This window comes from Chiloscyllium plagiosum, unplaced genomic scaffold (genome assembly GCF_037043375.1).
Source record: "Chiloscyllium plagiosum isolate Xiang-an unplaced genomic scaffold, Cpla_swu_hap1 HiC_scaffold_5, whole genome shotgun sequence".
Classification (NCBI taxonomy): Eukaryota; Metazoa; Chordata; class Chondrichthyes; order Orectolobiformes; family Hemiscylliidae; genus Chiloscyllium; species Chiloscyllium plagiosum.
In genome coordinates this window covers 127,574,311-127,696,206 of record NW_028270143.1, presented here as the reverse complement: position 1 = coordinate 127,696,206, position 121,896 = coordinate 127,574,311, and the positions used below count along the sequence as shown (strand labels likewise).

At 43.6% G+C, this 121,896-nt stretch overlaps 1 protein-coding gene across 2 annotated transcripts; it reads right to left on the bottom strand.

Annotated features, from left to right (window-relative positions):
• Positions 1-10,113: 10,113 nt before the first annotated feature.
• On the bottom strand, positions 10,114-105,775 carry LOC122550186 (protein lifeguard 1). Of its 2 annotated transcripts, XM_043690909.2 has the most exons (9): positions 105,586-105,775; positions 79,367-79,515; positions 77,827-77,951; positions 47,984-48,350; positions 42,318-42,433; positions 33,004-33,204; positions 26,769-26,897; positions 20,015-20,158; positions 10,114-14,479 (listed from the first exon to the last, which is right to left on the bottom strand). In XM_043690909.2, the coding sequence occupies exons 4-9, from the start codon at positions 48,327-48,329 to the stop codon at positions 14,330-14,332; spliced, it is 1,086 nt and encodes a 361-aa protein (XP_043546844.1). In that variant the 5' UTR covers positions 48,330-48,350; positions 77,827-77,951; positions 79,367-79,515; positions 105,586-105,775; the 3' UTR covers positions 10,114-14,329. The 2 variants fall into 2 exon arrangements, with proteins under 2 accessions (XP_043546844.1, XP_043546843.1); XM_043690908.2 differs by lacking the exons at positions 77,827-77,951; positions 79,367-79,515 and having other exon boundaries at positions 105,586-105,774.
• Positions 105,776-121,896: the final 16,121 nt, after the last annotated feature.

Below are 121,896 nucleotides of genomic sequence, written 5' to 3'. Positions count from 1 at the left end.
TTAGCAGGACTAGAAGGTTTGACTTATAAGGAGAGACGGGAACTTTTTTTCTGTGGAGCGTCGGAAGTTGAGGTTTATAAAATTATGAGGGGCATAGCTAACATAGGGTTAGCTAACATTCTCCCTAGGGTAAGGGAATTAAAAGCTAGACAGAGTCATTTTAAGTTGAGAGGGAAAAGATTTAAAAGGGACCCGAGGGACAGTTTTTTTTTTATACAGAGGGTGGTGAGTATATAGAATGAACGGTCAGAAAAATTGGTAGATGCATGTACAGTTACAACATTTAAAAGATATTTAGACAGGGACATGAAAAGGAAAGGTTTATGGGCCAAATGCAGGCAAATGGGACTAGTTCAGTTTGGGAAACCTGGTCAGCATGGACATGCTGGACTATAGGGTCTGTTTCGGTGCTGTATGACTCCATGAGAGCATTTCATATCCTGTCTCCCCAAAGCCAAGGCACAAGTCAGGTGTGTGATGAAATGCTCACCATTTGCTTGGCTGAGTACAGCTATACCAACATTCAAGACACTTGATATCATTCAAGCCAAAGCAACCCACTTGATTGGCATTGCAGTAATGCGTAGCATCTGTAAGATGCATTGCAGAAATTCACCCAAGCTAAACAGCAACCTCATAACCCAGGACCAATTCCATCTAGAAGGATGAGGGCAGTAAATATATAGAACACCACCAACTCAAAGTCCTTCTTCAAGCCACGCCATTTCTTGAGTTTTGCTTGGTCAAAATCCTGGAACTCTCTCCCTAATGGCATTGTGGGTCTACCTAATCAAATGGACGACAGCTCATTACCTTCTCAAGGACAGTTAAGCATGGGTAACAACCACTGGCTCTTCTAGCAATACCTACATCCCATGAATAAATAAAAATAGACCCCAGTACAGAGCTGATCAAATACAACATTGTTGGTGGTGTCATCTTCAGGATGGGAAATTAAGTTAGGCAGGAGAGGGAGTTTCAAGGTCAGATTGACAAAGGTGAAGAATGTAAATCTCTTGTGAAGTTTAATGAAATTTGATCACTAACATCTGGAGGAAGTTACGAAGAAATTTGTGTTATTTATCCTGACCACGTTTGCTATGTGATGTCTATTGTATGGGGTGTTTGATGATTGTATATTACCCATGTGTACCACAAGCTAGTTTTCACTCTTAGAAATAAGATGCACTATCAGGAGGAAACTGAAGTGACAAGGATGCAGAAAATACTCTGAAGAGATCTTCAGCATCTATCAGCAAGAGTGGCTCAGCACCTCAGCTACTAACCAAGCTGTTCAAGTCATAAAGAATATTGCTGCTAAACTGGTTTAGTCACAGCTGGTGAAGAAACCATCAAGAGAGAAAAACATACCTGACCACATCCTCAGCAGACTATCCACCACAGTTGCACCTGTTACGACAGTATCAAAATGCGACCACCTCACAATCCTTGTGAAGACAAAGTTCCATCTTCAAGTTGAGAATGCCCATAATTGTGTTGGGTGGCACTTCCACTGTGGGATAGACTTTGAACAGATCGAGCAACTCAAGACTGGCACGCATGAGCCACTTTGGTGCATCAGCAGCAGGAGAATTATACTCCAACATAATCTGAAACCTCTAGGCCTAGTACATCCCTCACTCTACCATTACTATCAAGCTAGGGGCTCAATGAAAAGTGCAGGAGGGCATAACAGGAGCAGCACCAGGCATTCCAAACAATGAGGAGTTAATCTGGTGAAGCTACAAATCAGCACTACCTGTGAGCCAAACAGAATAAACAGCAAGTGATAGGCAAGGCTCAGAGAATTCTCAACCAATGGATCAGTTTGAAGCTGTCATATCCAGTTATGAATGATAGTGGACAATTAAACTACTCTTAGGAGGAGAGCTCTGCAAATATCTCCATCTTCAATGCACATCACTACAAAACATGACACTCGAGCAGTCCTCAACAACCTTCTGACAGAGTGCTATGTGGATGATTAGTCTCCAAATTTGTCAGGCATGATTTCCCCTTCATGAGGTCATGCTGATTCTGCTTAAATGATATTATACATTTCAAAATGTTCAATTCCAGAATCAACCTAGTGAACCTCATCTGCACCCCCTCCAGTGCCAGTGCATCCTTTCTCAAGTAAGATAACTAAAACTATACGCAGTACTCCAGATGTGGCCTCACCAGCACCCTGTACAACAGCAGTTTTCCAGTCCTCTGCAAATGTAGTGGTGGGTGTCTTTCTGGCTGGAGGTCTGTGACTAGTGGTGTTCTGCACGGGTCCATATTGGAACTTCTGCTGTTTGTGATGTATGTTATATATTTGGATAAAAATGCAGATAGGTGGGTTAGTAAGCTGCGGATGATGGAGTTTGAAATAGTGTAGAAGGTTGTCAAAGGATACAGCGAGATTTAGATCAATTGCAGATATGGATGAAAAAATGGCAAATGGAGTTTAATATGGGAAAGTATGAGGTACTGCACTTCAGATCAAATGTTAAGGAAAAGTATACAGTTAATGGCAGGAGCCTGAACAGCATTCATGTACAGAGGGATCTTAGGGTTCAAGTCCATAGCTCCTTGAAAGTGGGCAAATAGGTAGATAGGGTGGTAAAGGTGTTTGGCATGCTTGCCTTTATTGGTCAGGGAATTGAGTACAAAAGTCAGGATGTCATGTTGCAGCTTTCTGAGACTTTGGTTAGGTCACAATTAGAGTATTACATTCAATTCTGGTCCCCACTTTATAGGAAGGACGTGGAGATTTTGGAGAGGGTGCAGAAGAAGAGATTTATCAGGATGCTGCCTGGATTGGAGGGTATGAGCTATATGGAGAGGATAGAACAACTTGGGTTGTTTTCTCTAGAGCGGAGAAAGCTGAGGGAAGACTTGATCGAAGTCTATAAAATTATGAGATGCATAGATAGGGCTGATGGTCAGAATCTTTTGCCCAGAGTTGAAATGTCTAATATTAGAGGGCATGCATTTGAGGTGAGAGGGTTTGTTTTTACACAGAGGATGGTAGGAGTCTGGAACATACTGCCAGGGGTGCTGATGGAGACATATGATGGAGGAGGTTAAGTGACTTTTAGATAAGCACTTTTAGATATGCAAGGAATGGAGGGATCTTTCCAAGGGCAGGCAAAAGGGACTAGTTTAATTTGATGTCATGTTGGCACAGCATCGTGGACTGAAAGGCCTGTTCCTATGCTGTACTGTTCTATGAATTTTCCAAAATCTAAGGATTCCTGAAAGATTACTACCAGTACATCTACTGTCTCTGTATCCAATTCCTTTAACATCATAAGATGCACCCTATCAGAGGTAAGGATCTTATCCTTTAGCCCCCATTAGTTTCCCTAATACTTTTTCCTCTATGTTCCCTATTTTCTCTCCTCCCTTTGTCCTTGAATATTTTGTAACTTTGGGATGCTATTAGTGTTAGTTTTCGTAGTAGAACACTATTTATTTAACTCCTTTTCCGTTTCCTGGTTCTCCATTATTATTTCCCAGCCTCATTCTTTAAGAGGCCCCTATTCACTTTGGCTTCTCTCTTCCTTTTTATGTGTTTAAGCAGTTCTTGATGTCTGCCTTGATATGACTTGTAGGTTTAACCTCAACATTTATTTTCTCCTTTCTTTTGGTTGTCTTTTCTTCATTTTTAAAACCTTCCCAATTTTCTGTCTTAAGAGGTGAAAGATTAGTGGCATGTTTTTCATTCAATCCGATGATGTCCTTTGCTGGTTCACTTATGCCTTCCTGGAATCCTCCCCCATCACCGGAAGATGCCTTTGATCTTAACACATGGACTTTTTTAAAAAGTCTGCCATTGTTCCTCAACTGTCATTGTTGCAAATTTCCTTCCCCAGTCCACTCCAGCCAGCCCTGCCCTCTTACTTTATTCACCTCAACTTCTCATACAAATCACTCACTATCCTGAGTTGGAAATGTACTGCAGTTTCTTCAGTGACATTAGGTGAAACTTCTTGAATGTTTTTCTAACAGCATAGTTGATGTACCTATACCAGATTGACTGTAGAGATTCATGGTTCAAGAAGGCAGCTGAATACCAAAGGCAACTCAAAATGAGTAATAAATGCTGGCTTGGAATGAAAAAAAAACTTCCACCCAACAAGTCAACAACTTTATCCACAACCTGAGCCACAAATCTTCTCAAGAATGCCCTCCCAACAATTTGGCAACACGTTGTGGATTACAGCAGTTCAAGGCAGCAGCTCACCAACTTCTCCAGGGCAGTTACAGATGGGCAATAAATGGCAAACCTGCCAATAATGCCAACATCCACACATGAATAAAAAGCTCAATCCCTATTGTTTACTTTGTTACAAATAGCTGTACATTGAAACAGAAGACTGAACAGTAGGGGCATTATTTAGACAAGGTGCAAATACACATTTCTAGATAATAAAGATAGGTAAAGCACATTGTGTGGTGGACAGGGGAAGATGCATGCAGATGTAGCTAAGCTGAGTAGACAAAACTATGGCAGATGGATTCTGGAAAATGTCAAGTTCACTGGCAGGAAATCCAAAAAAAAGAGAATAACTGCAAAATTCTAAAGTTCAGAATGATCTAGGTGTTCTAGTTAATGAGTCACAAAGTTTATATGCAGTACAACAAATGTATGGAAGGCTAATTAAATGCTATCATTTAGTGCAAAAATAAATGACAGAAAAAGGATGCTACACAATTATACAAGGCATTGGTGAGATCATATTATGAATACTTTCTCTGAGAGTTTTTTAAAAATTAATTTGTGGGATGTGGGCATTGCTGACTAGCCAGCATTTATTGCCTGTACCTGGTTGTCCTTGAGACGGTGGAGGTGAGCTGCCTTCTTAAACTGCTGCAGTCCACCTGCTTTGGGTTGATCCACAATGCCACTAGGGAGGGAATTACAGGATTTTGACCCAGTGACAATGAAGGAACTGCAATAGGTTTCCAAGTCAGGATTGTTATTGGCTTAGAGAAGAACTTGTAGGTAGTGGTGTTCCCATGTATTTGGTGCCCTTGTCCTTGTGGATGGAAGTGGTTGAGAGTTTGGAAGGTGGTATTTGAAGATTTTTGGTGAATTTCTACAGTGCATCTTGTAGATAGTATATACTGCTGCCACTGAGCTTCAATGGTGAAGCGAGGAGATACATGTGGATGTAGTGCCAGTCAAGCAGGCTGCTTTATTCTGGATGGTATCAAGTTTTTTTTTTAAAAAGTGTTGTTGGAGCAGCCCCCATCCAGGCAAATAGGTATTTCATCACACTTGTGCCTTGGATAGGTTTTAGGGAGTCAGGTGGTCAGTTACTCCCCACAGTATTCCTCCCTTCTGACCTGCTCTTACTGTCATTGTGTTTATGTGGCAAGTCTAGCTTCTGGTCAGTGATAACCCCCAGGCTGTTGATCATGGGGGTATTCAGTGATGGTAACACCATTTAATATCAAACGGTGATACGACTGTCTCTTATTGGTGGTCATTGTCTGGCATTTGTGGCACAAATGTTACTTGCCACTTGCCTGGATATTGTTTAAATCTTGTTGCATTTGAACATGAACTGCTTCAATATCTGAGGAGTCTTGAATGGTGCTTAACATTACATAATCATGTTCAAACATCATCACGTCTCACCTTATGATGGAGGGAAGGTCATTGACAGAAAAGCTAAGGAACTGCTGCAGGGATGGGCTGGAGCAGAGATGACTGACCTCCAACAACCATGCCTATCATCCCGTGTGCCAGGTATGCCCCCAACCAGTGGAGAGTTTGCTCCCTAATACCAATCAATTCCCATTGTACTAGGACTCCTTCATACCACATACAGTGAAATACATCTCTGATGTGAAGAGCTGCCTGAATTCAGGTCTTTTGTTTGTGTTTGAACTAAGACTATAATGAGGTAAGGAGCTGAGTGACCCTGGCGAACCCAACTGAGCAGAAGCTGCTTGATAGCACTGTTGGTGACACTTTCCATCACTTTACTGATGATCAAGAGTAGACTGATGGAGCAATAATTGGCTGGGTTGGATTTTTCCTACTTTCTATTTACAGGACATACCTGGGGAATTTTCTCACATTGTTGGTTAGGTGCATGCTGTAACTATACTGAAAAAGCTTGGCTAAGGGAGCAGCAAGTTCTAAAGCACAAGTCTTCAGTACCATTACCAGAACGTTGTCAGGGCCCTTGGCCTTTGCAGCATCCAGTGTCTCCAATGGTTCGGAACGAAGTACTGCAAATACTAGAATCTGTACTGAAGGCAACAAATGCTGGAGATCTCCAATAGTTTGTGATAGCACATGGAATGAATTGAATTGGCTGAAGATTGGTATTTGTAAAGCTGGGGACCACTAGAGAAGGCTGAGATGGATCATCCTCTCGACCCTTCTGACTGAAGATTCCTACAAATGCTTCAGCATTACCTTGTACACTATGTAAGTTAATCGTTTAAAAGCTTACCTCATAGGAGTAGCGGGCTCCATTTTTGCAGCAGCAGCAAGAATGAGGACCAGGGTGTGGGTGGGGGGGGGGGGGGGGGAGAACGGAAGCTTCCAGGAAGGTAAATTCATCATTTCAAAGCTTACCTCGTGTAAGGGCCAAGGGCAGAGCGCACGCTGAGCAGGAGCAGACATGTGACAGCTAAGTAAGTGAAGTTATATATTTGGGTGGTTGCTTTACCCGAAATACTATTTAGGTAGTGTGTCCCAACCGTCGTCCTCCTCTAAAACAAAAGAAATGTCCTGTGTGCCGATTTGGTAAGGTTACCACATTTTTTCTTAGTGCAGGAGGGAGGAATTCACATATCTGGATAATTGGGGCTCATTCTGGGGTAGGTGGGACCTCTAGGAATGGGATGATCTACATCTGAGCCAGAGGGGTACCAATATCCTAGGGGAGAAATTTGCTCTTGCTTTTTGGGAGTGTTTAAACTAATTCAGCAGAGGGATGGGAACCTGAAGTGTAGTTCCAGTGTACTGGAGATTGAGAGTAGGGAGGTCATGAATAAGGTTTCAAGATCACTGGAGTGTACCAGCAGGCAGGTTTGAAGTTAAAAATCACAACACCAGGTTATAGTCCAACAGGTTTAATTGGAAGCACTAGCTTTCAGAGCGCTGCTCCTTCATCAGGTGGTTGCGGAGTATAAGTTTGTAGGACACAATGTAAGCAGCGCTTCAAAAGCTAGTGCTTCCAATTAAACCTGTTGGACTATAATCTTTTAGAATGGGCATGTTGGTATCTGTTCTTTCATATGTAAATCCCAGAACTTGCTTAAAATTACATTCTCAAGTGAACTTTAACAATAGGTGCCGTGCTGGCCCAGTTAATGCATTGAAGGTGTGAGGCTGTCTGTACCCTAATGTTGAGGGATTTTAATCTTAAAAAAAATCTTATTCTCCACAACCACTTGATGAAGGAGCAGTGCACCAAAGGCTAGTGCTTTCAAATGAACCTGTTGGACTATAACTTGAGATTTTTAATTTTGTACACCCCAGTCCAACAGCAGCCCTCCAAATCGTAGTATAGGTTAGATGGGCTTCAGATTGGTTTCACAGGTCAGCGCAAGAGGGCTGAAGGGCCTGTACTGTGCTGTAATGTTCTGTTCTATTCCTGACCGGACGTGGCAGGACTGAGATCTGTTCCATTGGTTGTGGGATCACCTGTCTATATCTTGCTGCTTATATAGTTTGGCATGTAATTAGTCCAATGTGTAGCTTCATCAGCTTGACATATCTTTCAGGTATGCCAGGTGCTGCTCCAGGCATGCCCTCCTGCACCTCCATTGAACCAGGATTGATACCCTGGTGGAGCAGGGGATATGGCAGGCTGAGGTCACCAATTATGGAGTACAATGTTGCTGCTGTTTATAGCCTAAAGTACCTCAGATGCCCACTCTTGGATTGTTTGAACTGTTCAGTTTCTATCCCATTTACCACAAAGTTAGTGCCACACAACATGGTAGAGGCTATTCTCGATGTGAAGGCAGGACTTTGCCTGCCCAAAGACTCTGCAGTGGTCACTAATACTGTCATGGACAGATGCAGCTGCAATTAGCAATTGGTAAGGATGTGGTCAAGGATGTTTTTTTCCTTTCGTTGGTTCCCTCACTACCTGCTGCAGACCCAGTCTAGCAGCTATGCTCTTTAGGACCTGACCAGCTCAATCAGTGATACTGCTGCCAAACCACTTTTGGGATGGACATTAAAATTCCCCACCCAGAGTACATTTCTTGGTGTTGCCACCCACTGCTTCCTCAATGTTCAACATGAAGTATTGCTTAGTCTTCCAAGGCAAGATGTTTCCGTGCCCACGTTTAATCTGAAGCCACAAGACATCATGGGGTCTAGAGTCAAATGCGGAGGACATCCAGGACATCTCTCTCCTGACTGTATACTACTGTGCTAGGTCAGTTCTGCTGGTGGGACAGGACAAATTCAGGGATGGTGAATTCGATGGCCAGGTCAATGCTAGGAGATCCATCTGGTTTCATTTGAGACTTTGTGGCAATGATATGTCAGCATAGCTTGCTGAGCCATTTCAAAAGGGAGTTTCTTTGGGTCTAGAGTCACATGTAGACCAGATTTCCTTCCCTAAAGGGCATTAGTGAACCCATGGTGGTTTTTCTGACAGTCAACAATAGTTTTCAGTCAGATTCTTCATTCCAGATCCAGATCATTATCTCTAGCAGTCTCTGGATTAACAGTATAATATTACTGGGTCAACATCTCCTCTTGATTCAGAAGATTCACTAATTCCAAATATCAATAGTAAGTTAGTAAAAAGTTCCACTGAAGTTTAGGGGAGTGTTTGGCTGATTCAACTGAAGTCAACAGCATTCTGAATGGTCTTGATAAAATGAAGATGGAAAGAAAGTCCATAAGTAAGGGGCACAGTTTAAAAGTTAGAAGTCACCTTTTTTGAGAGGAGAAATTCTCTCAGGGTTGCGCAACTTTGGAATTTTGCCCCAGACACAGAGGCAGCAGATCATGGAATATAATTTCAGACCAAGATAGATAACATTATCCTTGTTGGGCAAGGGAATCTTAAATTATGGGTATGTAGGAATGTGGAAGTTAAAAATGCAACCTATCAACCATGACCTCATTGGATGAAGCAGTGTACCTTTGCTCTGAATTCACATTATTATATTTTGTAACACTGAGCGGAGGTGACTGGACTCCAATCATCTTCCTTTTTGTTAAATAACTGACAAGATTTTCCCAATTCCTTTGACTTAAATTTTAGTAGGGTTCTTGATGCCACACTAGATCTAATACTACTTGGACAGCAAGATAAATCACTGGAATGCAGCACAACATTTCAATCAAGGCTTAGTATGGTCAGGATCATTGATCCTGGAGGAACCAAAGTTTTGCCAATTACTTGCTGCCCTAATGACACCTATCACTTTGTTCATGGTTGAGACACAGATAAATGCTATAAATTTGCTAAACTGAATTTTCCCCAAGTGTCGCAAACAAGATATTATCGAGAAATTTGCACATTGCTGGGTTGATGCTTGTGTTGGAGAAGCTTCGTTAGGAGTTAAGTATAAACTATGATGTATTCAAAAAACCCATCTTCCTCCATTTCATGAATATGTTCATAAATGTTTCAGCTTTTTCTTAACAGGAGACATTCTGGACTCCCCACCATTGAGGAAATTGTATATGCAACATCCTCAATTCATTTAATGGTCACTGCTACTATTCATCACTAGATGAGGCACAAGTGTAGAACTTTAGCCAATCCTAAACAACAGATCCATTTAACTATTCTCATTGCTTGCCACACCTGGCTTTTAGCAGACAGGTAAATCTAGTTAAACCACACAGGACAACATTTGTGTGTTGGCTGGGTGCTGAAAGAGTAGTAAAGACTAAATGTAGATACAACTGCATTCATTTATTTTCTATAAGAAAACCATACGGTGGCTTACTAGATAAGTTAATAACTACAAAAAAAAAGCAAAAAATTAACAAGCAAAACTTATGCATTTAAAAGGAAGTACACAGGACTGTTTCTCGGTTGCAAATGTCAAAACAAACCAAAACTTAAAATGGAACTTTCAACAGTTGGTTCAGCTAGTTTCCAAAAAAAAAAAAGAAACGACTACAGTGCATTAAAACTTTATTCAAATTTAATTACTGCAACGTTAATATAGCAATACAGAACATATCTGAAGTCAAAAATGCATTTACCTGCAGACCTCTAGCAATCACATTGTTTCATCAGATCAGCATTAATTAAATTCAATGGCAAACACGGAGTTTAAAAGACTGAACAGAGGAGATTTGATATTATAGCCAATTTAATGTAAGGGGATAGATCATAACTTCCGAGGTGTAAACCTTGTATTTTCATTTTGACACAAAAAGCTCATTGAACCCAAGAATCTAAACATGAAAATCTCAAAACATGGGAGTTCCATAGTTCATGGAGTACAAAAAACAAAATTCAGGAGTGTCAATTTTACTTCAGAAAAAAATACTAAATCTTAACCTGTTTAAAAGTGTTATTTTAGAACACTGAGAGGTTGCATTGAACAGGTTTAAAAAGGTTGTGCAAAAACGATTTGTGGTATTAAATATTGATAATCTTATAAATACCATATATTTAGGATCTGTTTAGTTCAAAACAGCATATTTGAAAATTAAACTTCAGAAAATTAAAAGTCAGCTAAAACTAGTACAATAGTTAGTCTTGTTTTTAGAATCTTTTCAACATGTGAAATAAAGAAAATAGCTCTGATGTAAATAATTGCTTCACTCAATATACTGAAAAATCTGATTAGTAACCAAATGTGAATTAAAATCAACCATTAAATACAATGAGTCGGAGACAAATGAAAATTCATCTGTTGCCAGAATTGCTTTATACATCTAAAATGTATTCGATAGTTTAGTAAAGACATTGTGAAATTAGATTACCAGAATGATTAGGTTCCAGAATGGAGATGAACATACAAATTATATTTAAGATTCCCTAATTTTAATGAATTCCATGTTTTTCTGTAACAATGTTTTATGCTCACAATAAAGATAACCATTAAAGGTAATCTGCGCACAAACAGAACATGCTCTTATTTTGATAAGAATCAGGAGTATATATACACACACACACACACACACACGGGAAATATGAAACAAGATATTGGCCAAGATCAGCTCCTCAATCTACTTTAATGCAATTCTTATCCTAATCTTGCAAGGACAATTTTTGCTATTGTTGTGCCATATTTTCCTTCATTTCACCCATGCAAAAGAATGGAAATTGCCTTCTTGGTGCCACAATTGATATTATCACAAGCTCACTAAGTACTTGGCTAAGGTTTCACAAAAAAAACTCAGATCAGAAGAGATGAGGGACACAAGAAAAACAGGAGGAGATGAGGACTTGAGTGAAATGCTAATTCATTACATCTCAAAATAAAATTCTCAATAAATAGGTTGATACAAAATGATATTAACAATACCACAAACAGGAGAGAACTGTTTGATTTCCAGATGTTAAACAGTTCAAATCTTCATTGTTTTATTTGGCCTCACTACACAGACTACCAGGCGGTTTAACATGACAAAAGGCCTAATTCCACAGGAAAGGATCAAGGACAAGCAGCATCACAATCATATCAACTCGAGCAGGACTGTATATCCATAGAAGTTTATAAATTTGATTATATTATGATACTGAAATTTCAAGAGATGGGAAAATGAGCAAAAATCAGAATGTTAATCTGTATTTGATCAATCTCTTGGCATTAGCCTGCCCTAGTTAGATAAAGGAGCATGTGGCATGACACAAAGTAATTTTTTTTCCTCATCTGTTCATGTAATCATCAAAGTTTGAGATAAAAAACTAAGTTGATAAAGAGAGATATAGAAGGTAGAGGAAGCGGTTTGTGTAGAGCTTAAGCTAAATTGCCTGTTTCATACCCCAAAAAAAGTACAAGTTGTCCATAAATTTGGATAACCAATGTCAGCATCATATGCTGTCAGATAAAATTAAACAGGTTACTGACAGAGGAGATCCCTAATGACGTCAGATTCTCAAACATTGCAACTTTTGCCATAGTGAAATCAGTTTCAAAATATTATACTGCTTATTTACAATATTTCCAACAGTTTCAATAAAGGATTTCAGGGCACTGGTTTTGTTAGCAACAAGAAAAATTCAAGATTATAATGCAAACTAATTCTAAAATGGTTGCCTGATAATATTAGTAAGCCTTCAGGTCAGCAGGAAATAAATTGCCCACTCTGCTCCATCAATGTAAGTCTTAAATTTATTTTCAAAAGGACGAGGCATTCAATGAAGTTTAACTTAGCTTGCTGTCATTTTTGAAAGCAAGTATCGTTTTAAAACAAAAATATGTTTGCTTGAAGAAAGGATCTTTATTTTGTTGTATTAAGATTATATACCTCAAAAGCAGAATGTGAATTATTCTCACAGCTCTCAAAATGAAAAATGTATGTAGCCTTGTTCTTAAAAACGTAAACAGTTCACAGAACGAAATATCCAAAATTCAACCTGTTCAAATACTACAGCAGACTTTGCCAATCATTACAGCAAAAATTAGTTTTTACTCATGCATTTTTTTTCCTACAAGTTTGGGTTCACAGTCAAAAAATATCTTCATTATTTAAATAGTCTTCTCTCTCATTTAACAAAGCAATCTATTTCCCTAAATATGAATTGTTTAGACCAGCTGCCTTAACACTTAAGCAAATCAAATCCTTGATTACCTCATGCACATTTACAGAATTTTTCTACCTACGTACATGCAAATCTGAATCATCTGGTTCAGTAGAATAGTTCCTAATACATGGTCCCATGATTGATCACACCAATGCTTTAGTGAATACAGAAATGTATATTACAGTTAACCCTACATGATAATTTCACTGGAGGAATTAGATGTGTCACAAAACATTGAATAAATGAATCTTAATGAAGAGTTCCCTTTTCATTCTATCAGCCCCAACTATAATTAGCAAATCCTTATTTGGTAGCTTCTGATGGTCAAATTAGTTTAAGTGAGAAAAAGGGCAGGTATCTAACAAAAGTATTTTAAATCTAACAAATGCCAGTTTTTCAAAGATTGTCTGATGAGCTAAAGACTGAAAAACATTTAGAAATTAAAAAAGGTGTTTGTGAAATGCTTTCCAAAAGTGCTAGCTCTTTAATCTGATGCGACTAATAAATAATACAACCATGGAAAAGCTTCATACTAATCTCTTCATACATGCAGGTATCATAAATCCACAGTTAAAAAAGCAATGCAATGCAATCCCTCAGTTACAGTGCCATCAAGCAGCTTCAGGGTATTTTTCAACAATACTGATTCTCCTGAGCATATTCAAGGCAGCTAGCCAAACAGCCCATTTCATTTATTAATCAAAACAAATATAAGCTACAGAGAATTCATTTGTGTCGAACTCTAGTCTGCAGTTTTTAAAGCAAACTCCTAGCTCTCAACAGTAAATATAACCAGTTTTTTTGGAAAAGTCCAATTCTAATGTTCAGTAATTTAAATATTGACTTCATTCAAGGATAAACCTGACTTCCAGCATTTTTATTAAGCTAGTTCTTCAAGAACCCAAAATAAACTACTGGATTTGGACAATATTAGATAAGTAATTCAAATTAACCATGCCACCTTCTCATCAATCCAACATCCTCCAATATTACAACCTATTCATTTGATATATATATGAACTGTATAGGTCAGCAAGATTGGTGCATTAAAAGCTATACTTTTCTGACTTAAATCAGGTTATAGTATAATTCACAATGTAATAGGTTTCACATTTAGTAGGTTAATTTCACTGATTTGCAAACTGTGCATATATTGTTCTAATTAACTTAAGATTAAATAAATCCAGATTAAATATTTTACACACTTGGTTGGTTTAAATTCCAAAGCCAAATACTTCAGTTCATTATTAACTTAATAAAGTGTACAAGTGGTGTTTTGCAGGACAGTGCCAATCTCACTCCTCTGCAGAAGAAGCTCCAATTATTTTTAAATAAACGATGTGATTAATCTTTAAGAAAGGTGAATCCTAAACTCACTGGAAAATAGGAGCAAAAAGGAATACCATTATCTACATGAACCTGCTGCAAGCAGCAACTGAGACTGAATGCACTGATGGCCACAGTGAAGCTGTTACATTCACATTTGCCCATCCATGCAAACATGCTTATTCACATGAGTGGCAATACCAGTCAAAAAGGAATATTCCTTAACCTAGGCTACATAAAAGAAAAGATGGCTTCAGGTTAGTTCTTCACTGCACTAGGATCAAATTTCCTCGTCTGCTGACACCTCACTCTCTGGTACTCCCAATGATGGTCATGAGGAACATAAAGATATTGATAATATCGGTATAAAGGTTGAGTGCTGCAAAAACATATTCTTCCGGACTGATAACCAGCTGTTTGTTCCCCAGGATCATCTGTGTATCAATGGCCAAAAACTGCAGAAGAAGAATTAAGAGCACAGAGTTAGACCGGACAGCTCGTCTCCTGTTAATGTTTCCTCTATTTTGTAATATCAGCCAATGCAAGTCTCTGGTGAACTAGTCTGGGGTATTTATTGAACTTGTAAATACTTTAGCTGACAATGGTGATTATTTAAAATTGAATTTATGATCACCAAAACCATTTTTATTTTATTATGCTAAACTTTGCTGCACCCAGCATAGTTGGAGACACCAGTGACTATTGTTGGCTATCTTCAAGTGTCTTGTGAATTTCTCTCCAACATATAAAGACAGAAAAATCAGCAAGTGTGGAAAAAAGGGAAAAGCTCTCGATAGCTTTCACTAAATTTCAGACAGATCAGGATTAGTAAAATTGAACAATATGAACAGGAAGCAAGCATGTGTTGGAAAACAGGGAAAATCACTGAAATGTTTTAACAGGAAGTTGCAATACTCTATTGGGTATATTACAGTGTATGCTAATATTCAGAATAAAAACTTCAACAGCAAAGAAATTACTCAAAGGCAGAAATCACAAGAACATATTTGCATCCAGAAAGAAACAGCATAAATGACGGTAGTTTAAAAAAAAATGTATAGGGTATTATATAAAAACTTCAATCTCATGTTTGAGAACCCAATTAGCAAGTGAGACTTTAAAAGTAACATTTTAGTAACTGACCTAGTCTTTGTTTTACATTCAGGAGAGTATGTTTTACTTAAGGCAGTGAAATTTTGAATTAACGCTTACCCACTTAAGCATTTAAAATCTAGTATGGCTGCTCCAGTTTTTCAATTCTCCCAGCTTCACAAGGAAATAGCAAATGGGTGCCATCTTTCTGATGCTCATGTTTTTATTATGTCATAGTGAACAACAGCAACATACTGCAGATCTATAAATATTGCCTTGTTCTACAGTTAACTGAGAAACCATAGGAGGCTGTAATCACAATTAGTTATAGGAAATATACTGTGGAATTGTTAATCCACAAAAAAGTAACAAGGTAACTGGAGTGAAGTGTTAATGTCAGAAAAGGTTCAATCCATCAATTAAAACCAAAAAAAAAGTCATGTCAACTTGTTAATTTTCCCAGTGGAACAATGTTTTCTGGGCATTTTGATGTAATCATGTAGGCTGTATTACTGGATCTTAAAATACAAGATAGCTCCCTAGATGAGTGTGCATGCCCCAGAAGGCAACTAACAGCTACAATCAAGTTGGAATATATCTTGGTGCATTTATTTTGGAACATAAATGGGTCTATACAAGACATGTTACATACCAAACAAATAGTGTAACCAAAGGAAACAGTACAGAGATTAATCACCTCAATTTCCCAGAAAGCGAGCTCAAGTGACTTCAGGGATTAAACCCTGACAAATCAGACCCGATGAATTTCTACAGCACACCATTAATCACAGCCTGCCAACTTGAAAATATCGCCAACTTGAAAATACCGCTTTACCCTCGTCCTAAGGAGGTGGACGAGGGGAAAGCGGTAGATGTGGTGTATATGGATTTTAGTAAGGCGTTTGATAAGGTTCCCCATGGTAGACTACTGCATAAAATACGGAGGTATGGCATTGAGGGTGAGTTGGAGGTTTGGATTAGGAGTTGGCTGGCTGGAAGAAGGCAGAGGGTAGTAGTTGATGGCAAAGGTTCATCTTGGAGTTCCGTCACTAGCGGTGTTCCGCAAGGATCTGTTTTGGGACCATTGCTGTTTGGTCATTTTTACAAATGACCTGGAGGAGGGGTTAGAAGGTTGGGTGAGCAAGTTTGCGGATGATACGAAAGGAGGAGTTGTAGACAGTGAGGATGGATGTGGCAGGTTACAGCGGGATATAGATAAGCTGCAGAGCTGGGCAGAAAGGTGGCAAATGGAGTTCAATGTAGCCGAGTGTGAGGTGATTCACTTTGGTAAGAGTAACAAAAAGATGGGGTACTGGGCTAATGGTCGGATACTTGGTAGTGTGGATGAGCAGAGGGATCTTGGTGTCCATGTACACAGATCTCTGAAAGTTGCTACCCAGGTAAATAGTGTGGTGAAGAAGGCATATGGCGTACTGGCTTTTATTGGTAGAGGAATTGAGTTCCGGAGTCGTGAGGTCATGTTGGAGTTGTAGAAGACTCTCGTGCGGCCACATCTGGAGTATTGTGTGCAGTTTTGGTTGCCATACTATAGGAAGGATGTAGAGGCACCGGAACGGGTGCAGAGGTGGTTTACCAGGATGTTGCCTGGTATGGTAGGAAGATCGTATGAGGAAAGGCTGAGGCACTTGGGGTTGTTTTCATTAGAGAAAAGAAGGTTTAGGGGTGACTTGATAGAGGTGTACAAGATGATTAGGGGTTTAGATAGGGTCGACAGTGAGAATCTTTTTCCACGTATGGAGTCAGCTATTACAAGGGGCATAGCTTTAAATTAAGGGGGGGTAGGTATAGGACAGATGTTAGGGGTAGGTTCTTTACTCAGCGAGTCGTGAGTTCCTGGAATGCCCTGCCAGTAGAGTGGTGGACTCTCCCTCATTATGGGCATTTAAGCGGGCATTGGATAGGCACATGGAGGATAGTGGGCTAGTGTAGATTAGGTGGGCTTGGATCGGCGCAACATCGAGGGCCAAAGGGCCTGTACTGCGCTGTATTCTTCTATGTTCTATCCCACTTAGGCAGATGTAGGGGTATTATCACTGGATTGTTAATCCAGAGACACAGGTAATATTTCTGCAGACTAGTTTGAATCCCACCATGGCAGATGGTGGAATTTCAATTCAATTAAAAAACCAGCTGCCATCCGAACAATTAGGGATGCAATAAATGCCAGTTCAAACAGCAATGTCCACATCCCATAAATCAGCTAAACAACTAAAGAGGCCAAGTGAGTGACAAGGCATCACATATGAGGAAGAGCAAGTTTATTTACTTCAGTCCTGATTATAGAAAGAATGATTTTAAAAACATTGATGTGCAGATAGACTTAAGTATACCCATACAAGGGAACAATTATCATGCAGTTACAGCAAGCAATTAGGATGACAAATGTCACACTGGCCTTTATTGCAAGGGGATTAGCAGTACAAGTATTCTTTATTTGTACTGGACTTTGAAAACATTTGGAATGTTGTTGTTTCCATATTAGAGAATTATTTACACAAGTCAGTGCAGACAGATTAACTAGATGGACCCCTTGGATGAAAACGTTGTCCGATGAGGACAATTAGGGTTCTTCTCAGAAATATGAGGAATCATCTCACGGAAACATTCAACATTATTAAAAACAGGTTTAGCAGAGTATATACGGATGTTATTCCCTCTAGCTGGGGATTCTAAAGCAACCAGAGTTTCAGGATAGAGGTAATGATCATTTAGCACTGAGACAAGGAGATATTTCTTCAAAGAGGTGACCTTCAATGAAAGGAAATAGATAATTCTTAGGGGGCCTAAGAAGGTAAATTTTGGGAGAATGCTTCTCTTCTTGGGAAGGTCTACAAGAGGGCATAAACTCAGAATAAAGTGGCACTGATTTTAAACTGAGATGACGATTTTGAGGACTGTCTTGAGGAACACAGCTGTGGGGACAAAATCCTTGTGTACATTTAAGGCAGAGATAGATAGATTTTTTTTTCACCTAGCTGGTTAAAGAGGGTTTTGGTGAAAGGCAGGAAAGCAGATGAAGAATATTGGATCAGCCACGATCATATTGAGTGGCACAGCTGGCTTGAGGGGGCTGATAGCTTACACATATTCCTTTTTCTTCAGTCATGCGAGTCTTAAAGGGATCAAGAGTGCACCATCATTCAACATACAGACCACAACAGATAGATACTTGATCGCTCGAGATAAAGGGAAATATTAAACAAGCATGTGCAGATAATGTCAAAGATCATATTAGATAGCTTTACAGGTTACATGGTCATCCTCTGCTATTTCTCTTGTTAAATGATGCCAATTTGGTCAGTCTGCAAACATGGCTCGTCACATGAAGAACCTTACTATACTATTGTCTCAAATGACCTTTACATGAAAAGTAATTTTTTAAAATAGATTCTTTTGTAGTAAATGTGTTCATGTTTTAACGACTAAAATGCATTACTGTGGAATCTGCATGAAGTGTACCACTTAAGGTCTAGAACCTATGATAAATCTAAGTGGATCTATTAAATATAGTTTAATGTCAAACACAAATGAAAAAAGGTATATAATACTTATTACATTTTTTCCAGGCTGCATTGACACCAAACATCATACTCAAACAAATGCATCTCATTTAGAGAAATCTGCAATAACCACTAAATCTAATGAGTGACTATGGAGCTAGGAAAAGTTTCTTTTTATTCCTTTTTGCAAGAATGTTGGTTGTGATAGCATTCTTGCCTTCAAGTTAAAAGGTTGTTCGTTCAAATTACACTTCAGAGGCACAAGCAAATCTAAACCGACAAACTGCAAAAAGTCTGCACACAATGATTGATTAGAATCTGGAATGCATTGTCCAAGTGTGCTGAATGCAGATTCAACTGTGGCTTTGAAACAGAAATTGAATAAACAGGGCAAGATGTGCAGGCCTTTAAAGAAAGGAAGAAGAGCAGAGAGCCACCACAGACATTTTGTACAATAGCCTCCAATGAAGTGACCATTCCATTATAGGCCTTGTCTCAGTCTTCCAGATGAGGAGGGAGTCCTGTCCTTTGGGTGTATTTTATTATGCGTTCATAGGATGAAGGGATCACTGGCAGGACCAGCATCATTGGGCAGTTTAGGATGGGCAGAGGGCTGTTAAAAGGTCAACCACATTGCTGTGGGTCTGGAGTCACATGTAGGCCCAACGGAGGCAAGGATAACAGTTTCCTTTCCTAAAAAGCAAAGTAATGAACCAGGTGTGTTTTTCTGACAATCAGCAGCATTTTGCTGTTATTAGATTTTCAATTCCAGATTTTCTTTTGTAAAAACTGAATTCAACTTCCACCATCTGCCATGGGGGAATAGAACCCTGGGTCCCCAGAATATTAAAAAGTCTGAATCACACTGTTTTCTTCTGGAAGAGCAGAAGACATTTTTCTGGTGAGTATTCATCCCTAATCCAATATTACACTCAGATTACCTGGTCACTACTTTTTCTGCAAGTTGTCAATGTGTTAGTTGGCTACTACATTGCCTTAGTTACCCCATACAACAATGGCTACGTTCAAAAAGTAGTTTGTTTGCAGTAAAGCATTATGGAACAGCCAGATGTAAAAGGCTTCCAACAAATACAAATTCATTCCTTTTATCCAGCAAGAACTCGGTAATGGTAAACTGGGGTGTGAATGAGTGTCATTCTATGTTAAGTCACATAAAATCAAAATGGTAGCTTTTACTGACTAAATTACAAAATAATGACTGAGGCATTAATGTGGAAAATTTAATCCTTTGAAAGACAATCTGTAAAACCCATGACTGTGCTGCAAAAGGTACAAACCACCTCAAGTGGGTGTTTTCTTAAAGGTTGAAATGATTTGCTCACTAAAATGAAACCTTTAAAAAGAATTCACACTTACCACTGTGAAGATCAATGCACCGACAGAAGCATACACAATCTGGAGAATCTTGTTCTGGATAAAAATGCACAGAATTCCGAAGAACAGCAGCACAACTACAGACACCAACATCACACCCATACAAGAAGTAAAGTCATACTTGGTCTGTGGAAGAGGAAAGAAAATATATTAATATATTAGCATCAAAGTAAATTAGAGTCAGAGCTGTACAGCACTGAAACAGACCCCTTTGGTCCAACTCTTCATACCAACCAGACATCCCAATCTAATCTAGTCCCATTTGTCAGCATTTGCTCCCAGATCCCTTCAATCCTTTCCTATTCATATACCCATCCAGAAGCCTTTTAAATGTTGTAATTGTACCAGCCTCCACCACTCCAACACCAAGTCTACACCGTGTTCAGGAGACTGCAGCAGCACAGTGCACATAGATGTCAGGAAGGGAAGGGAGGTGGTCCAGGAAGGGAAGGGAGGTGTCCAAGATGATCCAGGTTAACTTGGAGGTCATGGTAGAAGGTGTTTGTGAAGTCAATGAACTGTTCAACCTTTGAGTGTATGACGTGGTGCTGATACAGTCATTGATTTAGCAGAAGAAAATGGTGAGGAATGGTGCCAGTGTAGCTGCGGAAGATGGACTGTTCCACTTATCTGACAAAGTGGCAAGCATAGCTGGTGCCCATGACTATCCCTTTGGTCTGGCAGAAGTGGGAGAATTTGAAGGAAAAATGTTGGGAGAAGAGGAAGAAATCTACGTCTTGGAGGCCTTGGGTGTCCATGGTGAAGATAAGGGCTTGGAGGCTGGGGAAATGAAAGTCATGGAGATGGAGGGAGTGGGTGGTGTCCTGAACGTATGTGGGAAGATCCTGGACCAAAGGGGACAGGACAGTGTCAAGGTATGCAGAGATAAGTTTCGCAGGGCAGGAGCAGGCTGAGGCAAATGAGTCGACCGGGTCAGTCAGGTTTGTAAATTTTGGATAGAAGGTACATAGAACATAGATAGAAGAATACAGCGCAGTACAGGCCCTTTGGCCCTCGATGTTGCGCCGATCCAAGCCCACCTAACCTATACTAACCCACTATCCTCCATATACCTATCCAATGCCCACTTAAATGCCCATAAAGAGGGAGAGTCCACCACTGCTACTGGCAGGGCATTCCATGAACTTACAACTCGCTGAGTGAAGAACCTACCCCTAACTTCAGTCCTATACCTACCCCCCCTTAATTTAAAGCTATGCCCCCTTGTAATACCCGACTCCATACGCGGGAAAAGGTTCACACTGTCAACCCTATCTAACCCCCTAATCATCTTGTACACCTCAATCAAGTCACCCCTAAACCTTCTTTTCTCTAATGAAAACAGCCCCAGGTGTCTCAGTCTTTCCTCATACGATCTTCCTTCCATACCAGGCAACATCCTGGTAAATCTCCTCTGCACCCGTTCCAGTGCCTCCACATCCTTCCTATAGTATGGCGACCAAAACTGCACACAATATTCCAGATGCGGCCGCACCAGAGTCTTATACAACTGCATCATGACCTCAGGACTCCGGAACTCAATTCCTCTACCAATAAAAGCCAATACGCCATATGCCTTCCTCACCGCACTATTTACCTGGGTGGCAACTTTCAGAGATCTGTGTACATGGACACCAAGATCCCTCTGCTCATCCACACTACCAAGTATCCGACCATTAACCCAGTACCCCATCTTTTTGTTATTCTTCCGAAAGTGAATCACCTCACACTTAGCTACATTGAATTCCATTTGCCACCTTTCTGCCCAGCTCTGCAGCTTCTCTATATCCTGCTGTAACCTGCCACATCCTTCCTCACTGTCAACAACTCCTCCGACTTTCGTATCATCCGCAAACTTGCTCACCCAACCTTCTAACCCCTCTTCCAGGTCATTTATAAAAATGACAAACAGCAATGGTCCCAAAACAGATCCTTGCGGAACACCGCTAGTGACGGCACTCCATGAAGAAACTTTGCCATCAACTACTACCCTGTCTTCTTCCATCCAGCCAATTCCTAATCCAAACCTCCAACTCACCCTCAATGCCATATCTCCGTATTTTCTGCAGTAGCCTACCATGGGGAACCTTATCAAACGCCTTACTAAAATCCATATATACCACATCTACCACTTTCCCCTCATCAACCTCCTTCGTCACCTTTTCAAAGAATTCAATAAGGTTTGTGAGGCACGACCTGCCCTTCACAAAACCATGCTGACTATCCTTGATCACATTATTCCTATCCAGATGTGCATAAATCCTATCCCTTACAATTCTCTCGAAGACTTTGCCCACAACAGAAGTGAGACTCACCGGCCTATAGTTACTAGGGTTATCCCTACTCCCCTTTTTGAACAAGGGAACCACATTTGCTATCCTCCAGTCTTCTGGCACTACTCCTGTAGACAAAGAGGACATAAAAATCAAGGCCAATGGCTCTGCAATCTCCTCCCTTGCTTCCCAGAGAATCCTAGGATAAATGCCATCAGGCCCAGGGGACTTATCTATTTTCACCTTTTCCAGGATTTCCAACACCTCTTCTCTACATACCTCAAAGCCATCCATTCTACTTATTTGTGACTCAGTATTCACATCGACGACAATGCCCTGTTCCTGAGTAAATACTGAAGAAAAGTATTCATTCAGTGTCTCCCCAATCTCTTCCGCCTCCACACGCAACTTCCCACTACTATCCTTGACTGGACCTATTCCTACCCTAGTCATTCTTTTATTCCTAACATACCTATAGAAAGCCTTAGGGTTTTCCCTAATCCTACCGACTAAGGACCTTTCATGTCCCCTCCTTGCTGCTCTTAGCTCTCTCTTCAGGTCCTTCCTGGCTACCCTACAACTCTCAATCGCCCCAATTGAACCTTCACGTCTCATCTTGAGATAGGCCGCCCTCTTCCATTTAACAAGGGATTCCAATTCCTTATTAAACCACGGCTCCCTCGCACGACCCTTTCCTCCCTGCCTGACAGGTACATAATTATCAAGGACACTCAATAGTTGCTCCTTGAACAAGCTCCACATATCATTTACACTCTTGCCTTGGAGTCTACTTTTCCAAGCCACACATCCTAAGTCATGCCTCACCGCATCATAATTCCCCTGACCCCAGCTATAACTCTTGCCCTGTAGTACACACTTATCCCTCTCCATCACGAGAGTAAAAATCACCGAATTATGGTCACTGTCCCCAAAGTGCTCACCTACCTCTAATTCTAACACCTGGCCTGGTTCGTTACCCAGAACCAAATCCAGTATGGCCTCACCTCTTTTTGGCCTGTCTACATGTTGTGTCAGGAAACTCTCCTGCACACATTGAACAAACACTGACCCATCTAACGAACTTGAGCTATAGCTTTCCCAATCAATATCAGGAAAGTTGAAGTCCCCCATAACAACCACCCTATTACTGTCACTCATCTCCTGAATCACCTTCCCTATCCTTCCTTCAATGATTCTAGGACTATTAGGAGGCCTGTAAAAGACTCCTAACAGGGTGACCTCACCTTTCCTATTCCTAACCTCAGCCCAAACTACCTCAGATGGCAAGTACTCATCCATCGTCCTTTCCACCACTGTAATACTATCTTTGACAAGCAATGCCACCAGGTAGGTGGCATGGTGCACGGTTTCCAAGCCACACATCCTAAGTCATGCCTCACCGCATCATAATTTCCCTGACCTGGATGGTGCACGGTTCTTGGCCTATGATGTTGGAAGCAATTGATGAGAGATCTCCTGAGGCTATGGGATAGTCTGGGAGATAATGCAAGTAGTGCAAAACCTGCACCCACACCTCCCACCTCACCTCCATCCAAGGTCCCAAAGAATTATTCTATGTCTGACAGATTTACTTGTACTTCCACATAATCTAGTATGTCTGTTACTCTTGATGTGGTCTCCTCTACACTGGGGAGACAGGATACCAACTTGCAGAATGTTTCAGAGAACGTCTTTGGGACAGATGCAGTTAGTAAATTCACCCACTCCACCAAGGACATGCAAGTCCAAGGCCGCCTCCACCACCGAACTTTAGCCATGCTACACCTTGAGGAAGAGCACCTCATCTTCTGCCTTAGGACTCTCCAACCACACAGGATCAATGTAGATTTCATCAGTTTCCTCATTTCCCTCCCCCCACTTTATCCCAGATCCAACCTTCCAACTCAGCACTGCCTTTTTGAACTGTCCTACCTGTCCATCTTCTTTTCCACCCTCCTCTCCAACCTATCACCTTCACCTACCTGTCGCATTCCCAGCTACCTTCCCCCAGCTCTACCTCCCATTTTTCTCAACCCCCTTGGGCCACCCCTCATTCCTGATGAAGGGCTTAAGCTCAAAATGTCGACTCTCCTGCTCCTCAGATGCTGCCTAACCGGCTATGCTTTTCCAGCAACACACTCTTCGACTTGGATCTCCGGCATCTGCAGTCCTCACTTTCTCCTTGTCCTGAATGGTGTAAAGCTGGAGTGTTGTTGGAGCTACAATCATCCATGCAAGTGGGGAGTATTCCATTGTACTCCTTGATTTGTGCTTTGTAGATGATGGACAGGCTTTAGGGAATCAGGTGGTGAATTACTCAGCAGTATTCCCAGTTAGCTTCCAAAAAGTAAGTTTGCCCTCTTAACTTTATCCCACACATTAATAAACCAATTTTGAAGCAAAAACGTACATGTGCAAAATGATCAATATGGATATGAGAGTAATGTCACTGGACTAGTAATCCAGAACCTCAGGCTAGGGTCAAGTTTGAATTTCACCATAGCAGATGGGAGAAATTTGAATTTCATCCAATCAAAGTCTGGAATTAAAAGCTGGCCTAAAATCAGGACTGTGGATGGGATATGGTTTATAAACGAAAGGATGGCCTTTTAGGATACAGATGAAGAGAAAGCTTTTTCTCTTGGGAGCAACAAAATCTTGGAAAACACTACATCTAAAGCAGTGATGGTGATTTCGTTGAATACTTGAGGGATAGTGGATCTAATTGCCTAGAAAAATCTTAAGGTTATTGGGCGCAAGTGGGAATGTGAAATGTGAAGCAAACTGATCATCCATAACAACCATTCTAAATGTTGCAGCAGACTCATGGACTGAATGAGTTACTTCTACTCCCAATTTGTATCTATATGGTAAGCCGATTACCACAATGATTGCGAACAGTTCGAGTGGATTGAAAAAGTCCAATTTTGTAGATGACAAACATAGCCATAAAGGCTCTCAGCAGCACTAGGTCTAAGGCAGGGAAAGCAACCAGTAACCCAAGACAAATACAAGCATTTTTTGGAAGGGATATGGAGAACAAGACTGAAAACTATGCTCGGAGTGCAAACCGGATGAAACCAGTGGATACTGCAGTTATTGTTCCAAAGGGTAAATTAAAGCTAATGCAATCAAGTAGTTTTTCTTTTATTTAGAGTTTGTTTTTACAGCATAGAAAGAGGCCCTTCAGTCCACTGTGTCAACAGTCAAACATCCAATATTCTATTTCCATTTGCCACCACTGGGCACACACCATGTGCTAGGCAATTAGTGTTCTTCTACTAAGTTCTTAAAATGTTGAGTTCCCACCTTGACCACTCTTCCAGGCAATTCCAGTAACACCAACCCTCTGGGTGAAAACGGTTTTCCTCGAATTTGCTCAAAATCCTGCCGTTTGCCTCAAAACATAAAAAGACTGGACCCCCTAGTTATTGGCCCCCCTAAAGGGAATGTTTGTCTCCAACTATGTACATCTCTATCCAGAATCCGCCACTACCTCTGACTTAAGGAAAATAACCCTAACCTATTAGAGTCTATTTTCATAGCTGAAGGGGTAGGGAGGAAGGAGAGCAGATATATTCCCTTTTCTTGTTAGTCCTCCCAAAATACATAACTTTTCAGGATTAAATGCCATTTGCCATCTACCATTCAACCCATCTATATTGGCCTGTAATCCAAGACTTTCCTCCTCACTACTTGCCATATCAATTTGTGTCATCTGCAAACTTAATCATACCTCCTGGATAATCAGTGTGCTCAATAGCAAGGGATTCATCACCTAACCCTGTTGTATACCAACAGGCACAGCTTTCCAGTCACAAAAATAGCCTTCAACAATCATCCTCTGCTTCTAGCCAATATTGGATCCAATTTGCCAAACTGCCATGGATCCCATGGTTTCTTAGACTGGTTAAGTAGTCTATCAGGTGAAAGATCTCTGTACCTGGGGATTTATCACTTAAGCCTGCTAAGACCATTTGCCAGATACTTCTTTCAACTCCATATACTAATTACCACCCTGGTTTGAAATCATGGTTATTTTCTCACACCTAGTATAATTAAGACACAAGATTTTTCATAACTGTTCCTTGCCAATATAGTTCCTTTTTCTAAAAAAAAAGTAACTCTCTACACTTTTTCTTCTTTAGCACAGCCATTGTTTTGTATATGCCAGAAACCTAAATTTGGTCACAATAACCCTGCTGGCTTAAAATGTGCATTCAAAAGGTTTTAAAAGAATTCCACTAGATGCAGTGACTTTGAACCTGTGACACCACAGCTTTAATGCAGGCTTCTGGATTATTCGTCCTGTGACAGTACCATGGCACCATTACCTGTTTAGAACCTCAGACAGAAGTTATACATGACTAATTACACACTATCCTTTTCAAATCATTTATCTTGTCAATGATCACTAAATGGCCTGTTCAAGGTAATGTGTTTCTTTTAAAAGAAAAGCTTACCTGCATAGAGAAAATTACAACAGTAAAGCAAACAGCTGCAGTAATCCCAACAGCCATCACTACAGAGTCTGTACTGTAGAAACTGGCAATCATTCCGGCCATGTACGACATGCTGAGAGTCAGGATAGACTGCAAACAGAAAAACAGCAAGTAAATATATTGTATATACACCAGAGTCAGACACCCTTTCAGATTTAATGGTGTCAGTATACAGGACCAAACTCAAACACTTGTACGATAGCAAATCTGGACAATGGCTCTTATGATTTGTATTAGGTGACTGTCTTTTGTATGAATTGGCAGTTTCTTTATCCACAACAGAACAGTATGATAAGATTCGTTTAATTTTATATTGCTACATAAAGTCACAACTCCCCACATTAATAGATCAGAAGAATTAAAAATAGCCACCAACCTCTTGAGCCTATTTTGAGAATTGTGAAACTTTGCAGAAGAACATAGATATTGAGTGGGCAAAGGTCTGGCAGATGGAATACAATGTTAATAAATGTGAAGTCATCAATTTTGGTGGGAGTAATAGTAAAAAAAGGACTATTACTTTAATGGTAAAAAGTTGCAGCATGCTGCTTTGCAGAGGGACCTGGGTGTCCTTGTGCATGTACCTGCAGACCAAACTTCTGTGATTTAACAGGTAATTTAGGAAGGCAAATGGAATTTTGTTCTTTATTGCTAAAGGTATGGAGTTTAAAAGCAGGGAGGTTATGTTGCAGCTGTGTGTAGGGTGCTGGAGAGGCCACACCTGAGTGCTGTGTGCAGTTGTGGTCTCCTTTACTGGAGGAAGGATGTACTGGCAATAGAGGGTATGCAGAAAAGGTTCACAAGGTTGAATCCAGAGTTGAGGGGATTGGCTTACGAGGAGACACTGAGTAGACTGGGATTAAATTCATTGAAATTTAAAAGAACGAGGGAGTAATTTATAGAAACACGTAAAGTTATAAAGAGAATAGTTTTCACTGGCAGATGAAACTAGAACAAGAGGGCATAGCCTCAATTTTTTGGGGGGGGGGGGGGGGGGGGGGGAGGGAGGGGGGGGAGAAAGCAGACTTCGGACCAAATAGAGAAGGAACTTCTTCACAGAGGGCTGTGAATCTATGGAATTCCCTGCCCAGTGAAGTTGCTGACATTACTTCAGTAAATGTCGACGTGAAGACAGTTTTTTGAACAATGAAAGAATTCAGGGTTATAGTGAGAGGGCAAGTGGAGATGAGGCCACCAAGTGAGGTGGTATGATCTTATTGAATGGCAAAGCAGGCTTGAGGGGCCAGATGGCCTGCTCCTAGTTATGTTTTTGTACTTGGCCATTTTTGAAAATAGCTCCTCAGCATCTTAAACATTTAAGTCAAATCACCTTTCACTCAAAATTCCAATAGATATAGGATATTAATCAAGTGTAAAGATCCAGTCTTAACATGAACAAATGGATGAACAGGCAAGTAGTCTGATGTGTATTTGGGTCAGCTGTGTTGTTTAGATACTCCGGAATTAGATCAGGTTTTAACCTAACATTTTGTCATAACTTACAAAAACCAAAAAAGAATGCAGTCGCTGTACATCAGAAACAGTAGAAGTTGCTGGAAAAGCTCAGCAGATATGGCAGCACCTGCCAAGAAGAATAGTTACCCAATCCGAAATGTTAACTGATTTCCCTCCATAGGTGTTGCCAGGTCTGCTGAGCTTTTCCAGCAACTTCTACTGTTTCTGATGTACAGCGACTGCATTCTTTTTTGGTTTTTGTAAGTTATGACAAAATGTTAGGTTAAAACCTGATCTAATTCCGGAGTATCTAAACAACACAGCTGACCCAAATACACATCAGACTACTTGCCTGTTCATCCATTTGGATATGGCAGCACCTGCCAAGAAGAATAGTTACCCAATCCGAAATGTTAACTGATTTCCCTCCATAGGTGTTGCCAGGTCTGCTGAGCTTTACCACCAATTTCTATTTTTGATTTTGCTGCACTTCTGAATGGTTACGCAGGAGCTTTCCAAAGTCCCTGACTACCTGAGACTCGGACACCTGCGATGAGTCCCATGAAGCAGGATAAGCGTCCACTGAAATTTGAACCTTTCAGGGCAATTCCCACTTGTGTGCCAGGATATCTTCAGGTTCAATCCAGAGTCAGAGTCAGTCATGTGTAATTCACCTCCTGACTTTCCAAACTCTGTTCACCATCTATAAAGACGTCAAGTGGTGGAAATTTCCCCACTTGCCTGAATAAGTGCAGTGTCATCAACATTCAATCCACTTGATGGCACATCCAGGACAAAGCCTGACTGATTGGCACCACATCCACTCCCTTTGCCAACATTCAATGCACACTGCTGCTACCACCGTTTACAAGAAGCACTACAGAAATTCAAACGTCCTCAGACAGCACCTTCCAAATCTACAACTATACCATCAGGGAGCTCACAAACAAGATACTAAGGGAAACCACCACCTAAGTCATTCAGCAGCAGAGGGAAACAAGCTGGCTAAGACCTGGGAACACATTTTCTCTAGATTTAAAAAAAATTTAAAAGAAAAAAAAAGTGTATTTTAAAAGGAAAAGTCCTGGCAAAACAACTCATCTGGGTGAAATGAGTGGAAGGCTGCTCTTATACAACCTTGGAAGTTAGGAACACTTCAATGTCCGGGGGACCATGTGGGCAAGTGAATCAAGCTACAAATACTGGAAATCTGCATTTTGGATCTGGAACAGTCACTGGAGGTTTTGCAAGCTGATAGGTGTATGAATAGCACATTATAGTGAGGTGGTCACACCGCAGGTAAAGAAGGCACAAAGGAATGGGTGACCACCAGGCATAGTAAAAACAGAGGGCAAGCAGTGCAAGAGTCCCCTGGAGTAAATCTCTAACTTTTTTCACTTTGGATACTGCTGGAAGAGATGATTTCTCAAAAGGCAAGAGGAAAGTCTCTGGCATTGGAGGGGCACAGCTGCCATGTGGCATTAGACAGACTGCAAAAGTAACAGAGTCAGATCTGCAGCATGGAAAAGTATCCTTTAGTCCAACCTGTCCCTGCCATCCAGTTTTCACAATTAAACTAGAGCCATTTGCCTCCATTTCATCTACATCCCTCCACTCCTACCCCAAGCTCAACCTATCGAAATGTTTCTTAAATTTAAAAAAAATTGTACTCACTTCCATCACTATCTCTGGGAGTCTGTCCCAAATACCTACCACCCTGTCCGAAAACATTGTCCCTCTGGACCCTTTTTTAAGTCTCTCTCCCCCCTTATAAAAAGCCAAAGAACCACAGGTACAGGGTAAGTCTTGATGGAACGCTTTGCAGAAGGTCAGTGTGAACTCGACAGGCCAAATGGCCTGCTTCCACACTATAGGGATTCTATTTAAGTTAAGGATTATTCTTGGATAGGAAGATAACAATAGGTAGAGCTCAGCAGGGATCACTCCTTGAGCCCCTGCTATTCATAACTTGTAATTTTCCTCATCCAAATTGTTGACATATGTAACATTTCCAAGACTGCTGGCAACATAACATTAGGTAGGAGTGCAAGTTGTGAGAAAGACAGAGGATTCAGAGTGTTGAGGGCAATTTAGATAGGTTAAGTGAGTGAGCATAGATGTAGTACAGAGTGGACAATATCATAATTATCTACTAAGTAAAATTAGGATGGGAGGGTATTATTTAAATCACAATAGATGAACAAAGCATGACATACAAACAGATGTGTGTGTTCTTGCATACCTGACACTAAAGATGAAGTACAGCAAGCAACTAACATGGGTGGCAGTGGTTAGCACTGCTGCCTCACAGCGCCAGAGACCCGGGTTCAAGTCCCGCCCCAGGCAACTGACTGTTTGGAGTTTGCACATTCTCCCAGTGTCTGCGTGGGTTTCCTCCCACAGTCCAAAAATGTCCAGGTTAGGTGAATTGGCCGTAGTGTTAGGTGCAGGGGTAAATGTAGGGGAATGGGTCTGGGTGGGTGCACTTCGGCAGGTCGGTGTGGACTTGTTGGCCCGAAGGGCCTGTTAGATGAGGTCCTTACAAGTACTTCACATCAGCATTCAATAAGGAAAAAGACATTGTTGAAGATTAGGGAGGGGTATATTGATATTCTAAGACATGTTGATAGAGTACCTTGAAAAACATTAAAAAGGAGATAGGTACCCAGGGCCCAATGCACCACTGAAAGAGGGAAAAAAAAAAAAAAGGAGAGACTGCTAGGGCCTTCAGATATCTTTGGATCCTCTTTAGTCACAACTTAGGTCCCAGAAGACCAGAGAAGAATCCTTTTTTCCTTTATTTAACAATGGCAGTAAGAATCCAGGAAGTTATATGCCAGAAAATTGGAGAAGATTCTTCAGGACAGGATTTCCTCACATTTGGAAAATAGACTTATTAGGGATTGTCAGTGTGACTTTCAGCAGGGAATGTTTTATTTCGAACTGGAGTTTTTTGAGGAAGTGACAAGATCATTGAAGGAAGGGCATTGGGTGTTGTCTACAGGGACATTACTAAAGCACTTGACAAGGTCCCTAATGGTCAGCTGGTCCAAAGAAAAACATCAAGTCACGTGGGATCCACAGTGAATTGATAAACTGGATACAAAGTGGACTTGGTCATAGAAGGTAGAGAGTGTTTGTTGAAAGGTGTTTTTCTGGCTGGAGGAGGTCAGAGGCCAGTGGTGTTCCACAAGGATCAGTGCTGGATGATTCTGACAGATTCTGCTCAGAGTTGTAAATACTGAGGCAGGTTATTAAAGGATACAGCAGGATAAAGGGTCATATAGCACAAAAACAGACCCTTTGATCCAGCTAGTCCATACAGAATATAATCCCAAAATAAACCAGTCCCACATGCCCAAATCTCTCCAAACCTTCTATATTCATGTATCTATCCAAATGTCTTTTAAATGGCTAATTTGTTCAAGAAGGGGAGTACAGAGAACCCTGATAATTATAGACCAGCAAGCCTTATTTTGGTTGGGGGAAAAATGCTGGAAAGGTTATAAAATATAGGATTTATCATCTAGAGATGATTAAGTTGATCAGGCATAGTGTACACTGTTTTGTGAAGGGCAGGTTGTGCCTCACAAACCTGGAGTTCTTTGAGAAGGTGATCAAACAGGTGGATGAGGGCAAAGCCAGCGATGTGGTGTATATGGATTTCAGTAAAGTGTTTGATAAGCTTCCCCACGGTAGGCTATTGCAGAAAATAGAAGCATGGGATTGAGGGTGATTCAGCAGTTTGGATCAGACACTGGTTAGCTGTAGGATGACAGAAGTTGGTGGTTGATGGGAAATCCTCGTGGAGTTCAGTTACTAGTGGGTACTGCAAGGATCTGTCTTGGGGACACTGCTGTTTGTCATTTTTATAATATGACCTGGATGAGGGCGTAGAAGGATCGGTTAGTAAATTTGCAGATGACACTAAGGTCGTTAGAGTTGCGGGTAGTGCCGAAGGATGCTGCAAGTTACAGAGGGACATAGATAAGCTGCAGAGCTGGGCTGAGAGGTGGCAAATGGAATTTAATGTGGAAGAGTGAGGTGATTCACTTTGGAAGGAGCAACAGGAATAAAGAGTACTGGGCTAATTGTACCATTCTTGGCAGTGTAAGTGAGCAGAGAGGTCTCAGGGTCCACATCTAAGTCCCTGAAGGTTGCCCTGAAGGAAAACTTAAGATGTGCGAAGAAAATATTTTAAAAAAGGGTTGTCGGTGCTGCTAGGAAAAGGTAGATGAAGACAGATGATAGCAATTATGAAGAGACATTTAGACAGACATGAACATGCTGGGATATGCACCATCTGCAGGCAGATGGGATTAGTTTAGAATGGTATTATGGTTGGCACATGTGGCAGGCCAAAGGGACTGTTCCTGTGCGGACCTCTTCTACACACAACAGAAAAAAGTGTCAAGGGATATGGGGAGACAGAGTACAATGGTGAGATAGAAGATCAGCCATGATCATGCCAAATGGCAGAGCAGGCTCAATGTGTTGATTGGCCTATTCCTCGTCTTATTTTCCCATAGTTCTAAATTAATGGAAGAAAACATGTAGTTAGCGAAAACAACAAGGTGATAGGAAGGAAAACATTGTGCTTCAAAATGACCAAATTAAAAATTCACATCAGAATCAATTCAATGTTTGATTCTTTCATCATCCCTTCTTCCCACCCTCCAAAGCCCAATGTTACCAGTCTCTCAAACCAGAGCGGAAGGAGAATGTTAATCACACTACTTACCAGAGCAATGAGATTCCATGGGTGCTTCCGTCTGATTTGTCCACAACAACTGAGAGCAATAAGTGTAACAAAGAACACACCATAGGAGGCATAGTAGATCCAAGGAGTACGTCTCACAAACCTCTTAGCATCAGCAACAAAGGTACAGACGCACACAAAAACAAAAGTCACCAGTAGCTGAACGGTCAAAACCATGTAGACCTGCAAATGGGTGGAAAAAATAAGTTATCAATCTTGTGCATTTATCAGGAAAGAGATAAAGAGTATGTAAAATCAGCAAATGCCCAAAGTCCAGTCATATCACCATTTGACGGGAAATACAAGGGTGGATCTTTCTCAACCCCATTCCTAGCAGCAAACCAAGATGAATATTGCAGCAGCATGGCAACTTGGCAAGCATTGTGTGGGTCTCCAAATATACATTTGCACCTCCACAATCAATATGCAGTGACTGCACAGCAAGAGGCAAACACTACAGCTGAAGCTAAGTGTTCTGGGTAGAAAATGACAAGATTTAAAAAGGACCTGAGGAGTAATTTTTTTTCCCCCACACACAAGATGGTGCATGTATGGAACAAGCTGCCAGAAGTAGTGGAGATGGGGACAATTACGACACCTATCCATCCAGATGCTCCTTACATAAATTGGAAGAGTTGAGGGGAATATGGGCCAAATGCTGGCAAGTGGGATTAAATTAAGTTAGAATATTTAGTCAGCATGGACAAGTTTGACTGAAGGGTCTGTTTCTGTGCTGTATGACTCTAGTGATCTTATGTCACAGACTTGTTATTGCGTGGAGTTTCTGGAGACATATCAGATCATCATGGACTTGATAAAAGGTTTCAAATACAATGCTGACCATGATGGCTGTTTAAATGCTTCCCTGCCATCTTTGTTGCTGTATCCTCAGTGACTGCCAACCTCCCCTGTAGTGACCCACAATCTGTAGCATCTACCTCTGGAACACAACTACCATCTCTAAATGGCCAAACCCTTCAAGTTAGCTAAGACCCTGCTGTTAAGTGGGTTCACAATGTTCATGGCAATTTGTATTCAAATGCCAATACAAAATACAGCATTACAAACTAAACTAGTATGGGATCCACAAAACCCACTCCAACAGAATTGTATAACTAGCCTAAAAAAATCATGCAAGCTGTCAAATAACAGCAAACATTCTCCCTTTCATCAAGTTAAAATAATTCAACATTTAACAGCAGCATTTCCTATAATATTCTATTTGTCACAAAATGTTAAGCTTCATCAAGTATTAGATAGACTTGCATTAGTTTCCTCTGCCAGTGGATTTGGTTGGGCAAGAGGTGGAGAAAAACAAGTACAACAATCTTTGAAGATTTTAAGATATTTGGAGAAAGGTATTGAGGAGACGTCAGAGGTAGGTTCTTTACGCAGAGAGCGGTGAATGCATGGAATGCGCTGCCTGCAGTGGTGGTGGAAGCAGTCATTGGGGACATTTAAGCGACTGCTGGACATGCACATAAATAGCAGTGAGTTGAGGGGTGCGTAGGTTAAGTTATTATATTTTACATTAGAATTAAACCTCAGCACAACATTATGGGCCAAAGGGCCTGTTCTGTGCTGTACTTTTCTATGTTCTATCAAGTTCTGCACAAGAATGTACAGCTCAAAATATACAGGTCAAACCATTGATCCCTGACAGGTTTCCAGATCCCATTAAACCATGCTCACCAGTTCAGAACACAAAAGTACACCAGAGTACTCCCACACCAAATCTCACAGAGACAGAGTCAAGAGACCGCAGATGCTGGCTCTTAGTTACAATCTACATTTTTAAGGTGAAAGGAAAGGCTCGTGGGTGCAGGGAACGCTGGATGATTAGAGAAATTGAGGGTTACGAGTACAAGGTTTAGTTAACAGTAAGGCGTATATGTCAGGTACAGACAGGAGAGATCAAGTGAATCCTTACAGTATAAGGCAGAAAGAGTATACTTAAGAGGGAAATCAGGAGGGCAAAAAGGGGTTACGAGATAGCTCTGGCAAATAGGGTTAAGGAGAATCCAAAGGGATTTTACAAATACATTAAGGACAAAAAGGTAGGGAGAGATTAGAGTCCCTCAACAATCAGCAAGGTGACATTTGTGTGGAGCCACAGGAGATGGCGGAAGATACTAAATAAGTATTTTGCATCTGTGTACTGTCGATAAGGATATGGAAAATATAGAATGGAGGGAAAGATGGTGACATCTTGAAAAAAGTCCACATTACAGAGGAGGAAATGCTGAATGTCTTGAAATGCATGAAAGGAGAAATCCCCAGGACCTGATCAGGTGTACCCTAGCACTCAGTGGGAAGCTAGAGTGATTGTTGGACCTCTTGCCAAGATATTTATATCAATAATCACAGGTGAGGTACCAGAAGACTGAAGGTTGGCTAATGTGGCACCATTAATTAGGAAAGGTGATAAGGAGAAGCCAGGGAACTCTAGACCGGTGAGCGTGACGTCGGTGGTAGGGAAGTTGTTGGAGGGAATCCTGAACGACAGGATTTACGCATATTTGGAAAGACAGGGACTGATTAGGGTTTGTCAATATGGCTTTGTGCGTGGGAAATCATGTCTCATGAACAGTAAGGCGTTTGACAAGGTTCCCCTTGGTATAATGGTTAGCAAGGTTGATCTCATGGAATTCAGTGAGAACTAGCCATTTGGATAGAGAACTGGCTCGAAGGTAGAAAAGAGAGTGGTGGAAGGTTGCTTTTCAGAGCTTGAGGCCTGTGACCAGTGGAGTGCCACAAGGATCAGTGCTGGGTGTAAGGATCTAAAATCTGAACTTAGTTAACTAAGATAGATATGACATTATTAAAGTATCCTAAAGTGACCTTGGAAACCAGGTGTCCTGGATATAAAGACATGCAAAACAAGTCAGTTCCCAGCAAATATCACTGGCTTAATTTTATATCTAATTGTCATTTCATTTGATTAAATTTTGCAATTAAGGCTGTTCTGTTTGCTAAGAGACCTATAAAAGTTGCTTGTGTTTTAAGCTAAGGCAGCAACTTTTCCAGAGTACACAAAGGTGCTTAACCCATGTTGCTGGATAACCTATGGGAGAAAGTGAGGACTGCAGACGCTGGAGATCAGAGCTTAAATATGTGTTGCTGGAAAAGTGCAGCAGGTCAGGCAGCAAAGGAACAGGAGAATCAACGTTTCGGGCACAAGCCCTTCAGGAATGAGGAGGGTGTGCCAAGCAGGCTGGCACACCCTCCTCATTCCTGAAGGGCTTATGCCAAACATCAATTCTCCTGTTCCTTTGATGCTGCCTGACCTGCTGGAGAACCTATGCCTGGTGTCATAATACATTGTTAAATCTTGCTGAAATCAGACTGAGCTGCTAATGCTTATTCGACTGATTGCAGAACAGAGGGGCCCCTCCCAGGGTCCAGATTTACAGGTCCACTATTTTTCACCATTTATATAAATGACTTCAATACGAGCGTAGGACATATAGTAAGTAAGTTTGCAGATGACACCAAAATTGGAGGCGTAGTGAACAATGAATGAAGTTATCTCAAATTACAACGGTATCTTGATCAGATAGGCCAATAGATTGTGTGGTGGCAGATGGAGTTTAATCCAAAAAAAATGTGAGGTGCTGCATTTTGGGAAAGCAAATCTTACCATTAAGTGTATAAGTCCTGCTAAGGTCCTGGGGACTGTTGCTGAACAAAGACCTTGGAGTGCAGCTCCTTGAAAGTGGAGTCACAGGTAGATAGGATAATGAAGGCGGCTTTTGGTATGCTTTCCTTTATAGGTCAAAGCATAGAGTATAGGAGTTGGGAGGTCATGTTGCAGCTGTACAGGACATTAGTTAGACCAATGTTGGAATATCGTGTGCAAGTCTAGTCTCCTTTCTATCAGAAAGATGCGGTGAAACTTGAAAGGGTTCAGAAAAGACTTACAAGGATGTTGCCAGGGTTGGCAGGTGAGCTATGAGAGGGGCTGAATAGGCTAGGACTGTTTTCCCTGGAGCACTGAATGCTGAGGGGTAACCTCAAATGTTTATAAACAAATGAGGGGCACGGATCGGATAAATAGACAAGGTCTTTTCCCTGGGGTGGGAGAGTCCTGAACTAAAGGGCATAAGTTTAGGGTGAGGGGAACATATAAAAGGGACCGGAGGGATAACTTTTTCTACACAGTAGTGCGTGTATGGAATGAGCTGCCAGAGGAAGTGGAGGAGGCAATTGCAACATTTAAAAAGGCATCTGGATGGGCATCTGGAGGGATATGGGCCAAGTCCTGGCAAATGGGACTAGATTAAAAATCACAACACCAGGTTATAGTCCAACAGGTTTAATTGGAAGCACACTAGCTTTCGGAGCGACGCTCCTTCATCAGGTGATTGTCAATCACCTGATGAAGGAGTGTCGCTCCGAAAGCTAGTGTGCTTCCAATTAAACCTGTTGGACTATAACCTGGTGTTGTGTGATTTTTAAACTTTGTACACCCCAGTCCAACACCAGCATCTCAGAATCATGACTACTATCGACGCCACTAACTGCTGGCTTAAAGTGGAGAGAATCTCCAAGAAGATTGCACATATCGACAACAATCACCTGATGAAGGAGCATCGCTCCGAAAGCTAGTGTGCTTCCAATTAAACCTGTTGGTCTATACCCTGGTGTTGTGTGATTTTTAACTTTGTACACCCCAGTCCAACACCGGCATCTCCGAATCGGGACAGCTGGTCAGCATGGAAGAGTTGGACCAAAAAGGGTCTGTTTCCGTGCTGTACATTTGACTCTACGAGTTGCCAATCTAAACTCCAATCAATACCCAAAAAAGGACGCCTAGTTTTCATAAAGACTTATCAAAAGACTAAAAGCACCATTGACTATCTTTTGTTGACAATTTGTACGTCAAGCCAGAAAACAAACCCTTCTTTTTTTTCATCTTTAGCACAGCCAAAATATAGTACTACTTATATTCAGTTCAAGAACCAGTCAAAGGGGATTGGGTTGCCAAAGATTCAATTTTTTTTTTCAGTTGAAAAACAATTAACTTCAGAATTCACGGTGAGAAATTTCCCCCAGAGGTGTCTCTCTACCTAGGCAAATCTTCCCATCTGGTTTCAACTTCTCAAATTTGAAACCAGAGTATGAGTTCCACCTGCATTCCAGGATGATGAACCATAGATCTGTTTGGCCTCACTGCTATTCCTCTCTGCAGATTAAAACAGGTCAAGTTTTCAGGGATATCTTAAAACCCGCCCCTTCCAAAGCTCACACCATGGTAACATAAGAAACATGGGTATGGTATCTCTTTAGAATGATTCGCCACCCTTGAGATCCAAGACTTTATTCAAACACAACTGTTCACAACAATTAGATGGGGGTGGGGTGGGGGGAATCCTCAACAGCAGGGAGGCAAGTGCGAGGTGGAAAGAGATACAGTAATCAGAAATAAGTTGAAGTGACAGATCAGAGTGGAACAGTGTGGAATGCTTTTTGGATTAAAATGCATCCATTACAATGCAAGAGGGCTGATGGGTAAGGCTGATGAACTCAGGGCACGGATATGTAAATGGGACTAGGATATTATAGCCGTGCTTGTGTCATGGCAAAGAGAGAGATGGGACTGGCAGTTTAAATCTTAAGGTGCCAGGTACAAGTGCTTTAGTAGGACACAGTGGAAAGCAGGGGCAGGGTGCATGAGATTGCATTTTTGATTAACATGAGTATCTCAGTAGCAATCAGATGAAAAACTAAAGGATCATCCAGTGAGGCTTCCTGCATGGAGCTAGGAAACAAAGGGATGGTGACATTATTGGGATTGCACTCTCGACCCCCAAATAGTCAACAAGAATTAAAGGCACAAACATGCAGGGAGTTGGGGAGACTTGCAGGAGCAATTGGGTTGTCATTGTAGGGGATTTTAATTTTCCTAACAGACTGTCAGAGTGTTAAGGGCTTAGATGGGGTGGAATTTAACTGGAGTTCAGGAAAGCTTAATCAAGCTGTATACAGAGTCCTATTCAGGAAGGAGCAAAACTCGACCCACTCTTGGGAAATAGGGCAGGACAGATGACAGTGGGGAGCACTTCAGGACCAGTGACTCTAGTTCTACGAAATTTTAAAATAGTTATGGAGGGAGACAAAAACTGCTCCACAGGTTCAAGTTCTAAATTTTGGCAAGGTATTAGCCAGGAGCTCGCAGGCATTGACTGGAGTAGTTTGCAGGCAAAAGGAACCTCCAACCTCAGGAACATATAGTCCTTAACTCTAGCTATTTCAGTTTTAAAGGCCTCCCACTTGCTGAAGGGCAAGGTTGGCACGAGTACAGAACCCTGGAAGACCAGCGATATGGAGGCTTTGACCAGAAAGGAGGCAGCATCAGCTGGGATCAAGGGAATCCTTGGAGGTATACAGGGGATACAGTTTACAGGAGGGTGATAAAAGGGACATGAGATAGTTTTGGCTGAGAAGATTAGGATAAATCCAAAGAGGTTACGGAAAAATAAGGAGAGAACAGGACCCCTCAGGGACCAAAGTGGACATGTGTGCGCAGAACCGCAGGAGATAGGAGAGGTCCTTGAATATTTATCCTGTGGAGAAAGCCAAGACTACTTAGGAACTTGGAGAAATTAGTGGTGATATCTTTCAGACAGTCCAGATCACATTGGAAGTGGTAATGGATGTACAAAAAAAGGTGGATAAGTCTCCTGGTTCTGACCAGATATATCCCAGAACCCTGCAAGAGGCTAGAGAAGAAATTTCAGGGGCCTCACTGATATATTTGCATCATTAGCCACAGGTGAAGTCCCAGATGACTGGAGGGTAGCGAATGTTGTGCCCTTATTCAAGGAGGGTTGCAAAGAGAAACTGGGAACTATGGACCAGTAAGCTTACCATCTGTGGTAAGTTACTTAAGATGGAGGGATAACACATACATGCATTTGCAAATATGGGATTTGATTAGTAGTCAGGATAGCATTGTGGCTGGGACATCATGCCTCACAATCTTGTCTGAACCCTTCCACTGTGGGTGGGACACTGTGCCTCACAAATTTGTAAAGAGTTCCTTGATGAAGCAATGAGGAAGGGGCGGTAGACGTAGTCTATATGGATTTCAGCAAGACCTTTGATAAGGTTCCACATGGTAGGCTGCTCTGGAAGTTTAGATCACATGAAATCCAGGGTAAGCTGGCAAATTGGATACACAATTGGCTTGATGATAGGAAACAGAGGGTAATAATGCTTGTCGGACTGAAGGCCTGTGACTAGTGGTGTGCCTCAGGAATCAGTACTGGGCCCATTGCTGTTTGTTATCTATACCAAATTATTTGAATGAGAATGTACATGGTATGATTAGTAAGTTTTCAGATGACACTAAAATAGGCAGCATAGTGGACTGCAAGGAAGGTTATCAGAGATTGCAGCAGGACCTTGATCAGCTGGGAAAGTGGACAGAGAAATGGCAAATGAAGGCTATTATAAAGAAGGGAGGTCTTGCGTTTTGGAAATTCAAATCAAGGTAGGAATTTTATGCTGAATGGTCAGGCCTTAAAGTAGTATAGTGGAACAGAGGATCTAGGAATTCAGGTTCACAGTTCTGAAAGTGGAGTTACAAGTAAGGCTGTGACAAGGAGTCACATGGCAGTGAAGACAGCTTTTGGCATATTGACCTCCTTCCGTCAGGGAACTGAGCACAGAAGTTGGGAAGGTATATTTCAGTTGTACAGGATATTGGTGAGGCTGGACTTGAGTGTATGGTGTTCAGTTCTGGTCAACGTGCTATAGGAAGGATGTTATTAACATGGAAAGACAGTGTGCAGAAGAAATTTAGAAGCATGTTGCTAGAACTCAAGGGTCAGAGTTACAGGGAGAGGTTGGAGAAGCTAGGACAGGTTTCTTTGGAGCATAGGAGAATTGGGGAGGGTTGATCTTGTCAAGACTGGGGAATCAAGGACTGACATATCAGATTAAGGTTAGAGGGGAAAGAATAAAAAAGGGAACAGGAGGGACATTTTTTTTGAAAGAGGGTGGCGTGCATATGGAATGAGCAGCCAACTGGAGTGCTTGAGGTGGGTACATTAACAACATATAAAAAGCATTAAATGTGGCACAGCAGCTAGCACTGCTGCCTCACAGCACCAGGCACTCAGGTTCGATTCCTGCCTCAAGCAACTAAGTGGCGTTCGCACATTCTCCCAGTGTTTGCGTGGGTTTCCTCTGGGTGCTCCAGTTTCCTCCCACAATCCAAAGATGTGCAGGTCAGGTGAACTGACTATGATAAATTGCCCATAGTGTTAGTCAGGGGTAAATATAGGATAGGGGAATGGATCTGGTTGGGTTACTCTTTGGAGGGTCGGTGTGGACTTGGACCGAATGGCCTGTTTCCATACTGTAGGGAATTTATGAATAAGAAAAGGTTTAGAAGGATATGGGCCAAGTGCTGGATATTTTGGTCAGCATGGACCAGTTTCAGCCAAAGGGCCTGTCTCCATGCTGTAGGACTCTAACTCTGCATCTGCAACACTCATATGGAATTGTGGATTACTTTTAGAGGGAGAACAAGAAAATGCAATACAGAGGAACCTTGATTATTCGAATGACACAGGTAGAGTGTATTTTGTTCAGATAATCGAATGCCAGTTAACAGTTTAGCAAAGCACTGTGACCTTGCAATTTTGTTCGGATAATCTGAAATTCAGGTAAGTGAATGCCAGATAATTGAAGTTCCTCTGTATAAAAATTGATTCGTGCATTTGGGATCCATGATTTCCTAGGTGGTGGTTGGAAGGACAAATGAACGAAATTATGATAAACCTCTACAAAATATTGCACTTGTTGAGGCAAAGATAGTATGTCCAGTTCCAAATATTACATTTTAGGAATAGGAAGACATTATCGAGGTAGAGACAACACACAAAAGAATAGCCCAAGAGGAGCAACTTTAGTTATGTGCATAGATTGGAAAAGGTAGAGCCATTCTTTATGAAAAGAGGTACTCAAGAGAAAATTTGATAGAAGTGGTGTTCAAAAAGCGGAGGCTTCTGGATACAGACAGAAAACTTCTTCCCATTGACAAGATCAAGAACCAGAGTACACCAATTAAAAGTTGAATGGCAAAAGAACAATAGAGAAAGTGAATGAAAAATACAAACCAAATTTAACATTTCAGGAGTTACTCTGGGAGGATTGGATCCCATATCCCCAAAACATTAGCCTGTTTTACTAATATCCCTATACCACCTTGCATAGTGAAAGAGTATTACAATTATTTTCATGTTTCCACATGTTCCTTCCAAGTACTTCACACACAACAGTCTTACCTTTCTAATAAATGCTCTGCGGATTTTCTTGTCTTCAAAGTTTGCCGCAGTGAACTCCTCGTTATCATAATAAGATGGTGGGACATCATCGTGATAACCAGGGCTTCCCAAGCCAACTATAATAAAGCAGAAAGTATTTACCACCAGATGGCATGCCTCGACAAGGAGATCCATAATTTTCTGAACCATAATGCCTTCAAATAGCACAATGATCATAAACAATGCAAGTAACACTACACAAGTGGCCAGAAAGTGGGATTAGTTATTCAAGCAGATAAACAAATAAATTTGCACTTTTAACTAATATTAACCTTGCTGTGCTTTCTCCATACATACATCCTCTCGTATTCTGGCATATTACTCATGTCTTCCACCTTGAGGACTGATGCAAAAATTCAAGACAGTAACAGGGAGCAGAGCTGAGAATGGTGGCCATCACCAAGGAGATGCTAGGAAAAATGAATGGCCTAAAAAAAAAAGGTGGCTAAGTCACCTGGACCAGACAGACTGCACACCAGAGTTCCAAGGGAGATAGCTGAAGAGACAGTGGAGGCATTAGTGGTGATCTTTTAGGAATCGCTAGAATCAGGAAGAGCCAGAGGACTGGAAAATAGCTAACGGGACACCCCTGTTTAAAAGACGGAGCAAGACAAAAGTCAGAACATTAAAGACCAATTAGCCTGAGCTCAGTTGTGGCTAAGATCTTGGAATCCATTGAGAGTCAGAGACTGCTGACAGGAAACAGGCCCTTTGGGCCAACGAGTCCATACAAACCCTCCAAAGAGTAACCAAGACCCATTCCTCTAACTAATGCACCTAAACTACACACCCCTGAACACTAGACAATTTAGCATGGCAAATTCAACCAACCTGCACATTTGGATTGTGGAAGGAAACCCACGCAGACATGGGGAGAACACGCAAACTCCACACAGACAGTTGCCAGAGGTTGGAATCAAACCAAAGTCCCTGATGCTGTGAGGGAGCAGTGCTAATCACTGATCTACTGTGCCACCCCATGGAGGTATATGGTAAAATAGGACAAAATCAGCATGGTTTCATCAAAGGAATTTTTGTGGAAGTAACAAGCAGGTTAGACGAAAGACAGCCAATGGATGTTATCTACCTGGACTTCAAGAAGGCCTTTGACAAGGTGCTGCACAGGGGGCTGCTGAGTAAGATAAGTACCCATGGTGTCAAAGACAAAGTGCTTGCATGGATAAAAGCTTGTCTGTCTGGCAGGAAGCAAAGAGTGGGGATAAAAAGGTCCTTCTCAGGATGGCAGCCAGTGATAAGTGGTATTCTGCAAGACTCCGTGCTGGGACCACAACTTTTCACTTTATACATTAACGACCTAGATGGAGGAAGGTGGTCATTCTGGCCAAGTTTGCAGATGATACAAAGATAAGTAGAGGGACAGATAGCATTGAGGTGGCAGGGAGGCTGCAGAAGGATTTGGACAGGTTAGGAGAGAGTGGGCAAAGAAGTGACAGATGGAATACAATGTGGGGAAAGTGAGGTCATGCACTTTGGTTGGAAGAATAGAAGCATGGACTATTTTGTAAGTGGGGAGAAAATTCAGAAGTCTAACGTGCAGACAGACTTGGGAGTTCAAGTCCAGGATTCTCAAAGTAAACTTGCAGGTGGAGTCAGTATTTAGAATGGCAAATGCAATTATGGCATTTGTTTTGAGATCACTTGAACACAAGAGCAGGGACGTACGTCTGAGGCTCTAAAAGGATCTGGGTAAAAGTGAAAACTGTAGATGCTGGAAATCAGAGTGGTGCTGGAAAAGCACAGCCTTTTTTGCCCAAAAAATCGATTTTCCTGCACCTCAGATGCTGCCTGACTAGAGTGGTGCTGGAAAAGCACAGCCAATCTACTCAAAAGGATCTGGTCAGAGTGTATTGTGCCCATATCTCAGGACATACTGGCCTTGGTGCACGTTCAGAGGTGGTTCACAAGAAATGTCCCAAGAATGAAAAGCTTAACATATGAGGAATGTCGGAGGACTCCGAGTCTATACTCAGAGTTTAGAAGGGTGAGGGGGAATCTAATTGAAACAAAATACTGAATAGCCTGGATGAAGTAAATGGGGGGAAAATGTTTCCATTGGTAGGAGAGACTGGGACATAAGGGCACTGCCTTAAAGTAAAAGGAAAGGCATATTATAATAGAGATAAAGAGAAGCTTCTTCAGCCAGAGTGTGGTGAATCTTTGGAATTTATTGCCACACAGAAGACTGTGGAGGTCAGGCCATTGAGGATATTTAAGACGGAGATAAATTAGGTTCTTGACTATCAATGAGATCAAGGGTCACAGGGAGAAAGTGAGGGTGGCACGGTGGCACAGCAGTTAGCACTGCTACCTCACAGCGCCAGAGACCCGGGTTCAATTCCCACCTCAGGCAAGTGAGGAGTTTGCACATTCTCCCCATGTCTGTGTGGATTTCCTCCAGGTTCCTCCCACAGTACAAAAGTGTGCAGGTTAGGTGAATTGGCCATTCTAAATTGCCCACAGTGTTGTTAGGTGAAGGGGTAAATGTAAGGGAATGGGTCTGAGTGGGTTGCTCTTCAGAGGGCCGGTGTGGACTTGTTGGACCGACGGGCCTGTTTCCACACTAAGTAACCTAACCTAACATGGGCGAGAAATTTATCAGGCATGACAATGGAAAGCAGACTCAATGGGCTTAATGGCCTAATTTCCACTTCTAATGTTTTATGGTCTCTTGATTCATTTATATAATGTTCTCAACAGTATAGAAGTTTCTGTCAAAATCATTTTTACTCTGAAGAAAATTAAAGTTTATTATTCAAGTCAAGGGAGAGTATTGACGAAGCAGCTAGGGTTGCTGTTCCAGTATTTACACTAGTGTGCCACACTGGGCACTGTTCCCCATCAACTCACCCAACACCCATAAAAGTTTTCCCCTCCGGCCCCACACTGCACACCACTTTACCTCCAGCCTGGAAAGGCAGTTGATCTCCCATACATCATAATGCAAATCACCAACCTACCAGACGTATGCGCATGCACACACATACACATGCAAAAACAGTGGGTGATCAGGGATTGGCAGCCTCATTCACCTCTGTGTACGCCCAGCTCCTGCCAGATCTGGGCCTAGCTCTAAGACTCAGGCACTACACCAGAGATAGATACGTGCCAGTTCCCCCTTTCTGCACCTCTTCAGTGTGGAAGGAAAAGAAAAAGTAGTAAGCAAAGGAAAAGAATAGAGTCAGCAATGTCAGGAAGACAGATTAAACATTTCCTGCTTTCTTTCCTCTAACTTCACCAATTTTCCTTAACCTGTTTTGAGATCAGAGTAAATCAAGTTCAAAATTCCATTTTTTTTTCTACGCTCTTCAAATATTAGCAATGAAAGTTCCCTTTTTGTTTAATCTTGAACTTACATGAAATGGCCTAGCATGGCACTTCAGATTACCTGTAAGTGTCTGGAGTGGTGTAGGGACAGACAGACAGATGCACAGCACAAAATACAGTTCTGTCCAACTTGCCCATGCCGACAGATATCCTAATCTAATCGCGTCACAACAGCTATCCAATTCACTTCATTCCCTTGTTTCCCCATAGCCAGGCGAGCTTACATCTTCTGAAGTATTTGAAAACTAAAACTTCCTTTCGATAAGTTGTGAATCTACTTCCACAATTCTCAGGTACTGCATACATTCTACGTCATGACTTGCATGATAAAAAATCATCAGAAATAGGTACAGAACTAAGCCATTCAGCCCATCAAGCCTGCTCCACCATTCAATAGGATCATAGCTGATTCAACACTCTTCACATCCACCTTCCTGCCCTTGCCCCATAACTCTTCTACTGATCAGCCTTAAATATACAATTGGGGTCTATCTCTACAGCACTGTGGCAACTTGCTCCAATTACACTCAACCCTCAAGAAGTTCCTTATCTCAATCTTAAGTTGATATCCTTTTATTCTGAAACTATGCCTTCTGGTCCTAGACTCATCCAGGAGGGACAACATCCTCAGCATTTACCCTGTCAAACCCATTAAGAATTCTATTTTTTCAACGAGATCACCTCTCATTCTTCTAAACTCCAGTGAGTAGATTCCAATCGGTTTACGGTGGGGGCGGGAAAGAGACAGCCTAGTGGTCTTAACACTGGACTGTTAATCCAGAGACCCAAGTAATATTCTGGGGACCTGGGTTTGAAGCGTAGGCAAAAAAAAAAAAAAAGAGTGAGGACTACAGATCCTGCTCCTCAGATGCTGCCTGACCTGCTGTGCTTTTCCAGCACCACTCTAATCTACACTAGGTTTGAATCTGCCATGACGGATTGTGGCATGTGAATTCACTAAATAACCATTGTCAATTTTTGGAAAACCCCATCTGGGTCAATAACTTCCATTAGGGAAGGAAACTGCCATCCTTACCTGATCTGGCCTACATGTGACTCCAGACCCACAACAGCGTGGCTGATTCTTAACTGCCCTCCAGACAATTAGGGTTGGGCAATAAATGCTGGCTTAGCCAGTGACACCTTCATCCCATTAATGAAAATAAAAGCCTTTGCTCATAACACCATCCCTCTGTACTAGGAATCATGCCTGAACTTAATAAATTTCAAAACCCCTGGTAAAAAGGGTCTTGTCCAGAATAGGAAATGTGTTGCTGGAAAAGCGCAGCAGGTCAGGCAGCATCCAGGAAAGCCCTTCTTCAGGGCTTCCTGAAGAAGGGCTTATGCCCGAAACGTCGATTCTCCTGTTCCCTGGATGCTGCCTGACCTGCTGCGCTTTTCCAGCAACACATTTCCAGCTCTGATCTCCAGCATCTGCAGACCTCACTTTCTCCTCTTGTCCAGAGGAGAACAATATCGCAGCCGAAACCTAACCAGACTGCAGGTTTGGCCTAACATTCTTGCTCCTGTACTCTTTGTAAAGCCAAAATATGTCATATGCTTCTCAACACCTTTATCAACATATCTTACTACTTTCAAGGATTTCTCACTGTTTCTAAACCCTTTACATACTGTTGCAAAATCCATCCTGAGTGTCATTTATCAATCCACGGCTTTCTAGTGATGATTAATTTTGCACCAGTCAGAATCTAAATTATTCCATACTGCTGAAATTGCTGTCACCAAGTTTCTGTATTCAGTTGCAACTGTCCAACCTCAAATCCCAGGAGAATTAGTGGATGATGACTGGAGGCTCTGCAACTTCTAGGAACTCATCCCTCAACTTCCAAAGATTTTTCTTGAAAACATTGGAGGGTAACCTCCTCCTGAGCTATTTTCATCCTGTCCAGTTTCTGTACTTCCCTCTTTTACTGTGATTGTAACAACACTTTTGGGATTCGTCAGTGTAGTTTCTCATTTTAGCTGCTTAGCCATGCCCTCAGCTGGAAGGCATCACGATCAAATCATGAGATTTCTGATTATTTAAAGGGATATAAAAATGTGAGGGAAAATAAGAGGGAGAAGATTAGCAATGATCTTAAGGAATGGCAGAACAAGCTAAGTTCCCAGTCAGCCTCACCTTTCCTCTCAGTCAATCCAACATAAAGAATTTTAAAAAAAGACAGAAGTCACACAACCACATAAGATTTCCATTCATTGTCAAGAATCCCTATTTTAAAAAAAAAGGATAAGACATTTGAAGTAGATTAGAAATTACTTACCATTTGAGTGCATCATTGGAGGTGGAGGCATGGGTGGCTGCTGGAATGCTCCTTGTGGAAATGCCTGTGGTGGCTCTCCATATGATCCTTGTGGAAAGCCAGGCTGTCCATAGGCAGACTGAGGATAAGGAGGCTGCACGTAACCAGCTGGCGGAAAAGCTGGCTGTCCAAATCCAGCCTGTTGAAAAGGGGGCTGCCCAAACGCAGCTTGCGGGAAAACAGGCTGTCCATATGGTGGAGGCTGTTGCGGATATTGGTCATTTCCGTATGACATCTCGTTATGTGGATAAGGAGGCTGTTGTGGATCTCCTGAGACCAGGTAGGCCTTCTCCTGCGACATTATCATTGATAACAGATCCTTATTGACCTGGGAAAGGAAATAAAAATAGAAAAAAATAGAAAAAAGAATGCAGGATGGCATATGTAAAAAATGAGATATCAACTGGGCTTTTAAACAAAAAAAGTCCCAAACTGGAAAACTTGCATGCCAAAACAGTAATGTCTGTCACTTGCAGTTTATGCTAAGTGATCCCACAACCATAAGATCAGATCAAAACTTTGCAGTCTTGCCACATCCAGTCATGAATGGTGGAGAACAATTGAAAAAAGAACACTCACTGGATTTGGTAGTTCCACAAAAATTCTTAAAAATCAGAACTCGCTTGAGGACTGAATTGCATACTCCTGCTTCTAGTTTTTACAGGCTCACTGGTTCCTTAGACAGCACCTTCCAAACTCAGGACCACTATCATCCAGACGGTCAAGAATAGCAGTAAGATGGGAAAACCCTCAAAAGATCCATCCAAGCCAGTCTTGAATTATAAGTGTATGGTTCCTTCAGTATCACTGGGTCAAAATCCTAGTCCTTGCATGGAATCTTATACACATTTGTCCGGTACAGGGTATTGGGTCTTTTGTTCTGGCGAGTAGACGGAGCGTGGCTGTCCATTTATGTGCTGTCATGAATCAAAGTGGTCAGAGAAGTCTAGCTGTCAGTTCAGAGACATTTAAAGAAGGTAGAGTAATTAGTGTGTTAGGTTGTAACATGTCCACATCGCATTGACTGTCTGCCAGGCATCTATGGATGAAGGTGAGATTTCCATTGTTGACAAAGACTTCGTACAGGTGTTCTTTTCTTCAACTAAGAGTGCTGCAGTATTGTAGCCCTTTAGAACAGGATCTTAATGCAGCTTCTCATGTTTGGGTGCTGCTGATTATAATGCAGGATCTGTGTATGGATTTTCTACACTTTTGTTGTGCATTCCCCATTCTGTTCTTTCTCCCTTCACATCTAGGAATGGGAGTTGGTTGTTAATTTCCTCCTCTCATACATTTTATTCTTGTGAGCAGAGTGTTGATGGACTTAAGTTTGCTCAGAGCTGGAAGATTCATTTTCAGAAGTTTCATCATATTAGTTAACATAAACCAGTGAACTGCCAGTGAAGCACTGGTGTTATAGCCTGTTTTCTACTGGTCTTGCATTCCCTTGGACTGGAGGGGTCATTTCCTATGGCTGAGCCATTTCCTGTCCTTACCTCTGTAGGGTGATAAAAGGGATCCAAATCGGTTTTGTTGACAGTGTTCTGGCTGGAATGCCATGCTTCCAGGAATTCTCGTGCGTGTTGGTTTGGCTTCTCCTAGGATGGATGTGTTATCCCAGTCGAAGTGGTGTCCTTCCTTAGCTGTATGTAAAGATACTATGACAGTGGGTCATGTCTTTGTGGCTATTTGATACTCATGTATCCTGGTGGCTAACTTTCTGCCTGTTTGTCCAGTGTAGTGTTTGTTACAGTGCTTGCAAGGTGTGTTGTAAGTTACATCAGTTTTGCTTGTTGGCTGTATACAGTCAAGTTCAGTAGGTGCTGTTTTGGTGGGTTTGTGGGCTACCTGGCCCACTCACTAGTATCCTTATATACAGAGAAGGAAGGACACCACTTTGACTGCGACAACACACCCATTTCCAGCTCTGATCTCCAGCATCTGCAGACCTCACTTTCTCCTCATCCTAGGACAAGCCAAACTGACATACAAGAATTCCTAGAATCATAGCAATCTATCTCCATCAACAAACACATCAAATTTAGATCCCATCTATCACCCTCAGATAAAGAACAGGAAATTTCATCACCAGCCCAAGGAAACCTCAATACAAATAGAGAGCAGGCCATAACACCAGTACTTCAAAAGGTTCACAGAAGGTGTTGCCTAATTTGGTGATGAAACATCTGAAAGTGAACCTTCCAGCTCAGAACAAATTTACATCCAGAACCTCAACCGGAGCTACAAATCATCTCAAAACTCACCATGGTGTTGATAATCCAGTGTGCACTCTTGATTTTTTTTTGTAATAAAAGAACAAAGTGTCATCTGCATACCTGATCCAAAGTTGGGGCCAAATTTGTGGGAGGGTTCTTTGTTCCAGTCATTGCATCACTGCTTCTGCTAATGAGCAGAGAGATAAGTGAGCCCATGGTGTCCTGCTAACTTGTTTATATTTGGCTGCTGATATGACAATCAAGCACAGGTCCAGTAGTTTGAGTTTGCGGTCCTTGTTGATTGGTTCCCTGTTGTCATCTGTTATGTTTATAGGTCTATCTACATCAAAGACTGGAGCAGCCCATGGTCGCTGCTAACCACCAACTTTAAAAAGGAACAAATACTAGCCTAGTCAGCAATACCCCCATCCCATGATTGAATACTTTTAAAGTGTTGACTGTTTTGTCAGGTTAGGCTCTAAATCACCCATTTCTTCATCCAAAAGATTCTAGCATCTTCCCCCTCTCCCCCCCAGTAGTTACTATGGTCTACATTTTTCAGCTTTCTGGTCCATCCCTTGAACTGGTACACCACAGCAGTTTTTTAAATCTGTTGGGAGCCTCCTGTGATCAAGTGGATTAAGGTTTTGTGCATTAAGTGTCTAATTTTCTTGCTATAATCTTGTGTAGAGCTGACATACTGTGCATAGGAACCAGTTGCCTGGAAAGGGGACTCCCAAACTGTCCCCAGTGAAAATGAACAGGTTTGGTACAGTAAAATTTCTCAAACCCAAAACATGATAAATTAAGCATATGCTTACAAAACTTTGTCTCTCAGAAGTCCAAACATTCACATTCATCATAGTCCAAACACTCATTCATCATTATGGCATTATGTAACCACAGTTCCACAATATACTGCTCTTTATTCATAATGTAGATCAGCAGTGCTTTCCAGAACAGCTTTCACCACTTGATATTATCAACAGCAAGACATTTGAACAAACTCTTGCTTTCTCTGATCGTCACGGTCGTAGCTTATGTAGTTTTCCCAAATATTTTTTTCAGTGAAACAATGACACCTACTCATTGTTTGGCTGTTTCTGGTTTAAAAGGATCACTTTAGTATGGCAAACCTTTAAGACACCAAAAAGAGCCAGGATTGTGCTAATCAATTTTTTAGTTGATCAAGTAGTCACAATCAATGAAAAATCACACTAAGTAATAAAATGTGTATACCCCCTGCATTACATTTCGATTTACAGCATAAAATCAAAAATAATGGTTTAAAAGAAAAAACCTTACAAGAGCCTTCTCATTCACATGCTCAACGGACTATACAAACATTGGAGATCATATAATAAAATTTGTATTTCAGGTATATAAAATGTGTCTTTTTAATCAAGAGTGCTGTTTCATAAGGTTCCAGTTAAAGCAAAGTTAGCTGGATTTCCAGATTTTAGACCTTTCTTAGCTACCTTGTATGTTGTTTCCAAGAACAGACCAGAGGGAGGAAATGTGCTTCTTCTCCTTAATCATCTACCCCCTAACCCATATCTGCTTTCCTTAAATCTAAACCTACTGTAGGAACCCATTTAGGTGGTTGCACAGTAATTTCACATGACAATGCTGTGAGAAAATTCAATTATCCATCTTTGCAGAATACCAAGTTCATTAAAAAGGGCATTATATTTTGCAAATAAAGATTTTGTTCAGAGTTAGAACAAATGTTAGCGTTTTCACCCATTGAGACCTAGAACATACTGCAGCACTGTTGTTTCTACTTTGCTTCGTATTTCTAAATTGTTTTTCATCCGAACTCTTAGTCTTCCCAATCCCTGATAAAGGTTAAGGCCTCATCTGCAGCCCAAGTTTTACAACTTACCAGAGCAGAACTTTGCCTGGTCATTCTTTCTTGAATACTCACGCTATAATGCCAAAATCAAAATCTTGTTTCACACACTAGTCTTCAAGTTCTGTTTCACATTCTCAAACCTGTCTGACCCTGTACTAGTTTATGCACAACTTGGGTCACAGTCAAGAGCTAGTTACCTCAACATTCTGCATTTTAGTTCAGACCTCAATTCCTCAAACCCCCAGAGCATCTTTTCTAGTTCTATTTGGGTCGTGGCTCTCATGTGAATGATAATGAGATTCTACCCTACCCATTCCAGGTTCTTCTAAAAAGGTGAAGAGAAAAGACATCCTCAACACTAGATATATAGCAACATCCAGAACACAAGGAAAGATGCTTTTCTCACCGGCAATGCCATCTCCTTTCAAGATCACGTTCAGTTTCCCCACTTGAACAGCATTCTGCACACAGTGCATGATCTGAGGGCTCATTCATCCTGCACACCTTGTTCTCATCCACAGAAATAGAATATACCCAACATCTGTGAATCTCAAAGTCATAGCTAAATAACTTTATCCTCACACCTGCTTGACTCTCAGTCTCACTATTTCTGACTGACCAACTACGAGGTTCTACTTTAAAATTTCATCAAGTCACAACCAGTAAATTGTTTCCAAGTAGGTTTTACTTCCTTCATCGCTATATACTACATATAGTCTCTTCAATATGGCATAAATGTAGTTTTGTTTTGCAACTTCAAGATATCAGACTTTTTTTAAAAAAAAAAATGTATGCCTGCTGCTGCTCCTGGCATGCTGTCTTGCACTCAAACTGGGATCAATCCCCTGACTTAAAACTAGGAGAGAAGGATATTCCACACCATGAAGTTACTGATTGGAGAGTTAAATTATTCCCCAGGATGCAGTTGCTTAACAATTTGCTTATTAAAGTACGTACATTAAAACACTTATTTCAGTAGAAAGGTTTGACCAATAGCCCCGATTTTCATTCTGCTCCTCTATCTGGTAGAAATGAGGCAGGGATGCATTATTTAAAGACACAGCTATTAGTTAGCCCCAATTTCTCTTCCTGAAATATCCTTGTACTATTCCCAGTTGGAGAAATAAGCAGGACACCTACAGAAAGGAGGCAGGTTGTTTCAAAATACACAAATCATATTGTTACATGACAAACATCTTCTAAAGATGTGAGTGTAACAGCCAGACTTACTGATATCGTCATGTTGAAATATTTATTTGCCACACTTCCTGTTAACTCAAGAGGGACAGAAGTCCTTCTCTGCAACTTGCAAGGAAACCTCATGCCTTGCCTGCACCCCTGTTCAATAGTCAGACTACCCATTTGGCCAATGGTTTGGGAAAGACCTCCATTAAGATTAATGGCTTTCACCTCCCCAGACTTACCAAGTTTCCAACAAGCTATACTCCCCATCTTACCCTTAATATGGAGTCTGTATTTTGGGGTCTTCAGGTTTACATATTTCTCAGATGTGTGACAATACAACTGTATTTTGTGAACTGTGTAGTTTACTTATAGCTATGGTATTACTGTTTTAGATCTAGGGGAATGGGTCTGGGTGGGTTGCGCTTCGGCGGGCCGGTGTGGACTTGGGCCGAAGTAATCTAATCTAAATCTAAAAACCATTGTCTCAGTTTACTTGACATTTCTGCATTCCCTTTATAAAGTGCACTGGAATTAATATGCTTGAGTTGCGGGAATATCCTGGGGTGTTTACAGTTCACATGGCTCATTAAGTGAGCACACAGAACAAGCTGTGCTAATGAGTCACAATGAAGTGGTGCATTGCAGATTTGTAACCTTTATTGAATTTCTGCTTCCATTTAATTTTTGGAGAAGCAGTTTAAGATAATGTTAGAGATTTCTAAAAATGACTAAAAAGGTGAATACAGCAGATCAAATGTTAGCATGATTAACAGATATGCCCAGTCATAGCTAAATAACTTTATCCTCACACCTCCTTGACACTCAGTCTCACTATTTCTTTGCTTATAATAGGGAATTTTCAAAATTGGCAGCCTGGATCCAGTGAAATGCAGCAAGGGCCACTGCTACCTTCAAACTCTACTGAAAGAATTCAGTCCATGATTTCCCCCTTCTCTTTCATTCAAGTTTGATGATACAAAAATGTAGGTTGAAATGCAAGCTGTCAGACAGAAAGCCAGATAGTTTAAAAAACGGTCAAAATAGCAAATGGAGTATCACTGGCAGATGTATTCTTCCTACCAACGTGAATAACAACAAGTGATCTTTCAGTAGACACCGATTATCAGAGGGACACTGATTTAGGCATACATGGAAAACTTAGCATGGAAAAAACAGCAAACAAGCAAAAAAAAAACAAACATTTCCCTTTATTGCAAGGAGATGACTGTACAAGAATAAAAAAAGGTGTGCCTGCATTTGTACTTAAGTTTTGCAAGATCAAACTTTGAATACAGTGCACTGTTTTGGTTTACATACTTGGAGTCAGTCTAGTTATTTTAACCATCTCCATTGGTTCACTAGATTAAACAGAATTACAAAGGAACGAGGGCTGAGTTTGTGTGGACCGGGAAAGGGTTTAAGCAGAAAAGACAACAGTAAATACAACAGCTACCCTAAAGTATAGGGATCTAAAAGTGATTTTGGGTTGCATCCAAGGATTTGAGGTAGCAGAGAGTTAGTGGATGAACTGGTATTAAATCTTCCATAAATCCAAAGATTCTTGGACAAGTCCCAGAGGATTGGGAACCTACCAATACAAACAGTGAGGGAGATTAAAAAAAAACAGGTAAATACAGGCCAGTGAGCTCAACAGTCTTTGGGAAAAATGTTACAATCCATTTTAAAGCTGTAACAGCTGAGCATTTAGGAAAGACAGAGACCATGGCTTCATGAAGGGAAAATCATGCCTGACAAAAATTATAATATTAAGTAGAAACGTGTTTGAGAAGATTTGTAGCTCAGGTTGAGGTTCCCGATGTAGGTTTGCTCACTGAGCTGAAAAGTTAGTTTTCAGATATTTCATCACCATATTAGGTAACATCTTCAGTGAGCCTCCGAATGAAGTACTGGTGGTGTAACCCGCTTTCTATTTATATTAGATCAGATTCCTTAGAGTGGAAACAGGCCCTTCGGCCCAACAGGTCCACACCGACCCTCCGAAGAGTAACCCACCTCGGCCCATTCTAACTGGCGCACCTAACACTATGGGCAATTTAGCATGGCCAATTCACCGGACCTGCACATCTTTGGACTGTGGGAGGAAACCGGAGCACCCAGAGGAAACCCACACAGACACAGGGAGAATGTGTGGAGTTTGCACATTTTCTGTGTCTGCGTGGGTTTCCTCCCACAGTATATGCTTGAGTTTCCTAGGGTTAGTGATGTCATTTCCTGTTTCTCGGGGGTATTAATGGGATCCGAGCCAATGTCTTTGTTGATAGAGTTCTGGTTGGAATGCCATGCCTTTAGGAATCCTTGTGTCAGTATCTATATGGCTTGTCCTAGGATGGACGTGTTGTCCCAAAGTGGTGTTTTTCTCATCTGTATGGAAGGATACTAGGTGAGAAAGGGTCATATCTTTTTGTGGCTAGTTGATGTTCATGCATTCTGGTGGTGAGCTGTCTGTTTGTCCAATGCAGGTGTTTGTTATAATATTTGCACGGTATTTTGTAGATGACATTAGTTTTGCTTGTTGTCTGTATAAGGTCTTTCAAGTTCATTAGCTGCTGTTTTATAGTGTGTTGGTGGGTTTGTGGACTACCATGATGCCAAGGAGTCCGAATTGTCTGGCAGTAATTTGGAGATGGAAATTGAAACATCAGAAATGACTGCCAAACTATTCAGGCCCCTTGGCATCACGGTAACCCACAAACCCACCAACACACTAAAACAGCAGCTAATTAACTAGAGTGTGTTGGTGGGTTTGTGGGTTACCGTGATGCCAAGGGGCCTGAATAGTTTGGCAGTCATTTCTGATGTTTCAATTTCCATCTCAAATTACTGCCACACTATTCAGACTTCTTGGCATCATGGTAACCCACAAACCCACCAACACACTAAAACAGCAGCTAATTAACTTTAAGACCCTATACAGATAACAAGCAAAATTACATTGGACAGACAGGCAGAAAACTAGCCATCAGGATACATGATCATCAAGTAGCCACAAAAAGACATGACTCACTATAACTAGCACCCTTACATACAGAGGAGGAAGGACACCACTGACTGGGATAACGCATCCATCCTAGGACAAGCCAAATAGACATGAACCAGAATTCCTAGAAGCATAGCATTCCAACCAGAACTCCAACACACACGGACTTGGATCTCATTTACTACCCACAGAAAAACAGGAAATGTCACCACAGGAAGTGGCATCACCAACCCTAGGAAGCGGGCTACACCACCAGTGCTTCATTCAGAGGCTCACGGAAGAGGTTACCTAGTATGGTGATGAAACATCTGAAACAAACCTACATCCATGAAGTAGAAACAGCAAAGTAGACAAGGGGGAGCAATGGATGTAACATATGTGGACTCTGAGGCACCATGCATCATTTAGTTACAGACAAAAAAAACTGCAGATGGTGGAATCCAAGGTAGACAAAGATGATGAAAGAACACAACAAGCCAAGCAGCATCCGATGGTGGAGAAGTCAACGTTTCAGGTGTAATGCTTCTTATGCGTCAGGCTACTTCACAGTGTAAAAACCCAAGGAGTTGACAGTAACATGTTGGCATGGATATAGGACTGGTCAACAAATAGAAGACAGTTGGGATAAAGGGAATATTTTCAGATGGTAATCCAAAACTGGAATTCCCACCCCATGGGCATTGTGGGTTTACCTCCAGCACAGGATTGTAGTTCAATAAATGCTGGTCAGCCAGTAACACCCATGTCCAACACAAAATTTTAAAGTGCAGGGCCCACAATTAGTCACTATCATCATGGCTACAAGTTTAAAAAGTGTGAGAGCAATTAGTGAGAATGACAAAAAAAAGAATCTGGAGGGATTAAATCAATGGGCAAAAATCCACTCATCTCCATACATTGAATATAATGTGGGAAAATGCATAAAAGCTAATTACTGCAGATGCTGGAATCTTAAACTCAAAAAAGAAAGTGCTGGAAAATCTCAGCAAGTCTGGCAGCATCTGTAAGGAGAGAAAAGAGCTGACGTTTTGAGTCTAACTGACCCTTTGTCAAAGCTAAAAAAAAAATGAAATAGGGAGGTATTCATACCTCAAATACCTCCCTATTTCTCCTTTTTAAGCTTTGACAAAGGGTCAGTTAGACTTGAAATGTCAGTTCTTTTCTCTCCTTATAGATGCTGCCAGACCTGCTGAGATTGATTATGCACTTTGGCAGATAGATTACAGAAAACTGCAGCACAGCGATTCAGGGGTCTGTGTGTAAATCACAAAAAGCTATCATCCTCATTCAGCAAATAATAGGAATGGTAACCTTTATTTTTATACTTTTGCTTTTAAAATAGAGAACTTTTGATAAAAACTGCATAAGGCATTAGTTAGACCACACTTTGAATATTGTGAACAGTTTGGTCCCCTTATAGAAGAAAATGTATCCTGGCATCGGAGACAATTCAAAGATGATTCACTAGGTCGATCCAGTGCATAGAAGGACCTTCATCCGAGGAAACAGTTTGGGCCTGTACTCAGTGGAATTTAGAAGAATGAAGCACTCAAAAGATTTTTAGGGGACTTGAGGGTTGATGCGAATGCTGTTCTACACACTCCCAAGAGAAAAACAAGGAAATTCTCAGGACAAAGGGGACCACCCGTTTAAGACACAAGGAGGAATTTGTTAAGGTAGCAAATCTGTGGAATTTATTCAAGCAGAGCACTGGGTTAAGTATATTCAAGACTGAGATAGACAAAGATTTTCAATGAGTAAAGGAATCAAATGGTGATAGGGAAAAAAGTTAGGAACGTGGAGTTGAGAATTATTAGATCAGCTACAATGTCACTGACTGGCAGAGCAGACTCTGGGTTGAATAATGGCTTACCTTTGCTCCTCCATCTTATGATCGACTGGTTCCTGGGATGAAGTTAATTACATTGGTTCAATGCCATGGAGAATGAGGTGATAATCACTGAGAAAAATGATCTTAAAAGGAGCTTCACTGGGTAGATTCAGGTGTTACAGCTGGGAAGCCTAATAAACAATTGAGAAGATGCTGTTGTGTATCTTTCAGGAAATTAAAAGGGACAATGGAAAGTGTGCATGGAGTTGAAACCCAAATACATTTTCTAAATTATGAATGAAAAGTAGGCTTCAGTGACCTTATTGTCTATTTTAGTTTCTTTTTTAAAAAAGAACCCAAAACACTGATCCTTTTATTGTACAACTGAAGTTTAGGGGGAAAGAGGGGAAAGATATAAAAGAGACCCAAGGGGCAAGGTTTTCATGCAGAGGGTGGTACATGTATGGAATGAGCTGCCAGAGGAAGTGGTGGAGCCTAGTACAATTGTAACATCTAAAAGGCATCTGGATAGGTACATTAGAACATAGAAGAATACAGCGCAGTACAGGCCCTTTGGCCCTCGATGTTGCGCCGATCCAAGCCCACCTAACCTATACTAACCCACTATCCTCCATATACCTATCCAATGCCCGCTTAAATGCCCATAAAGAGGGAGAGTCCACCACTGCTACTGGCAGGGCATTCCATGAACTTACGACTCGCTGAGTGAAGAACCTACCCCTAACTTCAGTCCTATATCTACCCCCCCTTAATTTAAAGCTATGCCCCCTTGTAATACCCGACTCCATACGCGGGAAAAGGGTTTGGAGGGATATGGGCCAGGTGCTGGCAGGTGGGACTAGATTGGATTGGGATATCTGGTCGGCATGGACAGGTTGGACCGAAGGGTCCGTTTCCATGCTGTACATCTCTATGATGATGATAGCCACAATCAGGGATTTCTTTCCTAAACGTTACTTTGTCCACACCATCTCCTCTTAAGATCACCTTTGAGACCATCCAGCATCTCCTTTAACTCGGTATCCATTTATGTCTACTTACATAAAACCAAAAATCAGTTCAAAATTAACAGTTCCTGGTTATGCTTAAACAAAGTGGTGGTAACCAGTTTCCAATTCTCCAAGCAGTTCATCTGTGATGAAATCCTCTGTGACTCATTATATGAAAGACCATTATATGACAGAGCATCCTACTTACACATTTTCCTCCCATCTTGGAAAATAGATTTCTTAGGATTTAATTAGTTCATTCACAACCTCATCTTTCTGTAATATATGCATATGCAGTATCCACCTTGCAAATTTTTTCTGCATCATGCAAGTGCTTAAAGTCACAAAATCCTAGACATGATACCACTTGATTTTAACAATGTTCTCCACTTTGATTGGGGGGGGGGGGGGGGGGGGGGGGAAGAGAGAGAATGTGTGACAGTGGCAAATATGATGTATACAGGAGGTGGTGTGAATGTTGCAAAATAAAAATGCATGACAGCTCAGAATGCTCAAACACAAAGCTTGGCAATGTTCAGGACAATACAACCCTCAAAAATGGTATCCACATCCACCATTTCATCATTTATTCTCTTTTGGACTCCCCTACCTGAAAAAAAAGATATTGACTATCCAATGCCCCTCCTCATGATTTTATAAACTTCTATAGATTTTAGCCAATATTAGTTCAGTTCCCTTGCATTAAGTATTTCATCCCCCCACAACCCACCAAAACACCCTCTCATACGTAACGGGGCCTCCAAATTTCTTCCAACTGTATCATCCCATACCTCCAAGAGAAAGATTTGCATCCTCCAATAGACTGATGCTGCCAAAATCAAAAGTGAATCCAATGAGTCTGATCATCGTAAACAACCAGCTGTCAACCTGGCTGTCTCTGCCTCCTCCTGTCCCACCTGGAAGTCATCTTCTCTTATCTCGACTTCCTCTGCTCCCCTTTGGTCCAGGAACTCCCCACCAACTTCTGGGACACAACCCACATCCTCCACTTCTCCAAGGCTTCATCCTGGCCCCCAATACATTATCTTCACAATGGACATGCAATGTCTCTACACCTGTATTCCCCCATGAGGGCCTAAAAGCACTCACTCAGTCTCTTCCTCTCCCACAGGCCCAAAGTAGTTCCCCTCCTACACATTCACTTGGCGGAACGTTCCTCACCAATTTCTCCTGGACTCCTCATACTTCCTACAGACCAGACCAAAGGGGTGGGTTTGGGCATCCACATGGGTCCAAGTCATGCCTGCTTCTTCGAAGAATATGTGGAATAGTCCCTCTTCCACAGCTATACCAGTGCCATCCTTCACCTTTTCCTCCACTACACTGACTGCATCAACACTGCCTCACGCTCCCACGAGGAGCTCAAATAATTCATCAACTTCATCCACACTTCCAGCCCCTTCCTGGGCCCCTCAGTCTCTATCTCAAGTGACTCAGCACTGGCATCATTTCAAACCTGACTCATACACAGCTACCTCCACTATATTTCCTCTCACCCACCCTCCTGCAAAAATGGGATCTCTCACTTCCAATTCCTCCAACTCCACCTCATGTGGTCCTCTGATGAGGGATTCTACTCCAGGATATCACAGATGCCCTTCTACTTCAAATATCTTAATTTCCCCTCTCCGGTGATTAATAATGCCAGCAACTACATTTCCTCCATTTCCCACACATCTGCCCTCAAAACCCCTCCCCCCAACCATAACAGTGTTCCTGAAGAAGGGCTAATGCCCGAAACGTCGATTCTCCTGTTCCCTAGATGCTGCCTTAATGCCCCAAACAATCATTTCAAATCTGAGAGATCCACCTGCACCTCTCCCAACTTGGTCTACTGCATCCATTGCCCCTGATGGAATCCAAACTACAGAGACAAAGCACAGACTTTAGGACCAGTTCGCAGAGAATCAGTAGGTTCCAACCAGCCATTTCAACTCCTTCCACTCTTGGTGAGATGTCCAACCTGGGCCTCCTCCACTGCCAAAATAAGGCCACACGCAAACTGGAGGAACACCTCAATCCACCTCAGAAGCATATAGCCTAATGGCCTGAACATACCGTTCACCAGTTTCAAGATCTCCCCACTCCCAACCTCATCCCATGGCCAGCCTTCGCTCTCCTCCCCACCTCCTTGACCAGATCTAACTTGTCCATCTTCCTCCTCACCTATCCGATCCACCCTTCCCACCTGACCAATCATATTAGCCCCACCTGCATCCACATATCACTACCTTTCCCACAGGCCACTCCCCACCATTTCTAAGCTCCCATTCCCCTCCCCAGTCCACAAGGGTCCGGAAGCAAAAAACATCGACTTTCTTGCCCCTATAATACTGCTTGACCTGATGTGATTTTTCAGTTCTGCATTTTATTGACTCAGTTGCCACATGCCTTTTTAAAGCTGCAATTGTACCAAGCTCCACCACTCCCTGTGGGTGCTGAAAAAGCGCTCTCTCATCCTCAGGCACCTCACCTGTGACTATTGAATATCTCAACAATAGCCCCAGCAATCACTTCCCTTGCTTCCCAGAGAGTTCTAGAGTACACCTGATCAGGTCCCGGGGTTTTACCAACTTAATGCATTAAGACCATCTAGCACCACCTCCTCTGAAATACAGACATTGAGATGTCCTCATATTTCTCCACTTTCTATATCTTCCACGTCCTTTTCCACTCTAAACACTGACGCAAAAATACTTTAGTATCTCCATCTACTTCAGTTCCACATATAGGCTGCCTTGATGATCTTTGAGGAGCCATATTCTCTCCCTAGTTACCCTTTTGTCCTTTATATATTTACAAAATCCCTTTGGATTCTCCTCAACCCTATTTGCCAAAGCTCTCATGACCCCTTTTGCTCTCCTGATTTCCCTCTTAAGTATACTCCTACTGCCTTTATACTCTAAGGATTCACTTGATCTATCCTGTCTATATATGACGTATATGCCTTCTTTTGCTTAACCAAACCCTCAATCTCTCTAGTCATCCAGCATTTCCCGCACCCACAAGCCTTGCCTTTCACCCTAACCGAAATATACTGTCTCTGGAGACTCTTCCCTCATTTCTGAAGGGTTCCCACTTTCCAGCCATCCCTTTACCTGTAAAAATCCACCCCCAAATCAACTTTTGGAAGTTCCTGCTTAATACTATCAAAATTGGTCTTCCCCCAATTTAGAATTTCAACTTTTTGATCCAGTCTATCCTTCTCATCACTATTTTTAAACTGATAGAATTATGGTTACTGCAGTGGGTTTCCCCCCACTGACCTCAGTCACCTGCCCTGCCTTATTCCTCCAGGTGGTATATCCACATACTGAATGAGAAAATTTTCCTGTACACATTTAACAAATTCCTCTCCATCTAAACCTTAAACTCAATGGCAGTCCCAGTCTATGTTTGGAAAGTTAAATCCCCCACCATAACCACACTATTCTTTGAGATAACGGATTTCTCAATTTCCTCCTGACGATGGAGGGGGGGGGGGAATGTGTGTGTATATAATGCAATCCCAATAAGGTGATCATCCCTTTCCTATTTCAGTTCTACCCAAATAACTTCCTTGGATAAATTCCCAGGAATATTGTCTAATACAGCTGTAATGCTATCCCTTAAAAAAACACTACTCTTGCAAGCTCCCACCCCACCCCTTTCTATTCTTCCGACAGCATTTGAATCCTAGAACATTAAGCTGCCAGTCATGTCCATCCCTAAGCCACGTCCCTAATAGCTATCATTCTTTGGCTAATTGACTGAACTAACCTCAAGGAACATTCAGCAAGATTAAGCTTATATTTCATTGTAGCTATCTTCCTCAAGCCGATGCCTTGTATAAATGCACTATGTAAAAACAACCACAATAAATCGCATGCCTTGCTCAATCCATTTTTTAAATTGTAACTTGATTTTGCTCAAAATTTAAATCAACGGCCACAGTCGACTGACAGATAAACAAGGCATTTAGCTTAGTATGTCAATGCTAATTCCCTGCAAGAACTACTAATTTTGTCTCTTGCAGGGCGAATTTTCATTTTTCAATTATCTAAACTACTCCTTTTAAGGAAAGGCTATGAATTCCATTTTTTTTTTTTAAAAAGTTGCTGGTCTTACCTATCTTGACACTGCATTTCAGTCGTGTAAAATTGCAACCTAGATAAAAAGAAACATGCTGCCCAATAGGTATACCTTTTCACAAAATGATCTGATCAATACTTCTAATAACACCCAGGAGTTGGCTCAGGTCTCCTCTTAAATCTTGTTGCTCAGAAAGTATCTTCGATTCTCAATGTAACTGAAAACTGCTCAACTGCAGGACCCATGCTGGTTAACAGAAGGATTTTAGATCCTAGTATACAGGGTGTTGGATCATATTACTAAGTGGAGCATAAATGCTTTTTCATACCCTGCATACAGATATTCCAATTGAAGTCTCCATCACAAATCTCTACTCCATCCAAGATAGTCATAACATTGGAATTTACTCCCACTGGTCACAGGACTTCACACTAAACTCAACTATAAATACTTGCCTCAATGTACTTGCAACCTGAAATAGGACAGCAAAGAAAGCAATTGATCAGCATTTTTAATTTTAGTACATCATACTGTGGCTGAAGATATTCCATATCAATTACTGCAGCTCCATGAATAAAATATTTGTTTTTAAGCTGTCACATATCACCTCAATAGCTCAAAGCTTTTCACAAAGACTTTAAAAAACAGAATTGACAAAGGCAATATGCAATTTAATGTCGTTATGACCTCAAGCCATTAGATAATTTATTAAAGTAAGGTAGTATTTGGGTGTGGTGCATTTAGAGAAGGAGGATTTCATAAGGGATTGCTGCTACAAAAGTTGATAGTTTGACATTGCTTTAGCGGTGTTAGTGGTTTTCAACAAATTCTAAATGGAAATAAAGAATGAATACAATTTCTACCGAGACATACTGTCATTAATACTGATTCTGTACTCAGACTGCACACAATGACAAATGAGTTGATCTATACCAGTTTCACTGTTTGAATCTAAAAATGGATATGCAAGCCATAATTCTAGTTGGGACTAAACATACAATAGCAAACCCTACTGGCTCAGCACTGGAAGTATAAATGCCGTCATGCTATAATTCAATGTGGAACAAAACTCCTAATTGTACTGTTAAAGTTTGAAAATTGGCCCAAAGTCTGCTCTATTTCAATTTTAGCAATTCGAAATGAAGTGCATCTGGTTACCAATAATTCTCTCTTTCTGAAAGTTTGATACCTACTTTTTAAAAAGTCACCATAGTCTTCCTTGACCACAGCGCTGCTCTCAGATGGTTCACTGGAGGGTCCTAATGCCTCAGGTTAGGAGAGATGTTGAGAAGGAGAGTTCTTCATGGTAAACTCAGCAAGTGCAGGAATTGAACCCACACTGTTGACATAGATTTGCAAGGCAAAGTTACCATTCAACCAAGCGGAGACCCTAATTACAAAACATGAATGCATTTCCTTAGAACTTTCCTCTTAAAAAATGAAAGTGTGTTAACTACTGACAAATATTTGGCTAATCGTTCCAAATTCTGAAATTTCATTTAAAAAATCTAAAACCTATCTGATGCACTAATATCCTTAATTGTCTAGCCTACATCGGATTCTAGGCTCACTGATGTCTTCAGCTCAGATGGCCTAGCAAGCCACTCAGTTCTAAGAAACAAAAAAAAAGTCCCAAAAAGAATGAAATCAGAGCCCTAGCACAGTTGTCAACCCTGCAAAGTTCACCTAGGAAACATCTGAAACTTGGACCAAAACTGGAAGAGCAATTTCCTGAAGGGCTCATGCCCGAAATGTCGATTCTCCTGCTCCTTGGATGCTGCCTGACCTGTTGTGCTTTTCCAGCAACATATTTTCAGAACAATTTCACACACTAGTCAAGCAACAGCTTGATACTGCCTGTAAAAAGGTATGATCCCACGGGTAGTGATATCACTGCCTTTGGTGAGGTCCTCACCAGCAGGAAGACAGATAGACAATGTGCAGTGGTCAGAAGGGAGTTGCCCTGGGTGTCTTCAGCATGTGGTCTGGCATCCATGAAGTCGCATGGCTTGTCTCATCCTCTGTTCAAGGATTGCTGGACCCGAAACATTAAGTTTGATTTCACAGATGCTGCCAGATCTGCTGAGTTTTTCCAGCAATTTGTTTTTGTTTCGGAAATCTCACCATCAGGTTAAATATGGGTGAGGAAGCCTTCAGACTACCTCATCCCCTTGGCTAATGAATTAATACACTTTTGGGCAAGATGTAGAAACAACAATGCCAGAAAACCACATCTTGGAATACTTAGGACTGGACAGGGAAGTGAGATCTATAACAGGTACAACAGGAGTAAAAAACATGTGGTAGAGGGGCAAGCTTGATAAAGCAAGTGGGAGAGCAAAGCAGGTCATGAGAAGCAGCTGACAGGCAAGATTTGGGAAAAAGCAAGATATTCTACAAGTATGATAAAAGCTGAAAGAATAACCAGATTTTTAAAAAAAGATTATTAAGGACAAAGGGGGCAATCAGTGCATGAAGCTGAAGGATTTGAGAGAAGGTTAAATGAGTACTTTACACCTCCCAGTATGAAGTCAACTCACTGAGCTGGAAGGTTTATTTTCAGACGTTTTGTCACCATGACTAGGTAACATCAGTGAGTCTCCGGTGAAACACTGGTATGTCCCGCCCCTCTATTTATAGGCCTTGATTTCTTAAGGTGGGTGATGTCATTTCCCACTTTCTTTCCCCCAGAAGGGAAGGTAGATGGTATCCAAGTCGGTGTTTATTGATTGAGTTCTGGTTAGAATGCCAAGCCTCGAAAGAGGTTCGGCCGTGTTTTTGTTTCCTCTGTCCTAGGAAGTGTGTTGTCCCATGCAAAGCCAATTCCTCAAACAAACCCAAACAAGCAGACAACACAACCAAAACTATTGCCACATTACCTTACAAAAGGCATCAAATGAATTTTAGACTACTCAGACCCCTTGGCATCATGGTAGCCAACAAGTCTACCAAAACACTTCAACAGCAACTAACAAACCTAAAGGATCCATTAGATACTACCAGCAAAACCAACGTTACTTACAAAATATCATGCAAGAACTGCAAAATAAAAAAACATTACATCTGACAAACAAGCAGGAAACTAGCCACCAGGACACATGAACACCAAACTAGCCACCAAGGACACAACCCACTATCACTAAATTTCCATAAATGTTAAATTCTTTTAACTCCCAAGGTTCTTTACACACTATGCAACTGTAACACACCGTCTGTGAACAAGCAACCAAATTTATTAAGCACAGTACAGTACAAGTAGGTGACCCCCTTTGACCCTCTTCCCAGGCATGTGAATTCAGGTCAAAGTGAGGCACTCAAAGAAAACATCTCCTTTATACAAAGTTAAAAATCACAACACCAGGTTATAGTCCAACAGGTTTAATTGGAAGCACACTAGCTTTCGGAGCGACGCTCCTTCATCAGGTGATTGTGGAGGGCTCGATCGTAACAGAATTTATAGCAAAAATTTGCAGTGTGATGTAACTGAAATTATACATTGAAGAATTGATTGTCTGTTAAGCCTTCTTACAGAAGAAATCTGTTCTAACAGATGAAAGGCTTAACAATCAAATCTTCAATGTATAATTTCAGTCACATCACACTGCAAATTTTTGCTATAAATTCTGTGTTATGATCGAGCCCTCCACAATCACCTGAAGGAGCTTCGCTCCGAAAGCTAGTGTGCTTCCAATTAAACCTGTTGGACTATAACCTGGTGTTGTGATTTTTAACTTTGTACATTCCAGTCCAACACCGGCATCTCCAAATCATGACTCCTTTATACAGGTCAGTTGCAATGCTTACTGATACTCTGGCCACTCCCCCACAGTCACATGCCACTCAAGACAACCCCCGTCACTTAGTTAGCCCTGGTACAATGGCAGGATGAGATCATGGTCTGAGATTAGCATTTGCATTATGTCCTAATCTGAGGGAACTGTTATGCAGTCCATTTCCTAACCCAGAAATGCCGAGACAATACAGGTGCTATATAACTCTGGGCAGAAAGCATTTCTGAATGGAAGAGATTAAATTGATAATTTAAACTTGACAAGAGCAGGGGAGTAATGTCTAAAAAAAAAGTGTAAATTAAAATGGCTAGTCGTCCACATTCTTTCACATCCCCACCCAAAGTCAGTGCAGTTTAACCCTTTATTAAAATATTAATTTGTACTCTTTCTGGACATTAATCTTTTAACATTAAGTACAAAGAAAGACACCACTGACTGGGACAACACACATCCTAGGACAGGCAAAGCAAAGACACGCATGATCAGAAGCATGGCACTCTAACCAGAACTCAACCAATAAACAGAGACTTAGATCCAGTCCACCTACCTTTGGGGAAAAAAAAATTCAGAAATTACATAAGGCAGGGCAGGTGACTGAGGTGTCAGTCGGGGAGCACTTTGGGGCCAGCGACCATGATGGAAAAGGATGGACCAGAGATCTAAAAGATGAAGTTCTAAATTAGAGAAAGGCCAATTTTAACGGTATTAGGCAAGAACTTTCGAAAGGTGATTGGAGGCAGATGTTCGCAGGTAAAGGGACTGCTGGAAAATGGGAATCATTCAGAAATGAGATAACAAGAATCCAGAGAAAGTATATTCCTGTCAGGGTGAAAGGGAAGGTTGGTAGGTATAGGGAATGCTGGATGACTAAAGAAATTGAGGGTTTGGTTAAGAAAAAGGAGGCATATACAAGGAACAGACAGGATAGATCGGTGAATCCTTAGAGTATAAAGGAAGTAGGAGTATACTTGAGGGAAATCAGGAGGGCAGAAACAGGGACATGAGATAGCTTTGGCAAATAGAATTAAGGAGAATCCAAAGAGTTTTTACAAATACATTAAGGACAGAAGGGTAACCAGGGAGAGACTAGGGCCCCTCAAAGATCAGCAAGGCGGCCTTTGTGTGGAGCTGCAGAAAATGGGAGAGATACTAAATGAGTACTTTGCATCAGTATTTACTGTGGAAAGGATATGCAAGATGGTGACATCTTGCAAAATGTCCATATTACAGAGGAGGAAGTGCTGGATGTCTTGAAACAGGTAAAGGTGGATAAATCCCCAGGACCTGATCAGGTGTACCTGAGAACTCTGCAGGAAGCTAGAGAAGTGATTGCTGGGCCTCTTGCTAAGATATTTGTATCACCAATAGTCACAGGTGAGATGCTGGAAGACTGGAGGTTGGCAAACATGGTGCCACTGTTTAAGAAGGGTGGTAAGGACATGCCAGGGAACTATAGACCAGTGAGCCTGACATCAGTGGTGGACAACTTGTTGGAGGGAATCCAGAGAGACAGGATGTACATGTATTTGGAAAGGCAAGGACTGATTAGGGATAGTCAACATGACTGTGTGTGGGAAATCATGGCTCACAAACTTGATTGAGTTTATTGAGGAAGTAACAAAGACGAATGATGAGGGCAGAGTGGTAGATGTGATCTATCTGGACTTCAGTAAGGCGTTCGGCAAGGTTCCCCATGGGAGACTGATTAGCAAGGTTAGATCTCATGGAATACAGGGAGAACTAGCCATTTGGATACCAAACTGGCACAAAGGTAGAAGACAGAGGGTGGTGGCAGAGGGTTGTTTTTCAGACTGGAGGCCTGTGACCAGTGGAGTGCCACAAGGATCGGTGCTGGGTCCTCTCCTTTTTGTCATTTATGTAAATGACTTTGATGCAAGCATAAGAGGTACAGTTCATAAGTTTGCAGGTGTAATGGACAGTGAAGATGGTTACCTCAGATTACGACAGGATCTGGACCAGATGGGCCAATGGGCTGAGAAGTGACAGACGGAGTTTAATTCGGATAAATGTGAGGTGCTGCATTTTGGGAAAGCAAATCTTAGCAGGACCTGTACACTTGATGGTAAGGTCCTAGGGAGTGTTGCTCAAAAAAAGAGACCTTGGAGTGCAGGTTCACAGCTCCTTGAAAGTGGAGTCACAGGTAGATAGGATAGTGAAGGCGGCGTTTAGTATGCTCTCTTTTATTGGTCAGAGTATGGAGTACAGGAATTGGGATGTCATGTTGCGGCTGTACAGGACATTGGTTAGGCTACTGTTGGAATATTGTGTGTAATTCTGGTCTCCTTCCTATCGGAAAGATGTTGTGAAACTTGAAAGAGTTCAGAAAGGATTTACAAGGATGTTGCCTGGGTTGGAGGATTTGATCTATAGGGAGAGGCTGAACAGGTTATGGCTGTTTTCCCTGAAGCAGAGGCTGAGGGGTGACCTTATAGAGGTTTACAAAATCATGAGGGGCATGCATAGGGTAAATAGGCAAAGTCTTTCCCCTGGGGTCGAGGAGTCCAGAACTAGAGGGCATAGGTTTAGGGAGAGACGGGAAAGATATAAAAGAGACCTACAGGGATAACACTTTCACACAGAGAATGGTACGCGTATGGAATGAGCTGCCAGAGGATGTAGTGGAGGCTGGTACAATTGCAACATTTAAGAGGCATTTGGATGGGTATTATGAATAGGAAGGGTTTGGAGGGATATGGGCCGGGTGCTGGCAGGTGGGACTAGACTGGGTTGGACCGAAGGGTCTGCTTTCATGCTGTACATCTCTATGGCCTGAAAAACTAAGTATTACAACACGGGCAAACCTGCCTGCTTAATTTAAGCCAGCAACATATTTATCCTGCGCAGTAATCTGAAAATGAGAGGCCAATAGCTATTTTAAAACTTTAAGTATAGCAGAATTATTACTTATTTACAACTCCTTACTCTAAGGAGCCATTGGCCTTGATTTTTATGTCCTCGTTGTCTACAGGAGTAGTGCCAGAAGATTGGAGGCTAGCAAATGTGGTTCCCTTGTTCAAGAAGGGGAGTAGGGATAACCCTAGTAACTATAGGCCGGTGAGTCTCACTTCTGTTGTGGGCAAAGTCTTCGAGAGAATTGTAAGGGATAGGATTTATGAACATCTGGATAGGAATAATGTGATCAAGGATAGTCAGCATGGTTTTGTGAAGGGCAGGTCGTGCCTCACAAACCTTATTGAATTCTTTGAGAAGGTGACTAAGGAGGTGGACGAGGGGAAAGCAGTAGATGTGGTGTATATGGATTTTAGTAAGGCGTTTGATAAGGTTCCCCATGGTAGACTGCTGCAAAAAATACGGAGGTATGGCATTGAGGGTGAGTTGGAGGTTTGGATTAGGAGTTGGCTGGCTGGAAGAAGACAGAGGGTAGTAGTTGATGGTAAAGGTTCATCATGCAGTGCCGTCACTAGCGGTGTTCCGCAAGGATCTGTTTTGGGACCATTGCTGTTTGTCATTTTTATAAATGACCTGGAGGAGGGGTTAGAAAGTTGGGTGAGCAAGTTTGCGGATGATACGAAAGTCGGAGGAGTTGTAGACAGTGAGGAAGGATGTGTCAGGTTACAGCGGGATATAGATAAGCTGCAGAACTGGGCAGAAAGGTGGCAAATGGAGTTCAATGTAGCTAAGTGTGAGGTGATTCACTTTGGTAAGAGTAATAAAAAGATGGGGTACTGGGCTAACGGTCGGATACTTGGTAGTGTGGATGAGCAGAGGGATCTTGGTGTCCATGTACACAAATCTTTGAAAGTTGCCACCCAGGTAAATAGTGCGGTGAAGGCGGCATATGGCGTACTGGCTTTTATTGGTAGAGGAATTGAGTTCCGGAGTACTGAGGTCATGTTGCAGTTGTATAAGACTCTCATGCGGCCGCATCTGGAGTATTGTGTGCAGTTTTGGTCGCCATACTATAGGAAGGATGTGGAGGCACTGGAACGGGTGCAGAGAAGGTTTACCAGGATGTTGCCTGGTATGGTAGAAAGATCGTATGAGGAAAGACTGAGGCACTTGGGGTTGTTTTCATTGGAGAAAAGAAGGTTTAGGGGTGACTTGATAGAGGTGTACAAGATGATTAGGGGTTTAGACAGGGTCGACAGTGAGAATCTTTTTCCTCGTATGGAGTCAGCTATTACAAAGGGGCATAGCTTTAAATTAAGGGGGGGTAGGTATAGGACAGATGTTAGGGGTAGGTTCTTTACTCAGCGAGTCGTGCGTTCGTGGAATGCCCTGCCAATAGCAGTGGTGGACTCTCCCTCATTATGGGCATTTAAGCGGGCATTGGATAGGCATATGGAGGATAGTGGGCTAGTGTAGGTTAGGTGGGCTTGGATCGGCGCAACATCGAGGGCCGAAGGGCCTGTACTGCGCTGTATTCTTCTATGTTCTATGTTCTATCCTATCTTATACTTTCCCTTCTGTAATACTCATCTGATGACTCCCCCCTCCTCAGTAAGATTTACCAACTCAAATTTTTAAAACCAGGCAACTATCGAATCTTCCCTTTGTATTTGCTTCTGTAGATTTTAAGGATTTCTGTTTCACAGGTCATTGATAGATAAAGATAGCTTTAAGAGAACGGTTTCTTGGGCAATCTGTACATGCTGGTGGCCTGGCAGTTCTCCCCCAGTTGTTCAATTTCCCCCAGTCTTATACCCCAAAGCATTGGATTGTCTCACTAGTTTTTAAACACTAAATTCAGTGTATTGACAAACTTGATTAGAGGTTGGTATTTTGGGGTATAATTTAAACTGATTTACCAAATTCAAATTTGTTTTTGTCTCATAGCAATTCAGCAAGTACTAGCTGCTGGATCAAATGTTACATTGTAAATTCTCTAGCACTATGCTTGCCAAGTCCTTCACTCTCTTTAAAAGGTACAGTACATTTCTACACCTTCATAACACAAGACCTATAAATAGACAGGCAGGACATACAGTGATGTTACCTAGGCATGGTGACAAAACACCTTAAAACAACTGGGCGGCACGGTGGCCCAGTGGTTAGCACTGCTGCCTCGCAGGGCCAGAGACCTGGGTTCAATTCCCGACTCAGGCGACTGACTGTGTGGAGTTTGCACATTCTCCCCGTGTCTGTTTGGGTTTCCTCCGGGTGCTCCGGTTTCCTCCCACAGTCCAAAGATGTGCAGGTCAGGTGAATTGGCCACACTAAATTGCCCGTAGTGTTAGGTAAGGGGCAAATGAAGGGGTATGGGTGGGTTGCACTTCGGCGGGTCGGTGTGGACTTGTTGGGCCGAAGGGCCTGTTTCCACACTGTAATGTAATGTAATCTAATCTAAACCCTTCCAGCTCAATGAGCTAACTTACTTATCAGGTAGGTAAAAACAATGACTGCAGATGCTGGAAACCAGATTCTGGATTAGTTGTGCTGGAAGAGCACAGCAGTTCTGGCAGCATCCAAGGAGCTTTGAAATCAACGTTTCGGACAAAAGCCCTTCATCAGGAATAAAGGCAGTGAGCCTGAAGCGTGGAGAGATAAGCTAGAGAAGGGTGGGGGTGGGGAGAAAGTAGCATAGAGTACAATGGGTGAATGGGGGAGGGGATGAAGGTGATAGGTCAGGGAGTGGATAGGTGGAAAAGGAGATAGGCAGGTAGGACAAGTCCAGACAAGTCATGGGGACAGTGCTGAAGCTGCAAGTTTAGAACTAGGGTGAGGTGGGGGAAGGGGAAAATGAGGAAACTGTTGAAGTCCATATTGATGCCCTGGGGTTGAAGAGTTCCAAAGCAGAAGAGGAGGCATTCTTCCTCCAGGCATCTGGTGGTGAGGGAGCAGCGGTGAAGGAGGCCCAGGACCTCCATGTCCTCGGCAGAGTGGGAGGGGGAAGTTGAAATGTTGGGCCACGGGGCGGTGTGGTTGATTGGTGCGGGTGTCCCAGAGATGTTCCATAAAGCGCTCTGCTGGGGGGCGCCCAGTCTCCCCAATGTCGAGGAGACCGCATCGGGAGCAACGGATACAATAAATTATATTAGTGGATGTGCAAGTAAAACTTTGATGGATGTGGAAGGCTCCTTTAGGGCCTTGGATAGAGGTGAGGGAGGTGGTGTGGGCGCAGGTTTTACAGTTCCTGCGGGGAAACTGCCAGGATGGGAGGGTGGGTTGTAGGGGGGACGTCGACCTGACCAGGTAGTCACGGAGGGAACAGTCTTTGCGGAAGGCAGAAAGGGGTGGGGAGGGAAATATATCCCTGGTGGTGGGGTCTGTTTGGAGATGACGGAAATGTCAGATGATTTGGTTTATGCAAAGGTTGGTTGGATGGAAGGTGAGCACCAGGGGCGTTCTGTCCTTGTTACGGTTGGAGGGGTGAGGTCTGAGGGCAGAAGTGCAGGATGTGGATGAGATGCGTTGGAGGGCATCTTTAACCACGTGGGAAGGGAATTTGCAGTCTCTAAAGAAGGAGGCCATCTGGTGTGTTCTGTGGTGGAACTGGTCCTCCTGGGAGCAGATACAGTGGAGGCGGAGGAATTGGGAATACGGGATGGCATTTTTGCCAGAGGTAGGGTGGGAAGAGATGTAATCCAGGTAGCTGTGGGAGTCGGTGGGTTTGTAAAAAAATGTCAGTGTCAAGCTAGTCGTCATTAATCGAGATGGAGAGGTCCAGGAAGGGGAGGGAGGGGTCAGAGATGGTCCAGGTAAGTTTAAGGTCGGGTGGAATGTGGTGAAGTTGATGAACCTCCTCGCGGGTGCACGAGGTGGCGCCAATGCAATCAATGTAGCGGAGGAAGAGGTGGGGAGTGGTGCCGGTGTAACTTACTTATCAACCTGACCTATAAATCTTAAAATTGCTAACTTTATATCTATCTTTAAATCAAGAAAAGGGAGATGAGAGTACAGAATTTGAGAAGACAAATTACAAAGCTGAGCAGACTAATGCAAGTAACAGGAAGACTTAAGATTTGAGAAGTGGACAAATCCCCTTGGCCAGAAGAAATTACAGGAGTTTGTTATAATTCTTTGTAGAGGTAATTCTGTTAGATATTACCAACCCTTTGTGAAGCAGTGCTGACTCAGCTCTATTTTATCACACACTTCAAAAGTACTCCACAATCTCATCCTTAACGACGGACTCAATCTTTGAAACTTTGGACATTATCGATGTATTAGTCCAACCTCAGTTTTGCTGTTTCCTTCCCTTCTTAAGCAGAGGTACAACATTAGCCATTTTCCAGTCCTCTGGGACCCTCCATAACTCATCATTCCTCAAAGATCACCACCAGTGCTCTCAGCTATCTCCTTCAGAACCTTAACAGTACAACCCATCTGGTCCAGGTGATTTATCCACTTTTAGACTTTTCAGCAACCCCAACACTTTCCTTAGTCACAAAAACACAAGGTTGCTGGAAATGTTCAGCAGGTCTGGCAGCATTTGTGAAATCAGAGTTAATGTTTTAGGTCCAGCGACCTTTCCCCAGAACCACCTCCTTTGGTGAAGGCATTACACTTACCTTATATTACCCCCGACTATTCTTGTTTTGATATGCTACACCATAAAGGGCTGAATGGCCTCCTCTTTGCTTCTATGTCTAACATAGTCACTGATGCCCAGCTTACGCAACAAAGCAACTCAGTTCATTACCACATTATAGTCTTGGTTCAAAACATGGCCAGAATGACTATATTCCAGAAGGGAGGTAAGAGCCATGTCCTTGACAAAGGCTAGAGATTTCGTTGACTGGCATCATGAATCATAGCAAGCAGTGGGCGGCACTGCTGCCTCACAGCGCCAGAGACCCGGGTTCAATTCCCGACTCAGGCGACTGACTGTGTGGAGTTTGCACATTCTCCCCGTGTCTGCGTGGGTTTCCTCCGGGTGCTCCGGTTTCCTCCCACAGTCCAAAGATGTGCAGGTCAGGTGAATTGGCCATGCTAAATTGTCCGTAGTGTTAGGTAAGGGGTAAATGTAGGGGTATGGGTGGTTTGCGCTTCGGCGGGTCGGTGTGGACTTGTTGGGCCGAAGGGCCTGTTTCCACACTGTAAAGTAATCTAATCTAAGACTGTGGTAAAACAACATTTTAATCTTGGGTGGTGGTGGTGGGGCGCACATTTCTGATGAAGGGTTGAAACATCAATTCTCCAGCTCCTTGGATGCTAACTAACCTGCTAACCTGAACCAGTATGTCAGAGGCTAGAATTCTACAGCAAGCAAATGCCAGACTCCCAAATCCTTTGTCATTTTCCCCTTTATTCATTCCCAGGATGAGGGTATCACCAGTTTGGTTAATATTTAATTGTTTTCTGGTCAGTTAGTGGTGGGCAATAAGAATCAACCACATCGCTAGAGTCACACATAGGCCAGACCAGCTAAAGATGGCAGTTTCATTCCCTAAAAAGGGATTAGCAAAACAGATGGGTTTTTCCTGATAATTGGCAATGGATCCAGAGTCAGAGTCCTACAGCACAGAGACAGGCACTTTGGCCCAAACTGGCCCCTGTCAATCAATTTGTACGGTAGGCCCCCTTTTCAATTTTTTTTTAAAAAAGCATACTGAATTCAAATTCCACCTTCTGTTGTGGCTGTATTTAAACCCAGGTCCCTAGAACATTACTTGGGAGTCTAGATTAATATGAATAAAGGAAACAAAATGTTGATGATTCATTGGAAGGAGCTCCAATGCATTGCGGAAAACATAGTCTATGACTGCATCATGGAGAGGTATGGCCTAGTGGTATTATTGCTTGGCTGTCAGTCTTAGTGACTCAGGTAATGCCCTAAGGACCTTAGTTCAAATCCCACCATGGCAGCTGGTGGGATGTGATTACAATAAATATCTGGAATTAAGAATTTAACAATGACCATCTGGTTCACTCACCTTCTTTAGGGAAGGATACTGCTGGCCTACATGTGACAGCAGACCCACAGCAATGTGGCTACACTTAACTGGCCACTGGGCAATTAGGGCAATAAATCCTGACTAGCCAGAGACACTCTCATCCTGTAAATGAATAAAGGAAACAAAATGTTGATGATTCATTGGAAGGAGCTCCAATGCATTGCGGAAAACATAGTCTAGATTATTAGTCTAGCTATATCATCACCAGGCTAATGCCTCCCCACGTGTAAGACACAAGTCAGGAGTGTGATGGAATAGTCTCCACTTACGGATTAGTGAATCTTTGTGGCTTAGACAGCCAGCAAACACAGGGGGAGTAGTGAAAAGGAGATGTGCTATAAATTGAGCCACTCTTAACCTAATGGAGTTTAGAATGAGACACCAGCCAGGACCACACTGGAATAGTCAAATCTCAAGATAATACAAAACAAAAGCACCTGGATGAGTTTCAGCAGCAGATGAGCTGAAATTAAGAAAGAGTTCAACTGAGGAATGGTACAGTGGTGGAAAATGGCCACCTGAAGATGGCACAAAAATGGAGAGATTGGTAGTTCATCTTGGTCAACTTAACAGCAAGCTTTCAAAGTCATTCAACCTCAGACCATTGCTGGGGAGAAGGATTGAGTTGGTAGCTTGGGAAGACAGACTGAAAACAATGGTTTCAGTTTTCCTAGAGAAAAAAAGTGTATATTTATACTTTACTGGATGTAAACAAGCAACAGCAGTGAAGTGGAGAGAGGTGATTGTGAGGTAAAGTTGGGTGTCATCAGCATAGAAGTATAATCTAACACTCTGGATTTGAAGAACAGAAATGTAGCTGGAAAATTTGGAGAAGCAGAAATTAACCTCATGGGAACACTCAAGTTGACAAAAGGAATTCATTGTTTGAGATTCTTCAAAGACTAGTTAAAAATGAAACTGGAGTAGTCCCACTCAGCTGGTCAACGGTCAATTTCGAAAGGAAAAAGTGTCAACCATTACTTGGAGGATTGAAAAACAGGTCAAAGATGATGAGGGAAAATATAGTCTTAATCTAAAGCATGAATGTACAAACATGAAAATCATGCCATTCTTCATCTTTTGCAGCTAAGCCAAAGAAATCCCCAAGAATGCACTACAAAACGGAGATAAAAGGGACAATTTCAAAAATCAAAATTCTGATATTGGACCTAGTTTCCAACCCTCAACCTATTAATTATGCTTAAATAACAAGTGTCTACATAGACAAAGAGAACATATCCATAAGAATAACATTTTACCAATAAAGCAGCAAAAAGTCAGTTCAGTGATGGCCACTCTAGGCTGAAGTGTGAAGTGAATGAATACAATAACTACACAAACAAAAATGTCCCACTCCTTTAAGATCAATAAGCTTACCAAATATGTTAGCTGGGATAGAGATATCAGCAAAGTTCAGCATTCAAGAGACAGGCCATTGATCAAAACAAAAAAAAACAAATATAATACAGACCATCCTCAGCACCCAAGAGCTTATTCAACGTGGGGATAGGCTTACCTAGATCCTGATGGGTGATTGCCAAACCCACAAGTGAAATGCACATAGTTCTCATACAAGGAGCTGATTATAGTTTGAGTCCTGCCTGCATGCTAACAGCCCACATTTAACCTTGGTTCATAATACTGAATTTTAAATTTTCTCAAATACTTCAAACACAGTATTAAGAAAGCAAGTTATCCTTGTGTGGCACTAAATTCAAAAATGATAGGTAGCACAGAGAAACAATTTTTCTACATAGCTACTAAAAAGTTAGTGTAGATGGAGAAAAGCACAAGACCAAAAAAAAACTGGTCTATAAATAAAAATCAGTCTACTATTCAGATCCGAATACTCCTCATACAGGCTTTGCAAAGAGGTTACCAGTGAATTTACACAATTGCAGAATTAGAGATTAAATGGTAATACCCAACAGTAAGACAGCTACATACCTTGATGACGCAAAATCATTTTGCATCAACTCATGAAGTTCTGAACCTCATTTTAAACATTTGAGTCACGTTCCCTCAGTATCAATGGAAGGTTTGTGCTGCAGATTCATGTACTAAAATATTTGCTTTAAATAAAGAAAATATTGAGTTTTGAAACAGTACATAATGAATGAACATTTTAACTCTAAAACCAACTTTAAATTAAGCAAGTTTAAGGGAAAAAATAAATTTACATTTTATTACCCTTAGCTCAGGAATAACATTCAGTACTTTCCATGGTGCTTAATGGACAGTGGATATGCCTAGTCAACCTGTTAGCAAGGGCCACTCATGCTGTTATTCAGAGCTTGTCACTCAACGTAAATGTCTCAAAAATCTAAGTTGTGACTTCCCAAGTTTGCCATTCTTGGACTCAAATGGATGCTTGTTGATAGATGTGAGTAGAAAGCTTGTTACATATGGGGCACACAGGTTGAGCAGAAACCACAATTTGGGTCATTAAGCAGCACATAACCTACAGTACAAGAATGTTCAGTGTTGAAACTTGTAAAAATGAAGTTTAAGTTTCATATCCAAAGTGAAATATCCAAAACAGAACAGAAACAATATCATAAACAGATTTCTAAACTGATTGAACAGGGAACAGCTGATGAAACAAAAACAGAGCAGTTACTGGACCCAAAATACTACTAGGCATTCTCTCCAGATAGTCAGTCACATGTACAACACAGCAACAGGCCCTAGGGTCCAACTCGTCCATGCCAACCAGCTATTTGCCAGCACTTGGCCCATATCCTTCAAAACTCTTCCTAATATACCCACCCAGAAACCTCTTAAACACTAACTGTACCAGCCTCCACCACTTTCGTTGGCAGCTCATTCCACACACGCACCATTCTCTGCAGGAAAAGGGTAACCTTTTAAATCTTTCCCCTCACACTTGAAATCTATGTCCTCTAGTTCTGGACTCCCCCACCTCCAAGACCTCGTCATTTACCTTTTCCATGTTCCTGTCACACTCGTTTCTCCAGCAAGTGCAGTTCTTGGTTTTATTTTAGGGAGTATTAGATATCAGACTAAAATGAATTGGTTACGTGCCAGATTTATTTAATAAATTCTTGCAGTTTCACAGCAGGATTCTTAATCTTTAAGATGGCTGCTCTAGAGGATCTTTAATTTTAAAGAACTTTGTAAATTAAAAAAAAACTTGAAGTATTGGTCAAATGTTTAACTTATCCTCTCACCACTCACTTGAGGACACCTGTGTAAAAATGTCTAAAACTAGTGGGCATGCATTTAAAAAGAGGAACAAAGTTCAAAAGATGTGAAGGTAAGTTTTTTTTTAAAAAACAGTGGTACGAGTCTGGAACACACTGCCAAGTGCGGCAGTGGAGGCAGATATGATAGGGGCATTTAAAAGACTTTTAGACAAGCATAGGAATATAAAAAGGGCAACGATGGAAAAGCACAGCCGGTCAGGCAGCATCTGAAGAGGAGAGTTGACGTTTCTCAATTTATTTTAAAATGACAATAAACCAACCTGCAATGGTGTTTCGTTCACAGAATTATGTAGTGTTGACTGGAACAGGGCAGCTCTAGAATCCTCAACCAGTATATATGAAAGTAATTTACCCAGGTACCTTTGCTGGCATCAGGGAAAGGATGACACCATGAACGAGCAGGAAGTCACTTTATTCAAAGATAACAAAAGAATTAAAAACTTTACAATTTTAACATCTCAATTATGTGATTCTTTAGCAATTTAAATGCTTCTCAAATACTTGTAAACTTTGCTAGTTCATCAAATTAGATTAGATTACTTAGTGTGGAAACAGGCCCTTCAGCCCAACAAGTCCACACCGACCCGCAACCCATCCAGATTCATTCCCCTACATTTACTCCTTCACCTCACACCACAGGCAATTTAGCATGGCCAATTCACCTAACCTACACATTTTTGGATTGTGGGAGGAAACCCACGCAGAGAGGGAGAATGTCTAAACTCTACACAGTCGCCTGAGGCGGGAATTGAACCCTGGTGCTGTGAGGCAGCAGTACTAACCACAAATCTTTGGTCCATTTCTCTTTACTGGTTGATTTCATATGTGTCTCTTGTCAGAGGGCAAGCTGGTCTGGTCTCTGCCATGTCCATACATATCTCCAGTTAGGCTATGAAGTGGGTTTAGGTCAATGCCTGCCAGGGCCAGGTTTTTGCACCTTCCTGCTACCTTCCCAAATTTTCCAAGGGTTTGACCAATCAAGGACATTGAATTAAGTTGTGTTATCACGGTTGATTTCATTTAATTAGGCTTCTGTATCTTTTGCCTGATGGAAGAGGCTTTAGGAGAGCATTACCAGGGTGCATTGGGTTTTTGATAACATTAGCAGCCTTTCCACGGAACGGGCCACATAAGTGGGAGTCCATGGATAGAATCAACTAGGAACAAGTGAGTACTGCCGATGCTGGAAATCAGTCTAGATCAGAGTGGTGCTGGAACAGCACCGCCAGACAGACAGCATCTGAGGAGCAGGAAAATCGACATTTCGGGCAAAAGCCCTTCATCAGCAGATGCTGCCTGACTGGCTGTGCTTTTCCAGCACCACTCTAGTCTATCCATGGATAGAAGGTTGGGTTCCATGATGGTCTTGGCTGCGCACACAACCTCCTGTAGTTTCTTGCTGCCCTGGGCAGAGCAGTTGTCATACCAGGCTGTTTTGCACATACAGATAGACAATATGCTTTCTACAGTGTATGAGTTGGCGAGGGTCCTTATGGACACACCAAGTTTCCTGAGCTGCCTAAGAGGCATTATTGTGCTTTCTTGACCAATCATATCTACGTGGGAAGCCCAGGACAGGTTATAGTTATTCCCAATTCCCCCGCCATATCTGTTCCCAGGAGGACCAGTTCCACCACACAACACACCAGATGGCCTCCTGTTTTCAAGGCCACAATTTCCCTTCTCACATGGTTGACGATGCCCTCCAATGTACCTCATTCACATCCTGCACCTCTGCCCTCGAACCCCACGCCTCCAAACACAACAAGGACAGAACCCCTCCAGGTCTCCATTTTTAGAGCAGCAAGGAGGGAGGGCAGAGAGGAATGAGGGCTGCCAGGAAGAGAGCACGAGAACAGTTTTTAAAGGAGCAGCAGTGGGAGAGGCCACTGCAAGGTGCAGAGGACTGCTGCTGGGTGTATATTTGGGCAGCAGCTTAATCCAGAGCACTACAGATGTAGTGTCTCCCACCTGTCGTCGTCCTCTAACCAAAAAAGAGGACTTGTGTGTTGCTAAGGGAAGGCGTTTCAATTGATATTTCTTGTGTATTGTGTGATTAATTAAGAGTTTACTATTAGCTGGTTAGTTGAATAAGACCACAGAAAAGTACTAGAAATTATTTAACTCTAATTTGCATAAATTAAATAAGAAGAGATGGCTGGACAGGTGATATGCTGCAGCTATATGATGCAGAAGCTAGCTGATTCCATTGTAAATGACAGTGACCACATCTGCAGCAAGTGTCGGTTGCTGGAAGAACTCTGGATCAGAAATGATGATCTGGAATCAGAGCTTCAAACACTGCAGCACATTCGGGAGGGGGAAAGAGTTACCTGGATGCTTTGATTCAGGAGGCAGTCGCACTCAGTAGATTAAGTAATTCAAATTCAGTTAGTGATCAGGAACAACATGGTGTGACTGTATTTGAGACTCGTAGGGGGATTCTGAATACAGGAGTGAAGGAGCATCAGCCCTCTACCTTGCCCAACGGTATGAGATTTTTGCTTCCCCTATGGATTAGGAAGAGAGCTGTGGACAGGATGAGCCAGCTGATACAGCACCATGGTACAGAAGGCCATTCAAGAGAGGGAAGCAAAAAAGACAAGCAGTTGTAAGAGGGAATTCTATAATTAGGGGGACAGATAGTATCCTCTTGCAAACCAGATCAGGATCCCATATGATGTGTTGCCTGCCTGGTGCCAGGGTGAAAGACATCTCCGACTGGCTTTTTAAAAGATATTGGAATGGGAGGGAGAAGATCCAGTTGTGATCCACGTTGGCACTAACAATATAGGCAATGCTAGAAAGAAGGACTTGTTTGGGGAGTAACAAGCACTAGGAAGGAAATGGAAGAACTCAAAATTGATGTAGGAAGACTTGTGATAGGAGATAAGAAAATAGGAGAAAGTGAGGTCTGCAGATGCTAGAGATCAAAGTTGAAACTTTATTGCTGGAACAGCACAGCAGGTCAGGCAGCATCCAGGGAACAGGAGATTCGACGTTTCGGGCACAGGCCCTTCTTCAGATAAGAAAATAGCTGAAGGGTTCTTGAGGGTCATAATCTCTGGATTACTGCCTGAGCCATGTGCTAATTGGCATAGGGTTAAGAAAAGTAGGGAAGTAAACACATAGCTAAGATTGGTGTGGGAAAGAGGGATTCCATTTCATGGGACACAAGCATCGGTTGTGTCCCATGAAATAGGGTGAGCGCGCGAGAGAGAGCACGCGAGCGGAAAAGAAAAGCAAAGCAACAGGGAGTATGGAGTCAAGTAGAAAGATAAGCAGCAGGTTAGACTGGGAATGAAGCAAAAGGATGGATAGCTTAGGACATATTACGAGAGATGTTGGCAATCATGAGGATAAGAAAATTAGCATTAAGGCACTTTAACTGAATTCTCGTAGTATTCATAAAGTAGATGAATTAATGGCACAAATCATTATGAATGATGTGGTAGGAATCACATACATGGTTGCAGGGAGTTCAAGACTGGCAGTTAAACATCCAAGGATTTACAACTTATTGAAAAGACAGGGGAGGTGGGCAGAGGGGGTGGGGTTGCCTTGTTAGTTAAGAATGAAATTAAATCCATGGCACTAAATGACATAAGGTCAGATGATGTGTGGTTTGTGTGGGTGGTGTTGAGGAACCACAAATGCAAAAAAACCAGAATGGGATTTAGATACAGCCCTCCCAAGTGGCCAGGACCATAGGTGCAAAATGTACCAGGAAATAGATAGAGCATGTCAGAAAGGCAAGGTCACTGTGATCATGGGGGACTTCAATATGCAATGGACTGGGTGAATAATGTTGCCAGTGGACCCAAAGAAAGGGAATTGATGGATTGCTTACAGGATGGCTTTTTGGAACAGCTTGTGATGGAGCCAACAAGGGAGCAGGCTATTCTGGATTTAGTGTTATGCAATGAGCCAGACTTTATAAAAGTTCTTAAAGTAAGGAACACTTAGGAGGCAGTGATCATAATATGATGAGTTCAGTCTGCAGTTTGAAAGAGAGAAGGCAAAATCAGATGTAATGGTGTTACAGTTAAATAAAAAAGGTAATGACAGGGGCATGAGAGAGAAACTGACAAAAGTTGACTGGAAGCACAGCCTAGTGGGGAAGACAGTAGAGCAACAACAGCAGGAGTTTTGGGTGTAATTGAGGACACAGTACAGAGGTTCATCTCAAAGAAAGGATTATCAGGGGTTCGGTTGCGAGGTGGAATTAGACATGGCTAACAAAGGAAGTCAGGAAATATAATTAAAGAAAAAGAGAGCCTATAAAGTAGCCAAGAGCACTGGGAGAAAAAAAAAAAATCAGAAGATTGGGAAGACTACAAAAACAGAGGATAACAAAGAGAAATAAGGAAGGTGAGGATCAAGTATGAAGGTAAACTAGCCAGTGATATTAGAAACAATACTAATTTCAATACATCCGAACAAAGTCATGGGCAGAGTAGAGTACGGTAGCCATTACAAAAAAGAGAAAGTGCTAGAAAATCTAAAAGGTCTAAAAATTGGTAAATCCCCTTGCCCTGATAGGCTACATCCTAGAGTTCTGAGGGAGGTGGCTGAGGAATCAGCAAGGGCAATGGTTGTGATCTTTCACAAGTCATGAGTCAAGGAAAATCCCAGATGATTGGGGAAAAAAAAAATCACTGTTGTAACCCCCTTGTTCAGGAAAGGATCAAGACAAAAGATGGAAAATTAAAGGCCGATTGGTAAAATTCCAGAATCCATCGTTAAGGAGAGTTCTAAATTCTTGAAAGTGCAGGATCAGATTAGAACGAGTCAGCATGGATTTAGTAAGGGGAGGTCATGCCTGACAAACCTGTTAGAATTCTTTGAAGAGGTAACAAGTAGATTAGACCAGGGAAACCCAGTGGATGTTATCTATCTAGACTTCCAAAAGGCCAGGAGGCTGCTGCATCAGGTGAGGACCCATGGTGTTAAGGTGAGCTACTGGCATAGATTGAGGATTGGCTGTCCAACAGAAGGCAGAGAATTGATATAAAAGGTTCTTTTTCAGAATGGCAGCTGGTGACAACTGGTGTCCTGCAGGGTTCAGTGTTGGGGCCACAGCTGTTTATATATTAATGATCTGGATGAAGAGACTGGAGACATTCTGGCAAAGTTCACCGATGATATGAAGTTAAGCAGACAGGCAGGTAGTACTGAGGTGTGGAGGCTGCAGAAAGATTTAGACAGTTTAGGAGAGTGGCCCAGGAAGAGGCGGATGAAATTCAACGTGAACAAATGTGAGGGCCCGCACTTTGGAAAAAAGAGAATATAGGCATAGACTATTTCCTAAACACAAATCTCAAAGCCAAAGTACAAAGTGATCTGGGAGTGCAAGCCCAGAATTCTCTCAAGGCTGACTTGCAGGTTGAGCCCATGATTAATAAAGCAAATGTAATGTCATTTATCTCAAGAGGGTTAGAATAGAATATAAAAGCAGCGATGTGCTTCTGAGAGACTTTATAAAGCTCTAGTTAGGCCCCATTTAGAATACTGTGTCCAATTTTGGGCCCCACACCTCAGGAAGGACATTCTGGTACTGGAGCGTATCCAGCTGAGATTCACACAAATGATGCCTGGAAATGTAGGCCTAACATACAATGAACGGTTGAGGATCCTGGAATCATATTCATTCCAGTTTAGAAGGTCGAGGGGAGACCTAATAGAAAAAACTTAAGATAATACATGGTTTAGAAAGTGTGGACACTGGGAATTTGTTTCCATTAGGCAGGGAGACTAGGACACATGGGCACAGTCTCCTCTCTGACCTTTACCCCCACCTCCATCCACCTATTGCACTCTCAGCTACCTTTGCCCCCCAATCCCACCCCATAGGCTCCCAGCCTCATTCCTCAGCCTTTCACACTTAGTGTTCTGGTACCTCTTTGGTTTTCAACTGCCTGGGCTCGAATGTTACAAGACCTGCCTCCAGACAGACTTGTCTTGGCTGAGGCATTCCCAGAATACCTCGTTTATTTGGTTATTTTCTGTGTTGTTGCTGCGCTTGTATTTCTGTTTTTTTTTCTTAAAAAGAAACACGATGACTAAGCTGTCACAGGTTGCTTCATCAGTATCTAATACCCTACAGTGATATTTCATCATAGCACTAAAATAGCTGCTGGATCCCATCAGAACTTCTGAATGCTTTTGCTAATAAAGTGTTATATTTATCAAGAGCTTCTGCCGCTAAAATTGGAGTATCTTTGGATCGTTTCAGCTTCAAGCTAAAAAAGGAAAATATTTACCTCATTTTCCCAACAGGGAAAACAAACATCTCCACTTTAGAATGCAACTCAGATCAACACAAGCATCACTAAAATCAATTTTCAGGCTCAATGTGGACTCCTCCACAAAGAATGGGACACGACTGGACAACCACTTTGCAGAACAGAAAAACACCTATCTACAAAAATGATCCAGAGCTTCTGGTTGCCCACCATTTCAACACAGCACTGTATTCCCTGTCTCAAGCTTGCTACAGTGTTCTAACAGAGCCCACGCTGAGCTTACCTTCCTATCCCACTGTCAGCTACTAATGGTCCCCCTTAGCAGCTATTCATTCTCTTCAGCTGACATTTACCACTTCTTCTGTCCAACCATTTATTTCCCCCCCCCTTGGCTCCAGCTCATTTTCAATATATACACTAATTTTTCCTGGCTTATAATCAGTTCTGAGGAAAGCTCGCTGGATCCAAAAAGTTAACTCTCACCATAGATGTTGCCATACCTGAGTTCATCCATCAACTTTGGATTTTGTTTCTGGCTCCTCACTCTCAAATCATAATGCTCCAATTTCAATACTTGAGTTTTTGTTCACCAGAAGAGAGAATTTATGAAGTTACATTCAACTTGAATACTGGCATCAGACCATGTCTGGATGCCCAGTCAACTCAGCCTTCCAATTAAACTTGTAATTCAATTTCAATTTTGGATGCAGTTGCATCTTTATGAACCGTTCTTTGACTAACATCACTGGTGTTAACATTTTTCAAACAAGACTGCTGATGCAAATGACATTCAATCCATTGCCCAATTTAGAATCTAATCTATTCAGAAGTCCTAGAAACCGGACTTCCAGTTTTAATATTCAGGTCTGAAATCCATTTGACAGTTTTCAAATTCATGGTTCCATTCCAGCAAAAAAATCTGCAAGCTGCTTCTCATGGCATAGTTAAAAGACCTGCTATTAACTGAAGATAACTAAATTTTAATAATAGACTGTACTGAGAAGTACAAATCTCTAGAGGCATTATTTAGACCATACACACACGTTCAGAACAACTTCACTGCATTTGGTTCCTGTTTGGAGGTGCACAAGGTATTTCATTTAAGCAAGTCTACCTGCAGAAATGCATTCAATAATAAAAATCAATTAATTCTATGGATAATTAGATTCATATTCGCAGGCACCAGTTGCTAACATTTAAAGTTGCTTTCCTTGTCATCAGTAAAGGAGTTCCCCCAATTTAGCTTCAAAACCACTAGACATGTCATATTTTAGCATTTTGTGTCTTCCTAAAGCACTCTATTCTAAGAGTATCCACCTGTGACAAGGCTGCCTGGCCCCCACTTTTCATCTGTTTGTCTAAATTTTCTACAGCTTTGTAGATTTTTTTTTAAAAACTCTCCTAGTTCATAGCCACAAAAACTTCCTAATCAGGGTTTCAAGCAGTATTCCTGATCTTTGTTAAAGCACTTTCTAGAATGCTTCTAGCTCTTTTTAGACTGTTAATGTTTGGCCTCCTCCTCCCCAGTTAAACAGGATTTCAGTCAATGGCTTGATCTCAAAAGGCACATTTGTTCTAGATTCACTGTTTAAGCTTACATGGTCGTCTTGCCTTCTATATTCATACTTAATTTTTTCTCAAAAAGGGCCTAACCACCTACATTAGGCTCTTTTACTCTTGAGATTCTTACATACTTTATGCAACTGCAACAGCAACATTGTGAACAAGCAACTAAATTTATTAAGCACAGTACAAGTTTTCTGGAGGAACCTTTAACACCTCGCAGAGCTTATGGGGTTGAGGCAAAAGCTCACTGAACAAAGGAAACACAGTCTTTTGTTTATACAAAACGCTCAACACCATAGGTAGTATTGCCCACAAGACAACCCTCAACCATCCCCTCAGTCACATTCCACTCAAAATACAATGCAATGACCATCCCATCTCCAGAAACAATGAAATGCAAGTCATCCCTTAATGGTGAATCAGTTGCAAATTGTTTTTTGTAACAATAGGGGATTAGTTAAATTCAAACTATAATGTTCTTATTGATTTCTGGATGAAAATGTAAATCATCCATGAATGGCAGGGAAATGGCTGTGTAAACCTCGCACATTCCACATATAAAGGCAAAGACACGCCATCTTACCCCCGGGGCACTCAATTTATTGCGGGTCAGTAAAACAAGTTAACTCTTTAATATCTCACCTACTCATTTTGTTCCGGCATACAGCTTTTAGATTTTCAGTAGCCTTCTCTCCTCTAAATAATTGCATTTCTCCATTGATTAGCCCATTCTTCAGTACCCACTTGTACCAGTTTTCACTTGGAACCAATATTGACTAGGTATGATCTCCTTATGTGAAACATTTGGGTACAAGGGGTACTGGCCCCTTGTTTTCAATAATTCTTTTCAGAATCTACAAAATAGTAACAGACAGCAAGCAATCTTGAATAGTGTCTAAAAGTAGTTTCCTCACTGTACAATTATTTTTGTTTTAAAAGTAACCAACCTTCCCTGGGCTCCTCAAAAAAACGTATATCCCAGAATGAAACTAGTTTCTGATGGCCTCACCTCAGTCAGATGTACAGCATGGAAACAGACCCTTCAGTACAAGCCAACCAGATATCCCAACCCAATCTAGTCCCACCTGCCAGGACCCAGCCCGTATCCCTCCAAACCCTTCCTATTCATATACCCACACAGATGCCTTTTGAAATGTTGCAACTGTACCATCTTTAGACTTGCCGAAATTCCTTCTGAAATTTCAGCATTAAATGAAGCCTTTCTGCCTCAGTGCATTAACTTAAAAAACATTGTAGCAGTTTCAACAGCTGGGAGATAATCACTTACCCGCCCAAAAAAAAACTGATAGGGATTATATCTGCCAATGATACAGGCATGTTTATGGCACAGAAAATGGTTTGCCCTCAGCTTATGGTTTTTGACTAGTATAAAAACATAAATCAGATAACTACTCAGATGTACAGCACAAAACCTTATCCCATTTTCCCAGCAAATTTTTTTGGATGAGGTGGAGAAGAGAAAGAAAAAGGGCAGGAGTGAGCCAAAAGCAACTCATCCACTTGATAGTACTGTGACAGGTTTCAACATTAAAATACTTAGGAACTGTGCAAAATGGAGAAATTAAAAGCTCACTTTCACTGAATGTTGGCATTCATGTATAACTTGATATATAAAAACAAGCATGCACTATTACATACAGTACAATTAGCTTGCGTGTAAAACTTTGCAATTTTAATAACGAGCATTGCCACAATATTTATTCAAGTATGGAGAAAATGGTGATGTACCAATAGTGTCATTGCACTGGTAACTCAAAACCCCAGGTTATTGCTATGGTACTGAACTAGACTAATAAACTCCACGTAAGCGGGTGACTATTCGAAAACAAATTCATCGGCTTCACTGTTGCATTTTGAGGAAGGAAGTTTGCTTGCTCTAGTCTACATGCGACTCCAGATCTACAGCAACATGGCTGCCTTTTTAACTGCTATCTATGTTGCGCTCACCAGCATGATCAAAGCCTTGAGACCAGTGGGCACTACAGGTGCTGGGTGCACTATCAGCCCAGGCAGTGTTATTTTAGTTTACTAGCTTTGTTTCAGTCTGTAAACAACTTATTCATTCACGTTTGATTTTAACACAGTCTCAGGTGAGACTGTTTCACTTATTATTTTGGACTTCCAGAAGAATCAAAAGGAGCTTCATTTTGTTTTAATGCCTTCAGATCCTTATCTTGGAAGAGTTTGATGGGGATGGTGTAAAAAGGAACTTTGCTTTCCACTTACATCTCGTTAAAGAATGAATGGCTTTCATAAGGGACCCTGGAAGATGGTAGGGGGAAAAGAGGAGAACATGGAGAAGCACATTAGATCCCCTCCCCAACCACATCTGGGGAGATCTTTTCTGCTGGCGTACCACATTTCCAATATTGCAGCTGTTCAGTACCCATGGGCAGTACTTCTGAACCCCATAATGATTTTAATTGTTTCATTGAGATAGAATCACTAAAAACATTCTCATGATGCCAATGCTTCTTTAGCAAAGAAGCATGTTCCTCTGATTCTCATGTTTGCCTACCAAAAATAAGATTCCCTTGTAATGCTGACAAATCCCTCATGATTCAGAGCACCTCTATCAAATCTACAGTTAAGCTATCTTTCTAAAAAGGAAAACAACCCTCCAATCTATCCTTATAGCTAAAGTTTCTAACCCCTTCTACCATTCTCATGAAAGACTATAAAATGTTACCCAGTTTGAAAAAACAGATTATTGCATCATTAAGTGTTTGTCACACAACCATCTTGATAGCCATGTTGCCGCCCTTCCTTTCATTCCATCAACTCAAAACTTCACTGACAAGCCAGTTACATAGCAGTTGGTTAAATGCCTTTTTCAAAATCCAAACTATTACAATCATACTATCTTCCAGTAGATTAGATTCCCTACAGTGTGAAACAGGTCATTTAGCCCAATACGTCCACACCGACTCTCCGAAGAGTAACCCATCCAGACCCATTCCCATACATTTAGCCCCGCCTAATACACTTAACACCATGGGCAATTTAGCACAGCTAATTCACCTGATCTGCACTTCTTTGGATTGTGGGAGGAAACCCACACAGACACGGGAAGAATGCGCAAACTCCCCAGATAGTGGCCAGAGGCAGGAAGTGAACCCAGGTCCCTGGTGCTGTGAAACAGCAATGCTAACCACAGCCACCATGAGATTCAAAGCAGTTCAATATGATTTGCCCAACTAACTTAAAATTTAGTCCTGAAAAAAAGTTCTAAAGGCCACTCCAACAAAAATTAACTGACTGCTTTGCAGCTGCTGGCTTTATCATGGCACTATTTTATTGGAATATACACAGCTACAGAGTCATACAGCATAGAAACAGATCCTTCAGCCCAACTCATCCATGCTGACCAGATATCCGAAATTACTTTAGCCCCATTTGCCAGAGGAAGTGGAGGAGGCTGGTACAATTACAACATTTATAAAGCATCTGGAGGGTGTATGCACAGGAAAGGTTTAGAGGGATACAAGTGCAGGAGGTTGAAAGGTGACCTGATAGAAGCTTATAAAATAATGAAAAAAAAAGGTACAGATTTTAAAAATACATCAGGGCGATTTTTTTTTTTAAAAACAAAGAGGGTTGTTTGCGTGTGAAATGAACTTCCTGAGGAAGTGGTGGGTGTGGGTACAATGTTTAAAAGACATTTGCATGGATATAAGAATAGGAAAGATGTGGAGGAACATGTGCCAGAAACAGGTGGGTGGGACCACTTTAGTTTGGGTTTATGTTCAGCATGGACTGGTTAGATCAAAGGGTCTGTTTCCATGCTGTATGACTGTGACTCTAAAATGTTGGTGGAATGAGATTACCTAGATTGGGATATCTGCTCAGTGTGGACCATTTGGACCAATGGGTCTGTTTCTTGCTGTAAGCCTCTGACAATTAGCTCTTCCAAAATGAATCACCTCCCATTTGTCCAGATTAAATTCCATCTGCCATCCAAGTGTGTAGCCTACCTATAATTCTGCTGTATCCTCTGGAAATCCTCATTGCCCACTGATCCCCAAATCTTGTTCGCAAAATTTACTAATCCGATCACCTGCCTTGTTGGGGGAAATGAGGACTGCAGATGCTGAAAAAAAGCACAGTAGGTCAGGCAACAGAGGAGGAGAATTGACGTTTCAGGTAAAAGCCCTTCAGAAATTGCTGATGAAGGGTTTACACCTGAAATGTAGCTTCTCCTGCTCCTCGGGTGCTGTCTGACCTACTGTGCCTTTCCAGCATCACACTTGCTATCTCCATTGTAACAGAAATGATTTGAAACAAACAGTGGGCACCACTGATCCCGGCAAGCATGAGATCTCCAGTTAGAAAAATACCCTTTCACCACAGTCTTAGACTGTATGACCCATGGATCTAATAGTGATTCATCTATGTGAACCTCAAGAACCTTGTCAAAGTACTTGCTAAAAAGTTCATGTAGACAATACTCAGCCCTGTCGTATCATCTTTGTGACTTACTCAAAACTCTTGAACCACAACTCTCCCACACAAAGTCTATATTTTTTCATTCCAGGCACATCAAGCAGAGTGGGGGTGGGAATGGGGGATCGGGAGCCAACTAAACGAGAAGGCAACAAAATATGTAACATTGCTAAACTGCTTTGTGTAGTGACTTACATAATGCATTTCACAGCAAGCTTCCATAACAAAGTGCCCAATCACAAAAGCTTGGTCAAAGTGATTTTCTTAAAAATTCACTGCGGGAGAACTTCATTTGTTTTGTTACCTATCCCCAGTTAACTAATAGGCAATAAATTCAACCACATTGCAGCACATCTGGTGACACCAATAGGCCAGTCCAGGTAAGGATGGCAGGTTTTCTTCCATGAAAGATATTAAAAGAAAAGCCCATCTGATTCATTAAAAAAAGGTATAATACAGCAGGCTACCTTTTCTAATTATTATTAAACTCAATTTCACCATCTGCCGTGGTAGGATTCTAACCCATGAGTACAAGACCATTTTTTAAAAATGAACAGGAAGAGGCTATTTGGCCGTTCAAGCCTGTTCTACTATCCATTGAGGTCATGGCTGATTTTTTGCCTAATTCAACATTGTTACCTTTAACCCATATTCCTTTTGCTTAAATTTCTCAGATTAAAACTCCTGTTCTTGCATCAATTCTCCTCATTTGTGGGAGAGCATTCTAAACAACCTGTGTAGATGTGCTTCCTAATATCTCCAGTGGTCTGGCCCCAATTTTCAGACTATGCCCCCTAGTTCAAGAATCCCTCATGGAAACAGGTTCTTTCTTTATCGACCCTGTCTTTTCCTGTAATATCTTTAAAGGCTTGGATCAATCACCCCTTGACCTTCAAAATCCTAGACAAAACAGACCCAATTTATTTAATCTTTCCTCATAACTTTACTCTAAGTCTTGGACATCATTTGTCTCTAGGCCAATATATCCTTTGTAAGATGTGCACTGCCCAGAGTACTCCAATGGAATCTAACCAGGATCTTTTATAGCGCAGCACAAATTCTGCATCCTTGTACTCCAGTCTAAGCATAAAGGCTAGCATTCCATTCGCTTTCTTGATATTTTCTACATCTCTTCATCACATTTTCAACACCTATGCATTTGAACACAAGTCTCTTTGGATCCAATGTAGTTGACTTCATACTATCCAGAAAGTTCCTTTGAAGTATTCTTTTTTTGGTCCAAAATGGGCAACCTTGCACTTGTTCACGTTGAACTTCGGCCAGTTTTGCCCAGTCTCTTACCATTAAATTACAAAGATTGCAAAGGGAAGCATTTCTGCTGGGATCTAATCCAATGGAATGAATGGTGCATTAAATAAGAACTGGCTAGAATTATTAAAATACATAAGACACAAAGCACTGTATGACTCTACATGGTGGCCATCTAAAGATGTACAGCATGGAAACAGACCCTTCGGTCCAACCAGTCCATGCCAACCAGATATCCCAACCCAATCTAGTCCCACCTGCCAGCACCCAGCCCATATCCCTCCAAACCCTTCCTATTCATATACCCATCCAGATGCCTCTTAAATGTTGCAATTGTACCAGCCTACACCACTTCCTCTGGCAGATCATTCCATACACGTACCACCCTCTGCGTGAAAAAAATTGCCCCTCAGGTCCCATCTCTTTCCACTCCCCAACCCCAGGGAAAAGACTTGGCCTATTTATCCTATCCATGCCCCTCAATTTTGTAAACCTCTGGAAGGTCACCGCTCAGCCTCCGACACTCCATGGAAAACAGCCCCAGCCTGTTCAGCCTCTCCCTGTAGCTCAGATCCTCCAACCCTGGCAACATCCTTGTAAATCTTTTCTGAACCCTTTCAAGTTTCACAATATCTTTCCGATAGGAAGGAGACCAGAATTGCATGCAATATTCCAACAGTGGCCTAACCAATGTCCTGTACAGCCGCAACATGACCCCCCAACTCCTGTATTCAATACTCTGACCAATAAAGGAAAGCATACCAAATGCCTTCTTCACTATCCTATCTACCTACGACTCCACTTTCAAGGAGCTATGACCCTGCACTCCAAGGTCTCTTTGTTGAGCAACACTTATCCCCCCTAGTCCAGGAACTCCCCACATACGTTCATGACACCACCCACACCCTCCACCAAGACTTCCGTTTCTCCGGCCCCAACGCCTCATCTTCACCATGGATATCCAATCCCTCTACACCACCATCCGCCATGACCAGGGCCTCCAAGCCCTCTGTTCCTTCCTCTCCCGACGTCCCCAACAGTACCCTTCCACCGACACACTCTCGTTTGGCCGAACTGGACCTCACCCTTAATTTCTTCTTTGAATCCTCCCACTTCCTCCAGACCAGAGTAGTAGCCATGGGCACACGTATGGGCCCCAGCTATGCCTGTCTCTTTGTTGGCTACGTAGAGCAGTTGATCTTCCGTAATTACACCGGCACGACTCCCCACCTCTTCCTCTGCTACATTGATGACTGCATTGGCGCCACCTCGTGCTCCCGCGAGGAGGTTGAGCAATTCATCAACTTCAACACATTCCACCCGGACCTTAAATTTACCTGGACCATCTCTGACACCTCCCTCCCCTTCCTGGACATCAATAGCGACCGACTTGACACTGACATTTTTTTACAAACCCACCGAACTCCCACAGCTACCTGGATTACACCTCTTCCCACCCTACCTCTTGCAAAACTGCCATCCCGTATTCCCAATTCCTCCGCCTCATCTGCTCCCAGGAGGACCACTTCCACCACAGAACACACCAGATGGCCTCCTCCTTTAGAGACCGTAATTTCCCTTCCCACGTGGTTAAAGATGCCCTCCAACACATCTCGTCTACATCCCGCACCTCCGCCCTCAGACCCCACCCCTCCAACCGTAACAAGGACAGAATGCCCCGATGCTCACCTTCCATCCTACCAACCTTCACATAAACCAAATCATCCGCCAACATTTCTGCCACCTTCAAACAGACCCCACCACCAGGGATATATTTCCCTCTCCACCCCTTTCCGCCTTCCGCAAAGACCGTTCCCTCCGTGACTACCTGGTCAGGTCCACGCCCCCCTACAACCCACCCTCCCATCCTGGCACTTTCCCCTGCCACCGAAGGAACTGTAAAACCTGCGCCCACACCTCCTCCCAAGGCCCTAAAGGAGCCTTCCACATCCAAAGTTTTACTTGCACATCCACTAATATTTTTTGTATCCGTTGCTACCGATGCGGTCTCCTCTCCATTGGGGAGACTGGGCGCCTCCTAGCAGAGCGCTTTAGGGAACATCTCCAAGACACCCACACCAATCAACCACACCGCCCCGTGGCCCAACATTTCAACTCCCCCCTCCCACTCTGCTGAGGACATGGAGGTCCTGGGCCTCCTTCACCGCCGCTCCCTCACCACCAGACGCCTGGAGGAAGAACGCCTCATCTTCAGCCTCAGAACACTTCAATCCCAGGGCATCAATGTGGACTTCAACAGCTTCCTCATTTCCCCTTCCTCCACCTCATCCTAGTTTCAAAACTTCCAACTCAGCACTGTCCCCATGACTTGTCCGACCTGCCTAGCTCCTTTTCCACCTATCCACTCCACCCTCGCCTCCTGGACCTATCACCTTCATCCCCTCCCCCACTCACCCATTGTACTCTATGCTACTCTCTCCCCAACCCCACCCTCCTCTAGCTTATCTCTCCACGCTTCAGGCTCACTGCCTTTATTCCTAATGAAGTGCTTTTGCCTGAAGCGTTGATTTCAAAGCTCCTTGGATGCTGCCTGAACTGCTGGGCTCTTCCAGCACCACTAATCCAGAATCTGGTTTCCAGCATCTGCAGTCATTGTTTTTACCATTAAGTGTACAAGTCCTGCTAAGATTTGCTTTCCCAAAATGCAGCACCTCGCATTTATCGGAATTCAACTCCATCTGCCACTTCTCAGCCCATTGGCCCATCCGGTCCAGATCCTGTTATAATCTGAGGTAACCATCTTCACTGTCCATTACACCTCCAATTTTGGTGTCATCTGCAAACTTACTAACTGTACCTCTTATGCTCGCATCTAAATCATTCGTGTAATAACAAAAAGGAGAGGACCCAGCACCGATCTTTGTGGCACTCCATTGGTCACAGGCTTCCAGTCTGAAAAACAACCTTCCACCACCACCACCCTCTGTCTTCTACCTTTGAGCCAGTTCTGCACCCAAATGGCTAGTTCTCCCTGTATTCCATGAGATCTAACCTTGCTGACTCAGTCTCCCATGGGGAACCTTGTCAAATGCCTTACTGAAGTCCATATAGATCACATCTACTGCTCTGCCCTCAATCTTCTTTGTTACTTCTTTAAAAAACAAAGTTTGTGAGACATGATTGCCCACACACAAAGCCATGTTGACGATCCCTAATCAGTCCTTGCCTTTCCAAATACAGGTACATCCTGTCCCTCAGGATTCCCTCCAACAACTTGCCCACCACCAACGTCAGGCTCACTGGTCTATAGTTCCCTGGCTTGTCTTTACCACCCTTCTTTAAACAGTGGTACCACATTTGCCAACCTCCTGTCTTCCAGCACCTCACCTGTGACTAATCGATGATACAAATATCTCAGCAAGAGGCCCAGCAATCACTTCTCGAGCTTCCCAGAGTCCTTGTGTACACCTGATCAGGTCCTGGGGATTTATCCATATTTAACAGTTTCAAGACATCCAGCACTTCCTCCTCTGTAATATGGACATTTTGCAAGGTGTCACCATCTATTTCCCTAGTCTATAACTTCCATATCCTTTTCCACAGTAAATACTGATGCAAAATATTCATTTATTATCTCCCCCATTTTCTGTGGCTCCACATAAAGGCCGCCTTGCTGATCTTTGAGGGGCCCTATTCTCTCCCTCGTTACCCTTTTGTCCTTAATATATTTGTAAAAACCCTTTGGATTCTCCTTAATTCTATTTGCCAAAGCTATCTCATGTCCCCATTTTGCCCTTCTGATGTCCCTCTTACGTATACTCCTACTTTCTTTATATTCTAAGGATTCACTCGATCTATTCTGTCTATACTTGACATATGTTTCCTTCTTTTTCTTAACCAAACCCTCAATTTCTTTAGTCATCCAGCATTCCCTATACCTACCAGCCTTCCCTTCCACCCTGACAGGAATATACTTTCTCTGGATTCTGGTTCTCATTTCTGAAGGATTCCCATTTTCCAGCCATCCCTTTACCTGCGAACATCTGCCTCCAATCAGCTTTTGAAAATTCTTGCCTAATACCATCAAAATTGGCCTTTCTCCAATTTAGAACTTCACCTTTTAGATCTGGTCTATCCTTTTCCATCACCATTTTAAAACTAGTAGAATTATGGTCGCTGGCCCCAAAGTGCTCCCCCACTGACACCTCAGTCACCTGCCCTGCCTTATTTCCCAGAGTAGATCAAGTTTTGCACCTTCTCTCGTAGGTACATCCACATACTGAATCAGAAAATTATCTTGTACACACTTAAATTCCTCTCCATCTAAACCCTTAACACTATGGCAGTCCCAGTCTATATTCGGAAAGTTAAAATCCCCTACCATAACCACCCTATTATTCTGAGATAGCTGAGATCTCCTTACAAGTTTGTTTCTCAATTTCCCTCTGACTATTGGGGGGTCTATAATACAATCCCAATAAGGTGATCATCCATTTCTTATTTCTCAATTCCACCCAAATAACTTCCCTGGATGTATTTCCTGGAATATCCTCCCTCAGCACAGCTGTAATGCTATCCCTTATCAAAAATGTAGTTTTGATCTTTTATTTAGATAAATCATTAAAAGCAAGAGGGCTTTATCGTTTCACCAAGATTACTCTGAAGGGAAACTATATTGAGGATTTTTTTCAAGTGTAAAAAAAGTGGACTTACAGAATAGATATAATAGTTGATTATGAAGGACACAAGTGTGTAAAACTGCATTTCAAGTTAAAAGTTGCAAAATGAGGGAAGAGATTTGAACTAATGTTTCTAAGCATAAGACTTCTTACAATAGCAGTTTATTGTAATAAAGCACAAAAATAAATTGTCCCAATGCACAGAAAAATCACATGTTGACATTTAGCCACTTAGACACTGGATAGCCAAAAGGTCAAAGAGTTAGGTTAAAAAAAGTCTCAGCAGAAAACTGGAAGAATGGGAAGGTTTAGAATGGATGAAGTGGATGAACATAGGGCCTAGATAGATAAAAATGACTCCTGCTGGAGTGATTCAAGATGGGACGAAAAATGTAGTGCAGAAATCTAGAGATTAAAAAGGGAGATTACAAAGACAAAAAAGGAGAGAGCTGTTTAGTTAGCTTTACATTGTAACCAGTTGTCCAGACAACAGTGTTGCTAATAGTGTGGAGTCGAGAGTGTAGAGCTGGAAAAGCACAGCAGGTCAGACAGCAGAGGAGCAGGCGAATCAACATTTCGGGCAAAAGCGTTTCATCAGCAATGAGGCTGGGAGCGGAGATCTCCTGCTCCTTGGATGCTGCTTGACCTGTTGTGCTTTTCCAGCACCACATACTTGACTAATCTCCAGCATCTGCAGTCCTCACTTTCCCCTTGCTAATAGTGTGGGTTCAACTCTCACTTGCTGAGATTGCCATCAAGGTTCCTCCATCAGCTACTGTGTGCCCTTGATAAGTATCTACCTCTCAGACAGGCAGGACATTCTCCAGTGCAGGAGCCGTGGTTTACTAAGGAATTTGAATCTCGTCAAGAGGAAAAAGGCGGTTTATGTTATGATGAGATGCAAAGGCTCAGTTAGGGCAGAGTTACAAGATAGCCAGGAAAGACTTGAGAGCCAAGACATGCAAGGAGGGGATGTGAGACGTTGTTGGTAGAAAGAATTAAGAAAACCCTGAAGTTTTCTACAGGTAAAGAAGAGATAAAAGAATGACTATAGTAAGACTAGGGCCAATCAAGCAAAGTAGTAGGAAGTTATGCATGGAGTCAGATGATAAGGGAAGCGCTCTGAATATTTTTCGTCAATATTCACGCAGGAAAAAAAATGTTGATGAGAATACTGAAAAAAAAAAAACAGGCTACTAGACTAGATGGGATTGAAGTTCACGAGGAGGTGGTGTTACAAATTCTGGGAAGTGTGAAAATAGATAAATCCTCTGGGCCAGATGGGATTTATTCTGGAATTCTATGGGAAGTCAGAGAGGAGATTGCAGAGCCTTTGACTCGGATCTTCATGCAGTCATTGTCTACAGGAATAGTGCCAGAAGATTGGAGGACAGCAAATATTGTTTCCTGTTCAAGGAGGGGAGTAGTAGGGGCATGGAATGTACTGCCTGCAACAATAGTAGACTCACCAACTTTAGGGCATTTAAAAGGTCATTTGATAGGTTTATGGGCAAAAATGGAATTACGTAGGTTAGATGGGTTTCAGATTTGTTTCACAGGGCAGTGCAACTGGGGGCCGAAGAGCCTGTACTGTGCTCTAACGTTCTATGTTCTACGATTTGGTGAAGGAAGGTAAACTGCCATTCATCTCTCTCCAAGGAGGGATAGTCATATGGTCTGATAGGACAATGTTGACTTCACTATTCAGATTATGACTAACCGGTGTTCCAAGTTTCTCTTCCTTATTTACCATAATAAGGTTTGATTGCCCTGCCTACAAAAAAAAACTCAGTTTTAGTCTAGTAAACTTCCAATGAATAGCCTCCAAACCATTTACATACTTCTGGAAAATAAAACACACAAACTGCCTACATACAGTATTCTAGGCATGGTTTCACCCATCCTCTGGGGAACTGAAGTAAAAGCACCTTTACTTTTATGTTGAATAGCTGATAATAAAGGATAACATCCTTAATCCCTTGCTGTAAACCCACTAACATTGCAGAGTATTGATTTTTGATACACAACTGGCACCAGGAGTTTTGTAGTCATTCTCCACTTTGTTTTATTTGTCCTGATGTGAAAATGTTGGGAGGCAGAGACAATATCTTCTGGCTCCCCAGGGAGGTGCTGAAGAAACATTTATTCAAACTAGCAAGAAAGAGATACCAAGCAGTCAAGACAGCACAGTTAGCAGCACACCATCTTCAAAGACAAAACTATTAAGCAATAAATGACACTTCGGCCACACCCATACCCTGCAAGTGGAGGAGGACATGGTGAGATGAGCCTTGACATACCTTACATGTGGAAACTGACCTTTTTGATCCTCCTCTGATCAGGGTAGAGGAAATGACAGGAGAATCATGAGGGACTCCAGAGACATCATGAGATGCCATTGCAGGCAATTCACTGGCTACTGTTGTACAGTATATGGTTGGTATATAGCCAAATGCACATCAAGTAAAAGAGAGGTCCAGCCCATTGAACAGAGGAGGGAGAATGAGGTGGTGATCTGTGCCAAAAGCACAGACTCATCAAAAAAAAAGGATGTGATGAGCTAGCCTATAACAGCCACATTCAATAGTGGGTGGTACACCATTGACAGCTTTAGGATAAATGCAGCTTTAACATCTGAAGTCTGTGGATGGAAAGCAGAAGGGCTTGCCTAAAGAGTTGCCACGAGGAAGGAAATTTAAGAGCCAAAAGATGAGATATAAACTTCATTAAAGACTATTTCATCCCCTCATGTGCTTCTAAACAGAGCCAGTCAAGTTCAAGCATCAGAGTCTACTGTACTAGGTGCAATTTCAAAAACAACCATTTAGCACACATCAATTGACAAACATTCAGATTCATGTAGCTGCACAATTATTTCTGAAACTGTAAAATGTAATACTAGTGAGCATTCATTAAATATGTAAAAAACCACAGAAACCTTGAAATAAAAGTTAGGAAGTAATATAGCAGGCCAGCAGTCACTGGAACAAGAGCTGTGTCACTGTCATAGTAAAAAGAGAATCCCTATGAAATGCAGAAACGTGCTTGCATTCATGAGACATGCATTTCACTGGCTCAGCCAGCAATTGTTTCCTCAACCCTAATTTGCTTTGGAAGTGGCAGTGAGCTGCCTTACTGAATGTCAGCCCATGAGATGTAGCATCACCAGTGTCCTAGTGCCAGATTTTGACCCAGCAACAGTAATATATTTAAAAATCAGGATGTTGTGGGGCTTGGAGGTTCTCCTGTGCATCTGCCACCCCTGTCCTTATAGGTGGTACACCTCAAGAATGAAGTGCTGTCAAAACAACCTTGGTGAGTTGCTGTAATGCATCTTTTAGATTGTATAGTGCTGCCACCATGCATTGCTGAAAAAGCTAGTCAGATCAGCTGATGTCAAACTCTTTGAATATTGCTGAAACAGCGTTGAGATTAGCAATTAATATTCCTCACACTGCTGAGGTGTTCCTTCTAGATGATGGATAGGTCAAGGAGTCAAGAGGCAAATTAGTCACTGCAAGATTCCTAGTTTCTGACCTAACCTCCAAAACATCTTTCTGTGCAATTGACAGGACACCAGCTTTGTTAAGACTCTAATGCCATACTCAGTCAAATACAGCTCGTTGTTATTATGCATGCTTTGTTAATGCAAATTCACTGTATCACAATTGACAAATGGGGGATGCTGTTTCTAGAGCATGAACCTCTAAAACATGCGTTGGCTGTTATACAAAACACCAACATTAAGCGCTGTTTCTCAAGAGCAATTTTTCTTGAATGTAGGACTGCACAAGAATGCAACCATCGCATTTTAGAAGAACTGACTTTACTGCCTTGACAATAAGATCAGCTCTCACGAGTGTCAGCTCATGAGGTCAGTTACTTTATCCAACCTTTGGACAAAAATTATGATAGGAACCGTGCAGTCACAAACAATACACTAAGCTGATTTCTCCTTTACAAAAAGTAAAACTTGACAACAATCAACAATTCCTTCCATCACTTGCTGGACAGCAGACGAACATACTTGTGATTTTCCACTTTGTCAGATAGTTGCCAGTATTGTAACTGAACTAGAACAACTTGGCTAAGGTAAGTGGCAAATTAGAGACAGTCATACAACTCAGACCCATTGATCCAACTTATCCATGCCAATCTAGTATCCCAAGTTGAACTAACCCCATACACTTTTACTTGGCCCATACCTTTCTAAACTTTTCTATTCATGTACCTTACAAATGTCTTTTAAGTGTTTTCATTGTACCCACCTCTACCACTTCCTCTGCAGCTCATTCCATACACTAGTCCTTAGCATTAATGCTGGAACATTTTAAGGGTCCATAGCCTTTGCAGTATTAGATCTCAAGAAATGTCTGGAGGAACAAAGACTGGCATCTTTGAGGCTGTGAAGGACGCAGAGTTGGCTCATCCACTTGGCACTCTAGCTGAAGATGAATGCAAGTATTTCAGCCCTAGTTTTGTTTTTCGCACTGATTTGCGCAACTCCATGATGGTGGAGGATAGGGATATTTATAGACTTCTTCAATGAAGTGTTAATTGCCCACCACTAGTCAATTGGATGTGGCAGGACTGTAGAGCTGAGATCTGATATAGTTACGGGGTTGCTTAGTCCTAGCTACTGATATTTGAAGAGTTTTAGCGTGAAATCTCAGTTGTCAAAATTACCCCAAACCAAATTTGTAATCTGCAAAGCAGTCAGTAAATGCATCACTAATTTACAAATAACCACTTAAAACACTTAAGCAATTTGCAAATTACTACATTTAAAGTGCAAGTACCACTGTCACACAATTGATTTACAATTTAAGGAGTTGCAAAATTTGGCTTTGACCAACAGTTTCAATTTGACCCAGCCATTGTTTCTCTTCGTAAATGTTTGGCTTCTAGTCAGTCAGTCATTAAAAAATTCTATCCACAACCCTTTAAACAGTGTCAAATGAGCAGCTCAAATAAACAAGCAATAGAATGCTTTTAATCAGATGACAATGGCGCATGCACGACAACGTCAGCAAGACTACTTGATGATACTGTACAGAACTGAACTGCATGTGATAATGTATGCACATTTTTAACAGTATATTTTTTGAAATAAAAAATCCAATGAACTGCAAATATTTTACACCATTAAAAAGTCACAGCTTCATTACATTGGCATTCAAACGTAAGCTGACACCATTTTAAGGAAAAGGCAAGGGTTTTTGTACTGGCAAAAAAAACATCAAAATAATTTTCATGAAATGGGCAGCCTACTAACATAGGCTAACATTCACGACCAAGTGCTTGGAGGCAGGCAGCAAACCATGGAGAGATGGAACCCAGCTCAGAAAACACCTGGGATAGCGATACGGAACCCAACAGTGGTGGGGGGTGGGGGGGTGTTGGAGGGGAGAATGTAACATCAGTACATATAGAGTCATAGAGATGTACAGCACGGAAACAGAACATTCAGTTCAACCCGTCCAAGCCAACCAGATATCCCAACTCAATCTAGTCCCACCTGCCAGCACCTGGCCAATATCCCTCCAAACCCTTCCTATTCATATACCCATCCAAATGCCTCTTAAATGTAATTGTACCAGCCTCCACCACATCCTCTGGCAGCTCATTCCATACACATAACACCCTCTGCATGAAAACGTTGCCCCTTAGGTCTCTTTCATATCTTTGCCCTTTCACCCTAAACCTATGCCCTCTAGTTCTGGACTCCCCGACACCTACTGCGAATCCTCTTGCAAGGATGCCTGCCTTGAAGAAGTTTTCCTCCTCTCTCTACAAGAATCTCAGGGAGTCCCTCTCCCACTGCAACTCCCAGGTCCGACCTGCCCAGCTCCTTTTCCACCTATCCACTCCACCCTCTCCTCCCTGACCAATCACCTTCATCTCCTCCCCCACTGACCTATTGTATTCTATGCTACTCTCTCCCAACCCCCACCCTTCTCTAGTTTATCTCTCCACACTTCAGGCTCTCTGCCTTTATTCCCGATGAAGGGCTTTTGCCCGAAACGTCGATTTTGCTGAAGCTCCTCGGATGCTCCAGGGAAAACAGCCCAGCCAGTTCAGCCTCACTCTATAGCTCAAATGCTCCAACCCTGGCAACATCCTTGCAAATCTTTTCTGAACCCTTTCAAGTTTCACATCTTTCCGATAAGAAGGAGACCAGAATTGCATGCAATATTCCAACAGTGGCCTAACCAATGTCCTGTACAGCCACAACATGACCTCCCAACTCCTGTATGCAATACTCTGACCAATAAAGGAAAGCATACCAAACGCCTTCTTCACTATCCTGTCTACCTGCGACTCCACTTTCAAGGAGCTATGAACCTGCACTCCAAGGTCTCTTTGTTCAGCAACAATCCCCAAGCCCTTACCATTAAGTGTATAAGTCCTGCTAAGATTTGCTTTCCCAAAATGCAGCACCTTGCATTTGTGGGCGGCACGGTGGCACAGTGGTTAGCACTGCTGCCTCACAGCACCAGAGATTCGGGTTCAATTCCCGACTCAGGCGACTGACTGTGGGGAGTTTGCACGTTCTCCCCGTGTCTGCGTGGGTTTCCTCCGGGTGCTCCGGTTTCCTCCCACAGTCCAAAAGATGTGCAGGTCAGGTGAATTGGCCATGCTAAATTGCCCGTAGTGTTAGGTAAGGGGTAAATGTAGGGGTATGGGTGGGTTGCGCTTCGGCGGGTCGGTGTGGACTTGTTGGGCCGAAGGGCCTGTTTCCACACTGTAAGTAATCTAATCTAAACTCCATCTGCCACTTCTCAGCCCATTGGCCCATCTGGTCAAGATCCTATTGCATTGGCCCATCTGGTCAAGATCCTGTTGTAATCTGAGGTAACCATCTTCACTGTCCACTACACCTCCAATTTTAGTGTCATCTGCAAACTTACTAACTGTACCTCTTATGCACGCATCCAAATCATTTATGTAAATGATAAAACAGAGAGGACCCAGCACCGATCCTTGTGGCACTCCACTGGCCTCATATTACACAGACAGGCAGGGGAGGATGTAATGTCAGCAGTTGAGTCGAGACACACACGGTGGGGTGGGGGGAGACAACTATGGACAGTTTAGCATTGCCAATTCACCTGACCAGCACATCTTGGAATGTGGGAAGAAACCCCACATAGACACGTAGAGAACGTGCAAACTCCAGTCAGTTACCCGGAGCTGGAATCAACCTGGGACCCTTCTGTGAGGCAGCAGTGCTAACCACTGAGCCACAGTGCCACCCTCCACCACCTGTTGGTGGTGTGGGGAGGGGGAAAAGGAGGAAAATGTAATGTCAGTAGTTGAGTCAAGACAGACACACAGTGTGGGGGAGGGAAAGGACGTAATGCAAGTCAGTCATTGAGTCGAGACACGCTCTCTCACAGACAGTCGGGGTTGAGGTCAGGGGTCAGGATTGGGGTTGGGGTTAAGGTGGGAGGCAGCTGGGGGATGGGGTCAGGGTTAGGGTGGGAGGCAGCTGGGGGATGGGGCCAGGGTTGGGATCGGGGTGGGAGGTGGGTTGGGTTTGGGGTCAGGGTGGAAGGCAGCTAGGGTTTCAGGGCTGGAGGTCAGGGTTGGGATTGGGGTCAGGGTGGGAGGCAGCTAGCGGTTCAGGGCTGGAGGTCAGGGTTGGGATTGGGGTCAGGGTGGGAGGCAGCTAGGGGTTCAGGGCTGGAGGTCAGGGTTGGGATTGGGGTCAGGGTGGAAGGCAGCTAGGGGTTCAGGTGCAGGGCCAGGGTGGAGTTCAGGGGCTGGGGGACGGGGTCAGGGTTCGGGGCTGGGGGACAGGCTCCGGGGTCGGGGACGGGGGTGGTGGTGGTGTTCGGGGACGGGGGTCCAGGGTCGGGGAGCGGCTGACGAGCAGAAACCCGGAGCTCCTCCATCTTGCTCCATGTCCACAGGGTGGACACTGCTCCTCCATCATCCCCTTCCCCACCGCCTCTGACGCACCAAAAAATTACCACACGGACAGGAGAAACCCAGTATTCCCGTCCCGTTACTTAGACAAAAATAAAACCCAACGACCCACGGACAGACGATCCGCGCGCAGAGATTTGTTTTCGTTTCAGTCTCCCTCCTTCCCGCGGCGATAACGGCGGCTTTCCATATCGGAACCGAAACCCCCCCCCCGTTCGGTTTTAAAAGCGGCCTCTCCACTCAGGGCCCATTTCCACCCCCGTCATTATGGAAATATTTGATTTTTTTCAAAACCCATCCCGGGGGGGGACAGGTTCGAGAGATCCCCCCCCCCCCCGTGAGGGTATGGCCGCTGTCACTCACCGCCGCTTTTTTTTTCTCTCTCTCCGGTAACGATAATCCCGGAGATGATGGGCGGGTCTCTCTTCCCCGCAGGTGCTGCCTCTCGAGGGTTTTTATTCCCTCACGGAGAGAATGGTTGTGCTGACTGCCGTTAATTTGCCTTGTCTGCACCCTCCCTTCCCCCCGGTGCGGCCGGTTATCGCCGTTTATCGCCGTTCCCTCCTCCTCAGCGCAGGTGTCACTCCGCCGCTCGAAGCCGCTTCACTGACGGCCAGCCCGGTCACGCGCCGAGAGAGAGAGCGCGCGCGCGTGCCATTCACCGCCAGGGGGCGGGGCATGGGGGATGGGGGAGAAGGGCATGGGGGAGAGGATAGGGAAGGGGAGGGGGAGAGGATAGGGAAGGGGAGGGGGAGAGGATAGGGAAGGGGAGAGGATAGGGAAGGGGAGGGGGAGAGGATAGGGAAGGGGAGGGGGAGAGGATAAGGAAGGGAAGGGGGATGGTGAGGGGGAGGGGATGGTGAGGGGATGGGGATGGTGAGGGGATGGGGGAGGGGATGGGGGAGGGGATGGGGGAGGGGATGGGGGAGGGGATGGTGAGGGGATGGGGAGGGGAGGGGATGGGGGAGGGGAGGGGAGGGGAGGGGATGGGGGAGGGGATGGGGGAGGGGAGGGGAGGGGATGGGGGAGGGGAGGGGAGGGGAGGGGATGGGGGAGGGGAGGGGAGGGGAGGGGATGGGGGAGGGGAGGGGAGGGGAGGGGATGGGGGAGGGGAGGGGGGGGGATGGGGGGGGGGAGGGGAGGGGAGGGGAGGGGGGGGGGATGGGGGAGGGGAGGGGAGGGGGGGGGATGGGGGAGGGGAGGGGAGAGGGGGGGATGGGGGGGGGGAGGGGAGGGGAGGGGAGGGGGGGGGGGGGGATGGGGGAGGGGAGGGGAGGGGGGGGGGATGGGGGAGGGGAGGGGAGGGGGGGGGGGATGGGGGAGGGGAGGGGAGGGGGGGGGGAATGGGGGAGGGGAGGGGAGGGGAGGGGAGGGGGGGGGGATGGGGAGGGGAGGGGAGGGGAGGGGAGGGGGGGGGGATGGGGAGGGGAGGGGGGGGGGGATGGGGGAGGGGAGGGGGGGGATGGGGAGGGGGGGGATGGGGAGGGGGGGGGATGGGGGAGGGGAGGGGGGGGGGATGGGGGAGGGGAGGGGGAGGGGAGGGGAGGGGGGGGGATGGGGGAGGGGAGGGGGGGGATGGGGAGGGGGGGGGGATGGGGGAGGGGAGGGGGGGGGAGATGGGGGAGGGGATGGGGGGGATGGGGGAGGGGATGGGGGAGGGGAGGGGATGGGGGAGGGGAGGGGAGGGGATGGGGGAGGGGGGGGGAGGGGATGGGGAGGGGAGGGGATGGGGAGGGGATGGGATGGTGAGGGGATGGTGAGGGGGAGGGGATGGTGAGGGGGAGGGGATGGTGAGGGGGAGGGGATGGGGATGGTGAGGGGGAGGGGAGGGGATGGGGATGGTGAGGGGGAGGGGATGGTGAGGGGGAGGGGATGGGGATGGTGAGGGGGAGGGGATGGGGATGGGGATGGTGAGGGGGAGGGGATGGGGATGGGGAGGGGGATGGGAGGGGGAGGGGGAGGGGATGAGGGGGGTGATGAGGGGAGGGGGGGTGATGAGGGGGGGGATGAGGGGGAGGGGAGGATGGTGAGGGGGGGGGATGGGGATGGTGAGGGGGGGGGATGGGGATGGTGAGGGGGAGGGGATGGTGAGGGGATGGGAGAGGGAGGGGGAGGATGGGGATGGGGAGGGGGGGAGGGGGAGGATGGGGAGGGGATGAGGGGGGGGTGATGAGGGGAGGGGGGGTGATGAGGGGGGGGATGAGGGGGGGATGGTGAGGGGGAGGGGAGGGATGGTGAGGGGGAGGGGAGGGATGGTGAGGGGGAGGGGGGGAGGGGATGGTGAGGGGGAGGGTGGGGAGGGGATGGTGGGGGGGGAGGGGATGGTGAGGGGGAGGGTGGGGAGGGGGAGGGGAGGATGGTGAGGGGGAGGGGGGAGGGGATGGTGAGGGGGAGGGTGGGGAGGGGATGGTGAGGGGGAGGGGATGGTGAGGGGGAGGGTGGGGTGGGGAGGGGATGGTGGGGGGGGGGAGGGGATGGTGGGGGGGGGAGGGGATGGTGGGGGGGGGAGGGGATGGTGAGGGGGAGGGTGGGGAGGGGATGGTGAGGGGGAGGGTGGGGAGGGGATGGTGGGGGGGGAGGGGAGGGGATGGTGGGGGGGGGAGGGGAGGGAGGGGATGGTGAGGGGGGGGAGGGGAGGGATGGTGGGAGGGGAGGGGATGGTGAGGGGGGGAGGGGAGGGGAGGGGATGGTGAGGGGGGGAGGGGAGGGGATGGTGAGGGGAGGGGAGGGGATGGTGAGGGGGGAGGAGGGGATGGTGAGGGGGGAGGGGGGGAGGGGATGGTGGGGGGGGGGAGGGGAGGGGAGGGGATAGTGAGGGGGGAGAGGGGATGGTGAGGGGGGGGAGGGGATGGTGAGGGGGAGGGGATGGTAGGGGATGGTGAGGGGGAGGGGAGGGGATGGTGAGGGGGAGGGGAGGGGATGGTGAGGGGGAGGGGATGGTGAGGGGGAGGGGGAGGGGTGGATGGGGAGGGGGAGGGGGGGATGGTGAGGGGGAGGGGGAGGGGGAGGGGGGGGGATGGTGAGGGGGAGGGGGGGATGGTGAGGGGGAGGGGGGGGATGGTGAGGGGGAGGGGAGGGGATGGGGAGGGGAGGGGATGGTGAGGGGGGAGGGGGGGAGGGGATGGGGGGGGGAGGGGAGGGGATGGTGAGGGGGGGGGAGGGGATGGTGAGGGGGAGGGGATGGTAGGGGATGGTGAGGGGGAGGGGAGGGGATGGTGAGGGGGAGGGGAGGGGAGGGGATGGTGAGGGGGAGGGGAGGGGATGGTGAGGGGGATGGGGATGGTGAGGGGGAGGGGATGGGGAGGGGGAGGGGTGGATGGGGAGGGGGAGGGGGGGATGGTGAGGGGGAGGGGGGGATGGTGAGGGGGAGGGGGAGGGGGAGGGGGGGATGGTGAGGGGGAGGGGGGGATGGTGAGGGTGAGGGGGAGGGGGAGGGGGGGATGGTGAGGGGGAGGGGGGGGGATGGTGAGGGGGAGGGGGGGGATGGTGAGGGGGAGGGGGAGGGGGGGGATGGTGAGGGGGAGGGGGGGTGGTGGGGGGGATGGTGAGGGGGAGGGGGGGGGTGGTGGGGGGGATGGTGAGGGGGGGGTGGTGGGGAGGATGGTGAGGGGGAGGGGGGAGGGGATGGTGAGGGGGAGGGGGGAGGGGGGGAGGGGGGAGGGGGGGAGGGGATGGTGAGGGGGAGGGGGGAGGGGAGGGGATGGTGAGGGGGGGGAGGGGAGGGGATGGTGAGGGGGGGAGGGGAGGGGAGGGGATGGTGAGGGGGGGAGGGGATGGTGAGGGGGGGGGATGGTGAGGGGGGGAGGGGAGGGGATGGTGAGGGGGGGGATGGTGAGGGTGAGGGGGGGATGGTGAGGGGGAGGGGATGGTGAGGGGGAGGGGATGGTGAGGGGGGGGATGGTGAGGGTGAGGGGGGGGATGGTGAGGGGGAGGGGGGGGAGGGGAGGGGACGGTGAGGGGGGGAGGGGATGGTGAGGGAGGGGGGAGGGGAGGGGATGGTGAGGGGGGGAGGGGAGGGGATGGTGAGGGGGGGGAGGGGATGGAGGGGAGGGGATGGTGAGGGGGGGAGGGGATGGTGAGGGGGGGGGAATGGTGAGGGTGAGGGGGGGGATGGTGAGGGGGAGGGGATGGTGAGGGGGGGGATGGTGAGGGTGAGGGGGGGGAGGGAGGGGAGGGGACGGTGAGGGGGGGAGGGGAGGGGATGGTGAGGGGGGGAGGGTAGGGAGGGGATGGTGGGTGGGGGAGGGGAGGGGATGGTGAGGGGGGGGAGGGGATGGTGAGGGGGGGAGGGGATGGTGAGTGGGGGGGAGGTGAGGGGGGGAGGGGAGTGGATGGTGAGTGGGGGGGAGGTGAGGGGGGGGAGGGGAGGGGATGGTAGGGGGGGGAGGGGAGGGGATGGTAGGGGGGGGGAGGGGAGGGGATGGTGAGGGGGGGGAGGGGATGGTGAGTGGGGGGGAGGTGAGGGGGGGGAGGGGAGGGGATGGTGAGGGGGGGGAGGGGAGGGGATGGTGAGGGGGGGGGAGGGGAGGGGATGGTGAGGGGGGGGGGGGGCGGGCCCTTCAGGTTCTCTGCCTCTATCCCTGATGAAGGGCTTTGGCCCGAAACGTTGATTTTCCTGCTCCTCAGATGCTGCCTGAACTGCTGTGCTTTTCCAGCACCAACCTAATCTAGACTGTGGTTTCCAGCATCTGCAGTAATTGTTTTTACCTGGGGAAGTGAAGAGGAAGGTAGAGGGTGGAAAAGGGATTGAAGAGCGAGGGGTGTGAGGAGAAAGGAAGGGGTAGGGAGAGGTGCAGAAAAAGAAGAAGGGAGAGGGTGAGACAGGAGATGAGGGAGATAGGGAAGGGAAGAGATGGGAGAAGTGAGATGGAGCAGAAGAAGAGAGGATGGAGGAAGGAGATGGTGCCGAGGAGTGCAGGGAAGAGAGAGAGAGGATGGTGGTGGAGAGGGAGGACTGAGAAGAGGCAGTTGGGAAGGAGGTAGGAGAAGGATAGGAGGGAGGGGAAGAGGAGAATTTTAGAGGAGGGGGTACATAGAGAGTGAAGGAGGAAGTGTGAAGCATAGAGGAATGGAGAGGGGAGAAGAGAGTGGGGTGCGTAACCTTGTGTGGTGCCATGGGAGGAGAAATGAGGGGTGTAGTGGGAATGGGAAAAGGGAAGGGGAATGGGGTGGCGGAGGTAGGAGAAGCTGGGATAGAGTGAATGGGAAGAAATGTCAAAGGAGTGGATGGAATAAGAGGGTGGAAGAGGGGGATAAGGGGAGAGAGGGGAAGGGTGTGGAGTAGAGGGGAGAGGAAGGGGAGGGAGAGTGAAGGGGAAGGTGAAGTTGAGTGATGGGTAGGGAGGCAAGTGAAAGGGAAGGAGAATGGAGAGGAGGTGGAAGCGGAGTGGAGGGGAAGGGGAGGGAAAAGGGGAGTGAAGGGAAGTGAACAGGAGGGAGAAGGAGAAAGGGGAGTGAAGAGGGAAGGGAAGGGGAAGGAGAGTACAGGAGAGGGGAAAGGGGAGTGAAGGGAAAGGGGAATGATGGGAAGGAGACTGGAAGGAAGAGGAGAGGTAGGAGAGTGGAGGATGAATGAAAGGGAAGCAAAGAGTCAAGAAAGATGTGAGGGCAGACATGGTAGTGAGGAGAAGGTGGGGAGCATTGGGAGACACATGGTGAAGAACAGGGTGGGGAAAGGGGAAGGAGAGAGGGGTGAAATGGAATGGAAAGAAGTGAGAGGAGGTCTGTGATAGAGGATCACAGATGGATAGATTGAGTGCGGTTTGACAGTGAGAGTGGGAGCTAAAGGAGGTAAAAGGGAGGTAGTGCAGGACGAGCACAGAACAGAGTTAAAAGAATGAGATAGAGAGTGGAAAAGGGAGGGTCAGTGAGAGGAATGCAGAGGTGTGTTGATGAGGGTTTCTGCTACACTTCTGGTCTCCCTGCTATTGGAAGAATGTTGTGAAATTTGAAAGGGTTCAGAAAAGATCTACAAGGATGTTGCCAGGGTTGAAGGATCTGAGTTATAGGGAGAGGTCGAATAGACTGGGGCTATTTTCTCTGGAGCATCAGAGGCTGAGGGGTGACATTTATAAAATCTTGAGGGGCATGAATAGGATAAATAGACAAGGTCTTTTCCCCAGGATAGAAGAGTCCAGAACTGGAGGGAATAGGTTTAAGGTGACAGGGGAAAGATTTAAAAGGGTCAGAGGGACCAACGTTTTCATGCAGAGGGTGGTGTGTGGATGGAACAAGCTGCCAGAGGAAATGGTGGAGGGTGGTACAATTACAGCATTTAAAAGGCATCAGCATGGGTATATGAACAGGAAGAGTTGAGAGGAATATTGGCCAAATGCTGGCAAATGGGACTCAATTAATTTAGTATATCTGGTTGGCATGGACGAGTTGGACCAAAGAGTCTGTTTCTTTGCTATATATCTCTATGACATGGATGGGTAAGGTGGGGAAGAAGGGGAGGTAAGGTAAGTACAGAGGGGCAGATAGTGAGAGGAGGAATATCAGGGGGTGAAGTGCAGGAGAGAGAGAGTGTGGGAGAGTAAAATGGCAGAGAGGAACAGGGGCTATGAGGATAAAGGTGAAATGCAAGATGGGGAATGGTGGGGGGGGGGAGAGGGATTTGGGAGTTTTCACTATAGTTGTTTCAGCCAGAGTCATGTTACTGACCTATCAGTACATTGTCTTCCTGTGGTATAAATGTTTGTGATTGTTGAAAATTTGGTATTCTTGCATTTGTCCTGACAAGTGCAAGACAAAAGTTTTCAGCAAAAATGTTTCTCTTCTCAGCAATGTATTGGGTCATTAGAACAAACTCTCTCTCTCTGTCTCATGCTCACACACTACACTCTCTCTCCCTTACACTTTTTGAAATAAACTTCCATTGTAGTTTGTTAGTTGATAGACACAGGGCAGCATAGCACTGTTATTTCTGCCCAGGACATATCTGTGGCAGAGGCCCTGTAAGTAGACATTCCTAAACATGCATACATGAGAACCTGTCGTGTTGGAATTTAACACAGCAGTGTTCAGCACTGAACTTTAACACGCTGCAGCATAACAGGCAACCTGCACAAATGGCAGCATACATGGTAAGATTGGATCTTATGATCCAAATTCTGTTGAACCTCATTGGGTAGTGCACTGAAAGCCAAGGCTTGCTATTCCAGGAATTGTCGCAAGGTTAAATGTTTTGAGGATAATGCAGAGACCTCCCCAATTTACCTGCCTTTTAGACCCAGGTTGGCAGAAAACATGGATTCTTGAAGAAGGGTCACTGGACTCGAAATGTTATACTTGGTTCTCTCTCCATAGATGCTACCGGACCTGTTGAATTTCTCCGGCAATTTCTGTTTTTGTTTCCAATCTTCAGCACCTGCAGGTCTTTGTTTTACTTTCACGTGGATCAGGTTTCTGCACTTTAATAATTTGTATGCTCGGCTGAAATTTTGTTAGAAGTAATTTAACTCAAAGTGTCAGGCAAGTGTCTTATATCATCAAAATGTATCCATATAATGTTGCAAGGCAGCACATAGAAAAAGACAGCCAAGGGTTTCTCACGTTGATGCATATTGGCCTCAGTCGAACAGTGACATTTGTCTTGCACCAGTAAATTTATTCAAAGGAGATAGCTGCTGACAATTGTAGATCAGTACATTCCTGCTTGGCCTGACCACCCTTTTATGTAAAGGATGAATAATGCATCATGGTCGTACATCAGGATAGATATTTTGAATTAACCTGTTCAGAGATGTTGTTATAAACTTCTGGAATAGGTGGGACTTCAACCAGGGTCTCCTGGTTTAGAGTCAGGAATATTACCACTATGCTTACAACAACCCCAAGTATGTCAGTATACTTTTAAGACATATGCTTATATCATCACCATATGACACCATGTGACCCAATAATGAAAAGGGTCGCCTATTCCATCTTATCCTCATGAGAATTGGCTTTGCAGAATTAACACATCACGCGTTTCCATGGATAATGAGAAATATCCAGTGAGGATCTGAAATGTTCTCAAAGACCAGTGCAAGGTAAGTATTAACCTCAGAATTAAGACACTCCAACTCAGGTCATAGGGCAGCAACACCAAGATTCTGTTGAGTTGTTTGTAGAGTGATGGTACAGCAGAGGGCAGGAACGTGTTTCTTCCAAAGAGGAGCCGTGAGGGAGCTCGCTGACATTAATCATTGTCTCTATCCCAATTAAAGTCTTTAGGAAGGATCTTTTCGCAGAAAAGGGACATGTGATTGATACATCAACGAACCCTATAATTAATACAGTCCCATTTTGCCCAAGCCAAATCGAAGATACTCAGATGTCCTTTCCCTGCCGATAGTGCTGCAGCTTACAGCACTTAGGCTGCAGATCCTGGCACTGTTTGAAAATGTTAAGGGTCTCTGCCTCCACCATCAACTCAGGCAGCGAATTCCAGACACCCAACACTCTCTGCATAAAAAAGTTTCTCCTCACGTCCCCTCTAATCCTCTGGCACTTAGCATGAATCTCCGCTACCTCAGGAAAGCAAACAACATTATCAAAGACCCCTCCCACCCCAGACATATTCTCTTCCCCCTCTTCCAACGGTCAGAAGATATAAAAGTTTGAAAACACGCACTAATAGATTGCCCTCTGCTATCAGGTTTTTAAAATTTGATTTGATGTATTATTGTCACATGTATTTAGGTATAGTGAAGGCAGATCACACCGTACAAAAATCGCAGGGTGATCGAACAGAATGAACAACCCAAAATTACAGCTGCAGAGAAGGTGCACCAGGTGCAAGGTCGTTATTAAATTTAAGATTTGAAAAGTCCATTTGTTATGAAGATGTAGGGGTACTGTACCTTTAAGCAGGTTGAAAAGCCATCAAGGACTTAGAGAAGAACAAAGTAACAATGTAACATTTGGTTCAAACAACTAGCTCAGAGCTGTGCTGCTTGGATACAAAAACAAATTCAAATTCAGCCAATCAGTTTAAATTATACCCCAAGATACCAAACTCCAATCAAGTTTGAATTTAGTATTTTGACAATATTAAAACCAATGATATGATTCGATGTTTTGGGGTATAAATATCAAACGCTTTGAAGAGTTACCCAGAGTGGTAAAGAACAGCCAATACCAACAAGTCTACTTGCAGAAAGATCTGCTCTCTGAAAGGTACCTTTATCTAACAAAGACCTGGGAAGCAGAATCCCCAAGAAGAAGAAAAGAAGATAGAGGAAAATTTACATTCGGCAAAGCTATCTGGTTTTGAAACGTGATTATGTTTTTTTATAAATCATAATAGAACATAGAAGAATACAGCGCAGTACAGGCCCTTTGGCCCTCGATGTTGCGCCGATCCAAGCCCACCTAACCTATATTAACCCACTATCCTCCATATACCTATCCAATGCCCGCTTAAATGCCCATAAAGAGGGAGAGTCCACCACTGCTACTGGCAGGGCATTCCATGAACTTACGACTCGCTGAGTGAAGAACCTACCCCTAACTTCAGTCCTATATCTACCCCCCCTTAATTTAAAGCTATGCCCCCTTGTAATACCCGACTCCATACGCGGGAAAAGGTTCACACTGTCAACCCTATCTAACCCCCTAATCATCTTGTACACCTCAATCAAGTCACCCCTAAACCTTCTTTTCTCTAATGAAAACAGCCCCAAGTGTCTCAGTCTTTCCTCATACAATCTTCCTTCCATACCAGGCAACATCCTGGTAAACTTCCTCTGCACCCGTTCCAGTGCCTCCACATCCTTCCTATAGTATGGCGACCAAAACTGCACACAATATTCCAGATGCGGCCGCACCAGAGTCTTATACAACTGCATCATGACCTCAGGACTCCGGAACTCCCCAGGTCATTTATAAAAATGGCAAACAGCAATGGTCCCAAAACAGATCCTTGCGGAACACCGCTAGTGACGGCACTCCATGAAGAAACTTTGCCATCAACTACTACCCTCTGTCTTCTTCCATCCAGCCAATTCCTAATCCAAACCTCCAACTCACCCTCAATGCCATATCTCCGTATTTTCTGCAGTAGCCTACCATGGGGAACCTTATCAAACGCCTTACTAAAATCCATATATACCACATCTACCGCTTTCCCCTCATCAACCTCCTTCGTCACCTTTTCAAAGAATTCAATAAGGTTTGTGAGGCACGACCTGCCCTTCACAAAACCATGCTGACTATCCTTGATCACATTATTCCTATCCAGATGTTCATAAATCCTATACCTTACAATTCTCTCGAAGACTTTGCCCACAACAGAAGTGAGACTCACCGGCCTATAGTTACTAGGGTTATCCCTACTCCCCTTTTTGAACAAGGGAACCACATTTGCTATCCTCCAGTCTTCTGGCACTACTCCTGTAGACAAAGAGGACATAAAAATCAAGGCCAATGGCTCTGCAATCTCCTCCCTTGCTTCCCAGAGAATCCTAGGATAAATGCCATCAGGCCCGTGGGACTTATCTATTTTCACCTTTTCCAGGATTTCCAACACCTCTTCTCTACATACCTCAAAGCCATCCATTCTACTTATTTGTGACTCAGTATTCACATCGACGACAATGCCCTGTTCCTGAGTAAATACTGAAGAAAAGTATTCATTCAGTGTCTCCCCAATCTCTTCCGCCTCCACACGCAACTTCCCACTACTATCCTTGACTGGATCTATTCCTACCCTAGTCATTCTTTTATTCCTAACATACCTATAGAAAGCCTTAGGGTTTTCCCTAATCCTACCGACTAAGGACCTTTCATGTCCCCTCCTTGCTGCTCTTAGCTCTCTCTTCAGGTCCTTCCTGGCTACCCTATAACTCTCAATCGCCCCAACTGAACCTTCACGTCTCATCTTGAGATAGGCCGCCCTCTTCCATTTAACAAGGGATTCCAATTCCTTATTAAACCACGGCTCCCTCGCACGACCCTTTCCTCCCTGCCTGACTGGTACATAATTATCAAGGACACTCAATAGTTGCTCCTTGAACAAGCTCCACATATCATTTACACTCTTGCCTTGGAGTCTACTTTTCCAAGCCACACGTCCTAAGTCATGCCTCATCGCATCATAATTTCCCTGACCCCAGCTATAACTCTTGCCCTGTCGTACACACTTATCCCTCTCCATCACGGGAGTAAAAATCACCGAATTATGGTCACTATCCCCAAAGTGCTCACCTACCTCTAATTCTAACACCTGGCCTGGTTCGTTACCCAGAACCAAATCCAGTATGGCCTCACCTCTTGTTGGCCTGTCTACATATTGTGTCAGGAAACTCTCCTGCATACATTGAACAAACACTGACCCATCTAACGAACTTGAGCTATAGCTTTCCCAATCAATATCAGGAAAGTTAAAGTCCCCCATAACAACCACCCTATTACTGTCACTCATCTCCTGAATCACCTTCCCTATCCTTTCTTCAATGATTCTAGGACTATTAGGAGGCCTGTAATAGACTCCTAACAGGGTGACCTCACCTTTCCTATTCCTAACCTCAGCCCAAACTACCTCAGATGGCAAGTCCTCATCCATCGTCCTTTCCACCACTGTAATACTATCTTTGACAAGCAATGCCACACCTCCCCCTCTTTTACCCCCACCTCTGACCCTACTAAAACATTTAAATCCTGGAACCTGCAACAGCCAATCCTGTCCCTGTTCTAGCCATGTCTCCGTAATAGCCACAACATCGAAGTCCCAGGTACCAACCCACGCTGCAAGTTCACCTACCTTATTTCGTATACTTCTTGCATTGAAGTATACACACTTCAAGCCACTTTCCTGTTTACAGGCACCCTCCTTTGAAATTGATGCCATGTTCCTAACCTCCCTACACTCCCATGAACTCTATGCCCAGGGAAACAGGTTCCTCCTGTCTACTTTATCTTTACCCTCATAATTTTGTATACCTCAAGCATGTCAACCCCTCAGCCTTCCCTGTTCTAAGGAAAACTATCCCAACCTCTCCAATCTTTCCTCACAGCTATAATTCTCCAGCTCTGGCGATATTTGAGGAAATCTACTCTGCACTCTCTTGAGTTTTATCGGATTAGTAATGTAGACGGGAAGATAAGAGGTAGGTTTAGAGAAAGGAGTTGTAAATAATTGTTCATTAACTATTCTCTGTTAGACTTAAGGAATAAAGTTATTAATTTTTACTTTCAATAGCGACTTTTAGGATAGTTCTTTACCTCTCGAATTTTAACAGATTACAGTATGGAGAAATCTTTTCTGTGTTGCTGGTTTAAATTAACAGAGAGGTTTACCCTGTGTCATAACACATTCAGAAGTCTAATAACAGTGGAGAGGAAGCTGATATTAATCTGTTGGCCATAGTGCAAGGCAGGTGAATTGGCCATGCTAAATTGTCCATAGTGTTAGGTGTATTAGTCAGAGGGAATTGGGCCTGTGTGGTTTACTCTTCAGAGGGTCGGTATGGACTTGTTGGGCTGAAGGGCCTGTTTCCACACTGTAGAGAATCTAATCAATCTCAAATATGTTTAACCTTTTGTATCTTCTGTCCGACAGAAGAGGTTGGAAGAGATTACTTTGGCTGCCTTTCCAAGGCAGTTTGAGGTGTTAGATGGGGTTAATGGATGGAAGGTTGGCTTATGAAAAGACCTAGGAGAAAGTGAGGACTGCAGATGCTGGAGACCAGAGTCGAGAATGTGGTGCTGGAAAAGCACGGCAGGTCAGGCAGCATCTGAGGAGCAGGAGAAGGGCTGACGAAGCGTTTATGCCCAACACGTCAATTCCTGTTTCTTGGATGCTTTCTGATCTGCTGTGCTTTTCCAGCACCACACTCTTGACTTATGAAAGGACCTCTAATACTTTAGAGTTGATCTTTTCCTGTACCTTCTCTGTAGCTGTAACACTATATTCTGCATTCTGTTTTATTACCCTGATATACTTACATAAGGGTATGATTTGTCTGTTAGCACGTAAAACAATACTTTTCACTGTATCTCAGTACATGTGACAATGATAAATTAGATAAGGCTGGATCTTGAACTCTATGCCCAGGGAAACAGGTTCCTCCTGTCTACTTTATCTTTACCCTCATAATTTTGTATACCTCAAGCATGTCAACCCCTCAGCCTTCCCTGTTCTAAGGAAAACTATCCCAACCTCTCCAATCTTTCCTCACAGCTATAATTCTCCAGCTCTGGCGATATTTGAGGAAATCTACTCTGCACTCTCTCTCTGAAGCAATTACATCCTTCCTGTATTATGGTGACCAAAACTGCGCACAATATTCCAGGTGTCACTTCACTGGTGTCTTATACAGTTTCATCATTTTATCCCTACTTTTATATTCTTTACATCTGCCAATGAAGGAGAGCATTCCATGTGCCTTCTTTACAAGCTTATCTACCCGTACACTGCACTGTGCACTTTTTAAAAATTCATTCATGGAATACGGGCGTTGCTTGCCAAACCAGCATTTATTGCCCATGCCTAATTGCCCAGAGGGCAGTTAAGAGTCACCTGCATTGCTGTGGGTCTGGAGTCACATGTACGCCAGACCAGGTCAGGATGGTGAGTGGCTTGGAGGGGAACTTGCTGGGAATAGTGTTCCCATGTATCTGCTGCCCTTGTCCTTCTAAATGAAAGTGGCTGTGGGTTTGGAAGATGCTGTCTAAGGATCTTTGGTCAATTTCTTGAAGATAGTACACATTGCTGCTATTGAGCGTCAGTGGTGGAAGGACTGGATGTTCGAGAATGTGGTGCTAATCAAGGGGCTGCTTTGTCCTGGATTATGTCAAGCTTCTTGAGTGTTGTTAGAGCTGCACCCATCCAGGCAAGTGGGGAGTATTCCACCAAACTCCTGACTTGTGTCTTGTAGATGGTAGGCAGATTTTGGGGAGTCAGGAGATGAGTTACTCACCACAGTATTCCTAACCTCTGACCTGCTCTTGTAGCTACTGTGTTTTTGTGGCGAGACCAGTTGAGTTTCTGAGGAGAAAGTGAGGTCTGCAGATGCTGGAGGTCAGAGCTGAAAATGTGTTGCTGGAAAAGCGCAGCAGGTCAGGCAGCATCCAGGGAACAGGAGAATTGACGTTTCGGGCATAAGCCCTTCCTCAGGAATTCCTGAGGAAGGGCTTATGCCCGAAACGTCGATTCTCCTGTTCCCTGGATGCTGCCTGACCTGCTGCGCTTTTCCAGCAACACATTTTCAGCAGTTGAGTTTCTGGCCAATGATAAACCCCAGGATGTTGATAGTGGGGATTCAGCGATGGTAACTCCATTGAATGTCGAGGGGCTGTGGTAGGATTGTCTCTTTTTGGTGATGCTCATAGCCTGGCATTTGTGTGGTGCGAATGTGACTTGCCACCTGGCAGCCAAAGCCTGGTTATTGTCCAGATCTTGCTGCATTTGGACATGGACAGCTTCAGAGTCTGAGGAATCGCGAATGGTGCTGGACGTTGCTCCTCCATTATGCCTGTTCTTTTTACTTCTTTCTCTTTTTTCCCTCACTCTCTCCTCCCTTCTCTCGGCCTTAGACACCTGGCCCCGGCCTCCGACTCCTGGCCTCCAAAGCACAGTCGGCATTTGCTGGCCTGAAGTGGGGCCACCAGTGGCTGGAGTGACACAGCGCAGAGTGTGGCAGCAGCCAGTGGTCAGTCAGACAGCATGGGGGTGGGTCTGCTGTGGCGAGTCCTTGGAGAGCGACTCGATGTTTGTCTTTTTAACGTTTGTTTTTCTGACCTATGGTTACACTGTGTATTGCTGTAAGGTAATGTTTTCATTTCTCCATTCTGTAATCAAGGATTGTAACTGGGTACTCTGTGCCTAAGATGGTGCTGTTACTGGCAACTTACAAGCTTTTTACTGCACTCATTTAAGTATATGTGACAATAAAGCTAATTCACATTGTGTAATCATCAGCGAACATCCTGACTTTAGGATGCAGAGAAGGTCATTGATGAAGCAGCTGAAGATAGTTGGACCTAGGACACTACCCTGAGGAACTCCTGCAGAGATATCCTGGAGCTGCAATGACTGACCTCCAACAACCACAGCCACCTTACTATGTGTCAGGTATGACTCCAACCGCCAGAGAGTTTGCCCCAGATACCCATTGCTTCCAGCTTTGCTCCAGCTCCTTGATGCCACACTTGGTTGAATGCAGCCTTGATATTAAGAGCCATCAATCTCACCTCACCTATGGAATTCAGCTCTCTAGTTCATGAACCATATACTCTCTGGAATTTGAAGGAATGAGAGTCATAGTCATAGAGTCATAGAGATGTACAGCATGGAAACAGACCCTTCGGTCCAACTCATCCATGCTGACCAGATATCTCAACCCATCTAGTCCCATCTGCCAGCACCCAGCCCATATCCCTCCAAACCCTTCCTATTCATATACCCATTCAAATGCCTCTTAAATGTTGCAATTGTACCAGCCTCCACCACTTCCTCTGGCAGCTCATTCCATACACGTACCACCCTCTGCGTCAAAATGTTGCCCCTTAGGTCTCTTTTATATCTCTCCCCTCCCACCCTAAACCTATGCCCTCTAGTTCTGAATTCCCCCACCTCAGGGAAAAGACTTTGCCTTTTTACCCTATCCATGCCCCTCATGATTTTATAAACTTCTATAAGGTCACCCTTCAGTCTCCGACGCTCCAGAGAAAACAGCCCCAGCCTATTCAACCTCTCCCTATAGCTCAAATCCTCCAACCCTGGCAACATCCTTGTAAATCTTTTCTGAACCCTTTCAAGTTTCACAACATATTTCCGATAAGAAGGAGACCAGAATTGCATGTAATGTTCCAACAGTGGCCAAACCAATGTCCTGTACATCCGCAACATGACCTCCCAACTCCTGTACTCAATACTCCGACCAATAAACGAAAGCATACCAAATGCCTTCTTCACTATCATATCTACCTGAGACTCCACTTTCAAGGAGCTATGAACCTGCACTCCAAGGTCTTTGTTCAGCAACACTCCCAAGAACCTTACCATTAAGTGTATATGTCCTGCTAAGATTTGCTTTCCCAAAATGCAGCATTTATCTAAATTAAACCCCATCTGCCACTCCTCAGCCCATTGGTTCATCTGATCAAGATCCCGTTGTAATCTGAGGTAACCTTCTTCACTGTCCACTACACTTCCAATTTTGGTGTCATCTGCAAACTTACTAACTATATCTCTTAAGCTCACATCCACATTATTTATATAAATGACAAGAAGTAATGGACCAGCACTGATCCTTGTGGCACTCCACTGGTCACAAGCCTCCAGTCTGAAAAACAACCCTCTGCCACCACCCTCTGTCTTCTATCCTTGAGCCAGTTCTCTATCCAAATGGCTATTTCTCCCTGTATTCCGTGAGATCTAACCTTGCTAATCAGTCTCCCATGGAGAACATTGTCGAATGCCTTACTAAAACCCAGAAAGATAGCATCTACCGCTCTGCCCTCATCAATCCTCTTTGTTACTTCCTCAAAAACCTCAATCAAGTTTCCCACGCACAAAGCCATATTGACTATCCTTAATTAGTCCTTGCCTTTCCAAATACATGTACATCCTGTCCCTTCGGATTCCCTCCAACAAGTTGCCCACCACCAATGCCAGGCTCACTGGTCTATAGTTCCCTGGCTTGTTTTTACCACCTTTCTTAAACAGTGACACCACGTTTGCCAACC

What these genes read in the sequence shown, in the direction of transcription:
- LOC122550186 (XM_043690909.2), bottom strand. Translation starts at nt 48,329, where the DNA reads ATGATAATGTCGCAGGAGAAGGCCTACCTGGTCTCAGGAGATCCACAA. An exon ending in TCCAATGATGCACTCAAATG is followed by an intron (nt 42,434 to 47,983) that starts GTAAGTAATTTC and finishes GCTTTATTATAG; the next exon opens with TTGGCTTGGGAAGCCCTGGT. An exon ending in TTGTAATTTTCTCTATGCAG is followed by an intron (nt 20,159 to 26,768) that starts GTAAGCTTTTCT and finishes CCTCTTCCACAG; the next exon opens with ACCAAGTATGACTTTACTTC.